Source organism: Vanessa atalanta, chromosome 3, assembly GCF_905147765.1.
Source record: "Vanessa atalanta chromosome 3, ilVanAtal1.2, whole genome shotgun sequence".
NCBI lineage: Eukaryota > Metazoa > Arthropoda > Insecta > Lepidoptera > Nymphalidae > Vanessa > Vanessa atalanta.
The window spans coordinates 731,137-858,042 of record NC_061873.1 but is presented as its reverse complement, the minus strand read 5'-3'; the positions used below and the strand labels follow the sequence as shown (position 1 = coordinate 858,042).

Genomic DNA, 126,906 nt, shown 5'->3' with positions numbered 1-126,906 from the left:
TACTAGATTACTATAAGATAAAATTGTTTTCCATTGAAAATAATCAATTTCTCGTACTTATTTTTCACATTCCAAGTTTACATAAACTGCATGATACTTTTGTCTGTATAAGTTAAGCTATTCTTACAAAACGATACTTACAATAATTTGTTGCAACTGTTCTGAATGTATTTGGTATTTTTAATACGCGTGCAAAAAATCATTTAATATTATGTAACCTAACCACCATCATCCTAATATATCATGGATGTTGACAGGGTTTTTAATGACTAATGCAATATCCATTCATACAAAGCATAGCATCTATTAAACATATTACAGTTATTTTTCTATATAATAATTACTTGTATTATATGTAAAACAAGTAAATTTTTTATACATAATTGTATCTCAACAGACTCCAGCGTCCGTTAAATTTTAAGAGTTATGTTTTCTATGTGCTATGTTCAGTTTATTGCGAATTAAAATTATAATACATATCACTATATCTAGTATTATAATTATATCTAATATACATTTACTTATTATCTCATTTACATTGCGTCGCTATGTGACAGCCTCGGATCCGTCAAGTTTACCGGGCAGTAATTTGGTTTCCAACCATCAGTCTATTGCTGTTAATTCATGTCGGTGTTTAATCATAGCTCGACGGACAGGCATCGAATATCAGTCAAGAATGCAATAACGAGTCGAACTGCGACAGAAGCGTAACATCCGGTCCAATTTACCAACTAATGTTTGATTGATATGTTTTAAACAACGTAATCTCGTTCAATGAGTTACACAATTTTCTCATATTACTTCATTGTCGGAGTTAAATATTACATTTTTTTACAATGTTAACGGTACAAACCTGATGGTAAGTGGTCATTGTTGGTGATACGATGCCGGCCTTGAAACCTTTACACTCGATTCTTTTAAGGGAGTATAATTTAGCGCTCCAGAAAACCTCTAAAGGAAAATCATTCCACAAGGTGCTCGTGCGTGGCAGGAATGATTCAGAGGCATGTACAGTAGCAGGATTCCACACATCCCCTTTTTTTGGGGGAAAGGTGACGGCAGCACCATGTCATACTTACCTTAAAGAAACATATTCAAAGTACAAAGAATATATAATCTATTTTTATACGCCTTTATTTAATTTAGCGTGTGAGTTATTTTTTTAAATTCTTCCATCTCAAATTTTACTCACACTGTTTAGCGTTTAACTAGATACTAAATTGCATTGTTTTTGTTCAGATATTTAATATAAGTTTTGTTTAATATTAAAATTTTTTTATTTAATTTTCATTTTAGATATGACAATGATGTAATCCTGAGAAATATAATAAATATTTCACCTATTTTCTAGAGAGAGTAGTCATTTATGCGAGACGTATTAAAAGAACGCAAAGACAAGTGATCTCTCTGTTCCCCAACTCTCATCATTCGATGGGTATATTTATTCGATATTATAAATTAATATGAAATGTTATCTCACTCGTATGTATATTATTTCCATAAACATTTAGGCACTTTTTGATTTAAATATAAATTTTTAATAATAATAAAAACTTTTTTAATTTTTTTGGTCGGAAATCTGGAGAATTGCGATTCAACAGAAAATGCAGTCATGATTTTTTATGCAGTAGAGATTTTTAATTTTTATATGTACACCATGAAGGCCTTTATATGAATAATTCATATGGAAACAAACAAAAATATACGTTATCTTTCTTGAAGGAAAAGTCATCTTTACCTTAAGGAAATATAAATAATGTAATGTTTTATGTGCGAAGATGTAATGCCCACAAAGCACTTATAATTAATTTATAAGGAAAAGTGTTCATATTGTCAACGCAAAATATACATAAACTATCTGAAAAACTTGAAGACGTTTCTATTAAATACACCTATACTTAATACTAATATATAAAATGGATGAATTTTATTTTAACGCGCCAATCTTAGTACATAAGTTTGATTTTAAAAAAATCGTTGCATCACTCTTTTATTATGAAAGGTTTTATTAAGAAAAATATTTGACTATCACATCACACTATGACCCATGGCTTCGAACCAAGTTATAACGGCAAAATTACGTGTGTAACTTTTTTTTTTATGGCATTGGATAGTGGACGAGCATATGGGCCACCTGATGTTAAGTGGTCACCACCGCCCATAGACAAAGGCGCTGTAAGAAATATTAACCATTCCTTACATCACCTATGCGCCACCAACCTTGAGAACTAAGATGTTATGTCCCTTGTGCCTGTGATTACACTGGCTCACTCACCCTTCTAACCGGAACACAACAACACAGAGTACTGTTATTTGGCGGTAGAATATCTGATGAGTGGGTGGTACCTACCCAGACGGGCTTGCACAAAGCCCTACCACCGAGTAAAACTATGAACTAGTTACACAATAATTAATCAAAATATCTGTGTGGATTCATTTTAGCCTCAATACCTGGTGGTTACTTAGCCTTATACCATTCAGTCGAAACATTCACATACATTGTACCATCTGAGCAGGAGATATAACAGTTGTGTGTCTGTGCAAACTCAAGTGCTCTATATTCCCACTCTAACAGTTCAAAGATTTTCCTCGGCATGGAAGTGTATAAATGCCAAACTTTGTAACTCCGAACTACTGCAGTGAATTCCTTAACAGAAAAACTAGAAAACTTTAGCCTTATAAACTCACAACTACAAGACAGTTCATAATATTTTACAATATGTCAATTATGTTTGCAGCTCTAGTTCAAATTCAATTAAAGTACGTAGAATTAATTGAGTAGAAGTCGCAACACTATCAACAATATAACTTAAACAAACGTTCACATTACCTTATCTGGAAGCGTGTGGGAGCGGTGTCAGGTTCAACTCCCGGCTCAGTGTTATTGCGAAGACAGATCTCGCAATAATAATTATGTAACTGAATATTTTATATGAGGCAAGACAGTCTTAATCTTTATAACATAAACAAACTCCGGTGGGTTTGCTGATATTGAAAATTGACACTCCGGGTTGATTATCTCTTATTTAGAAATACACACATCAAAACTAGAATGTACTAATCGAAAGTGAAATATTAAATTAAAACTACACCATTGTAATTATATTTTCTTGCTCAAAGGTCTATGATTGACTTAGCAATAAATGATCTACTTGAAATAACTCTAACACTGACTTTCTATGTAACAATACACAACCTAAACGAATTAAGATACGTAAAGTTTTCCACAATATTGTCTTCTCTAGCACTAAGAGCACAAAGACATTATTTTTAGTAAATCCCTCCTCTGAGGGGTTAATAAAATTTTGTATCGAAGATCGTTTTTTTTTAAAGTAGAAATATCTATTAGGAATACAGATATAAGTAGAAAAGTAATAGAATTGTCTACGTCTAAATGTAATTGTCTTTGATATTTACTATTTGACAGTAAACTTAATAGTATTAATAGTATTTTTGATAAGATTACTTCTTGGTGGTAGGGCTTTGTGCAAGCTCGTATGGGTAGGTACCACCCACACATCAGATATTCTACCGCCAAATAACAGTACACTGTATTGTTGTGTTCCGGTTAGAAGGGTGAGTCAGTCAGTGTAATCACAGGAACAAGGGACATAAGATCTTAGTTCCCAAGGTTGGTGGCGCATAGGTGATGTAAGGAAAGGTTAATATTTCTTACAGCGCCTTTGTCTATGGGCAGTGGTGACCACTTACCAGGTGGCCCATATGCTCGTCCGCCAACCAATGCTATAAAAAAAAAAGTATGACGATATATAGTGTTAATAGTAACGAAACAAGATCAAGAACTCAATCGTGATAATTGACAGACATTATCAAAGTTATTGTTTAGGTTTCTGCTTATAAGCATCTCCGCACCGTTTGTTATATTAGTAGGGTTGAACGACTTGCTTGTATATTGATACAAGTCGAATTGTCATTTTAGTGATTTACATTGTATTGTATTTTACAGTATGTTCCTTTGGAGTATTTTTTTTCATTCCTATGAAAAGTAATTGTTAATTGTAATTAAAAAGTAACTATTGAGTTTTTTGCCAGTTCTTCGTTGATAATTTTTCATTCGGAAAAGACCGAAATGACGATTCAAAAGTGTTTATAAAAACCTACTTGAATAGTTTATTTTGTGTAAGAAAACTACTTTAGAAGGTCTGTAATATAGCGGCATACCATTCACCAATCGCCATATAGACATACATACATTCAGAATCATGTTTTATTTATCACCAGTTTTAGGCGTTTATTAACAAAAGCATGTTTACGGGAGTCGATTAAATATTATTATTTATCGGTTGTAAAAAAAATCGTAAAAAATTTATTAACCAATTAGCTCATAAATATTAACGATGGTTACAACGGTGTATGTTAATTATTTTAGGGCGCAATTATTTAATGTCAACATGGCTATATTTGGTGGGTCTTGTTGTTCGATCGCCCCCGTACTCGTTAAATCAACCTTCACACCCTTATTGTGTAACTTTTGTATTTTACAAATTTATCGTTTCAATATATTTATATGAATTTTTGTGACGATATTTATTTAAAATAATAAACTATATATACATAAAAAAGTAAACTATAAACAAGTGAATAACACCACTCGTTCCCAAAACAAAGACAGTTTATTAACTTGTATTCCTAGTCTTATATAATTTCCTTTTACAAAGGATAGCGTGATTCAGAAACACGAATAAAATGAACAACATCTATTGATATATAATAGAAACTAAATATCCGTTTAAAATTATACAGCTAAAGTTAACATAAAATATGTTCCATACAATTAATAATTAAAATGTAATTCCTTGTTCGAATTGGCACTTATTGTAAGCACTTTTGAATCAGCATGGTACAGGATTATATAGAATTAAATTAAACTATGTAGACGAAAACCCGCAAAAAAACAATTGGAACTAAACAATACATACGATACGGTGTATCATTTACTTTTCATATAACATATAACTTTTTCATACGTACGTTGTTATTATCAAACATCTATAACGTCACCCGTAAACGTCAAACATGGCCGCCGGTTGAACTGTCATGTTATTGAATTTTATGGATTTAATATCGAATATCTTTTATTAAACGAATTTTGCGGAATGTTGTAAGCTAAAACAACGTTTTTTTAATCATCTTTAATTGTGGATAGGTTTCGATCGGACCTGCACGAAATTATTAATATAGATAAATATAAAGCTACCGTCTAGTCGTTTGGAATGTAGATTCTATTGAAATATGATACTTTCATAGACTAATTCAAACAGGTTAGGTTAATAGCACATTATTAAAAGTGTTAGTCGTTTGCCTATGGATAGAGGAGGATGAACTATAAAATAATAAGTATTTATTTATTCAACTGGGAAACCAACATGGTATATACATTAACTCATGCCATAATATACATTGAAATCTTAGAAATATTGGTACGATACATCACTCTTATAGGCTAACTCGACTTGAAGAAAAGGGTAAGAAAAAGATATACTGTTGGATTATTGCGGCAACTATCAAAGCAATCATTTACAGAAAAAAAAAATTAATGATAAAAATATAAGAGTCATGAAAACCATTTGATATATATATATATAAATAAGTAAAAAACTATTATAAATAATGAACACATAAATAACAATGTTCAATAAAGTTTAAATAAATTTTAATGTTGAAAAATATTTATTGATGAATCTTAATTTAATTCGATACGAATATTGTTTTGCCCTTGTAACTGCTATTGACCTAAAACCTTCTGAGGATCTAAAATTCTTGCCTTTCAATCACGTAGGCGCCGCCCACTATCCCCAAACATAGAAAAATATCCATATAACGTATCGCCTTCATCTAAATTAACCTATAGGCATATGATAATGTATGCTTTCAAAATAAACGTTGACTGCCTCGTTGATTAAACGGCTTATGTGGAGTGTAGGTAAGGCATATTGTGGTAAGACCTGGTCATTGTCTGTAGGTACTTAGCCAGCTACGAATGATTAGCTCGACGGTGGTGATCTACAAGTCGCTTCCTGAACTTCTCTGATTTGAATTTTGGAAGATATGGGAAGGGCCGTGTCTTCCTCCGCTGATGAGACTATTATTATATTTCTGAATATAATGTCTCAATGTGATGTTGTGCAGGGTCTAATTGGAAATTGCCATCTGGTACGTAGTCATACGCTTGTGTCACATGCTGTATCGTCATATAAGATGTAGACACGAATGTTTGCGGACTTGAAAGCTGATCGTGAATATATTGGATCCAATATATCCAAAGATAAGAAGTGAATTGAATAATCAAACCTTAAACATGGGATCGCCCACATCTGAACATGCAGTGGGTAGCGGTTTCGTAATTACCTTTTGCGGCCTTAGGAAGGGCCGAGCCTTGTATTATCTTGATGTTTATTAAGAACCACCCACAAGACCTATAAATATGCCTTCGTCAGAGAAAGCTGAATTTGATTTGCCCTAAATATTTGTGAATAAATTATTTTTAAAACCTACACAGTTATTAAAAAGTGCTAATAAAGTAAAGGGCAAATTATCTTTGAATTATTCGAAGTTGTTTCCTTTAAAAGTCTTTTTAAATGAAAAGTTATTGGAATTACGTGCAATGGTATAATAACATTTTCTTATTAAACTAAATCTTACTAATATTATATATGCGGAAGTTTGAAAGGATTCAGCCGAATAGATCTGAAATCTGAAAAATGATAGTCTGGAATACACATATCACTTTTTATAGCGGAAAAACATACCTAACATATGCACCCCTATTCCTCTTTTCATACGAAGGCATGACCGGCGGCGGGCTGATCTAGCATCAAATAAATTCAACTACATTAAATTTTTTAGCAAAAAGCTGTTATGTTAAATAATATCATTCTTGTGAATGCTTTGAAGTTCAGCTTGCAACACACTCATTTAAACAGATCGTCATTCAGAGACCACCAACAGAGCAACAAAAGGGGTTCCTTACAGGGCCCTCTATTCCATTACTCCGCTTGAGCTACAAAACTAATTGTCCGTTCGAAACGTCGAGACGTCAACAAGCCGCGATTGTGAAGAAGCGTTTTAAACTTTGATCATTTTACAGAAGTTGTTTCAAATGCTAAAACGGACAATTAATAATATAATCTATTTATGTTATGAACATTTGACATAATACAGATTATGTGAAATACTCAAATAAATGGTAATCGTATAGATTAAATAAAAACTTAATCAAACTTTTTACATTTTAAGTTATGATTAATACATATTCAAATTTTGTTTATCCTTATTTAATTGAGTTAAGTACTTCAAACATTTTACAATTAAACCACCGGTTCGTAATGTTTACTAATAAACTAGGTAAAACAAAGAATGTCTTATTTTCTTTATGAAATCATTGAATTAACAGAATTTAAATCTTAACCGAAGATTGTGGTTTTCAAATCATGAGCAACGCTGATTTTCATTAGCTTAATTTGGGCTCAGTTTTCATCTCATGATATGTAACCAACGTGAAAAAACCTGCATATCTGCAACATATCTACCTACCGTAGATTATTACTATTTTATATAAGTTTTTGATTAACTTGACAACTTTTTAACAAGCAAAAAATAATTTGCAACATACTTAATTTTTATTTTCAAGAACAATATAAAAATGATTCATGTTGTTAAACCATTGAAAGCCTATCTAGTGTAGCTTTATTGTATGAATTTTATCTTTTAACTTTTTCCAAGTGCTTGAGTGTAACCAGACTGTAATTATTTATACACGTTACAGTTTAGTGCTGCGCGGGCATGTGATGGCGCGAACTTGACATTACGCGGCAGGAAGCGACGCCGGAAACGAGCGAAGGGGTTACAATGTTTCGGGGAAGGGCTTTAAACACTATTTGTTGTATGTTATCGAGCAAGTATTAGCGCAAGTAACTTGCTCTCTTAATTCCAGTCACATCATGAATACCTATTATACTCATATATATTTAAATAATTTAGAAAAGTAATTTATTTTATAATTAAATATAATTTTCAAGATAACATTGTGGTCTATGGCGTGATATATAATAGATATTCGACTCAAACAATTTTCATCGCATCTATTTTTTCACAAATGATTTCCTTGTTAGAGTCCCTAATCTTCGGTTAACGTCCACGTATCCTGTCCACTGGGCCATATCGGCTCTAATAATAATAAAATGAAGTTAAGAAAGATAATAATTGACGAGCGACAAAGAAAGCAATGTCTTACTGCTAAAGGAGAGCAAGCAAGCCGAGTGTAAGCGGAGCTTAAAACTCGGAGCGATGTTGAAGCAATCTAAATCTGTCCTAGGATTTGTTTGTAAACTAAAAGCAATAACATTATATGGCGCACGGGAGATGTGTTACAAGGTACTAAATAAAACAAGGTCAATAATATAAAATATAAACTATTTCTGGCGGCTTCCTTTGTCGAAATTATTACTTATTACTTGAAAAACATACAATATTTTTTAGCGATAATAATGACTTGTAAAACGAAAGGTAATAACAACTACTGTGTTATATATTTTTTATTATTCATATTTTATATTTTTACATATGCTATATTTTCCCTACCTGTTGCTATCGCGACATTCCTCCTTTTTTTTGTTATTACGGTTGCCATCGGCAAGAGCCTCTCTTGCCTAAACTAGCGAATGACGTTCCGAAAATAATGGTTCAATTCCTCTCACTGTATAATCGGATCTCAGGCGTGCTTGGCAGACAGTTCCAGCATTAACTGTCGTGGCATAGCTTTGGCTTTGGCTTTGGACTCGGCTCGGCTTAGCATATAGCGCGGCGTTACACTTAGAATAATAAATTTGTATTAGAATATAATATTGTATGAACCAGAATTCTAAATGGGATTCCAGTAGCCTAGTCCTAAATACTGCCTAAGTTCTATTTTTCCTGATATCTGTGTTTTTGTATTCCGGTTTGATAGGTGTCAGTGAAATTGGCCTATATTTTTAAATTGTTGTATTTGTAACTCCACAGATATATTGCCGGTGCGTTTGATGTATCTTGTCTTTAATTAGATTTTATTTTATTTTAGTGTGCGTGCATCGTTATTACCGTGTATCGTTATTACCAGTCAGCATTACAATTTAAATTTAAGGATTATTCGATCGATTTATACCGTATTCTTTTGCAACAAATATATGAAGGTATATTGCAAATGAATACCATGTATCGTCGCAGATCAAAAGACTGAGAGAGATGATGATGATGAGAGAGACAAAATGTTTTACTAAAATAAAAATAAAAGAACAAAACACTATCGACTTTTTTACAATTTAATTCCATCAATTTTATAACACAATATTTAACGATGTATAGTTACGTAATATTAAGTAAGTCATTTAAAGCGACAAAAAGTTTTATTATAGTAACAGAAGTATGTAATCAATATAAATGTGCATTACATATTAATAATGTCGGGATCTACAATTCACAACACATGCCGGAGTCCGGAGATCCGGTAGAGATGGATGCGCACGCGCATCTGTTCGCAGTTCCCACACCCAAACATATTTTTTTCAATCGGATTTACGATTTTTTTTTAATTAAAACTGAAGTCGGAAATGTTCTTAGTATACAATATATAAATATCCTTACAATCTCATTGGAAAGATTTAGAGTCTGCTATTTTTTTTTTGTAATTATAGTTCATCGTATCATTTCGTCTTTTTAACGCATTAATTATATATATTTTCAAATTGTATATAATAAATATAATACAAAGACTTGATATTTGCACGAGAAAAAGGTTTACATAAATATACATTATTCAAATTTTCAACCCTATCGAATGCTATATGGATTGAATCGAATATAATGCTACTACCAGATCGGAACCAACAGCAAAATCTATAGTTACTTTTTTTTTTATTTTTACTCTTAAAAATTAATGTAGTTAAACACGTTTTACACTCGTATATATGCTTAAACTTTCTGCGGCCGAAACCCTAACAGTTATTAATGGTTAAAGTACAAATGGTAATACTATTTGAGAAACTTTATATTTAAATACTATTGGAACATTTATAGCTATCAATCTTTATTTGATATATAATTACATATACCTTGTACCAAAACCGCAGATATAATCAATAGGCGGGCTAGATTCCTTGAACAATGTACCTACTGCTTTTGATATTTGTAAAAATGGGCTAATTCAATGTGAATCTTAAATCATCTGTATTTAAGTGTAAATATCGTTTGTATTAAAACAATGATCAAGCGCGTGCTTTTGTATGTGAAAAATAGAGGTGCTTGGCGACAGGTGGCAAATCTCTAGTTCCCACTCCCACAACACACAATAGTTTTTTATAACATCCACTAGTGGCACCGGATCAGTCTCACACATGAAAAAAATAGTAGTCACGAGACGATTTGAGAGTCGATATTTTTTTATAAACCACGTGGCCTAAAGCTACAGTATAATAATGATAGATACTGTTCATTGGTGTCCTATATTCCAATAATATAATGTATATTTAGTGGTTATTTATAAATATATTTAATTCCATTAATTAATTTATTTTTTATGTGATATTATACAAATTTATATTTAAAAAGATACAAGATTCTATCGCTTCCCTTAAATTATTAGTATAGTCTGTTTTTCTATTCTATTCTATTTCTATTCTTTTCTATCTAAATAGATAAGAGTAAAGACTCTATAACCTTTTAATTTTATGTTACTTTTTGCATATTTCATCATACACATACAGTATCCAACATTTATCGTTATTCTGTACCTCGTTCTTTCTATCTCCTGCCTTCTAGTAATCCATATTCATTAAAACTGTTTTTAAATTCAACGTCTATCCTTGTCGTATTTTATATATTCAACGCTGCCCTATCAGCTATATGTATTTAACCTTCGTAGGTCACCTTAGTAGTCCTATTTTGATATATACAAGAAAACAGGTCATATTTGCCCTTTCGTTTGACATGAAAGGGGATAACGAATCTCCAGAAAATCATATCAGAAATTTATCTTTGTGAATTGTCGCTATTGCTATATATGTAGGTACACTGAACATCTATGCTTCACGTCTACGTCTATATAACCAGCGTTCCTGTGACCCGAGGTAAGAAAAGATGGAGTGGAGAAGTCATCACTATATTTAAAGAAAAAAAAACTGAAGAGATTTTAAAGACTCAAAAAATCTAGTACAAAATATTGGGACATTATCGATAGTACATGATAGGTGCCCATCACTATATATTTATAAACAGGCGTTATTTTTTTGGACATCGTGAAGTATATTGAGATGGAATCTAACAACAATAGCTAAAAAGAGTTCGTTATTGGCTTTAATTAGATTGCAGTTAATTGAAAGCAAATTATTATGCATTACAAAAATTAATGCAAGCGCAATCCAGGACGCTTGAAATGCTAATATTTTATTTGTCCGTCATTTTTATTTGCATATTTAGTAAGCACGATAATTACCAATTAAAATTTTTGATTTCATCCACCCATCCATAAATTTTAAGCAGTACATACAGTGTTTTGCAAGTTTTTTTACATCACTGAATAATTAATTAGCCATTGACTAAAAAAAATAGCTTGATACTATGGGAAAGAAATGTAACTAATAGTAGTTACATTTATTTCCCATAGTATCAAGAGGAATGTAATTATCATATTAAAATATTACAATCCTTAATTCCTTAAGGATAAGTAAGTAAGATAATGTCCGTCATATCGTTTATTTTTTTTATAAATTCTAAAGAGGTTGACGTTCAAACATGACCTCTATAGCAGGTATTATATATACATATATTAGCAGTAGTCGATCCTTCGGTTAAAGAAAATGGCACTTTAAGTATGTCCACTTATTATACACCATGAATGCGCCGTTAAACAAGAGACCTAAGGTGACATGTCCCTTACTTCAAACTTTACAAACACCGCACTACCAAGTACAATGTATCCCTTTTGACGCTAAAATAAATTTATTCCATGTGCTGTGTGAACCTTTCAACGATAAGAATACCACCGTTTAAGAATAATATCCTTTATTCATTATAATAACATGACTTTGATGATAAATAGATTAGTATATTTGTTTGTATATCGTACTTATTGATATTTTTACCGTCGAGTCAATATGCTGAGATTTTACGCTTAGAACTTTTAAATTACGTGGTTTCCATGAGTATAGAGAGTGTTTCAAGAGGATAGTTTATACGTATAATGTATGGATATTATAGTCGAGAAAAGCCGAGAATTTCAAATTAGAGTTTTTCTTTTTATGTTTTTTATTCAATTTAAAAAGTTCTATATTGGTTATTATTATAGCCGTGTGAATCGGGGCGGATAACTTATTAATATATAATCACAAAAATATCTGTTTATTTAAGATAAAATATTATGCATTACGAACAATACTTTTAGCAAAACGTCTCTGGGGGTAGGGTTGTCAGCTCAAGTTTTGTAATTATATTTGTCAATATTCTAGTGATCGGTGGTAGTTTTACATTTAATTCAACACTGCAACATGACGATTCAAGTCCTTCTAAAAGCCTATTCGAATAAAAAATATTTCGTGCTCTTTGATATCTATCGATTCGTACATATCTATGGTGATTTAAGTATCGGACTGCAAATACAATATCAATTTAAGCAGCAAAAATAACAACTTAAACTCGTGTGTTCTCGATTCATGCCATAGTTTTCTCAATTCTGTGTACTCTTTCACACGAATACAAGTATTCTATTTCGGTTAATTACTTAAGCTGACATATATTAAGTATAATATGTATATTACTATTATTTTTATATAAAAATAACTTCTGAGAATAGAATACAATACAGGTTTCCAGCAGATTTTGAAATGTGGTTATTATTAGATAAAAAAACCATGAAATAATTAATGATTATGATAAGTTTTTCTCAGATTTATTTAATACTATAAAGCTTAATTATTAGTCCATCTTCTAATGGGTATTTTAAAAGTATAAATGACGAAATAATCTTTACATGTTACCAAGCACTCGATAGTAAAAATTACTAATCTGTAGTCAATGTTTCACGGCTGGAAGGCCTACTCTCGTCTTAAGGAGATTTGGAACTAATTCCACGATGCTGCAACAATGCCGTTTGTGGATAGACAGATGGCAGTCTTTGATTCCTAGCATGCAGGTTTTCACTCATTATTTTATTGTACCGTAACGAGATAAATTATAAGTAGGCCCGCCTTAATCCAAGGCGAATCGGGTATTCACTACGTGCGTTCGCAACCAGAGCAGCATGCGCAGTGCTTTTTTTTTTTGGGAGAGAAGTGGTCGCCAGAATATTACTTGCAATCAATCGCTTGTTGTGCTTAAGACGGACTGATTATAGGCGCTAATTAGGCTCATCTATATTTACATAAATATTTAAAGTGTCTAGGCTTTTAATTATATAGCTAATTTAACCAGTTGGTTGCAACATATACATAAGAAACACATCCAAAGCTAAGTGAATAAATCTGACTCATAGGTACCGTATGGTTACAAATTGCATTCATGACTACATGACAAGATTTAATTGTCCTAAAGACCTAATTGATAACCTCGCTCTAACTCATTTAGTAATGACATCTTGAATTAAGTCAATCTAAAAGCTATAAACGTACTTAATCAAAGTTTTAACTATTATCTTTGATTTGATCTTATTACGAAATAATATTTACAAACAATTTTCAAACTTAAACACATTTGCAACTCTACAAGTAAATACAGTAGGTAATTTCTTTTTACAGTAATAACTTATTATTTGCAACGTCAAGGAGGCCAGTGTTTCATTTCGAAGGTGTTATAATCTAAAAAGTCGTTAGTCTTATAAATAACCTTTCGCAAAGAAACGTTCTTTAGTCTTCACGAGTGTTCAATTTTTTTTATTTACATCTTTTGAGATCCTGTTATAAAAGCGCACGTACATGTATGTCCCACAACATATTTACTAAGCCTGTGTACACATAGACGTAAAAAGTTTATTTACTATGTATGTACTATGTATGTACCTATTATTTTCATTTAAACCCTTAGACACCCTGCTTCATTTAAATATATTGTTACAATATACCAATTATTATAGTAATCATAATAATATGGTGGACGTAAATTCCGTCTCGGTAACTTAATAACTATTGAAGCATCGTATCAGGGGTTTCGTTACGGCAACTAATTGGAAACCTACCTACTTCAGCTCAATTGACTGAGCACCTTGAGAAATGTTAGATAATTGTACCTATACGAGAATTATATATTACATATATTTGTATTTTAAACAGGAACAGTCTGTAAATGTAACTTAATAACGTCTCGGATTATCCAATAAACATTGTACGTAACTGTCTATTGGATAAAGCACTAGGTACTTGTCAAAAATTGAGAAAGAAGTGTTTAAAAAACTCGTTGTGTATTAAATTGTTAAAGCCAAAACCAAGTATTTCTGTTATTTTAGTAGGGTGATTGCATATCTTCGTAATACATATATGTATGTAGGTAGTAAAAATCATCGTAAATATGAATAAAAAGGCATCGTGTCAGAGAAGATATATTTTAAGGAGCTAAAAAAGGGGTAAAGCTATGATACGTGAATTTTCCTTTGGGCCACGAGGTTAATCCGTTTAACTGAATTTCATACAACACATGCCAGTTTTCCTCACGATTGATTTACTTGGTCTGTTTACAAGGTCATTTTGGTACTTAATAAAAAAGTTATATTGATAGATAATACATACATTACATAAACAGCCTGTAAATTTCCCACTGCTGGGCTAAGCCCTCCTCTCCTTTTGAGGAGAAAATCTTGGAGCATTTTCAACCACGCTGCTCCAATATATGGAATACACATGTGGCAAAATTTCGTTGACATTAGACGCATGCAGGTTTCCTCACGATGTTTTCCTTCATCGCCGAGCACGAGATGAATTATAAACACAAATTAAGCACATGAAAATTCAGTGGTGCTTGCCTTGGCTTGAACCCGAAATCATCGGTTAATATGCACGCGTTCTAACCACTGGGCCATCTCGGCTCTTTAGATAGATAATAAGTAAACTTTTACTACTAAAAGATAATCACAAATATTTTATAATAGGTAAACAATTTTATTTTACATTTTATACTAGTATCAAATTAGGTAGGGTCCTAATTTGATACTAGTATAATGGCCGACCAAGTACGAAATGCAAAAATAATAGTTCCAAGACTCAATTGGATGATGTGCAGTTTCCACTTCCTCATTCCGTCTTCATCTCGGTAATAGCTCAATTTTCCACTAATGACAAAATTCCGTAATCAACTTAAGCAAAAACCGGGTTATTGCAAAACCCGTCACCCGAATTTGACCTATAGCATTGGCGGTCAAAGTTGTTACTTTTTCCAAGTATTTTTTAATAACTATACGTGTTTGCCATAATGTTAGAGAAAATAGTACTTGAAATTTAAAAAATATCTTCTTTCAATGAATTGGTTTTTTAGTTTATTCAAAGTCGTTTTATATAATCACTTTTAACTGTTTTAATGAATATTGTACATGCCTATTAATAAATTCACATTATCACCGCATTTAATATTTTTAAAAACTTAAACAGAGTTCAAAGAAACACATATAAGCAACCGTAGTGACATCTATGGGTGTGTCGAGAATTTAAATCGAGGATACACATACATGGACAAACCACTGGGTCCATAGGACCCTGACCCACTGGGTCAAAACAAAATGACACGGTAGCTAAGGCTACCGGGGAGGAGCTGCCCGGGTAAGGAGGAATTCCTCGAGGCCCGTACCCAGTTCGGCCTACGCCGAACAGGAAGACCTAGGATGACATTGGTATGACTTGTACAAAAAAGTTATAGATGGCGCTGTAAATGGCGACGAACTGATTAACTTTTTCTTCAGAAAAAGCGCTAAAAACACAGAATATACATTTTTCAAATAATAATCGTCGAATTTTCTTATATAAAAGAATCTTTTTATAAATTTTTACTGATTTAAATCATTATTAATTAATCGAACGTATTTGTTTGCTATACAAACAGAGGTTGCTTAATTTTCGTCAAAATAAATCAAAGTCTGTACGCAAAATAAAATTTTTTTTTAAATCTTTTTACTTAATCAACAACTTTCAATGTAAAGGTTTCTCATAATTTGTAGTTCATCATAAATATAATATATTTTATTAACCTTTGATATTTGAAATATGAAATACATCAACAAAATATGAAAAACAATTTTATTTGTAACATCTTACCTAACAAAACAATGGTAAAAACAATCACGTCACAAGTTAAAAACAAAATAATTATGTTCTTACACATGTTATATAAATACCCGCATAATCTGCTATTTTAAAAATGATTAAAACTCATATTAAAATACTATAAAAGCAACAATATTTTATATAAATCATTATCAATTAGTACATAATTCATCCTAAGAGCTATTGATAGTCACTTATTTAGTTTCTTTAAACATGTCATAGAGTACTGAACACAGCCTATATAGCGGCAAACCAACCACAGTGAAATAATCACCTTCGACCCTCTCAACAAATGTGCCCCCCACTCCTTGTATACCATAGCCTCCGGCTTTATCCCTGAAAATTAAATATAAAGGAAAGTTATTATCATTATCTTCAATAAATCTTAATCTTTCTAAAATATTCAAATACTAATGCTTAAAGTAATTAAATAAAATTAAATTTATTAAGTAGTACATTTTTTTTAAATATTATTAATACAAATTAATTTTATGATATTAATTAAATGATTATCTATAATTAAAACATCATTATGTAACATGTAGCAATCTAAAATATAAATTATATAAATACATATAACTCACATAGGTTCCCCAGTGGCTATGTATCCCTTAATTTGTTCTTCATCCAATTTTCCAAAAGTAACATCTGTTTTTTCTGTGAATTTAACTGTTTTGTCCATTGCCTTGAGCACAACACCAGTGTACACAGTATGACTTCTTCCTGACAGTCTATTAAAACATTACATTAGTTGTATTAAGTACATTGGTATTATTTTGGTGAATTTGCTTTGAGTTGAAGCTTTGAATTTGGTGAGCTTGAATTTGAAAAATCTTTTAAGTTTAAATAAAATAGATTGACTTGGCCATCGCATGAAAACAAAATGCCATCAAATCGATCAATTGAAAAAACATTTTTTGCTACAATATGTATTGATTGTGAGTTACATTGTTTTCATGTGATAAGTCAGTCTATTTTATTTAAACATAAAAAAAAATTAATATTAATGTCATCACTATAAAATGTTGTTAGACAAGCTAATTATGTAATAAGACAGAAGGTCCCTTAAGCCGGGACTAAATAAATCAACCAGTAATACATGGATCTGACAACTTTTCACGGTAGAAGAACTGAGTTGTGAGACATGGTTTTTTTTACAGATTTTGGTTTTGATGGCATGTAGCTATTTCGCAGACCTATCATGGTAAATACAAATTGAAATATGAAGAAATAGTTAACTATATACAATTGAATCAATTCAAGACCTGTTCAGCATGTCAAAAGCTTCTTCTTCTGATGTGGGTTTGCCAAACATAGTTCCATCGAGAGTAACCATTGTATCAGCACCAATAACAACATCTGGAGGACTACCCTGCAACTTTAATCGGTTATCTACTTCTAGAACTTTCTGCAGAGCTGTTTCCTCAACGAATTCTGAAAAATTCTTAAAGTTTTTTGGATCGAGATTTTCCTCAAAGAGTGATGGGCAAAGAACAACTTTCAAACCCTAGAAAAACAAAACAAAATGTAAGTTATATGTATGTATTCACATTGCAACAAACACTACACTTATAACTTACAATATTTTCAATTAACTCTTTTCTTCTAGGTGACCCACTCGCCAATATTATATTTTTTTGTTTTAACACATGCATCACCGGTTGTAACATTATTTCGTATAAAAAAACTCTTGTATCTATTTATTCGGCAGAAATTAATTTTACATCAAATCTATATTCAACCTATTTCCACGCGAACCTTATCAAATCAAGGTTAGTTTGTATTTTTCGATACTGTCATATTTGTCTTAAATACTTGAAATTACCGCTATTTTCACACCACCTTAAAAAGAATGTCATATAAATTAAAAAAAAAGAATATATAGTACATATACAAAAAACGAAGTTATGTTTTAGTTTGATACTATTAGAAATTATACTTATTGAAATTTATTAAATTTAACATAAAATAAATAAATTACAATATAGGTACTTATATGAAAATGTGCATGTGTTGTCTACAGCACGTAAAGCTTTTCGTTAACTTAATTTATTAAATTCACCAATAACTGGTCCGTTCTCATTCCAATATTATTAGCAAAACAACTAATTTCACCAATTTATAATAATGAAATATCGAATACTGATTTAAAAATTAATGATGAATATTGGCTATAAATCTAGGTGACTTAATCTGTTTGCTGATCTAAGGTATCTTCTCTAGCACTCATTAGCTTCACCGTTCATCGATTTTCGTATTATTTGACCAGTTAATTGCCATTTCAGTATACTAATTACGCATATTATATCAGTATCCACATCTATGTGCTGGATGCACCGTGGGATCTTTGAAAACTAAGATGTTATGTCCCTCGTGCCTAGTTACACTGGCTTACTCACCCAACAAGCCAGAACATAACAATACATATGGCTGTTAGTATTACTGTTTTATTTATTTAATTAATTAAATATAAATTTTATTTTATATTGTACTGTATTAAGAAAGATGTAACAAAAACCCTATAGGATTTATCCGTAGAACAGTATTCGTTGTCAACACATATAGACGAGACGAGTGGGTGGAATCATCCTAAATTACCTAACAACTAACAAAGCCTTACAAAGTTCTGTAGAAAGTACTTTAATAAAAAAAAGTCAAACACTTTATTTTACAAATTTGACATTTTTATGTATAAAGTCTAAATATATTAATTTTCAAAAGTACATAATACTAGGTACTATATAACCAATTTATGTACATTACAGTCAAACAAATAAATAAAAAAATATATTACATAATTATTATGTTCATATGTTTCCGATTAATCTACTTATTATTATCTACTGATCCATATTATATATTTATAATCTACATGCTTAAGATTAGTAATCTGTGGCTATGTTTCACCGCTACCGATTATCGTGCTCTGTCGAGTGTCGCTGTGACGAGTTGTGTTTTATAGTTTTTCTAATTTTTAAACCTTCCAAAAGAGTAATAAAGGTAATGGAAACATAATTTGATTAAAATGCAGTCCGTAGTGGCTTATGTACGAAGTTTACTTGGTTGGTGCGAAGATGATCCTACTATCAGGACAAGCTTCAAAAGAGACAGGTATGGGTTTGACATTTCTTGTTTACAACACTATAATTTAGTTATGGCGGCAAAGTTAGTAAAAAAATGATATTTTAAGAATTGTAGACGAAGTTAAACATGATTAAAATACCTTTAAAAGTTGCCTCTAGATTTTGGTCGTAAGTGAAAGTTTTATAATGTGTTGTAAACAACGAAAAAACTTCAATGACGAGAACCTTATTCTTTTCAGGACCGACGACGATTTCTGTTTGGGCAATGATACACCTACTCTGAAACGGCTAAAAACTATGAGGAAAACATCTTTTCCTGACATTATGGACTCCAAAGGTAATATACTATCTGTCTACTTATAAGAAAACTGAAAGCATTTTCTTATTTATAATTGTTTTTTACAGACATGTGGGAGGAAAGAAAGCAAAACAATAATTTTCGATACGTTCCGATACGGTTAGAAACTGGACATCCTAGCACTTCCACACCGAAAGAAAGTACACAAAATATAGGTAGTAGAGTACGAGCAGTTCCAATCAAATTGGTAGATGTATCAAGTAATGGACCAACAACTTCGCAGAGGAAATCTGGAATGCAAACACAAGCTAGACCTGTCATACGAGCTATTATTAAGGATGATGATGATGACGAGAATGAACAAGAGGTATTTTGTCTGTTAACTAAATAGGGAAAAGTTATTGACTTATAGTTTGTATTTCATCTCATGTTGTTGATTAGTCTATGGTCAAAAGATTTCCATTTGCATAAGTGAAGAATGTACTAAAAATTGTGTATAGTTAATATTACATGTAATGGTTATTAAAATATTACATGCCATGGTTATTGCATTTACTTGCAATTGTTTAACAACATAAGAAAAAATATATATGGTTCAGAATTAAAACATAATAAACATATGGAAATATAATATCAAATCATTTAAAATTGCAGGTAACCTGGATAGAAACAAAACCAAACAATAAGACACCTAATGTCTACATAAACCTAGATGATGATGATGATGAAAATAATGATCAACAGGAAGATGATGTTATATTTGTCAAGAAAGTCACAACACCTCCTTCAGTTAAACCATATAAGTACTTTGTAACCAAAAGTGATCAGGCACAACCTCAAGAGGAACAATGTGTCAAGTTTTACAAATTGTGTAATAAACCAAATGATAGAAATTCGAATAATTCTCCTAGAACAAGTAATAAATTTAAAACACCGGGTGGAGTAACTAAAGTATATAAAAAGGTACCTGTCCATGTTCCCCGGTGGATGCAAACCCAGAAAACGAATCTCTCCCAACCCAAAAGTAGATTTTCAAATTTAAATGGTAACACAAGATCAACTTTATCAGAAGTTTTTAATTTAGATGAAAAGAGAAATTATCAAGAGTTAATCAGAAAGTTCTCTGATACTACAACACCTGTGTCAATAAGAAAGCCCAGAGATATTATTGAAATTGCTGAAGATGCTGCCTCATTACGAGAAACACAGAGATTACAAAAGAGTTCACTAAATGAGATAAAATTAATGGAAAGGAGTATGAGTATGAATAAAGGAAAAGACATGGGGAATGAATATGATCCAATCACGGTGGCATCAATCAATTCTTCTGATTCAGAAATAGAAATAATTCCATCAGATTCTTCCACTACTTCTTCTGTTAAAATAGACCCAATAAATACCTTAAGGGAGTCATTAAGAGACAGTGCTGTCACATCTCGGGATTGGCTCACAAAATTAGACTCTAAGTATAAAAAGAAGAAACAGGAAACCCAAGCTAAGTTAAAAGATGCTCATCGAGAGTCAGACATTATTTCAAAAGTTAATTATGAACAGAAATTAGCACAATTAGAGCATAAATTGAAGTATGAATTAAGTATACCAGAAAGTCTCATAGAGGAAGTACCACCTACTGTGGAGTTACCTCCTCTAACTCCAGAACAAGAAAAATTAATCAAAAGAGCTTTAGGTCCTGGACCTCCTGGACAGCTTTTAGTGGAGAAATTTAATTTACGGATACATAGGTATATATAATTTAATTATTTATTATAATTTCAAATAAACAACAATAATATTAGGATACTCCAATAAATGTAGCATGTTACACACTGAATTGTAACTAAAAATGTACTTTTTGATAAAGAGTTTATAAAAGTTACAATCTATACTAATATTATAAACACAAAACTAACTTTGTTTGTCTGTCGCCCTTTAAGGCCAAAAATCTGAACCAAATTATAAAAAAGGTGTATGAAGTTGGCTTGAACACCAAGGGAGGACATAGGGTACTTTTTTATGCCTGACACCTGACAACCAATCCCTAAAACCCAAGCTAAGCTTCGAACGACAACTATATACATATGTAATTAATATTGGAGTATCTTTATATTATATAACTATAGCCTATTCCAATTGAAGGAGTTGAGATAAACAAACCTTGTGATTTGCTAATAACTCTGATATATTTCATTTTGTTATATTCACTACAAACAGTTCTTGATTAATATATTTTTATTTACATCAATACCACAATATTTGTCTGTGTACTTTTTATATGCACTTTAATTTTAATACCAGTAACAACTTCAACAACATTCAGTATGTAATTTTTTCATAAAATCTTTGTTCTAGGCGTGATCTACAAACATTATCAGGATTAAACTGGTTAAATGATGAAATTATAAATTTCTATATGAATTTGCTTATGCAAAGAAGTGAGGAACAGAAAGATCTGCCAAAGGTGTATGCCACAAACACATTCTTCTATCCTAAGCTTATGCAAAGCGGACAAGCCGGCCTTCGCAGGTGGACTAGAAAGGTAACCTTCATAGTTTTATAAATAGACTAGCCATATTTAGTCATTGTGCCTGATAGGATTGGCCATTTATGACATCACAGAAAACATCTGACTTTTCACAAATAAAAAAGCCTTATATCCTGTGGTTGCCATGTTAAAGTTCTGCTTAATCAAATATAGAATCAAAAGACCATTACTACATTTCTAAGTATAAAAATTATGAACTTCTGAATGAGGAATTTTTTTGATGATGATGATTCAATTGAATCTACAAACTTTTATTTCCTATTTACCTGCTTAAGAGATAAATTTATCAATTAATTCAAAGCTAAAAGTTTAGTTATAAAAGAAAGTTAAGTTTGTTTATAAAAGAAAAACTCTTTGACAATTGTATTTATTTCATTATTTAGGCTATATATTGGGTATCTCAGTCACTTAGTATGAAAGGTTTATGAAGTAAATTCCAATTAGATAGGCCTTATAATTGTGATATCTGAAATACAAGTACACTTTAATAATTTGTATTAAAATTATTTTTTACTTAAAAACAGGAATTTATTTGACTAACAAATGTCTTAACTTAAATTGACACTTGATGACGTCTAAATTAGCCGTAAACTGATGTTCCACAGGTAGATATATTCGCGCACGACATAATGGTGGTGCCAGTACACCTCGGTGTCCATTGGTGCCTCAGTCTCATCGACTTCCGGCGGAAGAAAATATCCTACCTGGACAGCATGGGCAGCTCCAATCAACCCTGCCTCCAAGCATTGCTACAGTACCTGCACGATGAGCACCGAGATAAAAAAGGACAACCTTTTGATGATAGCGGCTGGACCACAGAGAATCTTAAGGTAGTCCAATCTGCATATCTCAAATATTTTGTATATCAAATAATATGTGCTGTTTGTATTTGTATTATATTTATTTTATATTTGTAACACAACTTTTCTTTATAAACTGGTAATGCTAAAAAAATAATTGGTTCATAAATAATAAAGTATTTTATATTGCAGGACATTCCGCAACAGATGAACGGCAGCGACTGCGGCATGTTCGCGTGCACGTTCGCCGAGTTCAGCTGCCGCGACGCGCCCTACTCGTTCTCGCAGGCGCACATGCCCTACCTGCGCCGCAAGGCCGCGCTCGAGGTGCTGCAGGCGCGCCTGCTGTTGTAGCCGCCCCCCTCGCACCTGTACTCCGTCGCACCTCCATCTGACTTACTTCCTCATCTGCTTCGAACAGAGTACTTAAATGATAGGTATTAGACTTGTTTGTAGCTACCATGTCCGCGTGGCCAATCTCTATGTTCTAAAGTAATAATGGACTATCTCGAACTGTCATTGCTTCAGTCAAATACTTTAAAAGAGGTGTATTCACAAGTAGTAATTATAATTTTATAAAGAATCCTGCCTCCGTTATTCCTAAAGATCCACATAGAATTTTCTTATTTATTTTTAAGTCTGTATTAAGTTGTATGAATGATAGCATTGTTCGAGTGAAGTGGTGGTATATTATTATTTTAGTGAAATTACTGACTGATTTTTATATTGAGCATAAGGATTCTTTCACACTGACATTGTAATAATGTGTTGCCATAATTGTAAATGTAAAAACGATACAATCCCCACAATTTATTTATTTTATTAAAAATACTTGATGGAACGCATTCAACATCCATCATAAACATTTAATTTTCTGAAGAATAAACAGAGTAGATAAAACTTATGTAACAAACTTGAATTAGTTTGCGTCATGTAACTTGCCGCCCAAGCAGTACAGTCTTGTAAAAAGTATCAGCATTCGAAAAATATTTCATTATATTTACAGATAACATAATGATATAAAAATAAATAATGTAATTATTAACTACCTGGATTTCTTATTTATAAAAAAAACAACCTAAAGCATTTTTTGCCATCAACCATGGAGCAAGTAAAGCTACTTATTTTAACCACTAACACAAAATCAACAAATTAAAAACCACACTTCTACCATCGACTGTCTACTGTACTGAGCAAGAAGGCCGCAGGCAGCTATCCAAAGAAATAACCAACTGAAACAAGAGAAGTGAGACCAGGATCCAATTCAGTTTGGCATTTGCATATGATTTTTGTTCTAATTTTCTAACATGATCAAAGTCAGTGTGATAGAAGCCAGCAACAAAGTCAGTCTTAATTTACCCACACCACATCATCATTGGTGCGGGATCTGTGTGTATACCTAACTATTCCAATCAGACTTGTTTGTGCTATACTAAAACATGAACAACAATTATTAAAAATCAAGACTGATTAGAATGTTAGACGGATATTTCTTAGCTATAAATGTATAATTTAGCTGTATATAATTTTCTTTGAACGACAATTGAATTTCCATTAGTAAAACGATATACATTACAACATATATGTTTTTTGTGATTTGGTTAAGCATTTATGGTTTTGACTCATAGATGTTGTTTAGGGGTTGATTAAAAAACAAGTTCTTCTTTCTAATGTCAAATCAATGATGAAAAAATGAGACAAATCAATCTTTATAAGTAAGGCTGTTAGTATTCATTAAAAGTGAGGTAACATAACTCATATTATTATTTTATCTTAGATGCTTCTTATTTATGTAAAGATATAATAAAGCTAATGAGCCAGCTTGAATTTTTTTTGTTTTGATTATAAATATTTACTAAAACTGCATTTATGAGTTAGTCTATTGTATTATATGAAACTGAAATTTAGTGTTAGTAAATAAAATATTGATGTATGTCAAGTAATTTTTTGTGGAAATTACATAAGTCATGAATAAACATTAATCTGTAATTACTATGAAATTAAATATCGAATAATATATGATGTAGTCATAGTATACGACGTTGAAAATTCGACGAAAAATTCTCAGTTGAATTGAGAAAATACACTCCCGAACACGAAATCCATGACAGAAAGTTTTATTTATTTACAAATATTAATGGGCGGGCGATTTTATCTTTAATAGAAAAAAATAATATTATACAGAGCCGGAGCTGAACTGTTCATGCATGTATGTTTTTTAAAATGTACTCAAGTAAGAAAAAAATATATCATTAAAGTCTACATAAGTTCATTAACAATTTAAGGTTCATTGTTAAACTAAGATAATAAACCGTAACATACTTAAGGAAGGAGGATAGAAGGAAGAATTCCCTATAATGACTGTTTGTATTTTCATTTAAAGCATAAAAGGTAATGTAACAGCAAGAATCACAACATTACCACAAGATTTTTTCATAATTATGTGCAAGGCTTATGCATTCAATCATTCGATTTATGTATGATCAAACATTTTTAAATCAAACTTGTATGAAATTATCAGTAAAATATTTTCAATCTACTTAGGTTAAGAATTGAATTTAACGAATATCTCATAATAGTCAACGATAACGTGTTAAAAACATTAAAGGTAAATTTTTCTAATTTAAAATTTATGTGATATGAAATATATTACTAATTAAATCAAAGAACTGTAATGACTGTATCTGCTGGACAGGTTCGAAATACATTGATGTTTAAGAAATATGTCATGTCATTTTTCTAATTATTAAGTTCTTTCTGTCATGGTTTGTAGAATTGTAGAAACGATGTAAAATATTAATATTTAATAAAACAAAATTGTTTTGTTTCCAATCTGTTATCAAAGGTTTTTTAAGCGATTAAATAAATAAAAGAATATCAAATCCAAATGTATTTTATTCTACCGTACATAACAATTACCTTACATTCATTTATAGATAGAATTGTTCCATCTATAAATTGGTGGTAGACCAATTTATAGATGGAACAATTCCATCTATACATTGATGGTAAGGTAAGTTTTATGCAAACCCGACTAGGCCACAGAGCCAATGTAATAACTGGCATAAAAGAAAAACATATTAGTTTCCAAAAATAGTGGCGTATTGGCAAGGTAAGGTATGGTCAATATTTCTTATAGGTCCAATGTTCATGGGCAGTGGTGACCTCTTACCATCAGGCCTATTTGTCAGTCTGTCGACCTAAGACACCAAAGAAAAAAAGATTTTTTGTATTTCAAGTTAACTAAAAAATTTAAAGTTAGCAGAATATTTTCTCATGACCCTTTTTTCTGAAATAATTAAATAAGATACAAACATAATGTACTTGTATTATGCTGATAACAACAATGTTATTTAAAAGCTTGACTATTAATTTAGTTTTATGATAATTTGGGAGCGTGCAAATCTTGATGAATTTTCATATACGGCACTCATTCACCCTCGTACGAGCTACTGCTTGGGCTACACTCTAATGCTCTAGGATGATTGAAGAGCCTTATGTTCAAAATAATCATTTGGTGCAATATTAGTGTAAACCAGTTAAACAATACAACCTATTTAAATATAATATTTACATTTTAGGAAGTCTTCATTTTCATTAGCTAATATGTAAAATAAATTTACTTGTTTATAGTGTGCGATAGATGTCACTATACCAGAAACTTTAATTTTAACAGTAACAAAGATGTTTGTAATAAATTAATGTAATAACATTTGCACTCAATTTACTAGGTGGCCTTATTATTATGTATTTTTTATTATCCCATAGTTAAAACCTCAATATATGAAATAGTTCGCAATTACTTACTGTATTGATCAATACGGATACATTATGTAGCTTTCTAGGTATGTATAAGATGTGACGTAGTGATCACGCCACCTTTTCAAGAATGCTTGCTGTTTTCTGATTGGATGAATCCCTCACCCCGAATGAAAACACTGCACATTCAACATGTTCAGGGTTGTGCTATCAAATCGATTTTCACTTTCAACTATAATCGAGTTTCATAAATTTATAATAATAATTTTAAACTTGAAATAATAGAATTTAAAAAAAAATGGTTGCTTAAAATAAAAAACTGCGTGAAACAACTTTTAACAGAAATAAATTACCATTTTTAAATTAAATTATAGCCAATATTTTCTAGTCGATTAAGTAATATCGATATTTTGACGTTTAAAGAACTTTTTGTGAGTACTTCACTATCAATTCAATTTGGTTAAGATCGCAGACGATTTGTAGGTTCTGCTAGTGTTTATTAAGTTAATTTTGAAAATTCTGTGATAATTTAAAAGTGTTATTTAAACCGGGAAGTTAAACTTGAAAAAGCTTGCGGTAAGTCTTAGTATTTATAGTTTCTTGCTTATTAATAATCAGTGTCGGTGATATTTTTATAATTTACCTTTCATAACCTAGAATTTATCAAATTAGAATGTTACTTTGTTCTAATGATATATTTTATAATTAGTAAGGTAAAGCAAAAATAATATTTGAGGTACATGAGACAATTTTTCATATGTCTATTTTTTATTATAGAACGTGTTATATGAGGCGCGTAATATATTTACGTATTCGGTATTCATGCTATATCTTATTCTTTTGTATTTATTTAAAATATCGAGCTTAGTTTGCCTGACATTGTTAGAAAAAATACATCCATAACGATCTTATTGATAGTTTTGATTTCCGTAATATAATATTTATGAAAAAATACGTTATAAAGGATTGAAATTTACTTGGTTCAATCATCAAATAAATCCTGTTTAAGAGAAACAACTTAAAGTTGAAGGTACGTAAATATTATAAGCATTCTCATTGCTTATACTACATGGCTAAGACAGTCTTGATGTTTCCATATTGGGTCATAGAAATACAAATGAAAGTCTTTTCTTATTATATAAAAAATATTTGAAATTTCTGTAAAGACATACAGGGAAATTACATAGCAGGACCTAGTTAAAATGTGATTTGTTTTGCCAGATTACTACTGCTTATACCCCTATTATACTGCTTCTCTTTATTTTAGTCCTTTCATGCCATGTCTTTATGCTATTGAAACTATTGAATTTGGTTTTTTTGAGGCTAAAATTTTACTTTTTTTTTTAATTTATATTTTATCATCATGTACGAGATCCAGTTCTATACCTAAAACAAAAATATCAATATAAATATATTTATATCAATAATATTAATAAAATAAACCTAGGTGTGAAAGGTTCACATTTGTTAATGTGATTTATTGTGGGTATGTGGCAAGAAATGTGTTCAATAATTTCGAATTACCCACACAAAGAGACATATGTTTACATGTTAACAGTGAAGGTACAAAGTACAATAAATTAATCATGTTAATCTTTGTTTGAAGTTTAAAATGTCTGACAACATCAATACCGTTTATCTTAGTGACACACATAAAATAGCAGGGTTAACACAGCATGTATATTTTATATTAAGTATTTTTATAATCAACATAATATGATTTATAATTTGATTTAATTAAAACTACTGAAAAATTATAAATGTAGTCATCAACCTATAATATATATAATACATTCTTATTCATAAACAATGTTCATACAACTTGAATGTGCATATTTAAAATATATTTATGAATATGTATATATATAAAATAATTACTTATGCTTTATACATTGTGATGTTTAAGTTTTATCAGATAGATATCGGATGTAAGTGAAGGAATGGCTTATAGAAATATCTAATACATTTGTCTATGCTTATATGAATTGTCTTATCAATATAAAATCTATTTCGATTCATAAAAAATCTTTAACAAACAAACTAACTTTCACATATAAATAAAATGTATATCAGTTCCTATTAGTAAGATAGCCAAGTTATCAACATGAACCCGACACTAGGCAGCCCTTTCAGACCCCTGATATGCTATCTTTGACCTTCAGTCAATGATAACATGGTCTGAAGTTCAGTGGCAATGGATGCAAATATTTACTGGATCATCACTTCCCTGTTGTTCTCTTGTTTGGCTTAAACGTTTTAATCAGTTACTTCCGAAAGTGGTGAATAGGGCGTCAAGCTAAAAATCTCTACCATAGTTTACACCCTCAAGGAAGTTTTGGTTAGTTTTTGGTCAAGAATATACTCTGTGTGGGTGACTCGCAACGTGGGTATTGGTAATATCAATGACCACGATGCGATATTGTTTTAGCCGAAGTTCGGGAGCTTTGGCTCATCTCAAAGAATAGTGCAAAACATAGTATAGTGTATAAGTATGCACACTATTCCCTCCCTCTGATAGTTAGAGATAGAGATAGAATAGAGAGAGCACTCGTGTTTGCGCACTAATTTTGCACTATAATAAGTCCTGCGTAGTTGTCTCCCGTGAGATTGCCCGCCGTGGCCTAAATTAGTCAGGACGAAATGATCACCGGCATTAGAATGATCTTCAACTGACTTACATAATTTCACATTGGTATCCTCGATGAGAAAAGAATCCGATTGATTAAAAAAAAATCCTTTATAAGTTAAATGATTCAAAAATAGTCACAAGAGCCTACTTGATTAAAGTACACTTTGATTTGATTTAAACGAAACTTAAAGAAGTTTTAAACAATTATTTATTACCCAGAATGAATATTTTATAACATATATGTAGTCTATATAAGATTTTAAATACTGTTAGTAATATATGTAGTCTGTGCCAATTTTAAATAGCTATGTAATTTATTTCAGTAAAATGAAACACATTTCGTGTTTGATTTAACTGAACGCAGAACCCTGTTAGTTGTATGTGTAGCGCCAGACACAACTCACATTCGCACTCGACAAGCTCGCTCAAAGAATTTGAAATTAAAATACGCATGACACTTTCTGCTTTAAATTGAAGTTATTAAATAAAAAACAAAATCAAGAACATTTTTTGTTAAGGTTGGTCTTTCACTTCCCGTGTATCTGTCCTGTTTTTGAAGGAAACACAAAAAATGCTAATTGTCAACTCAATTAGTGCTTTCAGACTCGTAGTTCGCTAAACTTTGAATAAAATTTCAGCAATATATATATATAGAAAACACGTATCCTCTTGAGTATTATATGTTTCCTAATCTAGGTCATCTAACTGACAGTTAACCTTCACAATACAATCCTGATAAAAATGTAGGAATTCTGGCTCTCTTCCAGATTTCCTTGCGGTTTGACCCCTTAATTTCCACTATGCACAAAAGATCTTAAATCTTAGCATGTATGACTTCCCCAGTAACGAGTAAAACGGTATTTATCGCATTCGAAGTAATCCGCGTCCGTAGGTCTATTCTCGTCCGGGACGGTGGACTTCGCCCCCGGACCATTATCCCATCGCCTGCCGCCCGCCGGTCCCGACACGACAACGCGCCACGAGTGTCGCTTTCCGCTATCTACCATCCGTTTTTAAAGTCACCATGTTTTTGAATATTTGTGGATTTAAAAAAAAGAAAGGTAAAAATTTTGTGGAAATATAGACATATTGACAATTCGATCAGGTACGCTGTTCTATCGCGTCGCAATTATAATCATATCGGGCAGTTGCTACTTATCTATGAATTTATTTCGTTATATGATCGATTCGATTAATACGATCTATAAGTTTCTTATTGTTCTTCGTAAAATCGGTATTGCAGCATTCCGTCCAAAGTCGATGTAATCATATATTTAATATTTACATTTAAATCGAATAAATTTATCTAATAGCCTAAGTTGTCTAGACGATTCTCGTCTTTTACATTAAACAAAACACTTAATCGAACGGAGTTAATATAGAAAAAAATATTAATTGGAACACTATTTTATGTTTGCGAATGATTCATGTATGAACAAGTTAAACTCGTTCGTTGTTTTCGTTTGGTGTAGCACAAGGAAATAAAATTATAAAGCTGAAATTGCGCTTTAATAATATCAAATTATGTTCCTTTGTTAAAAACTAAGTAGCCTTTGTTTTTCTATTGTTTGAATATTGGGGTCTCGATGCAAAACAGTGAACGTAATACGTAGTATATATTAATAAAGACCGGGCGGGCGTCCTTTGTAAATAAAATCTTCAAAGTTCAGTCAACAGATAACACATCTGTATTCATTAATATTATCAGACGGAGATTTTTCCATAAGTTCATTGACATCCGGTGCAATAACATAAAAATATTCAATGGCGCGATAGCCTTTCTAAATTTAAAAAAGGGAAAAAGCAAGAAGAATTATCAACAATGAAGATAAGAGGTTTTATTTTATATTGAACTGCATTTGTACGCAATTATATTTTACAATGCCAGATAAATTTTCAATGGTTTCCGATGCAAGAATTCAATCCGTCTCGCTCACGAGGGATTTATTGTTCTCATGTCCTTAGACATCTACTTATATTGTCGGTTATCAAGCGTTTTTTTTTTTTTTAATTTTGTAACACTATATGCATAGATGACTGCCACTTCGCTCTAGTAGCTAGTTTAAAAGCTGCAAATATTGAGGTACAAATTCAAACGAGGGATTGTATCGATTTAAAGTCATTGGGTTATTCTTGAGGCCCGGAGTTCTTGGTTACTTTACACTCCCGTGTGTTAGAGGTAACAGCACTTAAAGCTGTTAGTTCTGAACTAAACTTTCTTAAATACGACTGTATTTGCGCGCATACTTGTACAATATAATATCTATCCCCAGGTGGCTAATCTCCGTCGAGATTGGTCGCCGTGACCGAGATCTCTAAAGAAACAAAATAAATAAAACTGTGTAAAGTGTATATCTTATCGATCAATCTATAACTTGACTTTAGCTTCTATCTATTTTTTGATAGTGCGGAGTTATTTTTCCATGTTTATCGTTGTAATATGACTTCCGGTACGAGTCCAAACCGTATAATTGATTAGTTATTTGCTCCGTTCTGCTCATGCTCCTTAACACCACACAAACATCTCAGCAATGTCTAAACATAAAATTGTAAGCAAAACAATAAATAAACTATATATAACTATAAACACAAACATGCAACATTTCACAATTACTTTTCCTTCGTGCGCTCGGAAAATTCTGGGAATTTTCATGACAATTATATGATGAGACTAAGCTAGTATCTCTTAGTAAACATGGTAACCCTACCAGGTTTCTTAACTTAGTCATTCTACACGTTCCACTATTGTCTCACGTGTGTAGGAGTCTTAATAAACGAGGTACTGATACAGACAGACGAAGAGAGGTCATATCTGAATCGAGTAAGGTTTATATTCCAGTGTGAGGTTTCGATATTGGCATTACCGTATCCGTAGAGTAATAGCGGCAGTGATTACTAGTGATTAGTGTCGTTCACGTGTTATTATTTTATCTCAGCATCTCGACTGTGATTTTATTTTGATTGAATGTTAAAATTGAAGCAACTTTTGTCATCAATATTATCAATTGTAACTTGAGAATATATATTGCAGCTCTTAATATGATTTATTCGATTAAGAAAATGTCAAAAATTATTTGGCTATAGCGCTTTTTGCAGGTATCACACATACATCACATTTTCTACCGCCAAACAATAATTCTTTGGTAGTATTGTTGTGTTGAAGGGTGAGTGAACCAATGTAACAGGCACAAGGGACGTAACATCTGAGTTCCCAAGGTTGATGGTACAGTGGCGATGTAAGAAATAGTTAATATTACTTACAGTGTAATGTTTGTGAGCGGTTGTGACCGTTTCGCCATCGGCTTGCCTATTTTAAATAATAAAAAATATTAGTCAATAAAAAAAGGACAGGTCAGTTTAGGACATATTTATTTCGATAACAATTGAGGCGAGTAATTAATGTACTCGGTCACAATTAATTAACGTGAGCTGTTTAATGTAATGCTATAATTAAATGTAAACTGTGAAGCGTAAATATTTAAATTATAATTTAAAGTTAAACTTAAAATCGGTTTATATTTAAATAAAATAAAAAAAGTATTTTGTAGCATTAACGAATTATATGATTTGTTAAAAATCGGCAAAGAGCTATTTTAAAAAAACCGAACACTAAAATAAACATTATTTTGGATGTCAAATTATTATTATGTCAATAAAAAAAATTATTCTAGATTTTTCAATATAAATATAATTTACCATAGAAATGTGTACCGATGGATTTGGCAGTAATTCGACGGACATTTGATAGTTCATTAGCCCTTCGTATACGTCATCAATTATTAAATATTACGTCACGGTATGTAACATCTAGGCGTTTTGCCAAAAATATGTGCAATTATTTTAATGTAATGTATTTACAAGAATAATGTTTGCATTAAGTACATATTTATACCTAAATGTTTTTTCATGGAATGTAAGTTTGTTTATTTTTGCAGCTTATATATTATTTAGTATCGAAATAGTAAAAATGTATTTAAATAACACAAGTTGATATATTATAGAAACGCTGAAACCATGACCGTACTTAAAGTTTAAGAAAATGTTTAATGTTTTTAGTGTTTATCATTATATTATTTATAAATAATTTAACCACAAAATCCAATGAGACTTTTATTGAGTTTGTATTACTTTGAGTTTGCGTTACGAACAAAGAGGATTCGAATCGATTGTATGAAGACAAAGTATTGGAATTGCAATATACTACACCTGAATACCTACATTGATATTTATTGCATTGTTGTTTTCTCCTTGATCCACTTCTTATGCCTTTTTAATGCCTATTAAAGCATATGAAATAATTAATTATATTTCATTAATTTAAACTAAAATAAATATTACTTCCATTGCCAGAGTGTAAGTACTAAAAAAAAATTTGAACATCAGTCTTGTTCGAAGTTTAAATATTTTATTTTTGTCCATAACCTACCATAATCAGTTTAATGTGGTACTTGTTCGATATTCGAATCTCGCTCCAAATGCCATGACGCGGTCAACAGAGTGCAAGTGCACTGGGAGCGTTCTATTTATGCTTGTGCGTTTCTCGGGGAAAACAGGGCTGACTATGCGGGCTTTCCCTTTAAGTATATATTTTTTTAACTACGTCAATGACTGAAGGATGATGTGCTTTATAATTATTTCTGGAATATTTTTATTATTATTAAACATATTTATATGCTTGTTTGTGAGCTACTTTCTGTATATAGGTTTACATAGCACCCGTTCTTCTTAGACTTCAAAACATTATCTTTGTGCTTAACTGATCATGCGCAAATAAAGTCGACTTCGCGTTTATTCTTTAGTAAATAGACCGGCTTAAGCGGTACTATCTACGAGATGCCAGTAAATAGGGCTGTCAATAATTTATTATCATCACAAACCTTGAATTTGCACAATTTAAAAAATAAATTACTTTTAGCAAGTTACTTGCAGCGTCATTTTCAGAAATAGATTAGTTAATGCTAATGCAAGACGAAGAAAATGAAAGTTCGAAATCTGATCTCAAGAGAAAGATACGGTATGATGCATCACCAGACGAACTGTCTAGTCGACAATCTGAGAAATCGTATGATTTTGTGATGACATGGCAGCCCTGCAGACGTTCGGATCACGGTCACGAGTGGCGGGAACCGCGACCGGCGACGTTTGAATTTCGAATTCAGTTTCCGATCGAGCGTCGCGTTGGACGCTCGCATTTACCACCGTCATTTAAACATATATATTTTTTTGTTTACTATTATTTTTACATAGTGGCTGTGATAAGTGACAGTTCAGTAACTCTCGAGTTTTTATAGGTAAGTCGATGGTTTCGTAACGCGAACACGTGAGGTGCAAAGTTTAAATGGCGCGTTACTTTTTTATTGTTTAGTACTATTCTTTGAAATTACGTAGTTAATTTTTTTACTATCCTAAATACACATTTAAACAGTACAGAAAATATTATTATTTATTAAGACAATTGCATCCTTGTGGCCTTTGCAAATAAATAGAAAAAAAAATTATATACGTGTGTACTACATAAGGTAATTACTAATTACTATTAGACGTTAAACATCGATAGATTAGTGATTATAATTAAATCATCGATAATGTCGCAATTTAAAGAAGTGATGTATTTATAAACGTAAGTGAATCCCAGAACTATAACAAGGAATATAAATATTATTTTAATATTTAAATGAATACGAAGATAGCTCTTCAGCTACATTTGTCGAAGTCTGTCTCCTAAGTGTAATTGGGAGGGAAAATGTTGCTTTTTATTTATTATACAAAGCAAAATGGACATTATTTTTAATTTAAATTGACAAGAATCTTTATGTTTTAACATAAGAGGCTAGTAAATCAAAAAAAAGGTATATACACAGGTTATTTGTTATTTTGTAATAATTTACTTTTTTAAGTCTTGTTTCTGGTTCCGCGACACGACACATTCTTACTACCCAAAAAGTCCAGTTTAATAAAACGGCATTTATAGTACAACATCGCATAATATGATTCACATGTGTCTCGGGGTCAATACCTTCTGTTAAGTCTGATTGGTGTGCAAATTTATTTAAACTTCGAATATCGAATCTTGTTTTGATTAGTAGAACTTATGGCTAAGTTCAAATTTTAAATTGTAAAAATAATATGCTTTTTTTAAATTGTTTACCAAAGAAAGGCAACGGTAATTCGTCAAAGTTCATAGACGTTGGTTTTGTATGTGTATACCAACAAACGATTTCTTTCATCGATGCGCTGTCATGCTAACCATGATACTTAAAATTTTATGATCCTTGTGTCTGTTATTCATCAAGTAATCAAATTTTATTTTTAAATATATACACTGCTTTTTTCAAATGATAAAGTAACCGTTATCTACCTATACAAATATAATGTTTTTTAAATGCGCTAAATTTAGAATCTAGCGAGCTGATTTAAAAAATATCTGTGTATTTTTTTTTTTTTGAAAAATGTATTTAACCCTTTGTAACGTCACGCTAATCGTAGCGGTTGATATACAATGTATTGACGCCAGTGACGTGGGTAAAACCGAGTGGCGTACCAACTCAATAATAAATAAGAAAGTAAAAAATAGGTACCTACTTATTAAAATTTTAAAATTTATGTCCGACACGAAGAACGTAGGTAATTCCTAACAGAGGATTTACTGACAATTAAACTTCTAAGGAGCTAAAATAGAGATGAAAGTATAAATGGAAATTCGTCATTTCTTATGTAATAAATATGGAGATCGGTATTTAGGTTTATGTTAATGAGGTAAAGACAGATGTTAAAGATTTTTCAAATGTCGGCTACTGTTTATAAGTTTAGGACTAAAGTGACAATATTTTCTCCAATGGAATATCCCATTGAAATAAAACTAGTTTTTAACGGATTTAATCGCGTATATTAATTATTTTAACATCCCGACGTTTCGAGCACTTTGCAGTGTTCGTGGTCACGGGCAGACTAAGGTGACATTTGTCTGTTCGAATTAAAAAGAAATATTATTTACAACTACCGCCAACGATTTCTTAATTGGTATCTTGAGTAGCGTTCCGGTTGCACGCAGAAGGCACTAACTGTATCTTTAGGTCTTGCAGTCTGTTGGATTTGGGATTTTAAATTTTTAATAAGTGGATCCCAAGTGTTAGAAAGTCTCCAACCATCTTCTCTATTGAAGTTCGGATGTTTTTGAATTTCAATAGCCTCGCGTATCATTCTAGGAATGAATCTGTGTTCTCTAGCGAGGATCTGTGGTTTATCAAATCGAATAAAATGGTTAGGTTTATCCAGAGCATGTTCACAGACTACAGACTTTGAAGAACGCCTATTTTTGACATCTCCTATATGTTCCTTGACCCTAGTACCGATACTTCTCTTTGTTTGGCCTATGTAAGATAAACCACACTCACATTCGAGCTTATATACTCCCGCAGTTTGTAAAGGGATATTACTCTTGATAGGTCTCAAGAACTGGCTCACTTTCTTATGAGGCTTGTAAATGGTTTTAATCGAAGCTCGCTTCAAGATATTGCCAATCCTGTCTGTAACTCCCTTCACATATGGTAGAAATGCAGGTTGTCGCTCAACTGTGGGTGGCTTGATACGGCTTCTGCGATGCTGGGGAGGCACGGGCAGCTTGTTCTGGTGGAGTGCAAGCTTGACCTGAAGTAGCTCGTCCTCCAGGTGTTCAGCATCGCAGAGATGGTGGGCTCTCTGAAACAAAGATTTGCCAACGGTAGCTAACTGACTAGGGTGGTGGTGCGAGTCACCATTGAGGTATTTATTGGTGTGTGTAGGTTTCCTATAAACTGTGTGACTTAATGTATTGTCAGGATTCCTGATAATAAGGATGTCAAGAAAAGCTAAAGAATTATTTGCCTCTAATTCCATAGTAAATTGAATGTTTTTATTTATAGAATTATAATCTAAAATTCGGTTTTAAAATTAGCTTTCGGTCTGATCGTCAGAATATATTCGGTTAAACTTTTGTGAGCCAGTTTTAAAAGTGGCAGTACAATTTATGTAACATTTAGATGGATCCGTAAAAGGAACGGATCAGGGAGTTTAGACGGACGTTTAACCACTGCGAGCTGTCTAAACGCCCGAATTGAATATAGTATGAACGAATCTGCTATCTTTCTTCTACCCCGAGGTTCCCGCAGGTCACCACGCAAACATAATTTCGGCTTCTGCGCTCGCGCAAAATAGACGTTGGAGCTGGCGCTTTGATATCACTTGTTGAAAAACCAGTTGTCTTGCGGGACAAAAAATATCAGTACTCACAACACTCGTCGTAGTCCACCGTATACTAAGGCTGAACGAAAACTGATCAGAGTCGTCGTCGTCTTCCGTATGAACAGACGGTCCTTCCATCGGTGAGAACGGGGCCTAAGTCCCTATTCTAGGATATGGAGTTCCGCTGTGTGTATGGAAACTTAGTACAAGGCACAAGAAACGTTATCATAGCATGAGCATATCTTAATTCTAATTCGATTTATGTATTATTTTTTACATACAAGCTAATTCGACTAAAGTTTAACCTACTAAACTACATTAATAAAACATTATGCAAAGTTATTTCTTTTATCAAAGTCTAGTTTTAACCGGCTTTGTCTAGTTCTTTATTTAATCGTTAGACGCTGACGACGTAACTAAATAGGCGTTTTTATTCATTTAAGTTACGTCAGTTTACGCTAGCTTGTCATTAAACAATCATTTATTTATAAAATAAAAAAAAATAAAGCTCGTCAATTATAGCAGAGGTAATTACGAACTTTGTCCCTGGAAGTTAGGTCAGCAAGGTCCAATTGACCTCAACATCGGACGCAGGAAATGAATCCGCAATACATTGTACAGGCGAACAGATTAAATCAAATTCAAATTATATATTTGCAAGTAGGGAAATCAAATTTACCAGACGTTTAATTCTTAGGAATTCGTTAAACAGTGATGTCAAAAGGAGCGGTAACAATACACGTTACCGAGTGAAATACATAGGTACGTAAATAAATTTTGTTTCAAGATGGTCGATTACATTTTGTACCGACGTCTTTTGTTTTTCTCAGTCAGAATAATTATCTATCTATTTGTTGTTGTTGATGAAATTCTTGAGTCTTTATAATATGAAGCATTATTTATTTATGTGGCAAACAAAGAAATTTTTATACATAATCTATACTAATGTTATAAACGCGTAAGAAACTCTGTTTGTCTGTTAGTTACGCTTTCATGCTAAACCACTGAAACGAATTTGACAAATTTTGGTACGGAGCAAATTTCAACCCTATGATAGAACATAGACTAATTCTTATGTCTAAAATTTATGACCTATATATGTCCCAGTTGATGAAGCCGCGAGCGTTTATATGTTAGAACGTACTTATCTAAAGATTTAAAAAGTCGTTTTGAATGAAAGGCCGATTAATGAAAAATGTCATATTCTATGTGGGCGTAGCAGCTAACAGCCAGCTCACCTACTAATACTTAAAATACTTCATATAAATTTTAATGATTGTAATTATCTGATATAGTAAGATGATTATCCGTCTGTTAGTAGCAAGGCTGTATTATTATTAGTACGGTATTTGTTGACATTTTCAGAGATTACGAATTACTACCAGCTATCGTCATATCACCGCGTCTGTCTGCTGTGTGTGTTACGATGTAAAGGTTTTATGTACCCATTTTCTACCCAAGCAAAGCCGGGGCGGTTTATCTAGTAATAGAAAATAAAAGCCCAAACCCAAGCCCACCAAACTTTCTGCGCGAGTGAAAAAGTGTCTAGACTTGTTTATTTTATACTTCTAATTGTTTATAATTTTATACTAATATGAAAAATTATAATACGTTCTGTATTCATGAAGTTAATATATTTTTCGTGGTACAAATTAACTGCTTGATGGCTTTCCGCTCCATATATTCAGTAATTACTATGAATGTTATAACATTAATTTTATTTCTTTAATTGATATCGAAATACGATTATTAATGAATATAAGAAAAATTCCCTAAGCGTTTTTGTTTAGCATGTCCCTTATGCAAACTTCTATTAATATATATATTTATTTGTATTTGAAGGACAATTAATGAGTACGAGGTCACATCCGCTCATACAGACATTCTTAACACCGGGAAAGACCACTAAATTTTTATGTGCTTAACTTGTGATATTAAAAGAAAACACCATGATGAAACCCATGTAGTGTCGAGGGAAATCCGCCTTAGAGCAGCATGGTGGAATAAGCCTGAGCCTTCTCAATAGTAGAGAATGCCTTTGCCCAGCAGTCGAACCTTAAAGAGATGTTCTGTTAGGTTTATTTAAAATATTACAATGTATGTAATGTACGGATTATATGTAGAGTATTAAAGTGTGTAGTCTTCTATGAAAATATACACGTAATAAGTGAATAAATCTTATAGATTAATAATTGTGATCGTGTGCATGTTGACGATGAATACGATGTTTGTTTTGAAAGTTAATATACCCCCCTGGGTCGAGCTAAACATAACATACAGCGAGAAATTCCATCATTCAAATGCGTCAATGGCGTGGCCCTGTATTGCTTCTTCAGTTCATGACGTAAATGTTCAATGATATATGTATCTTTTTTAAAGAACGACTGAATGGAACGACAAAAGTGCTATAAATGTAACGGTAATTGATTTTTATTTGTATCTAAAAATTAACATAAATTCTGATTATTTTTAAATATTTTCTTCATTAACAGCACTATCTATAAAAAGTAAAATTATATATTCTTATTTAATCATTAGCCTTAGTTTTCTCTTACATACGTAAGGATCCTTATATAAAAAAATAAAAATGATACCCGCTTCAAAAATAACAGACCATGTTCTAAAAAGTGAAAAATAATTCGATTAGATACTTTCATTAAAAGGCTTATGAACTACAACGTCTGAGTCACTGCCAAAATAGGTAGTTCGAAAAGCTCCCATACAAATTTTAGTCTATTCCAACCACAAGGGCAAAATCCTAATAAACATTTGACATCGAATTCACGCAATATCATTGGTCGAAAGCTCGAATAGTCTATGATATTTATTGTGTTTCGAACATCGGCGAAACTGTTATCGGAAATTTCGAATTAAAATTAAAGTATATAAGTAGTTAAGAGGAATAGTGTTCAAGAACTATTATTAGTACACAATATAGAATACGTACATATAATGTTTAAGCAAAGTTTGTTTGTTCGTTACGGTTTCACGTCTTATAAATCACTGGTCAGTACTAGATTTCAGGCAAATCATAAATATTTATAATATACATTTCGTAATGTTATCAGATAATCTTTACATCCCATAGTTCGCTTAGTGATCAAGTAATTCTGAAATCAAGAAAAATGTGGACTAGATAACGTTATTAATAGGTTCGGTATGTCTTATGATTGCAACGTGTTATATAACATATTAATTAAAATGCAGCGCCTTAGTGACTAGGTGATAAATATATTAAGATATATATTTAGCTAAGGGAGCAAAGTCGCTAACAAAAGAGTCAATACAGAATTAAAATAGTGAATTACAAGTAAATAAATCTATTCTGTATGAATAAACACGAAACTAAACGCAGAATACGATCGAGAAATGTCATTGACAAATTAAGTGTAATAATTATATCGTTTAAGGGACGCATCAAAACAGCGTTAGTTATTAAGTGATTTTACAGAATAGCAACTGCTGTTTACATGGATCGAGTGAGACTAAACAGTAATTAGAAAAGGGCGAATGTCAAACAAGACGTCCTAACAGTATAGAGGTAGTCTATCAATTAGGGGTTATCAGACGCGATTGACATGCGTCGATATGCGCCCGATAGCCCGCGGTTCAAGCGATGAGTGGAGGATGGTGATAATTATACACTTGTTTTTCAATAAATATCTATATTTGTAACAAAATTTATCATTGTTACTTGACCACGAAGACTTTGAACATGAGTTTTTGATTATATTCTCATTAGATTTTTTTTTTATAATTTTTAATTTGTAATTCAGACCTAATTTAATTATCATCAGATTAGTTATTGTCGTGATATTAATGATATTAATATTAGATAAGATGTTTACGAATAGTTGACATTTGGATGTACATATTATGTAGTATTTTTTTTTCAGGCATTTTTACGATATTACTAATAAAATTGGCATCAATGACACGGATTTATGGATTTTTTAACTACTATTTTGTAGGTATTTAATTTTCTGTAAAAATTAGATCTAGGGTGCTGGTAAAGTTTGCATTTTCACGGGGATTGTTCCAAGAAATGTTTGGATTAATCCCGGGCGCTGAATTTAACCTTCGGACATTGCGAAATTCGTCGAATTCCAAAATTCATCCGTACCACCTACATATCCGTAAATCCACAACATTTTTTGCCTTGCAAAACCTCTCTGTGGAACCAGCTTTCGCCGTCGGTTTTTCCGAACCGATACGACTTAGGAATTTTCAAGAAAGGCTACTTTTTCGTTAAGAGGCCGGCAACGTACTTGCAAGACTCGCCGGCTTTGTAGGTCCACGGGCGGTGGTTGTCACTTTCCATGAAATGAGCCGCCTACTCGTTTGCAATCGGTTTCATAAAAAATATACCGACAGACCGAAAACGTAACGACAGCAGAACTCAGTTGCCATGACCTTGCAAATCGATTATTAAATTATATGCGCTATCAATCGATTAAAGTATTAAAATAATAATTATGACAATATAAATTTTATCAATCATTTACCAACGTCGTGGCGCTGTCCCAATTACATACACACTCACTTGTACTACAAAGTCCAACTATAAATCGGAGTTTAATCGTTTTGGTCCATTTAAAATTATTTCAAAAGTCCATTCTGAAGTGCGATACAATAATTACACAGAATTGTTAATAATTTATATTAATTGTTATTTAATTGGGTCTTCGTTGTCTGCGTAGATTTGTTTAAAGGCAGTTCTAAATTCTGAAAGCTCAATGAGTTGTAACTGATTAAGGATTGTATACTTTAATCGTGAATTTTTCAACTATGTGCTTGTAAGAATACATATATATATATTTAAAATTACTATATTTTCACTTAGTTAAATTAGAGTTCAATGGTTCTTTTGACAAATGGCACTTCAAATGCAAATATTTAGATGAGATATTAAGGTGTTTAGTTTAATCTTTCTAGGCTTTGAAGTTATTATTTTTATTTATCCTGTAGAATAATCTCATGGGCACATTGTTATATGCTGGTGTCGACAATAAATAGCAATTACCTAGAATCCTCTTTTTAAAATTAACGCCATATGGTATGTAGTGATATCAAACACAGTCCATTAGACTTGAAATGTATCAATCATATAGGCATTTAGTTTTGTTTTCATCAACGCTGTACTGATTATTTTATCAACTTGTCCTTGTGGTTATTGATTTTAAAAACAGGGATGACACCCCTTAATATGTTATTGAATAAACAGAATTTTCAAATGATTAATTCAATAAATCAAACTCTACAAACTTTTTCTACAACTTTTTTTTATAAATAGTATTGCAGATCGTAAACATTGACGCTGTAAGTAATACTATATCAATGCGGCTCACTCACTCTTCATACCGGAACAGAACAATAGTGAATATTTCTGTTTGGTGGTAGAAAATGTGATAAGTGAATGGTACCTACACAGTTAATCTCACACAAAGCTCTCCCACCAAGTAAACATTATAAACTGTCATGTTAAAAATCATTGTTAACAGTCGCGAGTTAAATGTTCAGTTTTTACTACAGAACTAGGGACAAAATAAAGATTATGTGTAACAAATTATAACAACGGAACTAGAACATGATTTTGGAACAGGGCCAATGGAGCGAGTTGCTGCGAAATGCGAGCAATATTACCGCTAAAAAAAAGGTAAAAAAATTGTTGATATTTAAAAAAAAACTCAGATATTCATGTTTTTCAAGACCTCAAATTATGAGAGTCTACAACAGTAAATACTCAGCACTCATTTCGTATCTCACTTGTGATTGAAAAACGACTTACGGTGAAACGCTATTATCTAATATTGATACGTGTATGCTTTAAACAATGTTGGTTGCGAAGCCGTTGGTCCTGCGAATTGTTGTTGGTTCGTCAATGAACAGAGTGAATCAAGGGCTAGGTTTATATACATGCATATTACAGTAAAGAAAAGCCGAAAATTTGAAATTTCCTAGCCGGGAAGCAAAGAATTTTTGTTTTAGTCTTCAATCTAAAAATTGTATATCGGCACTCATTGTACCCATGTGAAGCTGAGACGAGTAGCTAGTTACTATAGCTAGTATCTTCATTGTTTTATTAATATTATGTTTATATTTGCCCCTCTTCTGTTTCCATGGTAATCAATGATTCACTTGATCTCTAAAGTATGTATTACTAAAATTTATTAATTAAAAATATAATAACAAGAATTTCTACTGTTGACCTTTTGAATTAACAGTAACGCATTACGCAAAGCTATTATGTTCTGAAGAGCTAAACGAATAAACAGCGTGTTTCAGTAACACAATACAAAGAAGTCTGAATGACTGTGTTTTATCAATAGCGTACTACCGTTGACATTCGCTCCGGGTCCAAAGTCCGTGTTTTCGTTTCAAGATCAATTCCTCTGTGTGAAGTCATCCGGCGGTCCCGTGCGGCCGCGCTGCGACAATTGCCCGTATGGACTTCGTACCGCATTGTTTGTCTGTAGGTCTGTACTTATCTAATTTAATGATAATTTTTTTTTATAGATGGTCGTTAATTATAAGCCGAGTATACAGTTATTTTTTTTATATTTTGCTATGTCTAAGAGTTCGTTTAAATTTAATTGCTGCGTAAACCCAATTAATCCAATAGAGTTCTTGTTTGTAAATGTTGTAACAAATGTTTTAATTATATTGTAAAAAATATAACTCAAGTGAAATGTCATGTCCAAAGTTCAGGTTAATGCTGTCGCAAACATCTGTGTCTGCGTCTAATACTGCATTTTAATGCGATTCACCTTTAGATATTAAAGCAACATTGTATTATGTCTCAATGGCAATCTGCTGTCGTTGTAAAATAATTATAATGACTGTACAGAATACGAGTATTTCGCTTTCATAACGCGATAACTACTCTTCAGAACTTTACGTAAGCCGTTTATTGTTACATAATAATTGAATTCAGCTTACAGATATTTAAATGTCAAGCAAATAATTACGATGTATTGAAAATATATATATATATTTCATTAAACGACAGTTAGCTGCTGACACTGACTACGTAGGGACACCGATAGACATAGGATGGATGGATGGATTTTCACGTAACGTACGTGCTTCTTCTTACGTGCTTTTTACTTCCCAGGGAAAGTAATTCAAGAGCTGCAACCAAGAATTATTTAAGTTAGTAAACTCGAATCTTAAAAGACTTACGAAACAAGCACTTCGTTTTTCAACTTAAATTAGTCTTTTTAAACCATCAGATAGGAATATGTACGTAAATATTACTGTTTCCTCGTGTTTCTTGTGATACTGGAACGTGACTAAATAAATATGAACGTGGCAATGAGAAGTGTCGTTTCTGTAATGAAATTAACATTAGCGACCTCGCTTACTGATGTACTAATTGTTTTTAATTCTTCTCGATTTCAGTTTTACTTCTAACTACTCGTTTCAAACGTAATGTCCAATATGATATTGCTATTATTAAGTGAGGGAATTTTTTTTATTGAAAATTTACTTGGTGGTAGGGCTTTGTGCAAGCCCGTCTGGGTAGGTACCACCCACTCATCAGAGCCAGTGTACACAGGCACAAACAATCTTAGTTCCCAAGGTTGGTGGCGCATAGGTGATGTAAGGAATGGTTAACATTTCTTACAGCGCCTTTGTCCATGGGCGGTGGTGACTACTTACCATCAGGTGGCCTCGTCCGCTAACCAATGCCATAAACAAAAAATCAACTTGAAACGTGTAGGTGCATACAATGAATTTAGTTTATTTTAAAATAACCCGTATTATATTAAAACGTTATTCCAGCTATTTTTAAGGTCTGTTGATTTATTTACTTGAAAAACACGTAGGTGAGAATATTTGAACTTGTGACTTAAAAAAATATAGTGTTACAAACGTTTTGATAGTTTCCACATCTCTTATAACATGTTCGAGAAATTCTATTGTATCACGACAATAGTTCGTACATGGTCCGTGCTATAGTTGAAAATACACTTTTATATAAATATCCTTTAATCTTCGGGTATGAGCTGTCTTTTTGGTGTAGGTAGCCAGACTGGCAATCAGACTACCTGATACCTGATGTATATGTTTAACACAACAGTACCAAATATTGCTGTTAGTGGTAGAATATTCGATGAATGGGTGTTACCTACACAGACGGGCTTGCACAAAGCCCTACCACCAAGTGTTAGTTCCAACCAAGTATAAAATGAGAACCAGTTCTGTTTCGATATAAATCTAATTATTCAACCTGTATTCATACATAATACTTTAATAGGTCAAGATTGCCAATCCAACTATAGTGTCTTATTTGTATAAAATACAATACAGTTATTTTACAAACAATTCTGATTATTTTGTTCGTCAAATATTATATAATGATGTTAATGTCAGAATATCGTTTTTCTAGTCTAGATTAATTATCTTGAAGGATAATATTTCTTTTTGTATGTAAAGAATTGAAAATATGTCACACCCGCTTACTCCGAGAACAAAGACTATTTCAATAAACAACTCACTCGTGACTTTTTCACGTACGAAAATAAGATGATTTTTTCTCTTTATTTTATTGAGCTGTTGTGTACAATACAACCTTCAATAATTTCTACTTATAATTAAAAAAGAAAAAACGTACTCATTATTAAATTTTTTAGCAAGTACGAAATATTTTATTGTAATCGAATGAATAAAGACTGAAGAACTGGAGTAATTTAAGTACGCTGTTCTTATATAACATACGTCACTGGATATCATTTCAATTGTAAAACAAAGTATTCAACTGCTTCTCGTCGCGGGTAATTTTAGCATAATCTACTACATTCAAGTTCTTACATTCAACTTATTTTTCTCTATATAACAGGATTCAATTGAACACTGATGAGCAACGAAAGATACAAACAACGGAAATTGGCAAAAAACTTAGTATGTCTGTTTCTGAAATGTCATTATATAGTATATACAATTGAACTCTTTTATTTCAGGTTATAGAACTTTATTACTCAAAGAAAAGCTTACTTTACAATGAGCAATAGATATAATTTATATACAAAGTTGATTTTTGTGGTAGAATTTGTAGCAGTACATGTCCACAATGATCCAAAAAAGATAAATAAAATAAAAAAATATTATTTGTTCTATATTATCTTGTATAGACTAGATTAACGTGATTTATTCGTGTTTTTTGCCATTAAAATTTAAATTTATTAATTGGCAAAATTAACTCAAAGTTTCAAATTCATACAGAGTGTGTTCTTTATATTTACCTTGTTGTATTAACCTTTGACCTTTGTCCTCTAACACAACGGTAAGTGGCATCGGATGACGAACAGCGAACGTGACTCTGGCCCAGAACTGATACGTACTGGTTCATGTTTTCCTGATATTTATTAACTGTTATTACGTAAAAACCATTCGTTTCTGCTGTATCATTCAAAACAATTTACCTGATATGACTAAGTAAACATCTCACCGAGTTTCATTCATATTCATTCAATGATTTACAAGACCAAAACATTCATGTATACATACAATGTTTTTATATAATTTGGATAGTATTCTTTGGATGGATCTCTTATGACATAGAGACACTTTTTTTTTCATGAAAAAGTAATTTGCTTGATGTTTTATGGCTAGTGGAAGTGACCCAGTTTAAGTAACCGAGAGCTCATAACAGGGTTAGGTCGGAAGGAAGTCGGATGTTATTTAGTCTGAGGGTACAATTTGTAAAATACTAAGTTCAGTTATTCTATATTGCTTTTAACTTTAATTCTATTTAGGCACGAACACATGACGTATTTTCTATTTGCTTTGAGATATGAACCACCCCTTATAGCAATGCGTCACCAATTTTGGGAAATAAGATGTTACACCCTTGTGCCTGTAGTTACACTGACTCATTGGCCGTTCAAACTGGAACTTGGTGGTAGGGCTTTGTGTCTGGGTAGGTACCACCCACTCATCAGATATTCTACCGCCAAATAACAGTACTCTGTATTGTTGTGTTCCGGCTAGAAGGGTGATTGAGCCAGTGTAATCACAGGCACAAGGGACATAACATCTTAGTTCCCAAGGTTGGTGGCGCATAGGTGATGTAAGGAATGGTTAATATTTCTTACAGCGCCTTTGTCTATGGGCGGTGGTGACCACTTACCATCAGGTGGCCCATATGCTCGCCCGCCAACCAATGCAATAAAAAAAAAAAAAACAAAACTAAGTATTGCTGTTTGGTAGAATATGTGATAAGTGGGTGCTAGCTACTCGCAGAAATTCCAAGAGAATAAATCAAATTGAACTCAATGCAAGAACACGTATCACGTGCAAAGGTTATTTACTCTATTGAATGTTTTATTTTTACTTTAGTTAAGTGAGATAAAAAAGATCGTTAAAGAGATAAGACTAAGTTTTTTTTAGTAAATATACATAATATATTGACCTTTTTTGTATATTTTGTATAAAATTAGATCAATTAAATAAAATATAAATTGCGATGGCGAAGTAATGCGAATGCATTTAATATTAGAAGTAGGTATTTAAACCTTATTAAAATAAACGTTGAAGTAAAATCTCTAAGAAACTAACATTTCGTTTTCTTATCTATCAATAATGACAACTTCTATTAGCAATGGGAATACCAAACCACTACTTCTTTCGCTAATCGTGTGGCCATCCGTGCACTGTAATTAGTATTGACTCAGATCTGAATATTTCTGAGTCTTCATTTTAAGGCGGTTGTACAAATGGGCCATCTGATAGTGTATTGTCACCATCGCCCATAGAAAGTGGCTTTTCTTCAACCACGGGAAATAAAATGGGGAAGGAAATCATCCCTTGTGCATGTGCCTGATACGATGCGACGGGCACTATTCACCTGCTTTATCAGCAATGTCATGAAACAGCTAGAGTATTCATTTCTATAAGTTGGAATTTTTAGAAAAATAAGCGCTTCAAGTTCTTTCTGTCAGCAGTTGCGAGGGTTTCTTCCGAAAAATCTGATAGTAATAACCTGAGCCGCTTCATTCCTATGCGAGTCACGTTGATCGTCCCCGTAGCTGTGTAAATATCCGAAGGAAAACAGACTAATAACTAACTTTGTATTTTGTTAGCGAGTAGCCCTGGCCTCCAATACGGTGTTACGTCATAGGATGACATATTTAATTATATCACATTATTACATATAATGATTATAATCGAAACTATTTATTTTACATTATTATGTACTTATAAAATTATTGTTATAATCACTTGTTTAATAATTTGTTAAACTTTAATTAATACTATTTTATTTGGCACACTATTTAAGACTGGCACAAATGCATATACATACTTCTTTTTTTTAAAAAAGATCGTTCAGTCACGAATAATAATGAGATGATTGGAAGTTATTGAAAAATATATTTGTTGGAGAATTATTGTAAAACGTGATTTTATTTTGTCATCTTAAACTAATGAAATTACAATTTATTAGAACTAGTATCTCTTGAGATCGATATCATTCGTAGTTTTTTTTTCTAGACATTTTACTTACTCTCGATAATTTTATTTTAAAACTCGTATCATCACGGGTAGAATAAGGGCCTTTATGTCGGCTAAGTGTTTAAGCTAATTTTATTTTATATGAAGACGGACATGATGGCCACGGCAAAAACAGATTTTTGTTTTATTCCCAATCGTCGCGCACAAATGTAGACAAAGTTGATAAGAGTTTATCTTTCATCTTTGAATGTAATCGTTTATTAAGGTCGTTCCACTCGATCTGTGTTATCACAACACTTGATTTTCGATGATAACATTTATCTTGGGTACTCGGTATACATTCATAGTAAAATAATAACCGTTATTAAGAAAAGGTTCGGTTTTCAATTCGGTCGTATACTTTACTATTTACCGTTGTTATATAAAGCGGTACTATATACTCACTCCACGTGTCACTCAAGAGTTACAAACCATGTTGTACTCAAATTTGACCTTGAAATTTTACCCTCAGACATATTTCTGTGAGATGGTGCTGAAAGGACCAATATCAATACCACTCACTTTTTTCTTTATATAACACTAGTTGTCGCCTGCGATTTTGTTCATGTTTTAGGGATCGGTCGTAAGGCGTTAGGCATAAAAAGCCTATGTCCTTCCTTGGGGTGTAAAACAGCTTCATACAAAATTTCATCAAATTTAGATCAGTGGTTTCAACTTGGAAAAGTTGAGACTCTTGAGTGAGTTAGTCTCGCATTTATAATATTGGTATAGATGTGCCTTTTGCCGTCACAAATAAATTGATTACTTTAAAACGATTCAACAAAGACAAAATGTGGTTTACATTTTTCTATAGTACTAGAGCATAGATTCAGTTTTGACTTATAGCTCGTACTCCTCGGTCACTACACGACCCGTTACTCGTGCCTCGCACACGAGTAGTACTCACGGAGTGCGACTTGTAGACTCGTTGCTATAATTAGCGCGGGGGCGCGTCCGGGCGGGGAAAGCGTCTTCTGGCGCATCAATGCCATCGACCTGTGCGTTATGATTAATATGCCAAACACGATCATCATTGATGTGTAGACATGTTACGATTCGTTTGAGTACTAAGTGTGTGCGATATATTAACGGTACTAAATGTTACATAATTTTTGCTATTTATATGTTATGTACACACTGTTTTTTAGTTATTTCCCACTGGAATATTTTAAAAATTAGACATTTAAATCCTTAACATTTCAATGTTATACTTACTTATTGTATTGAGCACACATTGATCTGACATTTCAGTAGATAATTTTGCAAACCGCGTTAATTAATCCGATGTAAGTTCTGTTAATATTAGTATTAATAACAATGGATTCTTGTCACATTAACGCTTAGCATTCATAAAACACGTCAGACTCGTGTGCACGAATAAGATAATCGAAAGAACTAAAAATCTGTGAATTTTGTACATATTATATATTTAAAGCACCTATTAATATATATAAGAGCCGAGATGGCCTAGTGGTTAGAATGCGTGCATCGTAACCGATGATTGCGGATTCAAACCAGGCAAGCACCACTGAATTTTCATGTGCTTAATTTATATTTATAATTCATCTCGTGCTCAGCAGTGAAGGAAAACATTGTGAGGAAACCTGCATGTGTTTAATTTCAACGAAATTCTGTCACATGTGTATTCCACCAACCCGCATTGGAATGTGTGGTAGAATATGCTCCAAACCTTCTCCTCAAATGAAGAGGAGGCCTTAGCCCAGTAGTGGGAAATTTACAGGTTGTTAATGTTATGTAATGTGTTAATATATAGACCATATTAGTGCGAACAAACAACATTTCTTGTCTCACGCGTGAAATATTACAAACGGACATACGCCATTTTGATGCGTATAGCCTTTGTGTTATAATTGTTATGGTCAATTTCGCATGTCACTTTGTGATATTACACGATCATGTATCGTGGAGAGTTTCAAGTTTGTTCTTGCAAGACTATTGTTCATTGTCGGTTACTTAATTGATGACAAAGGTATGCCCAGCGACAGTGACTTATTACACTGACGATGCTTAGTCGTAATGTAAGGCTAAACACGATAAGCGGACTTGGGACAAAATCACATATTAATATTCGTCCTGATTTAATGTACGTTTCAATCGCTACGTTAAAATATAAGTCTAGGGCTTGTAACTGGGGGTGTTAATTGAAAAGTGTACTGTGAATAGTAGCTATTAGTCCCGGTTTTACACGGTATACAAGTCTATTTAAAACGTTTATGTCATAAGATACAACTCTTACTGGTCGGCATATTTTTTGCTGGCAAATTTAACATTCATCATTATATTTCAGTCAATTTTCACAAAATCATAATGAACTGTACACATAAACCCTCCCCACGAATCACCGTTACTGAAAACCGAAAAAAAAAATCGTTTGGTAGTTTTTGAGTATATCGTGTACAGACAATAATGTACTTGTAAGACATATTATGTATTAAGTTTAGTTTATGAACTTTAGTATAGTTAAAGACAATAAGTTCATAAATCATAATATTCCGTGCGCGCAATATTCTTAAATAGGGGTACATATGTAGTAGTTCTTTCCACGTATTAATATTAAAATAATTATGAAAGCGAAGTTTGAAATCGCTTTGACAATAATCGTCGACTGCACATTATCTAGCTCCAAACCCTTGCGTTTCTTCGCGATGAAATGAACAAAATTATAAACAAACTTCTAGTTATAATTAAACTTGGAATTAAACTTTATTCATAATCAACTTTGATACAAACACTACAGCTGTTTTATTCAGATTTTTTTTTGCCAAAAGGATTGCAAGTTATTAACTTTTTAATATTTTTTTTTACAGGTCGAAAGCGTACAGAAATGTTTATAGACGAGAATGAGACGTGAGTATTTTTTTTTATATTTTATTTTTAATTTTTTTATTTTATCACTCTGTTGTGTTATCTCGTGTTATGAAATAGTTATTATTAAGTCAATCCAAATTGATATCAATTGAATTACTTAATAGTTGATATTTGTTGAAAGCATTAAACGATAATGTTATCGCCTGCGTGATAATGTATTTAATTGTTAATTGATTTACTGATATGCTCATTGCTTTCGATATTATTATTTTATTCATCAAATTTGGGATTAATGCTTTAAATCATAATACACAAGCAATACCTCTATAATAGACATCTTTTTTGTTTCTAAATCACTATTTTATTTGTTTCACATTCGAGTTTTTTTATTTTTAATATGGTACGTATACGGTTGCGCTAGTAGACCTTAATCGGTTGCCATCTGACAAGTGGTTACTACTAACCATAGATTTTATCATAGGTGCTGTAAAATACATATATTAAACATTACGTCGTAAATGAGGCGTCAACCAATGTTGTTTGGCGGTAGAATACGATGAGTGTGTGGTACCCAAACAGACAGGCTTGCACAAATTCATACAACGAAGTAAAAATACAAGAAAAGATCAAACTAAAAAATAATTATATGTGTATTCGACAGATAATTTTTCAAAGAGTCGAGAGTATCATGTACATCTGTGTATTTAAAGCTTAAATACTAAGTACCTGTTAATAACCTAACCGTTATGTAGGTAATTCAATAAAAGCAATTCGTTTGTATTTGTTTCAATCGCAAAACTGTTAATGTATAGAATATTATATGTACAACGTAACATTGTGATCCGATATCTAACCCCACTGGGAGCAGAACAAAGCAAACTATCGGAGTTGAGCGAAGTTACAAATAACGTTATAAATAGAATCCAATTAAAAACAAGTGTTGTTAGCTTAAAATCCAGACTTATGTATATTTAAAATACTTATAGCCACGGAGCTATAGAGCTTTGTTTGTTTATTGTTAAATAATAATCCAAAACAATCACGCCATGTTTAGGACGTGTACTATGCCGGACTTTTGGACGTTGATAGTTAAATCTTATTGGAAAAAAGTGCGAAAAACTGTGGAATGCTTCAAATTAATCGAATGCCTGTGTAATTGTAATAGTTATCGGTTCGCCGGTGTAGAAGTTCATGTGCTGTAGCAGCATCTAGCGGCGTTATACCAAAATACATAGTAGATAATAATCCGAAGTCTAATAATCTTAAACCAATCCAACATATTTTTTTATAAGTAATATAAGCATATAATTTGCATTAGCATTAGCAGCCCGTAAATGTCCCACTGCTGGGATAAAGGCCTCCTCTCCCTTTGAGGAGAAGGTTTGGAGCATATTCCACCACGCTGCTCCAATGCGGGTTGGCGGAATACACATGTGGCAGAATTTCGTTGAAATTAGACAAATGCAGGTTTCCTCACGATGTTTTCCTTCACCGCCGAGCACGAGATGAATTATAAACACAAATTAAGCACATGAAATTTCAGTGGTGCCTGCCTGGGACAACGGGTTGAACCCGAAATCATCGGTTAAGATGCACGCGATCTAGCCACTGGGCCATCTCGGCCTGTCATATAATTTGAATGGAATAATATTATTCAACTATCTATTCAAATGATAACAATTTAATTAAAAGAATCCCAGCTGTTTACAGATATAGGGGCTGTTGTTTCGTAACAAATACTAACGTTTAGAGTTGGACATACTAATTGGATGTGTCCGCCCGCATCAATAACGTGAACCTCGACTTTGGCAACAAAAAATATTCATACAAACAATTTGAAATAATATCTCGCTTCTTCCGATAAAATACAGATATTGTTTTATACATAGAAAATGCTTTACAGAGCTCGTCTATGTATTTAAATTTTGTCAATTATTAGCTTTAAAGTCTGTTCAGACGGTTCAAACGACTTTCGTTGTAGCAGTTGATAGTTGAACGTAATCGAATGAACGAAGATCGGCTCGTGTGAATGAGGTTCCATTAATTTATCACCAACATCAAATCTAGATAAATTTAGAATAGCTGTTGTATTTTTGGTACCTATCCAAAGTTCTCAAAGGGCGATCCAGCTATCGATATAGTTCTAATACATGCTAGCGTTTAAACTAATCATAAATGTCATTGCGATTGTTTCTCAATAAGGGTACATTCTTATTCTAACAGTCAATTCTTATAGTCATTTAATTATGTCGAGTCCGGTTCTACATGAATTATCAGATAAGCTTATCGCAAGACGATGTATAAAACATAAATGATTATGATACTCTCACAGTATTATCGCGTCTATTAAGTATCACGCTTCTTCGATACACGGATTAAGTGATATAAATTGCGACGACATGAGTTTATTATACTGTAAAAAGTGAGTCAATTACCTATTAAAATTAGTATCGTAAATAATAAATAAACAAGCGCTGGTTTTAAAATATAAAACTACATATAAGTGTGTAAGTTAGATTAATTGTAAAACCATACAGTTCAATAACGAAAACACTACTGTGCCAAGGATTGCGGGTAGTGGATTATTTGTGATTGCACCTGGAATAATTTAATCCTTCACAGGCAGGATTCCTCACGATGTTTTCCTTCGTCTTTAAACATAAACACAAATTAAATCCTTATATTTCAAATGTCTTATTGTTTAATATCTTTCAAAATTCATGGTTCTATCCATTGATCTTTAATAAATAAATATTATAATTTATTTACAAAATATTGTTAAATATCTCGATTATATTTACATTACAAATAATAGCAACAGTTTCTCTTAAATAATTTTATGCTATTTATCCCTGTTGATTTATTAACGGATACAATCCTACGATGATTTTTAAACTTATGTAAAATATATGATATAATTTGTAACACTTTGGTCTTCCGTGTACTCCAACGACCGTTACATATATGCTCATTGTTTAGATCGTTTTAAATTTAACAATAATATATAATCTCTTATTCTTTACTTGAAATTGTCCATAAGTGTCCAAGGAGCTTTTAAAATAGAAATTTGCGATGTTTAGTTCGATCTTGCTAAGCGTAATTATTTTTATTAATAAATAGTAATTAAGATATATAGATATGGTATATGATATAGTCAATACTCAACATGCCAAATTAATTAAAAAAAAATATTCAAATAGTGAAATAAATGCGAAACTTGAGATGACGACTTCATCTCGTTTACAAACATACTTTTATAAGCTTTGAATCTTCAGCGGGATTATGTTCAAAGTTGATAAAACTTATACGTCATTATAATTGGTTCTATGATACAATAATTATAAAATATATTGAAAAAGTTATTTAATTATTTATTTTAGATGAATTATAATTACGTTACAAAAATAATATAACAGTCAACCTACTCCCTAAGAACAAACTCGAAACTTACCGTAAAATGTCAGAACGTGATATACGACATTTTCACAAATATTATTTACCTGTTCATTTGAGCGTTAACCGTTAACAATCATTCACGCAGTTTTTGAGCTTTCCCGAGGGAAGGATGAATGAACGAGTAATTACTGGTACAGAGAATATATATGTATATATTTTTATTACTATGGTAGACGGACGCGCAAATACGGCACCCGATGGTGACAAAATTTAACTATTCCTTACGTTGCCAATGCACTAAATATGGGATTCTACATTTTGGAAATATTTTTTTTCTTCTTAATGTACTTTTCCTCTGGTAACTTTGTCTATGGCTGAAGGATACCACTTGCTGTCCTGACAGAGTTTTTGGTCGACTTTTTCCTCAAATAAACAAAACTATTTAATATACCCGTGAAGTGGCTTTGAATACGACTTCAATTTATCTTTATTAGTGAACACATTTACGAGTGTGTACATTGTAATTAAGTGTCTCATCAGACTCCGAGACAACATTCTTATTAATTGGCAAAAAAACTGTTTAGATAAATACATCGTCTGTTTAATTATATTCAGCATACAACAAACTATTACCTGTACAAGATAGCTTGATCTAAATCTAGATAATTTTTTCTGATCGACATAACTTTGCAATGACGAACAAAATTTTTTCTTAATTTAATGATTTAAAAAATTGTAAAAATATTTAAAAAAAGTTCTTAAAGATTCAAGCATTACCCGAAAATTTAAAGACTTTTTCTATTACATTATATTGCTTCAAAGTAAAATTTAAATAGAAACACTGAAAATAATAGACGCTTTGTACAATGTTACATCGGTCGGACGGGAGGGACGCGAATAACAGGCAGTAACTGCTACAAATATCGATTACAAAAATCCTTATTAAAGATCATTGTTAAGTTATTGTTACGAACGGGGATCCTTTTGGTTAGGGTCTCTTTGGCTAGTGGTTGGGTTCTATTTAGTTGGTATAACTCTTTTTATAAAAATAAGTTGAAATAAAAATTGAATTCTAATTTGTATTACGCATTCCATCGTTCTAGCGACTGTTATATATGTTAAATATTTTCTGTTTCCATCACTAGCCCATCTGCCATAAAGATCAAGCTAACTTGAATATACTTCAATATCTAAATTGCTTTGATTTTTTTTTTATTTAATAAGTATTGTAGTTTGTATATCAAATGTGAGTCAAGACTAACATGTGATATACAAATGCCTACCATTGTAGGCATGGTAGGCATTTGTAAACGCGCTGTTCTAATAATACAGCTCTATTTAACGTGTAACGAATCGTCCAGTTAATCCACCTTAGGTATGGAATTATTATTTTTTTATTTTAACGGGACTACACACAAAATAATTTCAAAATAATATTACTCAATTGATCACCGCCGAAGATGTCGAGTAATATACACGGAATAAATAAAAAGCTGTATCGATATCCTTGTTTTTACGTTGGATACTAAAATCACAAGGCAAACGTGCCAAAACGGAAAAATATCCTTATTAAAAGAATGTAATTGTAAATATATGCTTTTTTTAAATGTAGTTGAGTCTACTATATTGTATTATATGAAATTAATACAGACTCACTTAGACGGATAATATATCAATAAGAAGTTATGGGAATATTGATTGATATCGTTTTCGCGATGTATTCTATCGGCGGATCAATGAGACTAGGGAAGTGCTTTGCACTTTTCACGAGTATTATTTTATTTGATCGCTCTCTATATATGTTATATCTACACTATATTATTATAAACAGTGCAGAATATTTGGATAGCGCGATTTAGAAAAGTGACATTTTCAATCAGCGCCATCTATCGTTACCGGGTTGTAACATATGCAATTATGCAGATATGTATTGTATGTCTTTACAGTTTATAAGCAAGTCTACACTTGTTACACAAGTGCACGCTGGCACGTTTCGCAGTGCAATTGATGCGCGAAATATTGGTGCTTTACGCTTCAGAGCGTAACGGGTCTCGTCAACTCTTTACTTTCACTCAACACTGATTCTGGTTCTTTCCTCGTATGGAGCAATTCTCGTATAACTATAATGTAATGAACTATTTGACAAATAATTGATTAATTAAATTTTGATTAATATACTCGATGGATTGCGTATACGTAATATGCTTTGGCGGTTTTCACAAATAGTACTGCAGCCGTGTAGCAAATATCTGTAGAAAATATAATATTTTTTTTTAATAAAAACAAAAGATTGAAACAATATTTACTAGAGGATCATACTTAAAAAAATTATGTACAGAAAAAAATAAAAAAATGTCTTAAATGAGCTGAATACATTTCTGTAACTAACAATTAAAACGACCTTAAGCACCAGGACATTTTTCAAAATCACTTAAGACAATTCGACGCAGTTCCTAGCGACACAGAAGCTAGTTTGCGGAAAAAAAAACAGGTGCAAAGTCCGACATGCAAGGTGACACACAAGGCCGTAACCGTAACCTTGTAAATATACGCCAATTATTGAGATACCCACGATGCCGCCCCTCGCGGCAACTGATACGTGACATGGTTCATTTGCCTTACAAAAATTATTATATGTATTAATCTTAATATTGTTTATTTTAAGTGTCAAACTTAGTACAAACAAGAGAAGTAAATAAAAACTTGTGATATACAAGGTTTCCGTCTCCGCAAATTCAATTCATCTTTCCTTTAGCTAGGTGCTCGCTTCTATACTATACTTGTCAAAAAGTTTTATCAATTAAACAATGTACCTAAATCACATAAGAAAACTTTCGTTGAATAAAGCGTATTACTCGATAAAAAAAAATATAGAAGGTAAAAAGTGATGAATAATTGAAAATTCAAACATATTGACGGAAAAAAGTAATTATTGAGCAACAGCACAAACCATCTCGAACCGATGGTAGCTTTAAATAGTAAAATGATCAAAAGTACTTGAATAAAGTATAATTTGATTTTCTTAATTCAATATCGCACCTACAGTCTAAGATGTTATTGATCGTAGGGCCTATTGTAAGCCGATGTAGGGAATGGTTAGTATTTCTTACGGCGCCAATGTCTATGGGCGGTGGAGACCAATAAACATCAGGTGACTAATTTGTTCGTCACCTTTAATAAAAAATAAAAAACACGATCGTATCGCCGAAGGAATAACCCAAACCTGTAAACGACAGTCCTTAAACTTTTCGAATGTATTCACGTTTATTTTAATAGTGTTGCAGTATAAACCGATTTTAAAATAATATACCTACTTATATGTTTATTATGTGTCGGTACGTGTGTTTTTAGAAACGACACGTTTTTTATGATTCTTTCGCTAATGTAACTTTATACTTATGGAAAAATAAGACAGTGAAACATTCTTACATATGTAATATATTTACAGAGTTAAATTTTATATATACCTATATTTAAAAACTAGAGTTTTTGTAAAAGTATGCTCCAATCGATTTATTATGACGATTAAAAAAAACTTAAATCTTAGAATACTTAGAATTAGCTCTTAACATAAGACCGGCCAATCAGGAGACAGATTGTAATCTAACAGTTTGACTTCGACAGATTACAATATAGCGAAAAATATTGCGTTAAATTGCAATCATATTACACGCTTCACAATATTTCGACAGCTTACAATCTGACGAGATAAATAGTAATCTAACGATGTTTGTAATCTTAAGGTGACATATATACTATAAATGGTCTTAATATGTCACAGTGAACGGTATATTTTATTATCTTCGTCCCTTTAAAGTTATGCCAATAATACTATGAAAGAAATATTTACCTAAATTGATTCTTTTTTAATCGCATAAATCACAGATTTTTGTAATCCGATTATTTCATAATTAATATTGCAAAACTGATTGCTTTGATAATAATGATAAGCTATACTGGTCGTTGGGCGATTTATCATTACGATGCAATTTATGAAAATGAATCATTGTCATCGGTTTTACCTTAAGGGGACTACATGAGCTAAATGCAAGTTTTATAATGCAAAAAAGTATATGATCCAATGCAGTAAACCAAATGAAAAAAATATATGATAATCTTCAGGATACATGCTAAGTATTTGTTATTTTGAAAACATGATGTAATTAATTTGGTACGATAGAAAAAAATCACAAAGTTACCTCTAAAAAGATCTTTTAATCAATAATAACTATACTTATATACGTTCCATAATTCTGGTTTTTTGTCAGATTATTCTACAAGCAATATACTATTTAACCTGGGTGTCACTTTTTTAGTAAAATCAATAGATTTTTTTTAAATCCGATATTCTTATTTTCGAACAAAATGCGTACGCATGTGTGCGTAAACGCCGTGTACAGACAATGCCGGCCGAGGCCTGATGCTATACAGACGTGTCGATCTTTTCGCCGCATCATTCATTACGTTACGAGATATTTTTTTGTAATTTTAATTGTAAATTCTTTGTTTCATGTTTTCTTATAATAAATTTTATTCTTTCTTGTAAATAAATATATTAAGTTAAAATAGTGTAGTAGTAATTAGGCATTTGTTTTTTTATTATATTATTTGTTATAAATTTTAATTGTGTAAATATGGGAAATAAAGTGAAACGCGTGAGGAAAACTAAAAAACGTTTATATAAATCAAGCACCGAACATACATATGAACGATATTAAAAGGTAAGAGTATTTAATTAGTAAACATATTTTTTTTTTATAAATTATGAATATTGAAAACATCTATTAGAAAAATGTGCAATCAGTTCGCATATAATCAGATTTTTCGGGCCATTCTTAATAATTACGATAGAGTATTTGGTCAAAGGAAGGAAAACATCAATTGACTTTCATGGGGATCAAATGACTACATTCGATCCCCATGAACTCGAACCTTTTTTTTTCATTATAACTACTATGACATATTAAGATACATATTTTTTAAATACATAATTTTATAATTAATAAAAATGTAATTACTAACATATATTTATTTTTTACAGAATAAAGAAAGTCGAAAACAATAACACGGAAGCTATTTATATTGCGTAAGAGTTTAATTTTATCGATTGTTTATAATAAGAATTAAAGTTTTGTATGAACTAATTTTAATAATAATAAAAAAAAGTAAAGTCGTAACAAAAAAAATGTAATTGTTGTGAACCAGAGAACTAGAATATTTAGAAGTGTCATTTGTACGTAATTCATAAATTTAAATTTTTTTGTAACGTCCGCCATATTGGATTGAATATAGCAGCAATTCATGAATCGTGCATTGTCATCGAGATTAAATATGTGTGCCAACTTTGAGCTGAAAGTGGGTGTAATATTTATTCCAAGATTCCAGGACATATGTAATAACATTAATACATACAAGTGAAAATAAATAAAAAAAAAAAAAAAATTAACACTAAATGTTTTTTTTTTGTAGTACTAAATATAAATAAAAATATTTTAAGTTTAATTAAATCAGTTTTATTTTTTAATCATTTTCGAATAACAGTCAAAAGCAATACAAATAATTCTAATATCCTATCTATTTTTATGAGATTTATGATTAAACCTATTATGATTAAACTTTCATTCATCATGATTCAACCAAATCGAATTGACAACATTTTTTCTAGTAAATATTTAGATTTTTTTTTTTTTAATTGAATATATATTTTTTCTTTATGAACCAATATTAATAAAACGAACAAATACTACGCTATATGTTACCCCACGGTCACTACACTACAGATTTCGAACACTTACGATTTTATTATATAAATAGATCATTAAACTTTTATAAAATGTTAAAAATTGGTATGTTTCAATATTAAGTATAAGAACTAATTGTGGTATAATAATATAAATAATAGAAAAAAAAGGTTAAAACTAACTGTCTATTTTACCTATTGTATACAAAATATAAATAAAAATATTGTAAGTTTAATTGAATCAGTTTTATTTTATAATCATTTGTTAACTAACATCGAAAGAAATAAAAATAATTCTGTTGTCCTATCTATTTTTTATGAGATTTATGATTGATCTTACGTCGCTCGGTTTGGCGCCATCTATTAGAATATTTGGGCGTAATCTCGTTACCTCGCTTAACCCTTAGTACACGGGCTTGCCGTTTTTGTCGATTTTGTAAGTGTGTGCGTGCGATTCTCAAGGGCACTTAGCTCTTGTAGTCCTCTTAAATCTAGACTTGGAATTTAAGTCTTTGATGACTCGACTAAAACGATGTCTACCCGATTTAAATATATTTTGCGTTGTTAATATTTTTCACGATGATGTTTATAGACGGTGGTGACCACTTCGCAAAACAACACTATTGAAACAAAGATTGAAAATTGCTAACAAATATATATACTAATATTATAAATACGAAAATTACTCTGTATGTCTGTCTGTTACGCTTTAACGGTCTGACCAATGAACTGTTTGATGAAATTAAGTATAAAGCAAGCCCAAGTACAAATACTTTTTTAAACTTAACACCTGATGAGGAACCCATAAAATACGAGCGGGCGACATCTTGTAGTTTATATATGTTATAGTTTATATATTTACGTTTTGTTGTGATAGCAGTCATAATATAAAATATAATCTTCTTACCTTTATAAACTAATGTTTGTCTTGTAGTTTATTTATACTGTAAACTAGGTAGAGTACCTAATCCCAAGTTACAGTTTATTCTAGGTAAAGAGTCTGAGGGTATCTAATTGTATTATACTTCGTTTTCAGTTAAATTATATGTTTATTGGTAATTCAACGGCATTTATTAAAATATTTATTATTCTAATGTTTTTCTACATTAAGGAATAAGATATTACACACTTTTGTTTGGGCTTCTATGTCAGTAAGAAACAACACTTGGACATAAAATTTTAACAAAAAAAATACGACTTCTGATAAATTATTATAATTAAGATTCTAAAAGTGTTCATCACGTATTGTTTCAGACTGTGTTAGTTGGTATTTTTTCTACAAATACAAATGACCAATCTCGAAGTATACCCTTCCAAAAAAAAAAGGAATATTCCATATCGGTTGATAAATGAATAAGTTCTGACATAACGAACGTTTAAAAAAATTAAATCGATTCGAGAACGCCATTTTATTAAGTTGGTTAAGAATACAACCATTTACAATGTCTCGTTACCATTACCTAGAGAGTGTTGTGTATAAGTGTTGTGGTGTGTTTGTGTGTTTCCACAGTTAAGTTGGAATGTTTTTAAAATGTCATTTCGTTACAACTAGCCGTTACTATGAGTTTCAGCTGCTTATATTTTCCTTATAAGAAGTTATGGCCATGTGTTATACAAGTATTATTATTAGATAAAACACCTTTTACATCAAAATGTTAAACGTAAGCTGCACGTCATTATCACACAACTAAGCATCTTGGCTTTATAATAAGAATTTCTATAACTTTTTTTATTTTTGCATCTGTATGCTAACTTACAATTGTTTGTATAAATAGACAAGCTTAATCATCGTTTTAATTTAAATGACTTTTTTTTAAATAATGACAATGAAATGCTTATTTCGATAAATTGATTAAAAGTAAATAATAAATTATATAATTAGTGATAATTTTCTGACAGGTATTTATATTTTGCACAAATGATAAAATATAAAATTACCGATCAACTAGGTACTTCGCTTACGATTAAATATTCTTCTTTATCGAAAATCGGAGCAAGCGCCATTAAGACAGATTGATTTTTATTTTTAAGATTTGGATTAAGATTTTAATTTTGTGTTTATTAATTTATGCTCCGTGATGAAGGGGAGCATCGTAAGTAGAAATGGTTAGGGAATTCAATTCTGTCACATAGGTATCTATCCGCAGTTGAGCAGTGGCGAAGAAAGCTTCCATCTTAGAATTCGAATATAACATTCCTCTGAATAAGGTGAAATTTTGCAATAAACTTTGTATTAAATTTCATTCATTTTAGTACAGAGATTAAATAGAAGGTTGTTTTTAATAAGGCTTATTTCATATTAAAGTAGTATTTTATTGAATGGTATATCTTATCGAATAATCTTAGATGGATAAATCAGAAGTAAGCTCCGGAGAAGAGCCGGAGTTACCGACATAGCTTACATGATTAGCAGACTGAAGTGGCAGTGGACTGGTAACGGGTGTCGACTGGCCGATGGCCGTTGGAGCAAACGAGTATCTAGAGTGGAGACCGCGGATCGTCAACCGCAGCGTAGGGCGCCAGTCCATTGGTCCAGCCAGGTGGACCTATGACCTGTAAAAGGTGGGTTGGAAGGCGGAGAACCGGGAGCTCAGACGCACCTTGGGCTCTCCTATAGTCTTCTCTATGCCCAGCCGTGGATTACGATTGGTTGATGATGATTACTTCGATATGAAATACGTTTTTCAAAATATTCCAAATATGAATATAATTCCATTTGACTGTCGTCGTCGACGGATGCATCTTCTCATATATAATTCGATTTCGCTAATATTGAAGTATCGTATATTGTTATGAGTTAACCCAAATGACACTAAATTGCCATGTTCAAGAAGCTGCCGCCTCAAACATATGGTTGCGACTTTTGATTCGATCTGCCGTGGCGTGACTGTAAATCGGCGACGCGGAATCCACGCCTCTCCGCCAACGTGTACAGCCCTTAAATACAGTAATTAAGAACATGATAACGGAGCCATGAACAAAATATACAAAAAAAAAAAAAACTTAAAACTGCTCGGACGCCGCGTCGGTCTGTGGAAACAACCGTAATAGAAAATATATGGAGTAGAGTATGATGTGATACAGATTACAGAAATATGTAACTACACATTTCCTGTTTTTTCTACCGAATAACCATCAAGAATAAATATATTTCTGTCTTCATAATGATATAGTTACGTCATTTTTTTTTTGTATACTTCTATTAATGTCAATATAAATACTTAATTATACTCACCGTAATGTTGAAGATTCGTTCAGGTGTCTTTTGCGCGTTAAGCTTAAACATCTTAAACTTTAAAGGTCGTTTGAAAGCATTTTTTAGCATTACCATTAGCATTAGCAACCTGTAATGTCCCACTACTGGGCTAAAGGCCTCCTCTCCCTTTGAGGAGAAGGTTTGGAGCATATTCCACCACGCTGCTCCAATGCGGGTTGGCGAAATACACATGTGGCAGAATTTCGTTGAAATTAGACACATGCAGGTTTCCTCACGATGTTTTCCTTCACCGCCGAGCACGAGATGAATTATAAACACAAATTAAGCACACGAAAATTCAGTGGTGCCTGCCTGGGTTTAAACCCGAAATCATCGGTTAAGATGCACGCGTTCTAACCACTGGACCATCTCGGCTCGATTTGAAAGCATCTTAAATTTATAAGAAACTTCATATTAAGTTTTGTTTTCTCAATAGGTAGGTTGATCGGAAAACTGGTCGCCTTATAATTTAGACATTGGCACTGCAAGAAATATTTCCAATCCCTTACAACGACATGCAATGTCGTTAGCCTTAAGAAGTAAGATGTTGTTATACTGACTCACTTAACCTGGAAACTCCAACTGGAACCCAACAATACTCAGTGTTGCGGTTTGGCGATGAGTGTCTGGTATCTACCCGGACGGACTTCCACAAAGCCCTACCAAGTAAATATATATGTGAATACATAATTAAACCACGGGCTAGTACATAGATATTTATCAATAATACTTATATTATAATGAATAAAGTTCTTATATAATTAGATAAGCGACAATAACTTATTTATTATAAGCAAAAAAACGTATAAATTTGTCGGCCGAGTAGTACCTCGTTCACCTCGCTGGATTAACAAGGTTTCCTTCGCAGATACTAGAATGTTCGATTACAGACTGCAGCATATTTGGCGCATACTGCTTAAGAATATTTTGAAGTAGTTAAGACATTCTGGTGAGGTTCCCATACAAATTGGCACAGAGCAAACATTTGACTCTGTCCTGTTACTAGCGAAAAATTTAGAATTCCTAATATAAAAGTGAAGGGTTTGAGAAAATGATGTCGTCTTGATAGTTTAAGGTCTTTCTGCGCGGAATAAACACAGTCATGTTCCACCATCAGGCTCCTATTGAGAATTTATCGATGGCTAAACTTCATAACTTTTTCTTGTCCGACCCGAGATTTGAAGCCTTATATTGAAAGGCTAGCCACAAGACGAGGTAGCCCCGTATATATTAGCTTAAACAAAGAAGATATCTATTAAAAAATAATTTAAAGGTAGTCTTGTTTAAAAATTTAAAGAAATTAATTTGCAACAAATGCTGATGCATTTATCAGAGCCGCGCAACGCCGCCTTACTTTATCGAGGTCAAATGACATGCTTTGAATAAAAACTCTTTGTGCAAAATGTAGTTTTCATCGTGGCTGGATTTGACTAATGAAACGTTAAAATACGCAGTAAATGTTGGCATCTCATCTATAGAATTTAAAATGAACTACCGATACACTTCCGAACGGGTTTGTTTGCAGTTATTATTATCATTGCACTAAAAGTTCACGATGAATAGCGTAATGGGTTGATACGACTCGATCGATAACTGAACGCTTGTACCAAGATCGGTAGGTCAGTGTCGGCTGTCATATGCGAACGGCGACATGGCCGTGACCCGCAAGTGCGAGTTCCCATACATTACTAGATAAAGTATTACCGCTTAATGGAACTGAGTCTAAGATGCTACATTTGTCACCGCAATGTGCACTCTGGATAGTATTTGTTGTCTTTGTTTGTAGGTCAAGGTCGAAATCTTTCTAGATTATCCCAGCAATTCCGCACTAATTTCAAAATTTCTCACTCAACCCTCAAACCGGAACACAACAATACCAAGTATTGCTGTTTTGCTCTAGAATATGTGACCTACCCAGATTGGTTCGCGCAAAGCCACCAAGAACACGTCCACTTGTATCATATTTTACAAAATATATTTTTTGCGGAGGTCTATCTTTATTATAATAAAAAGTAACTACGAGCTTTTCTGCCGGCTCGTCTCTGTAGAATCGACGTTATGTAAGGTTTTAGGATTAATTAATTTTTAAAATGACACTTTAAAAGTGCTTCACGGGCATACTTGAAAAAATTATTTTTTTGCTTAGAAGCAGCGTCGACAAAGAGCGCAAAAATTGCATTTAAAACGCTGGAATATTAATTATAAAATATAGATGAGGTAAGCTAGTGCGCGCCCAAACACACACACAAAAGTTTTCTTCACTTTAATAAACTAATGAGATACGGTTTGAAAAAATATGGTGAAAACACCTGATTCTAACGCAGGCAAGCACCACTGATTTCTTCATCCATGCTCGCCAGCGCCGGAAAATATCATCGCCCTGCGTCTAATGAAAATCTGTTGCGTTGAATACACCCACCATTACACGTGGTAGTTTTTTTGTGGTAATTTGACTATCAATAAGTAAGTGTAATGCTTCTATGTTGAATAAAGGAGTTTGAGAAGTTTTAGTTTTACGTTAATTAAATACACTTTTAAAATTAAATTTATGAATTGTTTGTAAGAGTCTACTTATAATATATTAATATTAATTTTGGAGCAGCTTGGTGAAATAAGATCTAAACAAATCGACCAAACTTATTAAACAAAATGTAAACCCCCCTCTATTTCTCGCTGGTAAAATGTATTCCCATGAGAGAAACATGTATAAGTAATTAATAGGAAAGTTTGGCTTTTCAAGGTTTAATTTACTTCCTATATATATATTTGTTTCGTGAGGTTCTAATTGGTGGTGCAAGTAACTTGCTTTGTGCAAACCCGTCTGGGTAGGTACAACCCACTCATCAGATATTCTACCGCCAAACAACAGTACTCAGTATTGTTGTGTTCCGGTTTGAAGGGTGAGTGAGCCAGTGTAACTACAGGCACATGGGACGTAACATCTTAGTTCCCAAGGTTGGTGGCGCATTGGTGATGTAAGGAATGGTTAATATTTCTTAAAACGCCATTGTCTATGGGCGGTGGTGACCACTTACCATCAGGTGGCCCATTTGCTCGTCCGCCTACCGATATCATAAAAAAAAATATATCATTATTTATTCCTAGTATTAATATATGTTGTTTTCAAAAAAGTTATTGTTGTTATTTTATTGCGTTTAAATTTTAAAAGTAATATTCTATGTATAGATGTATATATATTACACATAGCGCTGTATCTACTATGGCGACACTAATAGTTCCTGTTAATCAGGGACTAATCGCTGCTTATCAAACGGAATAAATATTCTACTGAATGTACCTTGGGACGTATTATAAAGTCGAGTCGAGTCGGACCATGTCATGTCGAAACTAGCGCTTATCGTAGCGTATCGATAACCGTTCTGATTACCTAAGAATTACTGTAAGAGTATATTTTGATGTCAATATGTTCTCTTTAGTTATTATTTAAAGTTTATTTTATATTCTTGCGCTTATTGTGATAAACTTAAAAACTTAATAAACTATTCTAACTGAAGTAAAAATATTGTGTATGAACGTAATCTCGCATACGGGCTTAATAAGAAAACTTTTATTTTTAAAGTCGATGGTGAATTTTAAGTCTAACATTATACTGCCAATACTAATATAGTAATAATTACTTAAAACATGAAATACTGCACTTGTTTATCTTATAAACAGTGTAAAATTTAAAATATCCTCTTGACTGTTTTCTGGATATATCGTTATGCGCAATCAGAATTCCCATAATCAGGTGGAATGCCAATCTGGCACAAACGATATATTTTCAGGTGCGAGACCAACACCTTTACGTACTCTCCACGACATGAGAGTGTAAACACTGCTAAATTTCGATCTATTAGGGCGGTCCCTCAGCGGCAGCATTACCTTAGTTAGACCTTTCTCACTAATTGGCAAGTATATGCTAATTTAACTATCTAAGATTATATTTTGAGCATTCGCCTGCAGTCGAGGCAGTAGTTTTTGCAATGTCAGACGAAGGGGTAGAAATATTGATGAATATTTATGTTATTTACATAGAAAAAATCATAAGAAATGACACTTGTGCCACAACTTATTTCAAAATCGGCGAAATTGCCGCTATGTAATGTTCGAATCTGACTGTTACAATACAGTGGAATGCTCCTGTCGTGCTACCGCCCGTATTTTGGACCAGATCAGCCATATAATCCACTAAACTACTGAGATATAAAGTAATAACAAATTTTATAATAAATACAATATACTTCAATTACAATGATCATACAAAAAAACGTTCGCGTATAATTACAACAGAAATATTATAAAATGAGCCTGACCCTCATACTGAAGTATCTCTTAGTTATTTTAAACTGCGCTTTAACCTTGATTTTTCTCCTAGCGTCGATAAGTTTTTTAGATAAATATGTACTGTAAGGATGTTTTAGCAAATCATTCTTAATGGTCACGATTAAATTCAATGTGATTTGAATTAATGTTTTGATATCTTACAGAGAACAACTATCGTTTAGTAATTATTAAGATAATTATTACCGTATTTTAATTCTATTAAAAGAAGGCGAGAGCTAGATGAGAGATGTAGTATAACAGATGTCTCTTAACAAAATGGATTTAGTATTTATTTTTTGTCAACCATTACCTTAACAGCATTTGTGTTTTCCTCTTATTTCGTCGTATATGTTTTTTTTTTTAATATGTTAAGAGGCCAAGGGAATAAACAAGTGGATGTTTTTACTTTATATTATTATCCATTGTTTTATACGATGATAGATTCGACTAATTTCGTTAAACTAGTGGGTTCAAATGGTATGTCAAATAGAAATCAAAACTGACAAAGACATCTGAAACCTTTGTCATTATAACAATACATACAAATATGATAATACAAGAATTTATCCAAAAACACTGTATTTTTTTTTTAAGTTTGGCATACATAATTATGTTGACATTAGCACTAAGAACATAAACCATGAATGCTTTATTTTATTTAATATAATGCATATTTTATATACATTATAGCTTTGTACTACTTCTTCATATAAACTTTAACATTGGCAAAACTTACTCTTCCGTGCGCACTGATACATGTCATAAACAATTGCTGTTCGGACACGAATTACGACTGTAAATTGTACACGTGTTCCCCTCTTATAACCTGGGTTCATTCAAACGAGGCGTGAAGAGGCATCTTGCGCGCCGGCATGGCGAGGGCGGTTACTGCAGTACATTTTCTCTGTATTGGCAGCCTTCGCGTATGGACTCTACTACCACATACCATCAGGCGGAGTGGAGTCATATGCCCATCCAATTTGTATAATAAAATAAAATAAAGGAGTTCAAAATATAATTGTTGCTGTTATGATATATGCTACATATTTTGGGTATGAATGGAAAGAAATAAACCCCTTAATTTCACACTCAAATTGTTTTATTTATTTATTATTCTGTTGTAATTCTGTTCCAATTAATCCATTATGGATTAAAGCCTTTGTATTATTCTGTTAAAATCCAACGAGACAATTGGGTCAAGGAATCTGACGAATAAAGAGACACTCGAATTACATTCGAAAAACACAATCAGAGAAGGTTATATTGTAGTTTCTTTATTCCATTTTCAGAGTCCTGAGTTTGTTCTACTAGATAATGTTTTAATAGATTCTTAATATTTAAAAATCAGTTCATAATATTTTGCATTAATTTTAGAAAGATCCGAGAGCGCCAATGCGGCCCGTTGTACTAAATTATATAAAACGTACGATATGCTCCCGATTCTATTCCTTACAAAAATAAAACTCAGCTGAATCACAACTGGGGGAATTCTACTAATTTATAACGGAACGGTTACGATACGTCACCGATCTATATTTTATTTAACCCTTTCAAACTTCGACCGAGCCGCAATGGAATTGTTGTCTAAGTAGACTGAGGAAACGGTTAAAAAACGGCAACAATTATGAAAATAATTATATATTATGTTTCAGTAAAGCCATTGTATCCTATATTTTGACCAGGTACATGTATACATAAAATCCATTAATCATATTAGCGGAGCAGCTTGGTGAACCAGCTCCATGCCTTTTCTTAGGAGGAACGAGGTCGTTGTCCAGTAGTTTTGTCATTTCATTATGAACCCAGTTATTGTATATTTATTTTCGATGAAGGTTCAAGTGTATTATATTGTCATGTAAATTAATTTGTCTATTTTGTTTGCCTCAGGCCGGAATCATGGTGGGTATCGGCAGTGTTGCGGACGATCCGCGCGGTCGCGTTAGTCTTCGACATCATCACCTTCCCCATACACCTCATCATCCAGCGACCATGGAGGAAACGAGAGCTCTCGCGTCGAATCAAGGTGAGAAATTTAAATTTAAGAACTAGTTGGTTTTGATATCATAATATCAGAAAAATACTTGAAGAAAGTACACGTAACAGAAGTGAAACCTTTAAAAGATGTACTCGCAGCGAATGGCAATGCATAACAAAATAATAAAAAAAATTGAATACTGGCTGACCAAAATTATCAACTTCAGTAGCAGTAAGATTATTTTTTAAAACCCTCTCTATAATGAGTAGTTATAACATAATTTGGCTTACTTGAGTGAAAGCGCACTCAGCTTTAGAGCAATGCCCTTCACTGTTTACGCTCGGTCAGTGGTTATATCTTGAATGTTTGCCGAATAACAGTTTCAACCGTTTTTAAACAAACGTTTAATATATATAATAATTCAATCGTCACCCTGGTAACAAGCCAGCAAACCATAGTTTTTACATCTTTAAAGTGTTTACGATGATTTAATTCGAACATGTTAATGTTTTAGTCATGATATTCGATTATATATTTATTCCTCTTTTAGCGTTTATTTGTACCTGTTTCATTTCTGGCACAGATGGGTCTAAATACATAACAATCATATGGATTTTGACGACCTCCGTGGTCGAGTAGTGTGTACACCGGTTTTAATGGGTACGCTACACCGAGGTACCGGGTTCGATTAACGGCAGAGTTGATGTATAAAAAGTTCATTAGTTTTCTATATTGTCTTGGGTCTGGATGTTTGTGGTACCGTCGTTACTTCTGATTTTCCATAACACAAGTGCTTTAGCTCCTAACATTGAGATCAGAGTAATGTATGTGATGTTGTGCAATACTTAAAAAGTTTTTTGATAAGATTTTACTTTCCGTGACAGTATACACTTGTAGACGTCGTAGCAATTACTTAGCTAATGTGTCCAGAGCCTTACCAAAATTGTTAGAAATAACTATTTAAAAAACATATACATAAGATCTACACTATAAGTTAAAGCTTAAATAGATATATGTCTTAAAAACTATATAATTAAATTAAACGTTAAATACGTTTAAGTAATACATAAAAAAACATCAGTAAATATAATAAAATAAACTATTAAAAATTAATTTCACAGATAACTTTGCACATTTACTTCGACATATATATGTTCGTTTAGAATAATTGTCTGTAATTATGTCGTGAGCCATGACATGTGTGACGTTACCTTCCTAATATATAAATATCTATAAAGATAGATATAGCTTTATAATTAATATAATTATTTTAATTTTACAATCATCACGCAACAGCTAAGTTAATCGTATACAACAAATTATTTCAATTCTATTATACGACTTATGTACAATAATACGTACATGTTTCGATAGAACATAATACTCCGAGACGTACATAGTCGTTATGCTCCAATATTACAGCAACAATGAATAAATCCTGTACAATGCTTGAGGAAAATGCTAGGAGAAAACTTAACACCTTTATTATACTTAATTGCCTATTTGCTCCCGACTTGATTCACTTGAATGGCAATTTTTATCACTGCAGTACTAGTATTTGTAGAATTTTCAAAATCAGTAAAAACAACAAAATAATATTTCCCACGACCTAAAACATGCAATCTTTAGTCGACTTCCTTTATTTATTCTTAATAACTGATGCTGATATTTATTCGTTATATTTCATTCCGAGGGTCAGTACACTGGACACAATAACTAAGTAATAGTTAATCTCATGCTCTTATTACGTATATTCAAAATACTCTCTGTTTATGTCACGGCAATTAGAATTGCTCTGATTCGTAAATAGCAAGAAAATGATAGCAGCTGAATTGTGCCTCGTAGTCAATTCGTAAAAGTATCCGGCTACTTGTTTTATATTATGTATACAAATAACAATACAATAGCAGCCTGTAAATTTCCCACTGCTGGGCTAAGGCCTCCTCTCCCTTTGAGGAGAACGTTTGGACCATATTCCACCACGCTGCACCAATGAAGGAATACACATGTGCCAGAATTTAGTTTAAATTAGACACATGCAGGTTTCCTCATGATGTTTTCCTTCACCGCCGAGCACAAGATGATTTATATACAAATTAAGCACATGAAAATTCAGTGGTGCCTGCCTGGGTTTGAACCCGAAATCATCGGTTAAGATGCACGTGTTCAAACCACTGGGCCATCTCGACTCACGGCATATTATGTATGTACATATGTATTTATGTCTCACCCGTCTGTGATCAATCTGCATTAACTAACACCTAAAATATTTTTTTCAGGCAAAAATAATAGAAACAACGCCAGACAGCATAACCGTCAGGTCCGTATCGGAACCCTGCGACCTTCACCTCCGTCTGGTCAAAGACAGAGTTACCACTATGGAGAGCATGCTGCGGGCCGCGGCGGCGCGCTGGCAGGAGCGGCCCTGTCTCGGCACGCGCGCCGTGCTCAGCGAGGAAGACGAGCCCCAGCCTAACGGACGTGTCTTTAAGAAGGTACCTCACCTTACCGCTTATGTGTACACATCCAGTTAAACAAAGACATAAAATCTGTATAGTTATATATTTTATTTTGTGGTTTTTTAACTATACATCTTATTACAATAATAAATAAATAAAACGAATAATTGGTAATTTTTTTCAAAGCTATATTGCTAAATTACGGAACGTAAGGTAATAATTGTCACAACTTGAATCCTCAGTACAAAATGGGCGAGTACTCGTGGCGCTCGTACACCGACGTGAGCACGGAGGCGCGCCAGTTCGGCGCCGGCCTGCGCGCGCTCGGCTGCGCGCCGCGCGCCAACGTCGTCATGTTCGCCGAGACGCGCGCCGAGTGGATGCTCGCCGCGCACGGCTGCTTCACGCAGAGCATTCCCGGTGAGCGCGCCGCCCTCGGGACTAACTAACCCTTAGGGACATATCCCTCGTGCCTTGGCGTTCATACATTGGCGCACTACACTATCGTATGTGATGCCTAGGTGGTACCTTCCCAGACGGACTTGCACGAATACCTACCATCAAGGTTAACTAAATTATTCATATATGTATTATATATTATGTTAAACTGTCATATTACTTAAAAATAGAAGAAAACATCAACTTATAAATTGTCTCCAGTCGTAACAATCTACGCGACGCTGGGCGACGAAGCCATCGCTCACGGTATCAACGAGACGGAAGTGTCGACTGTGATCACGACGCACGAGCTGCTGCCCAAGTTCAAGAAGATTCTAGCAAAAACACCGCGTGTGGACACTATCATTTTCATGGAGGACCAGCTGAAGACCACGGAGCGGAACGGATTCAAGGAGGGCATCAACATTGTCGGTTACAAAGAGGTGCTCGAGATGGGCAAAACATCCAAAATAGGTAAGAGGTAGTGGATTATCATTTGCAAAAATGTATGATTTAAAAACGGTATTAATTGATTTAATAAAATACATTCATTATGAATAAAAATCTAAATTTATTTTTAATGTGCTTAAAGCTCTTTGTTATAGCACTTTTATATCGTCATTAAATACATCTAAAAGATAAATTAAATTTAAAACTATCAATTGGGAATGTCGATTCTATCTAAAAAACCGGCAAGAAACTCAGTAGTAACTCTTTTTTGTAAGTTATTGTGATTACCACAAACGATTAATCTATGGTTCTCTCCACAGAGCCGGTGACGCCGTCCGCGTCGGACACGGCCATCATCATGTACACGTCGGGCTCCACGGGCGTGCCCAAGGGCGTGATCCTCTCGCACCGCAACATGGTGGCCACCCTCAAGGCCTTCGCCGACGCCATGCCCATCTACCAGGGAGACGTGCTCATGGGCTTCCTGCCGCTGGCGCACGTGTTCGAGCTGCTGGCTGAGAGTCTCTGTATCATTGGAGGTATTACTTAATGTTTACTTGGTCTATACATCTGTGATTCTAAAATTAACAGAATTGTATAAATTTATTTCGAAGGTTTTATTTATTTTTTCTTAGTCTAACGAATGGTCTACTAACTCTCAATTTTTTTAATTTAGAATTATCTATTTAACATGACTTCCTAATTAATATTATTGTTATGATTCCAGGAGTTCCGATAGGGTATTCTACTCCACTCACAATGTTGGATACATCGAGTAAAATTATGAAAGGAACAATGGGAGACGCTACTATTCTCAAACCCACGTGCATTACAACAGTACCGGTGAGTTAGCTTATACAATTCTGAATGTTTACACATATATGAATACTGTATATTTTTAATTATTCTCACAAGCCTTAAGATGCAAATACTTAAATAAATTAAGTTGATTGCATCTTTGCATATGTGGTGGCTCGATGACCGAGCTTCGATCCTATTTAAGAGCTGATACCGACAGAAAACACTTCAGTTAATCGTGCTTGTGCCTTATTTACTGTTAACATTTAAAAGTTGATCTAACCATTTGCAGCTCATCATGGACCGCATCAGCAAGGGCATCACGGACAAGGTGTCGCGCAGCGGGCCGCTGGCCGGCGCCTTCTTCAAGTGGGCGTACGCCTACAAGCAGGCGTGGCAGCGCCGCGGGTACGACACGCCCGTGCTGGACCGCGTCGTACGTGCCTGCCACTGAGATACACTCACTCTGACAACGCATGCGCTCTAGTGCCCTAGAGCTTAAATATTCGCACACAGAATCTATTTCGAATAATTATGTGACACAGATATAAAGATAATTTAAATTTTAATGATTGCTATATTCATATAAACAATCACAGTACAGTACAGACATGACTGCATGTCGTCTAGTTCCACTTTGTAAATAAATCGCATAATATGATGAGAGATGCGTGTGTCGGCAGGTGTTCCAAAAGGTGCGCCTACTGCTGGGCGGTCGCGTGCGGCTCATGATCTCGGGCGGCGCCCCGTTGGCTCCCGACACGCACACACAGGTGCGTCTGTGTCTGTGCTGCGACGTGGTGGCCGGCTACGGACTCACCGAGACCACATCTTGCGCTACAGTCATGGACCCGCTCGACAGGTACATACAAATACATTAACAGACTAAATGTGTCATTGCAATAATTGCTCACTTGAATTGAACTCAGACGTTATACGGATCTGCTCTCGAAACCTTCGGAAAAATGTATGCGTTCTATCCGCTCGATCTTAATCATCTTAAACGATAAACATAAAAATGTAAAATTATATGTAGATTTAAATTTTAAGTATAGCCGACGAAAAACCGTCGAATCATATTAAAATTATTAAATATATTGCTTCATCAGGTCGACGGGTCGCGTGGGTGCGCCCACCACCGGCACAGACATTAAGCTGGTCAACTGGGAGGAAGGCAACTACCGCGTTGAGAACAAACCATACCCGCAGGTAATATATCTACCGGTCCCTTAACTATTAGTTAGTGAACATATTATTTATTATAGCCAAAAGTTTAGTATCCATAAAAATATTGTTTTATTCCTATTTCGTCCGGCCATATTTTATATGTAATAGATTACATAATTTTTTTTTAATAACGGTAAGGCAATGAATATTAGACAATAGCGTAATACTGTTCAATAATATAATAAAAACTAAGTAGTGTTAATAATAATATTATACCACAGGGCGAAGTGGTGATCGGCGGCGACTGCGTAGCGGAGGGCTACTACCGGAACGCGCAGAAGACGCGCGAGGAGTTCCTGGACTCGGCCGGCCGGCGCTGGTTCCGCTCCGGAGACGTGGCTGAGCTGCATCACGATGGCTGCATCAAAATTATAGGTATTTACACTGGCTTTGTCGAGCTTATGATAGTTTAAAGGTTGAACTCATCCGATAATTGTATTGAACTATATTTTGTCTGGAGGCTTAGTCGACCGGGTCGGTTTAATGTGTATAAAGAATTTAACACTTCCAATACCGCAATGACCGTGTAAGGAGGGTTTCTACGGGATCAGTTGGCTGCATCCTAAGCATTAGCAGCCCGTAAATGTCCCACTGCTGGGATAAAGGCCTCCTCTCCCTTTGAGGAGAAGGTTTGGAGCATATTCCACCTCGCTGCTCCAATGCGGGTTGGCGGAATACACATGTGGCAGAATTTCGTTGAAATTAGACACATGCAGGTTTCCTCACGATGTTTTCCTTCACCGCCGAGCACGAGATGAATTATAAACACAAATTAAGCACATGAAAATTCAGTGGTGCCTGCCTGGGTTTGAACCCGAAATCATCGGTTAAGATGCACGCGTTCTAACCACTGGGCCATCTGGGCTGCATCCTAAAATATTAAGTAAATAGTAAATAAATAAAGTAGTATATAGTTAAGAGATAGTAACGATACCGGTGACCGCGCAGATCGCAAGAAGGACCTGGTGAAGCTGCAGGCGGGCGAGTACGTGTCGCTGGGCAAGGTGGAGGCGGAGCTGAAGACGTGCCCCATCGTGGAGAACATCTGCGTGTACGGCGACAGCTCGAAGACGTACACGGTGGCGCTGCTGGTGCCCAACCCGCGCCACCTGGCCGAGCTGGCGGCGCGCGCGGGGCTGCCCGCCATGCCGTTCGAGCAGCTGTGCCGCGCGCCCGCCGCCGAGCAGGCCGTGCTGCGCGAGCTGGCCGACCACGCGCGCAAGTGCGGCCTCGAGAAGTTCGAGGTGCCGGCCGCCGTCAAGCTGTGCACCGAGGTGTGGTCGCCCGACATGGGGCTGGTCACGGCCGCCTTCAAGATCAAGCGGAAAGACATCCAGGAGCGCTACAAGGAGGACATCAAGCGCATGTACGCGTCGTGAGCGCCGCGATCGCCGCGATCGCTCTCTGCGTACCTTTCTCTCGACGAACGATTATTTGCATGATTTATTTTCGGTGATTTTTTTGTAAGTTTTATTTCGTCCGAGTCCTTCGAGATTGGGAGGTGTCTTTCGTATGATTATTTGTATATCGAGCACATCACACGTAACTAAGAGATTGTATAGAGAAATTATTGTATTGCCAAATTTATATCGGAGATTGTAGACTAGCAGAACTTATTTCAATCGTCGAACGTTATAATTTATAAATTAGAAGCGAACCTACGCTTTCGATTCGTTTAGTTCATATGTGTTAAATTTCTATAAGTCTGTACATATTTATTTATGAATAATGAAATTGTAGTTTGTATATTCGTGTAAATTTACTCGCGAGGTCGCGACTGATTAATGATATATGTTGCTTCTCGTCGAAATCTTTAAAAAAATATATTAATAGCATAGATAATTATAAATTATAGATCTGATGTCGATTGGATAAATACAAGTGAGAGTAGATTTTTACGAAGCGTAACGTAGCGCGGTTTGCGGGCCGTCTCCGGCCGGCATCGAGTGGGCGCGGCTCAAGCGCCTCGTATGTATAGTTAGTTACGGCAGAACATGTCCACAGACAATAGTTCCGTGACTCGTAATTTGTATAAAGAAACTTTTGACCTTGTTAGGCTAAGTTATCGTTTAGTACTTAGGGGGAGGGGCATACGCAACTGTTGTAATAATTCCGCAATAATGCTTTTATTTAATATAATTTCGTCTGTGGCGAATCATCAGCATAATCGACCAAATGGTTTTAGTTCGTAAGCGAGGTATCGCTTGTAGCTATTTGTATAAAGATTACGATGGGTCTATGTTTGAATTGTGAAAAATTGTTGATTATTATTATTTTTAACGTGTAACTGCGGTTAGTCTAGACTGCGTGTGATCTTTTTAAAAATCATTCATGAAATTAATCGATACTAATCATGTGTTGAAAAGCGCAGTCCTAACCGATATTAAGGAGCATTTTATTTAACGCTTGTCGCATTTCGCCAGGCATTTATACCTTATAATGATAATCCGTTGAATTTTACTGTATAAAATATTATTAATCGATGGGAAACTCTACTGCTGTCTTTAGAGTTTCTTGTTTAAAGATAGCAATCGAGTCAAGTTTTACTGTAAACAATATTATTGTATTGAAGATATAAATTTCATGATATATTTCACGTGGAATATCTGTGTGTTGCCGTAATCGGTAGCGTCATATTTTTCGATGTAATCGTTTTGAATAAATAAAATTGGATGTTTCATAATATAAGTAGAAGTCATTTGCTCAGTTCATGTTTACGTTTGAAATTCATTAAAATTTCAACTAAATAACATTTTTGTATTATTTATTCAATAAATGTTTATAAAATCATTTATTTTGTTTAATTTCTCCCATATTACGATATCAAGTTTAGATTTACAAAAAATCCTAAACTACAACCGTCTAGCCGAATAACATACATATCGGCTAAAGGAATCCAGAATGGTATGAAGACAAATGACCCCTTCAAGGACTAATTCTGAGTGAATTAAGATGGACTACATAAAAATAACCTAATATACATTTTGATGCTGCCTGGTAAAAAAATAACAAACAGGCACAAAGTAACAAAGATAAAATCCATAAATTATAAGGAAAGAGAACCACAAAGAAGATATTTCTGAGTGTGATCACTGCACTAAATTACTTAAACTTTAAACGACAAATTCATATAAAATACTAAACAATTTGGGGTCATATAGACTATATATAAAAAAAATATTTGGTTTAAAAAAAAACAATCTAGCTTGCATAATGTTTATTTCAGTAAACAAGAATAGTGAAATTTCTTTGAATTATGACCGTAGAACAAACAGAAGTTTATAATATGCACCTCCATATTATTAAGGCATCACTGGTCGGTTGAATATACGGTAAACTTGTATTTTCAGATTTCGTTATGTGCCTTGTAACCATACATTGAGTACCAAAAATAAAATGTCAATCATACTAATTATCTATTTCATGTAAGTCCACACATCGAGTAACAAAATGAGTAACTAGCGGATAACAATGGCTTTTAATATATTTTTGTGTACACATACATTTTTTATTGTCTTTTGAAGATCATGGAACATTTGCTAGCACTGAATTCTATGATAAAAAATATATATATATCTCACTCCCCAAATCTTGAACGAATCTTGTACATATAATTGGAAATTGTATACAGAAAAAGTGCATTGTGGGTTGAAATGAAAATGGTTCATAAGCTCCAAAATATGAGATTTAACAATGAATATATTACGATTATACATTTCAAATATCATGTCTCTGTTATCCTCGCGTTCTCGTTAGGTACGGTCCTATGTGGCGGCCATCTTGCAGAGATGTCGCAGTTGCATGATCTTGATGTCGTCGGTACCGAATTTGACCACTCCCTCCTGGTTCTCGATGGAGATCAGTTGACCCACCGCCTCGCGGTCCTCGCCCGCTATCACCTAAAATCACAAGATTACATTTGTATTCCAGGATTTATTATCAAAAAAGTTTATATACTTTGAATACAATTTGTTTTTTTAGTTAGAAAAGGTCCTAATGTGTCAACCAAGGACAAAGGTTGTATCGATAAAAGTTCGGGCCCAAGTTTTTCAAAAGCGACTCGGTCACCTTGACGCGGTCCCCGCTGTGCGGCACGACGGGCTCCAGCAGGTGCGAGGGCAGGTTGAGCACGCGGTCCTCGTGCGGCAGGAACACGGCGCACGTGGCGCCCGACACGCCGCGCAGCGCGCCCGTCTGCCCGCGCAGCGCCGCCTCCGCGCCGCCGCGCACGCGCACCTGGCGAGCGACACTACGTTATTATACGGTTATACGTGTGAATATATTGTTGTATATTTCAAATAAAATGTAGCTCTGCGAGATGTAGATTTCGTAGGCGAGGAGATCACCTCCAGGTCGGGCGTGTGCCAGTCCGCATCCTCGTCCGGGTAGGGCGAGCTGGGCGAGTAGCCGGCGGGGCTCGGCGTGCCGAGGTAGCCGGCCGCGTAGGCGCCCGGGCTCGGACTCGGCCGGTACGGGCTGTACGTGTGGTCCGAGCCGTACATGGTGCCCGGCGTCTGCGGCGTGAAGGGTCCCTGCGAGTAGGCGGAGTCGTAGGCGGGCGGCGGCGAGTTGGGCAGGTTGAGCGCCAGCGCCAGGTCCAGGTCGGGGCGCGGCGTGTGCGCGGCGGCGTCCCACGCGGGGTGCGCGGGCGTGCGCGCGCCGTCGTGCGCCGGCGTGCTGGAGCCGTAGTGCGGCGTGCGGCTGCCCGCCTCGTACACGGGCGTGGCCGCGCCCTGCAGCGGCGTCTTCAGCCCCGCCTCGCGGTACGTGGGCGTGTGCGCGCCCGACCGCATGGGCGTGCGTCCGTAGCTGGATACCCCTCCGCGAGGGGCGCCGGTGGGCCCGCCGGCCGCCGCGATGTGACCGCGGTCCACGGAGATGGTCTGGCAGGCGGCGTGCAGCTCCACGCGCGCCGTGCTGCCCGTGGCGTCGCGCACGATGCCCACGTTGCCCTTGTAGGGCCCGCCCGTGATCTTGATGGTCTGCCCGATGAGCTCCCGGTCGCGCGCGACGGGCCCGCGCCCCCCGCGCCCGCGCCCTCGCCCCCCGCCGCCCCGCGCCGACGGGTGCATGGGCGACTGGATGCGCGGCGACATGAAGCCGAGCGCCAGCCCGTTGGCGTTGGCGTTGTTCTTGGCGCCACCTGCGAGCTGCAGGTGACGAGTCTTGCATACAAAGATGCCGCCGTTGTCGAGGTACATCCGCGACTGCAGGAAGGCGAAGTTCCGGTACAGATGCTTGATCTCGCCCTCGCGGCCGGCGTGGGGTCCGTCTATCACCTTGACGATGTCCTTCTTTTGGATTGAGTTATGCTCGGAGTCGAGCGCTATCGTGAAGCGAACTTCGCGACGCTTCTGAAGCGCCTGAGGCTTACACTCGATGACTTTCCCCTGCATGCCGAGGACGTGGAAGTTCTCTTTCTCGAGGCGAACGATGACGCCGACGGTTTGGGCGTCGAGGAGAACCATGTCTCCCCACTGGAACTGCCCGAGGGAATCAACACCCGTAGCCATGTCTGAACACAACTGCAGATCTCGGGGGAGTACTTCGAGCTCGTGCATCGTCAGATCTGACACGAGGACGACTCTGTGTGGTTCGACTCTCACTATCAAACCAGTGTCGCCTTCGTACCTACCGGCCAATACTTTTACGTGATCTCCTTGTTTGAAATACTTTCTTAATTCATTAGGCTTAAATACGAGCGGATCTTTTAGAGCGTCGTGCTTTGGCATAACTGTTATCATAGAACCATCAATGGCGATGATTCTTGCTTGTAGATTGGCAAGATCGCCAGTACATACTTCAACATTATCTCCCATAGAGAATGAATGCAAGCTTGTTGGATCGTCTTTGGCAGGAGCTGCGAGTTCAATATCGATTCCTTCGGGTTGTTCCTCGAATCTTTCTAATTCAGTAAGTGTAGGTTTAACACCTTCTGCTAATATAGCAGACATTGTGAAGTTTTTGTAAAGAAAACCTTTCCTTGAATATCTGTTACCTTCGAATATCAAGAAGTCACCATCCGAAGTGACTTCGCCACCGATAGCTCGGATGGCTTCAGGGTCGAAAGGTTTCGCAGCGGGCCGGCGCTTCTTCTTCCGTTTAGCAGCCTCACTCTCACTCTGTACAGTTCTTAAAGCTCCTCTCAGTCTTGTATAGTCTATTCTAGGTAACAATTTCAAATGTACTTGATTCTGAGCTAAATCAACATAATCTACTTGAGCAATGTCGTCCTTGTAGAGACCTCTTTTAAGCCGAACCCACTGTTTCGGTTTCAAACCTGACTGCTCTTTGACTACCCGTAAAACATCCGTCATTTCCTTAATCGGTACCATTTCTTGCTTCCAAATACCCATTCTCAAGTTTCCAACGTTTTCTATTATAGCTTTTACGTGTGTTTGTTTGTATGCTTCTATGTAAATGTAACCTTTTACACCTTCAGGTGCCACTACCGATTTTATCTGAAATGGCTCTTCAGAGTTCTGGTAAGTTATAAACTTCCTCATTAACAGTAGTACTGTAGCTTTCTCTTCGCCTATTCTGCATTTAACCATCCACAGGTTAGGGTCCTTGATTCCAGGCAGGAGAGTCTGCTGGGTGATCTCATCAGACATTTCTTCTCCTCCTTCACCAAAATGTCTGAGGGCAGCTGACTCATCAGCATATTTGTTTCTTAAATATTCCTCGATTTCTTCTTCTTTCTGAGAGTCCCATAAATTTGTTCCTCTGCGTCGTCCTTCAATTTCTCGAGCCGTGGGTCCGATTTCATCAACCTCATTACCAACAATGCCCATCTCTTGTGCTCCTTCTTCCCACTCATCATCTTCATCAACTTCATCATCAACCTAGGAATAAAAATAAATTTGAAATAATATAGTTAAACAAAATTGATGTCACTACTCCAAGATTGGTATATGAGCTAAGATGATTTAACTTAAATGATTTTATAGAAAATTCTCTAATATTTATAATTACTGGAAAACTTAGATATAGGTGAAGCAATTTATATTATAGATATTAAATAAAATATTCCAAATTGCTATGTTTAAACCATTAATTTATGCGGATTGTTATATTAAATTCCATTATTTTAAAATAATTTTTTTTTTGAAAAATTAAACCAATACAGCATACATAATTGTCAGTGGTAAGGACCAAATGGTAAAGCCCCAAAATGGTGCTTTTGATAATGAGGTTTACTAACATAACTTTAAATCTCATTTCCCAAAAGTACTGCTTTAGTTCTTTACCCTCCCTTCCCTTCCACTGACAATATATAAATCTTAATTATTCTGTTGTCTGTCATAAATGTATAATTTTTCCTATATGGGTAAATATACGTATTTCTTTCATCCCATAGACATTAAAAATAATTCCTCAATGCAATTCTATAAGCCATGTTTACACAGGCTTAAATATTATATCAATAAAAAATAATGTTTCACATCAGGATTTCCAAAAACTTAGGTGAGGTTTTATAAATTTGCTAGTGTAAACCATGGCCCACAAATAGACAATATTTTTTTACATAGTAGACCCTTATTCTACCTTTGCAAAGTCGATAGATTCAAATTTAAACATGATAATTTATCTGGTTACTGTACTTTCATTACAATTAAATACAGAATGGACCGTCAATCATTAAAATTACATGTTATTATGTCTCTAATTTTAATCACTGTACAATTTTAATAAAATTATGTGAGTATATAAATAAACAAATAAAGTTAATCTTACTTGTAATAATGATAAGCAGAAATGTATTTTTATATATGAATAAAATAAACTAACCTCAGCTTCGTCAATAATGAAACCTCCATAGCGACTATCCTTTTTCCTTTTCTTTCTACGTCTTTCTTCTTCTTCATCCTCATCATATTCCTCTGAGTCCACTAAATCATCTCCTTCTGGCTCTTGTTCATCCTGTTACAAATAAAATATTAAAATGTCAACAAGTGTCATCTAATAAAATAGATTTATTTTAATCTCTCTTTTTTATATTTTATATAAATATTTTATTTTTCTATTATTTATTTGCCCATTATTGAATATATTATGTAAAAGCCATGCATAATAATTCATTTTCTAGATGACAATAAAAAAGATATGAATTTTCAAACCCTACTGGTGTTTACTTGTACCATGTTCAGTAAAACATAATAATAATAACTGGTTGTGGTATAAATTTATTGTATTGTAAACCTTACTCATCTTACTTGATCAAATTTCAATTAATAAAAGTAGGTCATTACTATCAATTAAATGTATTTCCTTTATGATTTATTGACATATTGTCAAGTGATAGAAAATCGAAGCAATGATTTATACTGGGTAATTAAATAAAAACAGTGAACATTTCAATGAATCAATACCTCAACTTCCTCATCACCAGATGCCTCTTTAGCTTCATCGTCTCTGTTATTACTGCCATCGGATCCAGCTGAACGGCTCCTGTTACAATGCACGTAATCAACTTAACGACACCTAGTGATCGATTGCTTTTAATTTTTGGTATTATAATTACCTGGAACGGGAGCGTGAACGTGATCGGGATCTAGAACGTGACCTCGAAGGTGATTTTGAGGGACTTCGGCTACCTGACTGCGAACGGGATCGTGAACGAGAGCCCGACTTAGCCGAACGATTTGAAGCAGCACTTCTTCGTGACCTATTCGACACTACACTGCCTGCATCTGAACCGCTTCCCGAAAAATTACTCCCTTCTGAATCCGACATTGTCACTACAGCATTTAATTATCTTATGTTGGGAAACATTTAAGCAGAAAATAGCTTTTTTTTCAGCGAAAATTGACGAATACGTCGATGCTAGTAAACGTGACAGTCACAGACAAAATTAAATATGGCAGACAAATTCAAAGTTTGTATTACCTGGGTATACCATAACAAATGTCAAAGTAAAAAAAACAGTTGATTGATAATTTGATTTACGATATCGCTTCAACGCTTCCACTGCATTTTAAAATAGCTTAAATAGTTGTAATGCAATTAAACAGTAAAATATTAATTCTAAAAAATGTTTCAATCACCCAAATCTCATTTTGTCTATGTCATGGACGACCAATAAAAATAAATCCTTTCTTTTGTCTATTGATTCGTCGCTGCCCCACCGACTGATGTGAAAATTTTCTTAAACATTACAAATGTGATAATATTGTGTGAATATTACATAGAAACCGAAAAATACAGGATTAACATAATATTAATAAGTACCTTTCTTATAAGATAGCTTTAAAAAAGTGAGAGAAATGCAGTCGTAGTATACATCTCTTGGTGATCGTCAAATAGCTTTCGATCGTATTTTCGCACGTCCTATTACAAACAATTGCAAGTTTTTACAGCGAATTAGCTGTTCCCAATATTCGTAATAGTGTAAGAAGTGTAAAAGTGTAGTGGTGCAGTGTGGTGCAGTGCAGTGGTGTCGGCCGAAATGTATCAGTGAGGACGGCGAGTGCCGAGCGAGGGTTCCCGGGTGTCATGTTGGAGACGCGGTCGGTGCGTACCGCTGACTCGGTGTGGGCGAACAAGCCGCTGCCGGCGCCTCACGCCATGGCTAACTCCAGGCACGGGAAGAACACCCAGGTAAAATTTATAATACATCTGCTAAACCATAAATATCTCGCATTAAAAAAAAAAACAAAATCAATAATCAATTCAAAATAATATTCAAAAATGTATCTCTTATATGTACAATATATCTCAAAAAATGAGTGATGATAAATACCAACAGGATACCAAGAATTACATATAATAATTATAATATATAATTCTTGGTATCATGTTGTTATTCATTAATTAAAAATTTAAACAAATATTTCTGTAAAAATGTTCATAAGAAATGTAAAACATATTTCAACACAACTATTTCATATAATGTTCAATGGCATGTGTTGTAAATTGTAATTACACAATTTATGCTAATGTTAATTAATATTAGTACTTCCTTTGCTCTCTCTTAACTGTATTGTTCTAACCTTCCTAACTTCCTACCTCATATGTGTAGGAGTGTGAAGGCATTGCATAGTGTCTTTGTATATAACTCTGTTAAGGTCAAAATATATCATTATAAATGCTCAAGGTTTTTAAAAGTTAAATTATTAATTGACTAGAAAATCAAAATGATAGAAATACATATAGGAAACAGTATAACTGAATTATCTGGTTTGTTTTTAAAATAAGATTAAGATCTCTCATCAAATTATTGCATTTATTTCATATTTTTCACTACTTATATGTTACACAATACAATTATTTTTCAAATTATAGAAAAAATACATATTGAATTAGTATTTTGATACTGAATAATCATAATCCCTATCATACAAATAAACTCCTGTTATTATACCACTTAATGACTCTTAAATAATGAATTCCTTCCATAAGCTTATGATACATGAGATTTGATTTTTATTTAAATTATGTAACCGTATGGCAGTTTTAATTCATCCCGGAAAAAGTGAGTGAATTTCAGCCACACATCGATAGTTTAATGAATAAAACCATTCTGATGCATAAGTAGGTATTATAAAATATTACAGGTATTAATGTAAATCGTTGCTGAAATATTTCCTTAATAAAATAAGTACTATGTCTTTGCAGTCTACAGGCCAAGATCTAAAAAACATTTTTTTTTATATATTGTTTACATATTATAGAATTTAATAACACAGATAAAGCTACAATTATACCTTTACATTGGTTGAGAATATTGAACAAATATTTAATGTTATAAATAATGCAAATAATAATCAATCTACAGATTGACATAACAATCTTATTTAACAGAATATCTATAGATGTCAGATCGTATACTAGCTTTGTAGGAAAACTTCAATTTATAGGTTCAATAACCTGTATTGGAAACTACTCCATGCACCTTTTTATTTAGGGTTGCCTCTCCTCATTTTTATAAATCAAGTTCTAAATCCTGAGTAACCAGGTGTTCACCAATTGACAAGAATGTCACCTCTGCCTTTCATTTTACTAAAAAAAATTAGCTGTCCATACTTACTCTTATTTTTCTTTTGACTGAAATTAAATTATAATAAAATACTTTTCTTGTAACTAGGATTAGAATTAACATGAAATTCGAAAAACAAGAAATGTGAAAAAAGATTTGCAAACATCTGTAGTTTAGTATGGGGATGTAGGTTGAAAATCAATTTATTGATTAGTCCATCTAATATTGATTTAAAACTCAGATTATAAACATTTGATATCCCTTCTCTGACCTGATTTTATATATTATTTTCGACAGTTATTCGCAACAGAATATGGTCAACTACATGGTGGTTTTTAAGTTTGAGTATAAACACAAGTGCACTAAGTATCGCTTGGCCCAACCTCGGGTATTACATTGGCCAACATTGATCAAATAGCTTTCAACAACAGAATACCACCAACTTTGTGAACTAAGAGGTGTAGTACCTTGTTCCTGTAGTTGCACTGGCTCATTCACCCTTCACTTCAACTGGGGTACAATAATAATGAGTATTCTTGTTTGACAGTAGAAAATGTTTAAAATGTAACCTTTTGGCCATTTTGGCCTTTTTATTATTAAAGCCACTACTACAAATAAATTATTAATTCTTATTTAGATTAATATTAGTCACCTTTGACATTTCATATATATTAAATTGTCATTCATATGATTAATGTCATTTGAAGATTCCAAAATTCCACCGATTCCAAATACGGGCGGATGAACAAATGGGTCACCTGATGGTAAGTGGTCACCACTGCCCATAGACAATGACGTTGTAAGAAATATTAACCATTCCTCACATCACTAATCTGCCACCAACCTTGGGATCTAAGGTATTATGTCCCATGTGCCTGTAGTTACACTGGCTCACTCACCCTTCAAACCGGAACACACTAATACTGAGTACTGCTGTTTGGGGGCAGAATTTCTGATGAGTAGGTGGTTCCTACCCAGACGGGCTTGCATAAAGCCCTACTACCAAGTAATTATGTGCAGCCAAATCATTGGGTGTGAAATGGGTAACTAATGATTTTAGGTTGTAATAATAAAATATTGACTTTGGAACTAAGAATTACCTAAATTTGAAAATAGAAGCCATATTTTGATTTATGATTCATAATAAAATTATGACTCACACCAATTTTCATTATATTCATTTATATTTGTTATTCATTGCCACTAATAAATAAATGTTATACTATAAATAATAATGCACTAAATAATAAATCCACCAAAAAAATTTACACACTCATGAAGTTATTGTGTTTCATGAGTTATGTAAACCCAAAAGTCACTCATGCTGTTATCCATAGTATTTAAGTAAATTTCAAATAAAAAATTTAACTCAAAAATAAAAATATATGCTTAATTAATGTTTCTATTTTTTTTTTTATAACATATAACAAAAGTTAAACAAAATATGTTTTTTCATTTTCAGGACGACGTGTGCTACGTAGTAGCGAAGTACGATTATGCGGCACAAGGCGCTCAAGAGCTGGACCTGCGGAAGAACGAACGTTATCTTCTCCTCGACGATTCAAAGCACTGGTGGCGCGTACAGAACGCTCGCAGTCAGTCCGGCTACGTGCCCAGCAACTATGTCAAGAAGGAGAAACCTTCGCTCTTCGATAGGTGGGTTGATTCTAATTTAGTAATGTTTAATTGTTGCGAGTCCCCTCTTCAATAACAATGCAAGTAAAAATAAACTTACTATCTACATAATCGTATTACTGTGGGATAAGGAGCACTCGAAACGAGTTACATAACTACTTAGATGCCCTTTAATGTAGCTATATTTATCGGCTGAAAGACTGCCTATCATCTGCTCCATAGCTTATTTAATAAAATGACTAAATGTCGAAAAACATATTTCCTAACGACTGATACGTCGATGGTCGGTCATTTCGTAATGTACATAAAATAATTTCGAAAAGGTATAATCGCGGCTACCACGCAAACGCTACACACGTTTCAGTATCAAAAAGAAGGTGAAGAAGGGTTCCGGCTCGAAGACGCTGCCGTCCAACAGCTCGCCGGTGCGCGGCGCGGGCCCCGAGTCGCCGGGCGCGCGCCGGCCCGAGCCCGCCGACGCGCTGGGCACGGCCGTCGTCAAGTACAACTACCAGGCGCAGCAGCCCGACGAGCTGTCGCTCACCAAGGGCACGCGCATCCTCATCCTCGAGAAGAGCAACGACGGCTGGTGGCGGGGGCAGTACCAGGGACACACGGGATGGTGCGCGACCCTCTCCTCTCTCTACATTATATTGTTATCATTCATCGTTATCGTCGACGACTATTTAACCGTTGAATTTGTTTAGGTTTCCGTCGAACTACACGAGCGAGGAGGGCGACAACGAGGACACCGTGCACACGTACGCTATGGCGGAAAACGTTTTAGATATTGTTGTAAGTAATCAAATTCTAAGAATCGCATAGGACATTGAGATTGATCGGACTATATAAGGTGATTAATATTTTCAATTGTCAGCATGTACCGTCCTTCCAGGTGGCACTGTACTCGTTCACGTCGAACAACGAGCAGGAGCTGTCGTTCGAGAAGGGCGACCGCCTCGAGATCATCGAGCGACCGCCGTCCGACCCCGAGTGGTACCGCGCGAGGGACAACCGCGGACAGATCGGCCTCGTGCCCCGCAACTACCTGCAGGAGCTCGCGGACTACCTCACGCAGCCCTACAGGTCAGTGCCGACGTCGCACCGATCGGTCCGATGCGAGCGCGTCGAATCGTATACGTGTCGTAATCGTATACTAAAGGCCACGTGTCGGCAGCGAGGCGGGCGAGGGCGGCGCGGCGGGCGGCGCGCGCGGCGCGGCGGGGCGCGCGTGGTACTACGGCGCCATCACGCGCACGCACTGCGACGCGCTGCTCAACCAGCACGGCCACGACGGGGACTTCCTCATCCGCGACTCCGAGACCAATGTGAGCCCCGCTGGTGTACATCATGTGCGAACGCAAGTCTGTTCACTCGCCCTCATAATCTGACGGGATCGCCAATCTGACGGAGTCGGTTCAGGCTCGGGACCTGCGGATGCCGGATCTCCGAGGCTACAAAACTTAATGAAAAAAAATAGAAAATGATGCCCGACAATCTGCAGTCGTCGTCGCAGGACGGGCGTCCCGTCGGCTCGGTCGAGTAACAGTTTTCGGTGTCGGTTTCAGGTCGGGGACTTCTCGGTGTCCCTGAAAGCGCCGGGTCGCAACAAGCACTTCCGGGTGCAGGTGGAGGGCAACCTGTACTGCATCGGGCAGCGCAAGTTCAACACGCTGGACCAGCTGGTGGCGCACTACCAGCGGGCGCCCATCTACACCAACAAGCAGGGCGAGAAGCTGTACCTCGTGCGCCCGCTGCCGCGCGCCGCGCCGACGTGCTGAGCGGCCCGCGCCGCCGACGATTGCTAACTTCCATTTATTATAACGTATCGAGAGTTAACTATATAGGCGTAGTAGCTGAAAACCTAAAGATACCTCAGTATGTCATAGGCCTTATCTTATCTTCATTGACGTGTCAAAATTGAGTGATCGATTTCAATTTATATTTATTCAAATTTGTAAATAAACCTCTGTTAGTAGAGTAAGTTTTGCTAAAAATCCGGTAAACTCGTTACGACCTTTCCGAATTATGAAAGTTAGCAATCGATATTAATACGTTACTATTTGTGACATTGTCAACGAATTATACGATTCGGTTTGTATAAATTGCGTTACGTCATTTTTTTCTAATAATTAATTAATAGATAAAAATGAGGCCTAAACATTTCGAGGCTTACCCTGTCATTTGATCTTGGTTAGAGAAATGCATTTAGTTAAAATAATTGGGTAATGACTTAGTCAACGATGAAACCACCAAATCTCATCAAACATTCGATCACAAATAACTTCACGTTGTAATATTAGACGAAAAGTGCCGCATCGAATTCATATATTTTAACCTAAAGGCAATTTGTAGGTATAGGGGTAAGAAATATTGAACGGACTTATGCATCCTAATCAAGTAAACCAAATCTAATTGGGTTTAGGCAAATTAATTAGATTAGACGTCGAACGCACACGTAGTGACGTTTTGAAGCTTCAACTTCGAGTTACTTTAATGCGACCGACACTCGCGTGAAGTGTTAGGCCGACTGTCTGTGAACTGGCTCGGAAACGGATGCTTTCGAAGCATAATTTAATACAATATAGTATTATATAGCAGTAATAAATATGCAGTTACTTTTAATGAAGCTTCTGAATAGTTGGCATCTTTCTGACGCAAAGATGAATAATGCTCATAATCATGACGTTGTTTGAAATATTTATAATTTATTTAAAATTAGTATTTATGAAAAGTACGTGATTTAAGCGAGAATGTTCACAGACAATAGTTCTACCAGCTCACGTGCAGTGTCGCCAGATATTTTCCATATAGAATGTTCTATAAATGGGGTGTATACATCCGGAGTCCCCGATAATTATATAATTATGTAGAATAATACGGCGTTGATACAACGCCAAAATATTATAATTATTACAATAATAAACCAAAAACGGCTTCTTCATTCTCTATTATAAATAACATAAGAGCGATTTCTATATCATATTATTTGGTAAGTAATGTAGCGTAATTTTTAAATGTTTTTTTTTATTATATAGATAAACCGTGTTTTATGTAATGTACTCATAGTCCCATAATTAGCCTGCGTACACACTGAACAATTTATATTAAAAAACAAGCAAATTTACTCCAAGTGTGTACACAGATTTAGTATAATCAATGATGTTCAATTGCGTGTCCTCCGGACTAATATCGTTCTCTTCTAACGTTTTATTTTAGATGGGAACGAACGTTATAGTGATGTGATCGAGTTCGTAAAAATCGATTTTTCATTCTATTCGAACTTTTAATGACCGAATAACGATTACTGGACTATTTTGGAAATTTTAATCAATAAATGTTTACTATGAGGTATACATTCTCACGATGTAGATAAATCGGATCAGTAATCGATTGATTCGGTTGGACCTCTATTCGCAGTCGCACATCGCTAGAGCGGATCGCGTCAATTTTCAAGGGGACGCAATTGAGCCGGTCTGTAATTCATGTGTTAGTGTAAGCTCAGATAGTCGAGTGCTTCGTGCGGGCATGTGATATACACTCGTATGTAAAAAACTATATGCATATGCAAATTTGTGATGTTTGGCAAATAAGTTATTATAAGTCACTCGATGGGAATGTCGTTTTGATACGGGGATCTTTTTCTACGATGAGACATAGCAAATAGCATTTATACACACGAGTTTCATAATTTAGATACGATAGTGAAATAAAAAAATATTTTATCGACTTGCTTTTAATATGAGAACGGTGAAGTTTAAGCGCTCATTTCCATACGATATTGTCTATGATTGGTTCCGATTTTGCATCTGTTATAGACTTATTTTTGTATTCTTTCGTCACAAATTAAACTCTAATTTAAGAATGCAACTTAATTTAAAATCGTTTCACGATATTTTTGAATGTTATGATAATCGTCTTAGAACGGAAGATGGAATTATATATATATTTACAACGAACTAGGATAATCCCAAATGTGAATGTGTCGCGCAAGTTTAAATTATACGAATGTTTTATTTTCTTAGATATTTTTTTTTTTTACGATAACTATAATTTTATATATAAAAATATATATTTATATGTTATTTGTCATTGTTTATAAATAAATAATGTTTAGGAAAATCAAATCTTGTTCAAGTGATATAGTTTATTAACATTCTTATCTTGTCTTGTAATATTATAATTTTTTTTCTTCGTACAAATACTACTGTTCTCTATTCGTTAATAGTATTAACAAAGAACTCGGCTTTTAAAATCTGAATCTGGAACCGACTATTTGATTTCAGATTCATGTTGAAATATTATTATGTTTCAAGTTGGTTCCAGTTCGTATATGACATTACAAAGTTTTTTACTATAGATAAGTTTACTCAATAACGATTGTTTAGAGAAATCAGTACAGTCAAAATTGCTTGTAAATTATCTCGTAAAATTTAAACTAGCGCGTCTGGATTGAATCTCGCGGTCCCGCGACGTGACTGTCGCTAGTCAACACGCCGACATCACAAACGCTTCTCTCCCCCCCCTCAACACACACAAACACACCACGACCTTGCACACACTCATCATGATATCATCATCATGATGAAAATGCCCTACTGTTTTGTTATACTAAACTGCTTGGAACTTTTCAATCTCTGTTGTTCCACTGAAAGAGCCGACGCCATTCATTACAGTGTTAGAGTCTTGAGGTGCGTATACGCTAGTGCGTATATGCTATAAAAAAAAAAAGTCAATTTGTATTGATGCCACGCGTTGGTGTATATAATACAATTTCTGTAACTAACATTGTGTAATGGAAGTACTGCATTACTTTACGTTATAATCACAATTCACACTCCCTCTGTTCATTACATAATCTAAATAACCTTTACTCACCAATACCTCGTGTTGATTTACTCAATATTTAGCAATGCAATACGACGGCACACACATATACATTTATTAATTTGATCTGGAGTGGATATATAAAATATTAGTAGCAGATTTTTATGTTATCTGTAAAATATAATCCCTATAAGTGTTCATTATGTTCTATTGTCTGTAAGTGAAGTTTATTTGCGGCAGCTTTTGTGTTGTTTTTTTAGACATTTCGTTAAAACTTCTTTAGTAAATTATATCGACCTTGACCTTCAGTATTCTATTATTCTTTTTTTTTTAATGTTATTTTATACTTTACTTCGGTTGTGTCGTTTTTATTTCTTTCACAAAAGTCCCTATGTTCCCTTTGAGCCGGGAAAATGTTCGATTTACGCCATTACGCCAAATCGATCATTTAATTAGGATAAACTAGAATAACTTCGATAAATCCAAAAAAGAACAAAAATTCATTAATTTTAAATATCAATTATTTATATTACATTGTAACCAATATAATTATTTAGTTCGTTTTTCAAATTTACCACACGAGTACCGATGAGTTTTGATTTTATCTCTTTCAAGAAACGTAACCCATATATAATGGCGATGTAAACCTTTCGCGATTCCAAGTAGACGTGATGTTCCGCGAGAGGCCCCGACTGCAGCGCCGCGCCGCTAATTATTCAAACGAAACGGGACTTTATTTTTCTACGAATGTTTCTTTTCCAAGCTGTAAGTTGTAACGAGAGCACCAAGAGTAGACATCTTGTATGCGAACGTAGCATTAAGGTTATCGTACACTGTACATTTGTTAGTCGAGAATGTTTTTAATGTTTATTATTTTAATAACATGCATTTATTGAATTTCCATTTATAAATAAATCTATAATTTTTTGTACATTTTTTTTTGGATATAATCATTCTCAAGACGTCTATTCGACGACACGCTGATTTATAATGTGATACGTTTGGGGTATGACTTGGTTATTCAAATTGAACCGCATTCCTAAACACTTATAATATATACATATATAAATATATATATAATGATTAATTGCTAGTCAGGATTCGACTACGAGACGGCATTACAAAGTCATATCTCAAAGCGGAGGGATCGTAAGTTACTAGATCTTTTTGATATATTTATTACGTTTTATACTCAATATTGTAATTAGTTTTTAAATGCGAGATAACTCACGTAATTTAGAAATTTATTAGGAACAAATAGATTTATAGGTATATCTTGAACCGATGGTCACCATAGCCGCCATTGAATGCCGTACACTCGCCGGTACACCACGTTAATCGCTTATTATTAACTAAAATAAGTCTTCCCATGAAAATTAAATCGTAACCGAAAGTATACTTGGGGCGCCACGGAAAAATAATGTATTATTGAAGATGATAATTAAAGTATAGTGTAAATTTATTATTGTTTGAGTGTCTGTGTGGGTTTTGTGTAAAGATTAAAAATTAAGTACACAGATAAATTGCTGACTTTATTTTCTAACGCTTTATCAATAAACATTGCCACGTGTGAAGAAATTAATGCCGACTTACATTCCTACGCTTTTCAGCTGTCTGTCTTAGTTTAACTTGTAAGTGATCCTTCTGTGTGGTACCTCCGTACCGACCATCACACCAGCTGTTTCAGACTCATTTAAATGTAACATGATCATTGATTTGATAGTAAATATAGCTTTAGATAATAGAGTGATTCGGTTTTTATTTTTATATTGCTCAACAAAGTATATTTTTTATTTGTATGTAACCACGCGTTTGTATGTTTTCGTGTATAATTATCTGATGTAACGAGCATATTATGATACCAATGTAAGTGCAGTGTATAATATTTAACATTATAATTTATTTATTAATTTGCCGACAGTGTTTTCTTTTATCCTTTCCATGATTAAATAGTATTGTTTAAGGTTTTGTTATGTGTAATCAGTCGACAGTCGTAAAATATATATTTAGAGAGAGAGAATAATATTGGTAGAGAACCAATATTATTCTCTCTGCGCGCTGCGTTTGCAATTAAATTTGCTAAAAAGTTGTAACTATAGACTGCTTAGATCTACAACTAAAGTTGATTTACAAAATCGTTTTGAAGACTACGATAATCAAAAAGACACTTGTAAAACGATTTAGGTTTGGGGTTAAAAATATGTTCGATAAGTTTGCAGGAAAAATTCTGGATATTCGATTAAATATAGATAGTAATAGCATAGTAGATTTAGTGTTCTACTTTATGCTCAGCTGTCCAATAGCTAGCCAAAATATAATATCAAAGTCAAGCAATGAAACAGACTTAAAAGCTTTTGACATATTATACGTTCCGATGACAACATTTTCAATTGTGCCAAGCATAAAGTAAAAAAATATATATAAAGTTGAAACGACAATCTAAATATGTCATGTAGTAGCGGCTTCAAGGTCGAGCTTCTGTTCTAGTGTCGAATGAGTAAATAAATGAACAAGGACCTAGTAAATAAGTAAATTTTGATTGTACTGAATATTTCTAGAAATATGCGTAAAATTAAATAATTGCTGGGTTATAAATAGTATAATTTATATTCTAGAAAAGTAAATAAATTATATTTATAGCAATCACTACTAACATATTGTTATGGTAGTTATGGTTATGGTGTGGTATTAAACAGTAACTAGGTATAACAAGAAACCATAGTATCGTATTTAATCGATTTAACCATTGCTCATATTTAGGTTCAAAAGTCTATTTCGTGTGATTGTTTGAACCGTAGATATAATGTTATCTCGAAGAGAAAAGTTATTAGTGCAGCCTTGGGAAGATCGTCGATATAAGGACCATAGACAAAAGGTACTTTAATTTATGTTGTATTTGAAGTATAATTAGCAAGTTTTATAATACATATATAATAATACATAGGCTCTTGTTTCTATACAATACTAACTGGGCACCTCCCATCATTCACTAGGCAACTTATTATACAAGACGATAAAGAAAGTTTTACTTTATTAATTAAACATAAAATATATATTCATCAGCTTATAATTTTAGTTATGCGAACATAAAAGCCCTATTTAACTCAGGATGCGGGGTTGCAAATACCGTAAATGACCAAGTCTGAGATAGTCGTTGAGGAACCTCATAGGCCTCTCAAAAAATTTTTTTGCAGAGGTGAGACGATGCGAGAACATCAGTGCAAGCAGGCACTGTAATGTAAATGTTCGGTAGAGTAAATAGTACATTCCGTTCTAATACAATAATTCCTTCCACAACGAATAATTAATATTGGATATCATAAAGGTATAAATAATAATCTTTACCGTCTTGTCCCGAATAAAAGACTGGCAAAAGTAGTCCCATAAAGATATACAGAAAAAAAATACATAGATATACACTATAAATCCTCCATGTAAATCGGGCTGTGTATCGCCTACCGAGCTAAGACGGCACGGCGCCGGCGCAGGTGCGCGGCGCGCGCGCGGCCGTGGACGCGGCCGCCCCGCCGGCGCGCCCGCACGTCGCGCTCAAGCTCAAGAAGTGCCAGCGCGAGCGCGAGCGCCGCGACAAGCTGTGCGCGGACAACTTCAGCCTGCTGCAGCGCCTCGCGCACGTCATGGCCGTCAACCGCCTCGACAACCATTGGGACCGACCGCTGCCCGAGTACGTTTGCACCTACCGTTCGATTATCCGAAACCAGTTATTTTATCTCAAACTTGGCTCTAAATATGTCAATATTGTTCTTAGTATAGATTGTGATTACTTTAAGACTATTTATTTATATTGAAGTAAAAGTGAAAAAATATGTAATAGGATACGATAAATAATAATGTTAAAAGGATAGCGGTGGTCGCATGCCACTTACTCTAAGGTTGCTTATTTAACAATACCTACCCTTGTTACTTAAGGATACTAAGGTAACGGACTTATGTTCTGATTTAGTTCATTACCAATTTTAAATATGTATTTATTCTAATTGATGAATGTTAATTTATTATAATTATGTATATGGCGAATGCTGTGTAACCCTTATTCATATATAAGTACTTTATCCACGTATGTATATACTACATACTCTATTCAAAGGGCAAGAGGAGTAAAGCCAAATAAACAACATTTGACAACAAATTGACGTTATATCATTGGCTGAGAGCTTCATTAATCTATGATATTCACTATGGACTTGCGAAAAAATGGCGTTTTGAACGTCGACGAAACTTATCGGAATTTTGAAAGTAAAATTAAAGTGGAAATAAGTGGTTAAGGTAATAGTGTTGTATTATAAATAAAGATATATTAATCATAAACTCTCAGTAGTGCACAATGCAGCTGGGTTATTAGGAAATCATGAAATACGTAAATCTAACTCGTTTAACTTTTTTTCTACTTCAATTGGAATACGCTATAGGTGTCATAAGATAATATTCATATGTGCATGAAGTATTTTTATTATAAAATTATTTCTCAAATAATTGCCCGATTCCCTCAGCTTCCACCAGAAGGTGGGGCGGTACTGCGAGCGCGGCGCGCGCCGGCGCGTGCCGGACCCGCTCGCGGTCGCGCCGCCGCCCGCCGCGCGCTGCTTCGCTTGCGAGCACCGAAAAAAGGTCCCTTGGTGTATTTCGTTGTCATCAAATAAACACATGGAAATTTTATTATTTAATTAGTTCTGAAGGATAAAGTCGACTATTCGTTTTAAAATCTAGACCAGATGTCAAATTTATTTATTTATCTTGACTAATTCTATGACTGGAAGAGGATTAATATAATTAGCATTTTTAACTATTCATATGAAAGTAAACACGACCAACTTTACTAATTACTAAACATAAAGCGGGTCAATAGTTACAAGCTGACTTTTCTTTTTTCAGAAAAACAACACATTCGAGGCACTCGAAGATGAACTCAAACTGCCTTCAATTTTTTAACAATGATTAAATAAAATACGAGTAATATTGGACAGAATTTATTGATATATAGTTACAAATGGGTTCAATGTCAGAACATAATTTCACAACTATAAAAGGCGACACGCCGGCCTTCCGCGGACGACGGTCGCTTTCCGGGTTAAAAATCGAAACATAAATACTATGTTATATCAAAAGCATATCTTCGGTAAGCGGAGTACACGCTCGCGTACGTCGCGGCACTTAACTTTAAAGCTATCCACTTCTCGTCCTCTCTATAATATACGAAAACGAAAAACAAAATGAAACATTTTCAAACATCACAATAGAGTCGTATCACTCGCGCCTCGCCCCTTGAACCTCTCGCCGGATAACGCTCGATTATCGATATCTGACGATTTTAGAAAACGAATAACAATCGATTACATGTAAACTAGACTCGTTCGTGAACTCACCGGAACCTACTATGATACACTAACGGCCTCCGCTAGTCGGAGCGCGCGACTCTCGGGGCTCGCTCTGTGAAACTTCGTCAACAAACGACACGACGACGACGATAGTCGGAAGTTTCACTCTTCGAGATACAGAGCGCGACCCGAATATATTCTGTAGCGAGCTCAATAAAATATCCCTATTAATTGAATACCAACATGAAGATAGACGGCGCTTGGGACGCCTACCGTTTAAACATTTTAACAATAGTTCACGCGCACGGCCGCTATAAATGTTACTCTGGACTGTGTAATTTTTACAAATCGTGCCACCGACCGATCCCCATCGTTTTACGTTGACAGACACGATTCTATTATGACGAGTCAATCGAGTACCTGTTTCGGCTCGCGGGCAATTAATTAATTATTATAGTAAGAAAGTTTTGCATTTCATAACACATTTCATCGGAAGCACATCGATTAACCGTCGACAAATAGATTCGCATGCACAATTATTTAATTCATTAGTGAGTAGTGAATCCAGTCGTAGCGCCCTCACACGACGGTGGTGGTGACGGTGGTGACGGTGACGGCGGTGGCGGCGGTGACGGCGGCGACGCGGTGGTGTCGGCGCGACGGCGCGTTCAGAAGCGGAAGGCGTCGTGGTTCGCCGGCTCGAAGGCGAAGGCCTGGTCGACGGCGGCTGGCACCAACGTAGCATCCTCCTCCTAAAAATATATATAAGTTTAATATAACAAATGCTACAGCTTCAATAGACAACATTCTATAAGATACTCCTTTGTATACAATATCGATGTACAATATAATGATGCAACAAAAATGACTATTATCGAGAATCCTCTGACTAGCAAAGACCGACCTCTGCCGCGAAGTACTGCTCGATGATGTCGTAGGCCATCTTGTAGATCTCGATCTTCTCGTGGCCCTGCAGCTCCTCTATCTTGTCGATACCGCCACACTCCTCGATCATGGTCGCGACTTGCTCCGCGCTGTCGCCGGCCATCTTCAGCATGTTACTGAGTCCGTCCAGCACCACCTGATGCGACAACACTTGTTTATAATATTCTTTATAGTTAATTAGTTTGGTGATCATAAATGTATTTCAAGATTACAATAATTATCATTATAATTTAATGGTTACATACAAAAAGTTTTATTACTTAAAGATAAACTGTAAAGCAAGAGAAACCTAAAACTATATTTTTTTATTTGCATAAAAATAATATATAATGGAGACATTAACTGATTCTTTACAGGAATCAACATAATATACTCATCACATTATCAACTGTCTAATTTTAACAAATAAAACTTTCGAAAGGAGTTAAAACATTGTTTTATTATATTGATTATGAGCACAAAGCTCTAGAGTCACAGTTTTATAAAATAATATGAGGTGAGAGTAAAAATAAATAAATGTATATAAATGGTTGTTCAACTCACATTGATAACCTGTGTGTCCTTGCAGGAGAGCAGGTTGCAGAAGGGGGGGATGACTCCGCACTGTATGAGCGCCGCGACCTGCTCCTTGGAGCCGCTGATGCTGAGGTTGGAAACGGCCCACGCCGCCTCCTTCTGCGTCTGGAACTCGCCCTTGCTGAGGTTCTCCACGATCTTGGGCAGCAGGCCCGCGTCGATGACGGCCTGCACTTGCTGCTTATTGCCCGCCGTGATGTTGGACAGGAACCAGACCGCCTCTTTGCAGATCTTCTCTTTCTATTGATTAACAGATAACTTATGTTATTGTCCAGTTTGTGGTTTAATTGTTTGTTTATTTATATCAAATTAAAATATAATAACAATGAGAAATATTTTATACACCATTTTACAACATTGGTTCTTTATAAGATTAAGATTGGTTCTTTATGTTATTATTTTGAGTTATTAAAGTAACATTACTTGTTAAAGTAAAAGTAAGCAGAGCAATTTTTTAATTAAGAATTTCAAGACAAAAAACCCTACACTTTAATTTTTGTGTTACCCAGGATTTGAACCCAGTTTCGTAATCATATACATAATATCCCTAATAAGCTAGATAAATACTAAGATGACAGCATTAATTAATTTTAAGTTGTTTGATAGAATGTAAAATCATATAAAAACATTTGTTAAAGTACCCTAATGTAAATATATAATGAAGATTTGATTGGAAAGACATGAGTTTTCATATTTCCTACTAAAAAGCCACCTTAAGAGTATCTCTTAGTAGTACCTCTAAGAAGAGGATAATCTTAAAGAGGCTTTTTAGTAGGAAACCTTTGACTAAGATATTTATAAGCTGTTACTGACTATTTTTTTTTGTGCATAACGATATGTATTTCATTCAATGAGACTAAAACTGCTGTAAAGAAAATACTTACTGGATGTGACAATAAGGCCGGGAAGTGAGATAAAGCATCACAATTGAGCACAACTTGCGTCTGTTCATCTGTTCCTGTCACAATGTTGCCTACAGCTCTGAGAGCGGCTGTCTGCGTTTTGACCTCCTTGTGTGATAGCAGTGGTATCAACTTTGGAACTATACCAGAATCAATAACCATTTGGATTTGTTCATTACCTCCGTCTGTTAAATAACTAATTGCCCATACTGTGTCTACTAAGATCTGAAATAAATATAAACATAGATTAATATTTACAAGTTTTCTTTTGTGTCAAATAACTTTTTTTAAAGTAATTAGGTAGCAAATCAGAAAGAGTCACTTGCTTTGGCCCAATATTCAAGATAAGATTTATATTGCTCCTCTAATTATTTTTATATAAATAATAGTGCTTAAAATGTATCTAGCAGTTGATTAATTTCATTTTATGTAACTTAGTCTACAAAATGAAACAATAACGACATTTGAAGCTTTTTTCAAAAATCCAAGAGTATATTGTACTTAAGTAATTGGTAATGATATAAAATAATATATTTTAAACTAAAAGAGTTAAAAACACCAAACAGCCTTAGCAAAGTTGCCATTTCTGTTCTAAATAAACTCTAAGCTTATTTGACAAAACTATAAGACTTGCTTACTCTTTTTACCCATATATTAGAACGAAATAGCAATATTAAGTATTAGAACTAAAAAATAATAGATTTTTTTTTAATTTTATTTATTATTTAGCTCAAAAATGCTTTTATAAATATCTACTTGGTGTCCTTAACCCTTTGGCTTTGTGTAAGCCTATCTAAGTAGATACAACTCATCAATATTCAACAGCAATACTATGTAGTATTGTACAAGCACAAGAGACATAACATCTAAGTTCATCACAGATAATTAATGCTACTTAGTGCCATTATCATAGATAATGGCACTAAGTAGCATGACCACTCACCATCTGCCAGTCTTTCTACATATATAAAAATGAAAAAATGTGATACAAATTAATCTCTCTTATTAACACAGTAAATGAGACACTACAGTAAGCCATTGTTCTAATTAAAAACAAAACAACAAAAGTATAAAAAGTAACATTATTAATAGTAGCATTATTGATACTAACAAATTATTAAAACATTTTTACTTTAATATATAAAAACAATGGACATAAACATATTTAAAAACAAAGACACTGTACAAGTGTCACAACCTGAGGAGTGTTTTTTTTTTAGTGTAAATAGTACACTATTCCTTCTTTTTTTATAAGTAGTTAATGGTGCAATAGTTAGACTCAATCAATGCTTAATTAAGTTAGCAATAATTTTTTTTGTTATAGTAATGCTGTTTCAAATAATACAATTATAAAAAACACTGTTCAAATGCTTGATTTTCTTATAAAATATGAAGTTAATGTTATAGATAATAAATTATTATAATATAATTTAGATTATGGTTAGTTTTTATTTTTCACCAACATGTATGATTTAAAAAGTAACTTTAACTGTTATGCAATTTTGTTATTTATTTGAATATGTTATTATTTGTAAATAGAGAAAAGAAAACTTACATTGGTGTCCGTGTGTGTAATGAGCATGTTCAGGGCTGGCAAAATTTCCTGAATAGTCTTGACAGGTGGTGGTGGATCCTTACTTCTACACAGGTTTACAATAACCCATGTCACATTGCGAAGGAAGGAAATGGGGATGTCTGGCTTAATGAAGCTAAGAAGGGGTTTGACCACTCCTAATTCGACAACCAAGTCTCGCAGTACTGGGCCATCACCGATAATGTTACCAAGAGCCCACACAGCCTGTTCACACACATTCTCATGAGGGGACATGAGCAATTGCAAGAAGAGAGGCACCGCACCAGCGTGAACAACTTTGTTGGTCTGTACAGACGTACCGGATGCGATGTTTGTAAGGGCCCATGCAGCTTCAAATTGTAGGGTCGGATTATCCGTCCTCGAAAGGCACTGAACGAGTATAGGTAGTATTCCAGTTCTAATCAAGTCGTCTATCGGTGGATTCTTATCGGAGGACAATAGTTTCCTACATTGCTGAACGGCTGCCAACTGCGCTGCGGGGTTTTCAACGTTAGCTGCTTTCATAACCAACTCCTGTAAGTCGGTAGACGCCAGTGTCCTATCGATGTCATCCTCGTCTGTTGAGTAACTAACAGGAACATTTCTTCGTTTTTGTAGCGTTTCTTCCCTTTTATTCTTCCTTAATTCGACTGTCACTTCGTTCCTTCGCCTGCGCATTTCCTAAAATAACCCACGCAAACATGTTATCCAGTAAGATTGTTATTTTCGTATAAATAATTTTATGTTCGTATTTTTTATTTGTATACTTACATCAACATCTTTGCCAGTATTCTTGAAAACATGCATGCGATGTTTCATTTGGTCAGTCGCCATTTTATTGTGATCGTAGTCGTGGTGGCCAAATGATTATACGTAGTACACAATGAAATAAAGAAACAATTTAAAAGAATAATGTAGATAACTAATCAAACATGTTTTAACGTCACTATAAGCGTTGGTGATTCATTAACCTCTCCATAGAATATTCCACAAAACGAAACCGTCCGTTTTCTTCCTATCTTCTTGAATTCTTTCTTTTTTAATGCCATAAATAATTTATTTTACATCTTTCTATCAAAATTTGTCTATGGTATATTTAAGCTGTATACATAAAGAAACTTAATTATTTATACTTTAGGCTACGTCTGCACAATACATTTTGAAGATTAAATGTTAATATTCTTTATATTTATATATAAAATTATATATAATTATTAATAGACACATACGTAATCATTTTATTTATAGACTAGTATAAAATAGAAATGTTTATTACAATAACTTTTAAAATGATTTACGTGTTTATAAATGAGTTTATATGTGGACATTTTTATTTTTATATAATTTTGATATGCATATAATTGTTCTCTATTTTAATATAAAAACTAGCGACTCGCTCCTGGCTTCGCACGGGTGCAATTTAGTAATAATAAAAATGATATGATAATAATACAATTTATACCATATATAAACATTTTAAAATTATATTATAGCCCAATATTAAAATTTATATCATAGTTTAGTACAGGAGTTACGTATCATAATAATAATATGTATCTAACAAACCAATTTACCCCTTTTATATTATTAGTATAGAATACAGATAACTGACAGACAGACAGACAGTTATATTGTTCACAAAACATTCAATAACAATATAAAATTACATAATTTTTTTATAATAATTAATAAACTTACAAATCGGTACGATACTACTCATATTTTGAGTACCTTTGATTTAATTTAGATTCTTAGCTGGCAATCATTGAATAGCCAGTTAACAGTCAACACTGTTTTGATTTGCTTTCTCAACGATCAATACAATAAAATTAATACGGCGGACTGCAGATTTTTCTGAGATAATTTCCATTTAATTCTTGTACTGAATAAATTATTAACCATGACTGTTTTAACAAAACCAAGTGCAATTATAAAGAAACCGGAGATAATTACTGATGCTCCTTTAGTTGAAAAACCAATCGGCGATGAGGTGCGTATTAACTAATTTTTATTTATTATTTTTTGAAATATCAAACAAATTATGATTTATTGATTCAGTTAAATTTATATGTATATTATTTTCTTAAATACAGTAGAAATCTTTTTTATGAGTCTTAATATTTCTATAGTGAAATAGAGAGTAAAATCAATACTTTCATAGACTTAGATGTACGCATCTAAAGCCTTAAAGAAATAATTAGTAGAATATCGATTTCCTATTAATATTGAATACTCGTACACTAATGAGAAGCTTATGTTATATTATCCTATTAACAAAATGTGCAACTGCGCTTCATTTCCGCCATATATATATAAATGTATATGTGTATATAGAGTATCTCGCCCTTTTATAACTTTGAACATACACAACTGGCGAGTACTTCGAAGAACTAATTATAAACGATTTAAAGAGATTTAAAAGTTTTCGAGCTTAAACACAGTCTTCTTGATATATAAAGTATAATTTTGATATACTGCTTTGATATAGGAAAAAATTGAAATACATTCAAATCCCGAATGGCCGAAGCGTTCATCCAATGGAGTGATGTGCTTATCGCTTACTGCAACTCTGCTGGCTCTGCTGGGTTTCACCGGTGGTCTCTTGCTATGCCGAGATATGTTGAAGCCTACTACTATCCGTCGCTACCAGGGCTATTGCTCCATACCGATTCCGAGTGATGATAAAGAGGTTTAAATTAATTTTCAATACTTTTCAAGCATAAAAATTTTTCATCTTAATGACTTATAAGTTTAATTTTGTTGAAAAGTTAACATTTGCTTATGTATTTGATACTTATTTCATACCACTTGTTTTACATAATAATTCTCATCTACTCACTGCAGTGCATAACTTTTAAAAGGTAAGGTCTATTAAATTTTTGATATTATTGTAGTAGTTTAAAAAGATGAAAAAAGATGAAACCATTTTGTAGTGAGAAATTCGACATAGAAAGGCGGAGACAAAACATTGTGTTCCTATTCAACTGCTTTACAAAGTTTATTTGTGAACAGGATAGTCTAGTTCTATATGGTTTACATAAGCTGAATAGCAGTCATGTTTCAAAAACATGTATACAACATAAACAATGGTTATGACTGTTTTGTAAACAGGATATTACCATTATCATGCTCTCATATAATTCAATTCAAATGCTGTTAATAATAAATATTAGTTTCATATTACAAAAAACATTACAATGAAATACAATATTGCAGATGTTTCAATAGAGAATTTTATTAAAGTTTTATGAACATTTATGTGGTTATAATATGATCTGTTCATTATTGTTATTTTAAACTTTTCACTGCTTTAAAGTGTGATGTAACTTGATGATTTATTTTTTATTTTTAATATTTTAATAATCAATCAGACGATCGACCCCGGTTTCCGCACGCTGCCGCTGCAGTGGTCGACCGACGACATCCAGCTGATCAACGCCGATCACTCGGGCGCCGACGAGCTGGAGGACGCCCTGCACGAGGAACTCGACATCGGAGACACCGTCGAGAAGATCTCCGTCGTCAACAACGGCCACCGCGTCAACTTCATACACGACTTCAACGACAACACCACCGGTCAGCCTAACGCATATAAATAAAAAATTTCATCCCAGTAACTGGATATCCGCAGCCAAACGAGCCGGACACCGGTCGCATACATAACAACGATTAACTCCTCCGGCCCGACTCGGTCCCTTCCAGGCATAATCGACGACGACCGCTGCTTCGTGATGGAGCTGGAGCCGGAGCTGGTGCTGACCCCGCAGCTGTTCATCTCGGGCCTGCAGAGCGGCGCGCAGTTCGACGTGTCGCGCGTGCGCAGCGAGCTGCGCGCCGCGCTGCCGGCGCTGACGGAGCTGCGCCGCGCCGCCGCCGAGCTGGCCGCGCGCTGCGCGCAGCGCCCCGTGTACCGCCTGCACCGCGACCAGGCCGGTGCGTCCCGCCGCCGCATCGCTGTGGCGTTCACGATTTGACCGACTAGTAAAATTAATATTTTTTGTAAATTTTAGTTCGCAAGCGCTCGGCCGACGAGCCGACTCACGACTACATCCAGTTCTCGGGCAAGCACATCGAGGAGATCAAGATCGACAACTTGCCGGAGATCCTGGAGTACGAGAGGCAGACCAAAGCTTAGACTGCCGGCCTCGTGGACGTAGGGTATTCGGCGGTGCGAGTTTGTTATTATTACCCGGCTAAATGATATGCCTTCTTATAATTGACCGTATCCTAAATTAGTGCCTCTACTAGGTAATGGTATCTCTCCATCTATTTTATAACAGTGGCACACTAAAAACATAAAAAAAAAAGAATTGGAAACATCTATTGGAATCTAAGTGACTTATTATAGAAGTCATAAATAACTTATCTTTCCTATGTAGCTTAGGAGGTAATAGAATTTGTGGTAAGGTAGAGAAAATTTCAAATATATCATCATATTCAAATAAAGAAACAGTTGTCCTTGAAAAAAATATTCGTTGTTTTCTATCGAATAAATAAATGCATAGCAATTGGTTTAAAAATAAGTTGAATAATGAGGTATATAACACAGGAAGGAACTATATAAATATGTATATTTATATATGAAGGCGTTATGTAACTTACTACATAACAGGATGGTAAATATGCCTATGTCCACGACTCATTCTATCTATATATGAATGTTTAGAATTAGTTCGTGATACATGTTTCTGCACACTATTGCTGTCTATATATAATCCTAGAATATCAATTGAACTATAAATTATGGCCATCCTATTAACTTTATTTTGTTTAAGCTAAGTCAATAATCAATGTCCATATATATCATTTTAAATGAAGATAATTATTTTTTCAAACACAAAATGTATTATTTCAGAATAAATATAATATAGTTAATTTTACTTTTATAATTGCCAATAAAAAATGAATTTTGTTTTGTATTCAGCATTTTTTATGGGCTATATAATATACTAGCGGTTGGTGAAGAAATACCTTAAAACTGTGAACAACTATGTAAGGACTATCTTCAACAATTCTTGTTATAATAATTATTACATTCTTTCTTGGGAACTTTTTCGAAGCAAACATTTTTATTCTTTTTTTTGTATTGATTTTGCTATCATAGACCTCAAGCGTGGTGGTATCATATTCAAACTAGTCATGGCACTATTTATGGTTAATTGAACATTTTATTGAAATGGTATAAAAATGATGTTCATAGGAAATTGATATTTCATGGGATAAAGTCAAATACTACAATTCAAAATTGAATATAATGATCATCAAAGAAGCTGGCTTTAATAATCTAAATCAATTATATTTTTCCTACTCATTAATGCATTTATTATTGATTAAATGGAGCTATTTAGTTGCTTATTATGTAAGTGTATTCGCCTGTTCTAGTGATTTATTAATATATTTCTTAATGAACGCACATAAAGGACATCCGTGTAATAAAAATATATTAAATATTTATCTATAAGGACCAAGTCCTGTAAAATCGAGTCTTTATGTCTAGCCGTAGACATTTAAGCGGTATCGTTAGGTACCATAGAGAGAATAATGACGCTGAAAGGCGGTTTTTCATCTCTACGTGTCTATGGATGTCTTAACATCATAATATCGATGTATTTTTAAATTAAGTTTAATATTGTAAAATGTGTTCTGTTATTTAGTTTGTATTTTAATTTAATTAATTACGAAACCTTTTGTAAGTTAAGTTTTATATTAATTTACTTGACGGTAATTATTGTTTGTGATATTTTCGTTTCTTATATGAGTACCGTCTTTGTAATCCACTATTTAGTTTATAATATTTTATGGCCATAGAATAAATGTCTATGTATTCAAAACGAGTTTCATTTTGATATCTTTGTTTATATCCTTCAAAAATGTTATGACAAAATCCCATTTTTTTAAATTATTAATCATAATCTCAAATCATAAGTAAATACATAAAGAAGAATTTTGCAGCAATGTATATGGTGAATTATTGAAGAACAAAATATTGAACAAGATTTTTTTATTTATTAACTGATATTATTAGTGATAAGTGTTTTTCTAATGTGACAAAAAGTGGACTAGTTTAACAGAAAAAAACTGCTATTATTTTTAACCCAAAGGGAAATATACAGCGATGTATTTATTTGTAACCATTTCAGTTAACGGACTTTGTACGCCCCATTAGCACCATTAGAGAAGAAAAGGTTAATTAAAAACCTTAATATTAACTTCAATGACAACGTTATTGAAATTAAAACTATAGTGCATATATAAAATTTTATTAAAACAAATAAATGCCACTGTCTTCAAGTTGAAAAGCGTCATACTTTATCCTTCATATTTAAACAATAAAAGTTAAAGAATATGATCTATCTATAGTAAATATTTAAAGCTCTGCTATAAAGAATGCATAATAGTGTACAAAACCTATGTAATAATAAATAAACGGGAATAAATTCGTATACGGGGGTGGCGCCATTGTGCGCGGACAAAACTTGGCAGAATATACGACGCGCGCTTTCTTCTACAGTTCCATTTTTGAATTTTATAGAATGCGCGCGTCCCATCGGCTTCGCGCCATTGATGTGCATACACGCTAGCAGCATTGTTGCCGCATGAATGGTTATTCTTTGATATTTCCACGTGAATTTTCTGATATATAGTTTTTTACGTTGTTGCGGTATTTTTCGTAATAAAATGCAACCATCGCATACACATGCTTTTAAAAATTTAAAAGGTATTTTAAAATTGTTGATTTTTTATGAAGTATGACAATTTTCTAGTTTTTAACGTACAAATGTTTCTGCAATGGTTATAAAAGCTAATTAAGGTCTAGTAATGTTAATAAATGTATTTCTTGTTGATTTTCCTTGTTTCACATAGCAACGAGATAGTTACATGTCCTAAGGGCTTTATCACCATAATCTGAATTATGAACTCGAAAAAAATGATTGGGTGAGACGGATCAAAAACCATTTTATTAGTATGTACTACAACAGGCTGGTCAGTGAGTTAATAATAATTTAAGTTGTGTGATGCAAATAGAATCATTTTTATACATAAGGTTTTTTTGTGTTTGTAAGATTTAATAATGGAAGCTATTTTTCCTCCTGTCTGTCCTGTCTTTAAAAATACTGCCTATAAAAATAGGACCTTTGCTATATACGTCGCATAAATAACAAATTTATTCATCTTGGCACAGTAGCTTGCTTATTAGGCTTTAGAACCCAGGTTTAAAACCTAAGTCAGGTTAATAAAAAAATAGATTATCCGTCATCAAATTTAGGCTGCAGTTTCAATGTCCACATCACATAGACATTGAATTAAAAAGAAAAAAAAAGTTGTCTAAATATTAGAACGATTTAATTCTGAAGAGTTTTACAAATAAGTCATCTTTGAAGAATGCGTTGCAGTTTTTATTTTGTCATTCATAATGGCGAATTATCAAAATCTTTTAATTTACCTCGTCGAGGTAATTTATTTAAAGTACTGTACTTAGTAGCTCTGTTTAAAATCAGCTACCAATAACGATTACACGGGGGCTAAACCCCTGCGGTAATTCGTTTGATGTTTATTATAACTTAATCATATTTATTGCGTCGATAAACATTAATTTAGTTGGATTTCATCAGATAATACCGCGTGTTATGTATACATCCACAACGGCCGCAGTCAATTAAGTCGATCAATTATTATTAATCCAAAATTACTATTCCACTTTCGTTGTGTTTGTTCGTGTTATGTTTATTGAGCTTACATTAGTTTCAACTTTAGATCGGAATGCACGGTTCGTATTAAGATATGCAAATCTTATTAGAAGAGTACGCTGGCTTTATCTTAAAGCGTTGCGATACAGTGATGTTTCCCCCTTTATAAGTGGCCATTGTATCGGAGATCGGGAGATATCTGTGTTCATGATCATTAGCAGCTTAATGTCTAATCCCATTGGATGTGTACTGCGCTGTCTGGAGGTATATAAAGAAAATCGAGCATCGAGGCGAGAGTGGATTTTAATCAAAGGAATCCGTAGGATTTAGTTTGTAAATTAAATTTGCGTTAGATTTACCTAATACTGTCAGTAAGTCTCTTGTTATTTAAGACTAAGCACTCGTGTTAAATTTTAATACATATTCGAATTAATAATAAAGAAAGTACCTTTTTCTATAGGCAGGCGGACAGGCAAGCGGGGAAACAAACCACCTGTTTGTAAGTGGTCAGCACCGCCCATACATAATGGAAATATTAAGCATTCCTTACCTTGGGTTCCAAGCTGTTAAGTTCCTTATACTTGTAGTTTCACTGGCTGACTCAGTGGCACCTACCCCGACGTTACTGCCCAAAGCCCTACTCTTACTACCACCAAGTCAATTAATAAGATGTTTTATAATCATTATAATGAGTTGAGATGACCAAATGAAATGCTATGAACACCTGTTCCTATCCGGAAGATTGATCGACTAACCTTACTATTTATTTTGAGTTTATTTTTCATCCCAATCTCGACGAAGCATCATACATACATCGTTAGGAGTCTTGCGTATGTCAATGTCTGTATCCAACACGCATTGAAGCAGCGTGGTAATCTCCGTACCTTCATGAGAAGGCTAATTAGATGAGAAGGCAAGGAGCACTAAATTGCAAATTTTATTATCTAAAATTAAAAATTAATATTTAGTATAAGAATTCTTGTATTCGACAAAAATGTTAATAGATTCGCAAAGTTGCTTGCTTTGTTACCCTAACGCTGTGTTGTGACGAAAATTAATTTCAAAATTTTGTCGTGGAAAAGTTCGACGCTGCTTTCGACTGCTGTTTATGATAGAAAAATCTTTTCAATCGATCAAATATTACGGTAGTTTATAGAATTTGATTGAATTATATATTTCTTATGTCTATATACATAAGAATTATTAACATGAAGTCCTTAAATATAATAATTAATTTAATATTTCCTAGTTGAATTGCAATTCCGATCCTCTGGGCAAAAAACGAACCCTACTGGGTTCGTTTTTGGCCCACCAGGTTTACCAGTGGAAGCAATAAGCCGAGGAGTTATAAATACTTTTAATGAAGGTTTTTGCACTACTATTCCAAGGTCCAATTGTTTCAACATGGGACAAAACCATAATTTTTATGCACAGGTTCTTGCCCACCTAGCTACGGCACTGCCTCCGATATGATTCTTTACTATCTATTGTTTTGTAATATGTTTGTTTATTGTAGATTATGATGTCAAGCATCTCGGTGTAGTAGATTACTAACTACAACTACAAGTATACAGTTGTAAAGGCTAGCAGTTGTATTGTGGTTCAGTGGGAAGTTTAGTTAATTTGCATATCTTAATACGACCTTCGGATAGCGTGTGATTGACGATGGTACTTGTGTTTCGAGATCGTCTAAAAGTTATTGATTTTCATTTAACTTAATATACTTATTAATAATGGTTAAAGTTTACTATTGTTTTGTTTGATAGATAACTTCTATTGATTTAATTTAAAATAATTTTATAATAAATATATTAAATCAGTTTGATCTAATAAAGGTAAATAGAATGAAAAGATAAGTACGTGTCTGATAAACCTTAACGAGGTATGTTTTGGTTCGTAGGCTTGCGAATACTTATTTGACGAATATTTAAATAACTTCGACCCCAACTATGAATCCTTATCTGAATTCCAACTCGATTAAATATACATATTGACTGATCCATTTTAATTTCCCTCGGGTCGATTTAATTTCATCATGCAAATGTCTTTTTGAGAATATCAGACTCAATCATAATTTACAATGACTACAGATAAGTTATTATCGGTTTTAATATGTAAGTTAAAAGGGTAAACAAAAGTAACGGGATTACGAAAAACAATTCAATAATCAGAAAATGGATAGATTACTTGTCGCTAGTATGTATCAGCTCCCATAGACACTGGCATTATCAGAATATTAACCACTAGCTGCAAGGATAATACGCTGACGCACGCAACATTGAAGTGAAGAAACAAGGGCGAATACGAAATCAAAAGCGAATGAAAATTCCGGATACTGCGGAACGAAGCGTCTTTTTGGTAATACATCATTTTCACTATTTATTAATTACTGGCATATGAACAAAAGTGAATTCCTTGAGTCCACGGTATACAGATTATGTAAATTTCCTGTTATAAAATATGTTTATAATTTCATTGAGGAAAACATTACCGACTGAGTTTTTTCTCAGTTTTCTTGGCGAAATTTACATTTTAAACTCTCGGTAGCTTTATATTCAATTGTATCATATAACATGACAATTAAATGAAAAGAAATGTGATTAAATGAAGTATATTATTTTCATTTTCATTTTGGTTTTGATTGATATCGAATTTACAAAGAGCCAGGTAAACATTTATTAATAAAAGGGGTGTAGGCGAATTCATTTTTGGAAAGCTGGAAAAATGGCTTTAGTCTCTTTATTTGCATATAATAAGATATAATTATTATTGCATTATACTGTTCGTGGTGAATTCATTTTTAAATTTTCAATCATAACTCCTTAGCTTAGGAAATAAGATTTGCTATCAAAATTGATAATATCAAACTGAAACTCAAACTCAAATAAAAGCCACAAAAAAGAATTGACATTTTATTACATCAACTGACTATTTCAAAGATATTTTGAGAACCTATTATATAAGATATTAGTTTTTATAATTGTATTATTATAACTATTAAGTCTATAAGTCTTGCTTAACTATTATACGCTGTATACTAATTATTATGACAGTTATTCGGTATAGACCCTACTCTTACATAGCCTTATGACGTGCTGTCAAATATAATTAATCAAAGACAATGAGATTTAGTCATAGACAATTTTACTAATTTCATATATTCTTAATAATTTTAATATTTTGCATATATATGCGCTTCATTTATTAAAATTTTTAATTGCACAGGAATATAATATATCATCATTGCACGTTTATTATATTAAAAAAGTTAATCTTTGTAACAGAAACTGACATAAAAAAATAGAATATTGCTAGACCAAATAAATAACATCAAGAAATTTAAGAAACATAACGAAAGTTCACTGGCAATTTTAACGTACGAAATAATATGAAATAAAAAAAAATTACGCACTATACATAATTATTAAAATAATAATATTTACATATTTTTTAAACATGTATAAGATTAACTACTGTTTTACTACTGAGACTACTTTCCTTATCGTTTTGTCTTATTCCGATATATAATTCGTAGTGCGAGTTGCTGGGGGATCAAAACTACTATTTAAGGTTGCTATGTATGAGACATTTGTTATATTATTATCAAATATAATTTGAGATCGAATATTAATGGTATCTATATAAAGTCGCGTTTTCCCAGTTCATCATTTCAATTTCGAAACTCCATTATCATAAATGCGAAAGTAACCATCTGATTCATTTTTACTTTATATATATATACTACACGACTAAATTAAGCAATCGTATTCTTCGATATAAAGATAGGCTAATGATGACCTAGATATGAACATAATAATTAAAAAAAAAAGCTTTAAAAAAGTATATCTGTTGTCTGTTAGCGCTTTGTGCCATTAGTAAATAATAAATGTTTAATCCTACAACAAAATACTATTATTTTTTTTCCATTTTGTTCCAGGATTAGGCTTACTTACAAACGAAATATAAATGAAGTGTGCTCGCGGCAGTCCTGTCGCGGCTAGTTGCCAACTATTTTAATCAAACTTGTGGGCCCTTTCGGTTCTTCGGAAATTTCTGGGACTCGTTTAACCGTTAATAAGTTTACAGGATAAACTTTCTTGTTTCATTCTTTTATTTTGAGGGTACGTTCTGAGAATATGAAAATAGTAACAGACGGTTGACGGCTTATAATAACAAATTGATGCGTTCAATATTACATTCACAGCTCTGGGTGTGACTCTACATATGATATGGAGTTTCAAACCCAACTTGACCCAGCACGTTCTAAAGCTCATATTTGGTACCATTGCATTTGGACTGACTGCAAAGTCACGTACTGATTTCGCAAAACGGCGTAGTATAAAGAATCACCACTGTTAAAGCTCGCTGGTCTTTAGCAAGGACGTTCTCCAAAACGCCTTAATACCAGACCCGCCAGACCATCCGATAGAATGACATTCTTGTATGTGCAAGTGATTTCGCGATGTTCCACAAACATGTAGATATGTACTGCTTATTTCTGGTGGATAGTCTAGTACTCACCCAAGAGTGAGACCTAAGCAACGCAGGGATGCATACACATGTTTTCCAGTGATGAAAAAGCCCAGAGGTTCTTATAATAATAGACAAGTAACTGATAATATTTCAACTTTAGTTCATAATAATTGATACTACATAAAAATATAAGTGTCCCATTTACTATTCACCAAAATTATAATAGACCATTGGTGAATCTTTATTCATACCAAAAAAGAATAAAACAATAAATAAAACGAATATAAACATAATTAATTTAACGCCTGCGACAGTGGCAGTGTTAGTGTTAATGTTTATAGTAATTAAAATTATGAATCAATAAATTATGTCATTATGTATATAAGCCAGTAAGAATTAACCACATTATTAAATTTACATTCCCGTAATTATACGAATTATCTCAATAAAGCAATCATAAAAATCAGTTGGACATTTATTAAAAAAACGCGCACAGACGGAGAAGGTTATAGCCTCAATTGAGCTGTGCGAAAAACTCCGTCGTTTAAAGTCAAACATAAAGCAAATTGTAATAAATCATTTCATTTTAAGTTCGAATTCGATAATTTCATCTTTATAATAAGCTCAATCGGTCATAATTACAAAATTCATCAGTTTTACGTTAATATCCAATTATAATGTTTCAATATACAAATGGAATTCAAAAAACATATTACCGAAGGACTGAGTTAATTTTCAATTATATTTCCGCATCCTGTTTATAATTTTGCTAGCAAAAAAACGGAAATCTTTTGATTGTTTTTGTAATGAAGTGTTTCTAATTGAACGAAAACTTTTTTGGAAATATATCCATTATCTTTAATATGGCATAAAGAAATAAGATAATTAATTATCTTATATCTTTATGAAAATAATTTAAATCTTTTGATTGTTACACAGTGTTTATGATTTGTTAGCTGCCGACTTTCATCCGTGTTCACACCTTCATCCTTGTCATATTTTTTTTAAATGGTATTGGGAAATTCGTAGTTCAAGCAAGCAACAAAACTAACTCTTTTTGTATAAGTATGTACAGTGCAGCATATAATTATGAATAAAAAATAATTTATTTGAGTCATCTCTGTTTTTGTAATTAAAAGCTTTTTACTCCTAAGCTATTTATCACAAGACTTTTTTAAATGAATACCGACATATTGATTTCGATTTTCTTTTGAAATATATTGCTGTATGATGTTGTGCTGAACAGACCTCGATGTGAGATCTACGCGGCGAATTTATATTACTAAAACAAAATTGAGCATCTCTTAAGTATATCTACTCTGTACGATCAAACTCGAAATTCAAAGAAAACGATCATAGAATTTCATTAAGCGAAATTAACTATAATAATTAATTATAATATTTAGAGGAATATCTATTAAAGTAGAAAAGTTAGTCAGTTTTTAGTATTTCGCAAGTTAGATCCATATTACTTGTTATAGAATAGCAGTGTAATCATTAAGATACGGTTCAATAGTTAAATTCGAATTCTTTATAATAAAATTCTTATTTCGTTTTAATGAAACGATGTCTTTTCATATTCTATCTGGTCACATTTCTATTAAGATTATGACTTTCTTCAACGATTTCGCAGATATGTATCCCGTATCTGATTCAAAACGATTTTTCGTACACAAAATGCACTTTTCTAAAACCAAAAACTAGCAACGGTCGGAATTTACGATCCATACCGGTTAGAATTTTGGCGTACCTGTAAAATGCATTGAGAAAACTTGCATAAAACGTAATTCTTAATGGTCTTGATATAAGGGTGAAAATGCAATAAATACACCGGGAAATTTAGAATTGTATATCTGTATCGTATAAAAATGTGTGGCAGAAAACTCTGCATGTTTGACAGGTTTATGTTGGGAGTTTTAAGCTCTGCTTATGCTAGGATGGTTTGATCTAAATGTTACGCTTTTAACTGGAAAATATTAATGAATTAATTTTAATTGTTACGTGGTAAATAAAACAGGATATTATAACATAATAAGTTAATAATTTGACTCCTCTACGATATAATTAAAAATTAAAACTGCCAGTATTGAAAATGACGGACGAATATTTTCAACATTTAATAATTAAAAAGTTAATATTTAGTTATTGATACTTTGTTTAATTTTTCAGATAAATTAAACTAATTGGATGTTAATTAATTTAAGTTTAAATAAAATAATTTGAAATAAGATATAATTTGCTTGAACTTAATGAGAATTTTGTTTGTATATAACAATATTATATATTTATTCAATCCCGTAAAACTTACAGTTACATGATCACAAATAAATCGCTGATATAACTGTTTCCTGTTATGTATTATAAATGCGAAAGCAACTATTTCTATCTGTAACTCCAAACCAATGAACCGAATTTGATGAAATTTGGTATTAGGTAAGTTTGAACCACTAAAACGCGAGCAACGCCACAGGTGACAACTAGTTGTATATAAATCTAAGAAATACAGTAAAGTTCATATATGTTAATATTTTATGCACATAAGAATTATTTACAATAAGTATATACAATTCAAAATTAAAAATAACTACTGTTAAATCATGACCGCTTCCAACGGTGGCAAGAATGCTTGCAGCATTTTCCTGTTGAATTGCAATTTCGATTCTCTGGGCGAAGAATGAATCAGTTCTACTGTCACCATTGGAAGTAATAAGACGGTGGATTCTAAATGCAAAGTAACCTTCATGTATTATATTATTTTTAATCTATTTTAGAATCGCAGAACAACAATATTGTGTCACGCATATAAACACTGGCACCGCGGAGTATGTTTTGCGGTTGACGATCGAATAAATTGGTGAGAATCAAATAATACTACCAAGACTTCCAAGAATTAACTGTTATGTATTATATTATGTACGATATTAAATTGTATTGTTTTCAACAATTTTAATTGAGTAATAATGGAAATAGTTCGTCCTTTTGTAATCGGGCGTTGGCAAGAGAAAAGGTAACGCGTGTTTATTTGAAGGTCGTCATACCTGAATGAAAGTTCTAATTATTTTAATATATTTAGATTAGTTATATTTATATGAATAAGTTTTGTAAACAATGGTATTAATGTCTGTCCAATTTTATGTTGATGAAAGGACACTACACCTACGCAATGGGTATCATTACGGTGGAAACCATTTGTAATGCTTCAGCCACACCTGTGATAGATCGGATGCTTTCTGCTCCAACGGCTATCGGCTTCGACATTGCCGACTGCCACTTCAGTGTGTACAATTTGCAAATTTTTTTTGGTTCTCCGGTTCTTCTCTGGATAAGATTAAAACTTATGTCTTCAAACAAATGACTTGACCTTTCATAAATGTCAATTTATAAATTTATATCGTTTTTAAATAAAAATCTATTTTTGATGCGTTTACCATCAAGTATTTATAATCTTGAAGCTCGAGACTGTCTTCGGGATTCTTTTAGGGAAGTGCAACATAATTATATGTATATATTTACGTTATTACTGATCTTTTTGAAAGAATCGGTAACAATCATTGTATAGATACTAGGAGGAAAGATAAACTAAGAACACCTAGTTTCCGTTTTCGTAAAGTTAATTTGCCCTTCCTGGAGTACGGTGTTCGTTCCTGTAATAAGATTTCACAATTATTTTTAACATGGCCTATTAAAAGCTCATATCAAAAAAACATTGATAAATAAGGCATATTACTCAATACAAGATTATATTAAACATAAAAAAACGGTTGAAGATAAAATAAAGTGATCTGAGTATTTATTGGTTTCTAGGCAGGATATATAAAAATGTAATTGTACTTTGCAGACCTATTCTGTAATCAAAATGGTGGAAAGGACTACTGAGTTTCCTGTCGGTTGTTCTCGGTAGAATCTACTTTCAGAACCCGTGGTAGCTCTACATTTCATTTAACATTGTATCATGACGATTATTTAAGTACTAAGTACTTGAATAAAGAACATTTTAATTTAGAGAACCAATAATGATATATTAGAACAATCCAATTCGTAATTTATGTAATACGTTAAGAAATTCTAAGCAACGGTAACGTAGCGAGCTTGAGAAAATATGTAATAGATTATACCTTACTAAGCAAAGAATCAAATCAATTTTTTGTTGATATTTGAAAATACACACTGATCTGTGTATTGTATTATATTTGTACATTATATATTTTTTAACCAAAATCAGCAATCGTTGTTTGTTATGTATTATGTACTATAACGTTCTCCGTAGCGCGCTGCATCTTAAGGTATAAGTTTTGTGTATATTGGTTTAGTAGTTTTTCAACTAGGTTTTACACGAGTTGTTAAATTATAATAGAAACAAAATCAAATGGTTTTATGGCGGCTTGTTGTTAAAAGTAATTTACATCAAACTGTCGATAAAGTAAAGTAAGCCTGTAAAAGTAAAGTAGTCTTTAAATGTCCCACTACTTTACTAAGGCCTCCTTTCCTTTTCGAAGACAAAGATTAAAGCCTATTGAACCACGCAGCTCCATGTGGATCCCAATCATGACACGGGACGCCCAGCCGATGGAAACATTGAAATCGATTCTTATTGAAATAACTTATCATTAAAGATAGCCAATAAATTCATATGGAGTAAAGGATATTAAATATAGAGGTTCATTGATAATATAAATATATTTTACTTATTAACATACAGCTACGCGGCGACGGTGAGATATTAGGAGTCGGTCTCACCCTCGAGCGCGTTAATAGGCGTTTGACATCAAACATAATATCTGTAGTAATAAACAGTGTTGAATCCGTTACAATATCTTAATTAAACTTATTTGACTTTAATGGTATAAAGCATTTATTGAGAATCGTTTCATCAGAGCAGTTACACTCGATACTCAATAGGCCCTGCGGCGATGTATCCGGAATCCGAAATCAATTACCGGAGCCGAAGTCGAGTGGCGAGCATTCCTCGCTGATATTGCACGGCGTAAGATGTGGACAGGCCATTAGTTTACTTACGAGTACGTCCATTTGTTTGAATAATAACACTAAGTTTCTGACTTCGCTAAGACAATACATCCTTCCTGGGGCAAGGTATGTGTTTCTATATAATTGAGTAAGCTAATAATATTTAAATCTCAATAAATAAAGCTATGTTTTAGATACATTGAATTGTAAATATTTGTTGATATTCTTGCCATTGCTCGTTAGCATTTACGTTCAGAACTGGGACGGTTTAAACATACTTATAAAAGTATTTTGATTTAAACGCTCCAAAGATTGATGAATGAATCAATGATTCCAGTGACCAAGCTTTGCTTACTTATTTAATTAAAAATGCTAGTTAGTAACGCAAACGAAGCACCAGCGTCCTAGGCGTAAGAAAAATTTAAGTAGCCAAATACGTGCAACACATAAAATTATCTCAATGTGCACATTTGATACGTTTCAAGAACATGGCGCATACAAGCTACGAGCTTAATGCTGGAAATGTGAAGCGAATGCATGTCGGTTTTCGATTGAACAAAAAGGTCTGTACAGTGTGTTTGTGGACGTTATACGAAGCAAATTGCTAACTCACGGATATGATTTATCGATAGATGGAAAGTGAGGGAAAGTGAATGATAGGAAAAACTAGGCTACCAAACCAGAGGCTTCAATAGCCTGCAACCGTCTTTTGGAAAGTAGTTATTAAAACCAAACAGCCTGTAAATATAATCATGCATATATTTCTTCTATAATAGTCTTGGGTTTGATCGTCAAGTAACATTCAAGTGACTAGAAAGTCCCGTTCCTTTTTTTCCTTTAAATTTCAATACTTGGCTAACGCGCAACGGCCCATACTATTCTGCCATGTGAACGCCTCATTAATCAGTTCAGTTATAATCTTGACATATAATTATTTGAATGTTAATTTAGCTACTGATATCATAAAATTATATTAGCAATTGATATTTTAGTATCACTGTTTCAAAAGTGTAAACTAAACAATGAATTCATAACACATTTACTCAATTGAATATTAGGCCAAAATTCAATCACATTAGTCGAACAATAACGAATACGTGTTCATCGGACTTTACTATATAACAGTTATGTGAGGACGCATGTTTCATCCGTTGGTATATTTAACTTCATTGACTACATAACCATATAACAGTTTCAGTATAGCGCTAACTCTTGGGATTAGCAAAACATAAGCATAATTAGGATATTTAGTCGCGCTAAAGCCAGTACTAGTAATATGGATGAAAATTGTTTAGAGGACATACTATATGAGATAAGTAATCAAAATAATAATATATTCTTACAGTAAATATTATTTAAATAATTACAAACAGGAAAATAAAAAGAAAAGATGATGTTTGTTGTTGTAAAAGATGGCATTTTAAAGTATACTCACGTGTTCAAGTTAAGATATCATATAATAAGCGCTGTTTATTCATGCGTAAAGTGCATGCGTATCTCATTAATATGATATTTATGGTACTGCTCCTTAGTGCCGAAGATCCTGGGAGAACACCGCGCCTTGGTGTCTATATAATTGGCGAAGACCTCTCGTTAGCTAGATTACATTTATTTCACTTAAGGACGACAATTTAATGAAAAAAAGAGACGACGATATGTTAACCTCTTCCTCCGCTATGGAAGAGCCAACTTACTTTGGTGCAATAGGATAGTATAGCAATCAGTATTGGGCCCTGCATACTCTTAAGCTATTTAATGTGACGGTATGTAAAGGTAATTTCCAGCAAACAAAGTAAAATAAGGCTATATAACTGTACGATGAAAAATTATTTCGAATCAGAGTGACATATCTGCCTTCATAATATTGGTTACTTAAGATCCTTCGATCCGTGTGTCACATAACAGATCGATTCCCTCGCGTATTAGCATATCATAATGGAATTATTGCTACAATATATATCCTGCGTACACTTAATCCGTGTATATTTTGATAACAATCGGTATTGATTGTTGCTTATAGTAATTGCGTTGCTTCAAGCGTGAAATCTATTTACGATTGTCTCTTGTTGAAATGTATAATTAATTGTATTATCTAATACGTGCGCCTTATTATCCTGTTCATTATAAAAATAAGTATTTTTTTAAAGCTACAGTGTTGCTGACGTAAATATCAAAAATAAATAATTTCTTAGAAATGTTGTTGATAAATAAATATGAACATAAAAATTTATGTAATGAATTCAAAAATAACACCTGTGTAAATACAAGTAGTATTTACAAATAATGCATTGAAATGTATGCGATATACTTAGATCAAGTGAAGGATTTACACATTTTCCAAATATGTTTATATAGGCTGTTGAATAAGGTCCTTATTTAATTTTTAAATCAGCGTTTTAGTTAAAGTTACACAAAAAATATCTGTTTTTGGTTATATTTTTGGGCAATCGAGAGTTTACTGGTGTACGACTTCATAACACAGCATAGAGTAGACCTACATTACCCTACCCTGTGTTGCACATACGTTCACAATATTTATTTACATTCGGTTAACCTAATTAAAAATTTTTAGTGATTTCACAAATATTCGTTTAATATGTCGCCCTCAAATCTTCCGTTCTTGGTTCAAGTGGAGAGATGAAGTAGTCATTATGCAGGTATAATTGGATAGACAAAATATAACGACATATAAAAAAGACATGGAGATTAAAATCGGAAATCAAATAAAATCAAAACTCTTTATAAAAAAATAATTTAACAAGTCTGGCTGAGTACTCTGTAGTCATATCTAATTAAAAAACAAAAAAAAAAATACAAGATGGCTGCTGCGCAACTAACGCGTTGCTTTGTTGGCGCGCGCGGACGACATATAAATTATTTTTATGTTTCCTCATCGGCTGTGATACCGCACACTAAACACCGAGTTTTTGTCTGTGCTGTTATAATAAAATTAACGGAGCTTTTTAATATATGACTGCGATGTATCATGGGTATGTAATACATTCATTTAATTTCACGGTTCATTTGAATTTTGAAATGTATATATTTATGTCACAATACAAAAATATTTTGTTGCAAATTGATGACATGATATTATATTGATATGAAATCTACCTCATTACTAATACCTTAGATTTTTATAGCTTGATAAAATCTAAATATATTCCTTCTTAAGTAATATGATCATATTTTCGTCTACAAAAAGCTACAATAAAGTTTGCACTTCTGAGAAAACAAGGAAAAAAGGACGACACTGTTAAAGTGACCCTCGACATAACGTATCTATCGAAACTTCGAAACCAACTCCAAGTATGGAGAGGTCGGGATTAGTGGGCAGTGGCGTGTGAAATCAAATCTCACTGCCCTTAGCAAGTTACAAACGTACAGCGGTGACCTTTTATTTTTGAAACTTTTATTTTACCATTACTTTTAATTCATAAACAGTAGTAGATGTCATATTGTTACGAATACAACGTCGAGAGTATTTCACAGGCATTCTAGATCTATTAAGTCATGACGGTGCTTGAACTTCCGATGTTTTAACAAAATAAACTTAACAATTATAATCTAATTATATCAAGAGCCACACACTCGTACTAATGCACGTCGATAATGATTTATCGTGGAGTATAGATCTATTCGTGATAGTCATACGCTGATTAAATATATAATGATGATTTGATTTCCGAAGCAATGACAATTCGTTTTAAAGTATGTAACTGCGTCGCACAAAGGTCTATGTGCCATCGTATCAGTTACAATATAGCTAGATCATAAATATTCTTCCAAAAAAAAAATATTTTTTTTTCAAAGTAATTCTATAATAGCTAATAATCTCGGTTTTGTATATACGTGAGAATAAATAAATATAAGTTTTACTGTTGTCATAATGTGCCTGGGACATATCGGAACATCTAACGGCGTTCAGTGAAAAGTAGGAACTAGTTTAGTCAAATGTGTGGTATACTGTCATGTAGTCTTGAGAAAATTGTTGTTCTATATATAGTTTACTGTTTTATTTGAGAATATAACTTTGTAGTTAATTTTCGAATGAAGTTTTTTTACGGGGCTTACAGAAGAGTGAACTTGTAGAAATCGTCACGTAAGATGACCTTACCATCTCTTTCTCTTTATCTCTGACTCTTTATGTATTTCTGTTGCCACTATAACAACAAATACAAAATAAACATTTAAGGGGGACTCCCATATAAAAAACGCCATTTTTTGATTAAAAAAATACTTAATTGTATATTTACTTTAATAATAAATAATGAAATTAAAATAAATAAAAAATATACTATAATAATAACGGTACAGAATCCTTCGTGCGCGAGTTCGATTCGCACTTGGCCGGTTTTTTTTACTTATAACATTATTTAAACTTATTTTTGTTATTGTTTTATTTGACTCAGGATTTTGAAGACCATTATGTTTCTTGTTACATAATTATTCTTAAACGTTGTTATATCAATACGCCTGTTATTTAACTTGTAATATATAGCAACTTCGGTCAAACTAGGTGTACTACGACACAACTATTTTTATACTTTATAACGACATTATATTATTTAATGAGAAACTCATTGTGGTTTGAATTGTAAGTGAGCTAGTGTCTTTGGGTGAAGGATACTTATCAGCAAGACAAGCAAGTTGCTTATTTGCGTTGCTAGATAAGTATAATATATTTAAAAAAAGTGTCCCTTTATTATGGACTATAATTAATTAAAATAATAGTAATAATAGCTTGAAATTATATTGCGAGAAATATATTAACAAATAGTTGTGTACAGTTAAGTGTAACAAAGTCAACATGTGGTGGTTTCACTACCCAATAAAAGACAATTACAAGTTTATGTAGGAGAAGTTGATTCACTGACTAACATATTAACAAACGGCCCAAACTTTTCGTACAACATAATTTGTATTGAGGCTTCACGTAGAGCAAAGATATTTTAAATATCTAAGGTTGGTAATATTTGGAGAAAAAGAAAAGTTAGTACATAACTTGTCGTTTTAGTAATAGTTTTGTGTAAATTGAAAAATAAATGTGGTGAAATGTTTGTGTTATCTAGACTCGAGCGAAGCTGCGGGTTTTACGCTAGTCACAAATAATTCAATTACATTTTTTAAATATTAAATGTTAAAGTGCTTTTAATTTGGACGACAATTTCTCATCGTCGATCTGATGACTTCTAAATGTAATTACATCAGCGTTTGAGTGTGAAATCAAAGGCAGGGATTTGCCCTTAACGCTACGAAGTTACGGCTCTTTGGGTTAACTGGAATATAAGTTACAAACCATTGAATTAAATAGCTGTCCTTCAAATTAGGATCCAGGAAATATTACACGAAGCAAACAGCTGCTGAAACTTTACACGGACTCGTGCTGACGTCATCTGAGACCCGTATTATAACCGTATGTAAAGAAAAACAGTGCTCAAGTCAGTAACTCACGATATCGAATACCTCCGTTCGCTCACTTAATCAAAATGTTAGTTATTAATTTAAAAAATAATTTATTTTTGTTATTATAAAATGTATTTTAAGTTTTTTAAGACTTTTTTTGACGCTATAACCATTATGGGAGTATCTATCTAGTCTTGCTGTTAAGTTCCGTTACAAATTTTCATCAATGTGATGTGATATAGCTTGGCATGATAGAATATTGGAACTTTGTTGCCCTGGGAATTAGTGAACAAAAACTTTCCAACATATACGGAACGTAGTGATATATTACAAACAGTTATCTCATGATATAGAAGTGTTTTATCAGGTGAGTGAAAATCAAAGGACTGTAGCTTCAACCTAATAAAAAACACTGTAAGTATAAAAGTAAGTAACCAAGAAAATCAATTGAGTTTACACAACAGATAACATGATATTCCACTCCGTAACAGAATAGAATTGAGTTCACATTCACAATTATATTATGTGTTCACGGGTAGAGGGTAGACTTTAGTTAGAAGATAGTTCATACTGATTCAAAATGGTGCCCCTAACTACCGAAACTATAATTATAGCAGTCAAATCTTCCGCATTGCTATTGTTTCTCGTTGAGAAACAATTGAGTCTATTGTGCGACCGCGTAATATTATAATTTATAATATGATATATATTATCATGTATTTGCATAATGTTTTCTAGCTATTATCTCTGAATTACCATTCTAGGTAAATTGACTTCAATAGAAATATCAAATGACTATTTGCTAAGTTTGTCTTACAATTGAATTTAATTGGTCTATACTGTTTCATTGTTTGTGTATTTTCCTTATTTTATTTGGTTGACACCAAACGAAAGAATTAGAATGTATAACAAATCTATCCTTGGCACCTGCTCTGCAGGAGTGTTCCGCACACACCGGCCGGTGTCGAGAGCTTTCGAATGTCGAGAGGACTCGAACTGGGCTTTGAATTAACAGTTTAGATGGAGAACTTTGTACAATCTCTTCAGTTTTGTCCCTTGTATATATAGCTATAAAAGTACTTTACTATAAACACGAGAAAAATATAAAAAGTTTACAATAAAAAAGTATTAACATAAAAATAGTAGTAGATGGTTTAACCGACAATTATTTGTATAGTTGTATTCCGGGCTAAAGTGAACTTAAGCTAGTGTAATTGCAGCCAAAAGAGAGCATCCCATTGTACAAGGCCCGACGACCTACGAACCTTTACGAAGTAACGTTACAGGAGAACATATTGTCATTAGAAAGCGCAGTACTATTGTGCACAATTATATTTTAATGCATACTTTATTTACCGATAATATAATGTTATAGTAAACTTATTTGTAAACATTTATAAGAAAAATCTTATGTTATTTTTATTATCTTATGTATTCTTATATATACATAATATGGTATAATAATTGTTGGGGAGACAATTGAATGAAAAGAAACATCAATTGGAATTGTTTTTATATAACTATCGATATTTAACTAACACACACACTAATATGTGAAGTTAACGAAAATCTTCTTATTAAGCATAATATTA

The 126,906-nt window shown here is 33.6% G+C and overlaps 8 protein-coding genes across 13 annotated transcripts; 5 read left to right on the top strand and 3 right to left on the bottom strand.

Annotated features, from left to right (window-relative positions):
• Nucleotides 1–16,317: 16,317 nt before the first annotated feature.
• LOC125077197 (dTTP/UTP pyrophosphatase) lies at nt 16,318–18,346 on the bottom strand. 2 transcript variants are annotated; one of them, XM_047689053.1, is made up of 5 exons: nt 18,285–18,346; nt 17,873–18,134; nt 17,558–17,799; nt 16,877–17,023; nt 16,318–16,628 (listed from the first exon to the last, which is right to left on the bottom strand). In XM_047689053.1, exons 2-5 carry the CDS (start codon nt 17,960–17,962, stop codon nt 16,487–16,489), a joined length of 621 nt encoding a protein of 206 aa, XP_047545009.1. In that variant the 5' UTR covers nt 17,963–18,134; nt 18,285–18,346; the 3' UTR covers nt 16,318–16,486. The 2 variants fall into 2 exon arrangements, with proteins under 2 accessions (XP_047545009.1, XP_047545010.1); XM_047689054.1 differs by lacking the exon at nt 18,285–18,346 and having other exon boundaries at nt 17,873–18,142.
• Nucleotides 18,347–19,198: 852 nt separating this feature from the next.
• On the top strand, nt 19,199–25,855 carry LOC125077082 (sentrin-specific protease-like). Of its 2 annotated transcripts, none has more exons than XM_047688878.1 (7): nt 19,199–19,403; nt 19,615–19,712; nt 19,781–20,040; nt 20,328–21,415; nt 22,023–22,209; nt 22,821–23,045; nt 23,208–25,854. In XM_047688878.1, exons 1-7 carry the CDS (start codon nt 19,318–19,320, stop codon nt 23,367–23,369), a joined length of 2,106 nt encoding a protein of 701 aa, XP_047544834.1. In that variant the 5' UTR covers nt 19,199–19,317; the 3' UTR covers nt 23,370–25,854. The 2 variants fall into 2 exon arrangements, with proteins under 2 accessions (XP_047544834.1, XP_047544836.1); XM_047688880.1 differs by lacking the exon at nt 19,199–19,403 and adding an exon at nt 19,441–19,543 and having other exon boundaries at nt 23,208–25,855.
• A 1,371-nt stretch (nt 25,856–27,226) lies between these two features.
• LOC125076841 (long-chain-fatty-acid--CoA ligase 4) lies at nt 27,227–78,801 on the top strand. 2 transcript variants are annotated; one of them, XM_047688547.1, is made up of 13 exons: nt 27,227–27,350; nt 51,945–51,984; nt 70,551–70,686; nt 72,918–73,133; nt 73,340–73,517; nt 73,758–74,009; nt 74,306–74,524; nt 74,713–74,828; nt 75,076–75,219; nt 75,467–75,645; nt 75,893–75,992; nt 76,232–76,385; nt 76,959–78,801. In XM_047688547.1, the coding sequence occupies exons 2-13, from the start codon at nt 51,962–51,964 to the stop codon at nt 77,387–77,389; spliced, it is 2,148 nt and encodes a 715-aa protein (XP_047544503.1). In that variant the 5' UTR covers nt 27,227–27,350; nt 51,945–51,961; the 3' UTR covers nt 77,390–78,801. The 2 variants fall into 2 exon arrangements, with proteins under 2 accessions (XP_047544503.1, XP_047544502.1); XM_047688546.1 differs by lacking the exon at nt 27,227–27,350 and adding an exon at nt 34,567–34,694.
• A 411-nt stretch (nt 78,802–79,212) lies between these two features.
• On the bottom strand, nt 79,213–84,880 carry LOC125076968 (transcription elongation factor SPT5). Of its 3 annotated transcripts, XM_047688726.1 has the most exons (7): nt 84,535–84,880; nt 84,383–84,461; nt 83,802–83,933; nt 80,484–82,855; nt 80,357–80,426; nt 80,079–80,246; nt 79,213–79,909 (listed from the first exon to the last, which is right to left on the bottom strand). In XM_047688726.1, the coding sequence occupies exons 1-7, from the start codon at nt 84,744–84,746 to the stop codon at nt 79,775–79,777; spliced, it is 3,168 nt and encodes a 1,055-aa protein (XP_047544682.1). In that variant the 5' UTR covers nt 84,747–84,880; the 3' UTR covers nt 79,213–79,774. The 3 variants fall into 3 exon arrangements, with proteins under 3 accessions (XP_047544682.1, XP_047544681.1, XP_047544680.1); XM_047688725.1 differs by having other exon boundaries at nt 80,079–80,215; nt 80,356–82,855; XM_047688724.1 differs by having other exon boundaries at nt 80,357–82,855.
• A 253-nt stretch (nt 84,881–85,133) lies between these two features.
• On the top strand, nt 85,134–99,475 carry LOC125077401 (cytoplasmic protein NCK1). The gene is made up of 8 exons (XM_047689332.1): nt 85,134–85,610; nt 88,451–88,644; nt 88,988–89,245; nt 89,331–89,418; nt 89,519–89,709; nt 89,801–89,951; nt 90,192–91,799; nt 99,462–99,475. Exons 1-7 carry the CDS (start codon nt 85,506–85,508, stop codon nt 90,402–90,404), a joined length of 1,200 nt encoding a protein of 399 aa, XP_047545288.1. The 5' UTR covers nt 85,134–85,505; the 3' UTR covers nt 90,405–91,799; nt 99,462–99,475.
• On the top strand, nt 96,254–98,753 carry LOC125076868. Its single transcript, XM_047688591.1, has 4 exons — nt 96,254–96,325; nt 96,939–97,135; nt 97,962–98,079; nt 98,709–98,753. The coding sequence occupies exons 1-4, from the start codon at nt 96,254–96,256 to the stop codon at nt 98,751–98,753; spliced, it is 432 nt and encodes a 143-aa protein (XP_047544547.1).
• On the bottom strand, nt 98,423–103,827 carry LOC125077400 (importin subunit alpha-4). The gene is made up of 6 exons (XM_047689331.1): nt 103,554–103,827; nt 102,765–103,463; nt 101,192–101,434; nt 100,275–100,547; nt 99,691–99,867; nt 98,423–99,538 (listed from the first exon to the last, which is right to left on the bottom strand). Exons 1-6 carry the CDS (start codon nt 103,614–103,616, stop codon nt 99,455–99,457), a joined length of 1,539 nt encoding a protein of 512 aa, XP_047545287.1. The 5' UTR covers nt 103,617–103,827; the 3' UTR covers nt 98,423–99,454.
• Nucleotides 103,828–104,569: 742 nt separating this feature from the next.
• Nucleotides 104,570–108,581, top strand: LOC125077313. The gene is made up of 5 exons (XM_047689224.1): nt 104,570–104,772; nt 105,271–105,471; nt 106,154–106,358; nt 106,485–106,715; nt 106,793–108,581. Exons 1-5 carry the CDS (start codon nt 104,683–104,685, stop codon nt 106,915–106,917), a joined length of 852 nt encoding a protein of 283 aa, XP_047545180.1. The 5' UTR covers nt 104,570–104,682; the 3' UTR covers nt 106,918–108,581.
• Nucleotides 108,582–126,906: the final 18,325 nt, after the last annotated feature.

Coding starts and splice junctions, on each gene's coding strand:
- LOC125077197 (XM_047689053.1), bottom strand. CDS start 17,962: ATGTTACAACCGGTGATGCATGTGTTAAAACAAAAAAATATAATATTG. Junction 17,024..17,557: donor GCTTTTGACATGCTGAACAG/GTCTTGAATTGA, acceptor ATGTTTTAATAG/ACTGTCAGGAAGAAGTCATA. Junction 16,629..16,876: donor ATAGCCACTGGGGAACCTAT/GTGAGTTATATG, acceptor TTTAATTTTCAG/GGATAAAGCCGGAGGCTATG.
- LOC125077082 (XM_047688878.1), top strand. CDS start 19,318: ATGCAGTCCGTAGTGGCTTATGTACGAAGTTTACTTGGTTGGTGCGAA. Junction 21,416..22,022: donor TTTAATTTACGGATACATAG/GTATATATAATT, acceptor TCTTTGTTCTAG/GCGTGATCTACAAACATTAT. Junction 23,046..23,207: donor GGACCACAGAGAATCTTAAG/GTAGTCCAATCT, acceptor TTTATATTGCAG/GACATTCCGCAACAGATGAA.
- LOC125076841 (XM_047688547.1), top strand. CDS start 51,962: ATGTTTATAGACGAGAATGAGAC. Junction 73,134..73,339: donor ACGGACGTGTCTTTAAGAAG/GTACCTCACCTT, acceptor TTGAATCCTCAG/TACAAAATGGGCGAGTACTC. Junction 74,010..74,305: donor GGGCAAAACATCCAAAATAG/GTAAGAGGTAGT, acceptor TTCTCTCCACAG/AGCCGGTGACGCCGTCCGCG.
- LOC125076968 (XM_047688724.1), bottom strand. CDS start 84,746: ATGTCGGATTCAGAAGGGAGTAATTTTTCGGGAAGCGGTTCAGATGCA. Junction 80,247..80,356: donor GGCACACGCCCGACCTGGAG/GTGATCTCCTCG, acceptor GTCGCTCGCCAG/GTGCGCGTGCGCGGCGGCGC. Junction 79,910..80,078: donor ACAGCGGGGACCGCGTCAAG/GTGACCGAGTCG, acceptor TTGTGATTTTAG/GTGATAGCGGGCGAGGACCG.
- LOC125077401 (XM_047689332.1), top strand. CDS start 85,506: ATGTTGGAGACGCGGTCGGTGCGTACCGCTGACTCGGTGTGGGCGAAC. Junction 88,645..88,987: donor AAACCTTCGCTCTTCGATAG/GTGGGTTGATTC, acceptor CACACGTTTCAG/TATCAAAAAGAAGGTGAAGA. Junction 89,710..89,800: donor TACCTCACGCAGCCCTACAG/GTCAGTGCCGAC, acceptor ACGTGTCGGCAG/CGAGGCGGGCGAGGGCGGCG.
- LOC125076868 (XM_047688591.1), top strand. CDS start 96,254: ATGTTATCTCGAAGAGAAAAGTTATTAGTGCAGCCTTGGGAAGATCGT. Junction 96,326..96,938: donor ATAAGGACCATAGACAAAAG/GTACTTTAATTT, acceptor GCGCCGGCGCAG/GTGCGCGGCGCGCGCGCGGC. Junction 98,080..98,708: donor CTTGCGAGCACCGAAAAAAG/GTCCCTTGGTGT, acceptor ACATCACAATAG/AGTCGTATCACTCGCGCCTC.
- LOC125077400 (XM_047689331.1), bottom strand. CDS start 103,616: ATGGCGACTGACCAAATGAAACATCGCATGCATGTTTTCAAGAATACT. Junction 100,548..101,191: donor CGGCCTTATTGTCACATCCA/GTAAGTATTTTC, acceptor GTTAATCAATAG/AAAGAGAAGATCTGCAAAGA. Junction 99,539..99,690: donor AGCAGTACTTCGCGGCAGAG/GTCGGTCTTTGC, acceptor ATATATTTTTAG/GAGGAGGATGCTACGTTGGT.
- LOC125077313 (XM_047689224.1), top strand. CDS start 104,683: ATGACTGTTTTAACAAAACCAAGTGCAATTATAAAGAAACCGGAGATA. Junction 104,773..105,270: donor AAAAACCAATCGGCGATGAG/GTGCGTATTAAC, acceptor GCTTTGATATAG/GAAAAAATTGAAATACATTC. Junction 106,359..106,484: donor CTTCAACGACAACACCACCG/GTCAGCCTAACG, acceptor GGTCCCTTCCAG/GCATAATCGACGACGACCGC.